General features: G+C 46.1%; 11 protein-coding genes and 1 pseudogene across 23 annotated transcripts; 5 read left to right on the top strand and 7 right to left on the bottom strand.

The window, feature by feature from the left end:
* Positions 1-1,713: 1,713 nt before the first annotated feature.
* Positions 1,714-9,560, bottom strand: LOC146260575 (TSC22 domain family protein 1-like). Of its 3 annotated transcripts, none has more exons than XM_084668670.1 (3): positions 7,120-9,560; positions 4,969-5,020; positions 1,714-3,286 (listed from the first exon to the last, which is right to left on the bottom strand). In XM_084668670.1, exons 1-3 carry the CDS (start codon positions 7,212-7,214, stop codon positions 3,053-3,055), a joined length of 381 nt encoding a protein of 126 aa, XP_084524796.1. In that variant the 5' UTR covers positions 7,215-9,560; the 3' UTR covers positions 1,714-3,052. The 3 variants fall into 3 exon arrangements, with proteins under 3 accessions (XP_084524796.1, XP_084524794.1, XP_084524795.1); XM_084668668.1 differs by lacking the exon at positions 7,120-9,560 and adding an exon at positions 6,450-6,896; XM_084668669.1 differs by lacking the exon at positions 7,120-9,560 and adding an exon at positions 5,824-6,421.
* A 4,440-nt stretch (positions 9,561-14,000) lies between these two features.
* On the bottom strand, positions 14,001-16,815 carry LOC146260574 (uncharacterized). Its single transcript, XM_084668558.1, has 3 exons — positions 14,335-16,815; positions 14,129-14,135; positions 14,001-14,018 (listed from the first exon to the last, which is right to left on the bottom strand). The coding sequence occupies exons 1-3, from the start codon at positions 16,182-16,184 to the stop codon at positions 14,001-14,003; spliced, it is 1,875 nt and encodes a 624-aa protein (XP_084524684.1). The 5' UTR covers positions 16,185-16,815.
* Positions 16,816-17,785: 970 nt separating this feature from the next.
* nufip1 (nuclear FMR1 interacting protein 1) lies at positions 17,786-24,219 on the bottom strand. Its single transcript, XM_084668298.1, is given in 11 exon segments — positions 17,786-19,963; positions 20,049-20,125; positions 20,128-20,271; positions 20,617-20,757; positions 21,282-21,448; positions 21,598-21,690; positions 22,723-22,799; positions 22,879-22,941; positions 23,064-23,168; positions 23,262-23,317; positions 23,460-24,219. Coding segments are annotated over 11 exon segments (2,973 nt in total). The 5' UTR covers positions 23,698-24,219; the 3' UTR covers positions 17,786-18,151.
* Positions 24,220-24,304: 85 nt separating this feature from the next.
* Positions 24,305-27,944, top strand: eef1b2 (eukaryotic translation elongation factor 1 beta 2). 2 transcript variants are annotated; one of them, XM_084668309.1, is made up of 6 exons: positions 24,305-24,462; positions 24,870-24,992; positions 25,174-25,294; positions 25,467-25,530; positions 25,812-25,937; positions 27,760-27,944. In XM_084668309.1, the coding sequence occupies exons 1-6, from the start codon at positions 24,383-24,385 to the stop codon at positions 27,912-27,914; spliced, it is 669 nt and encodes a 222-aa protein (XP_084524435.1). In that variant the 5' UTR covers positions 24,305-24,382; the 3' UTR covers positions 27,915-27,944. The 2 variants fall into 2 exon arrangements, with proteins under 2 accessions (XP_084524435.1, XP_084524436.1); XM_084668310.1 differs by having other exon boundaries at positions 24,311-24,462; positions 24,932-24,992.
* Positions 27,945-27,954: 10 nt separating this feature from the next.
* zdbf2 (zinc finger, DBF-type containing 2) lies at positions 27,955-33,049 on the top strand. Of its 6 annotated transcripts, XM_084668301.1 has the most exons (9): positions 27,955-28,278; positions 28,597-28,688; positions 28,985-29,097; positions 29,185-29,217; positions 29,363-29,396; positions 29,610-29,781; positions 30,013-30,140; positions 30,253-31,095; positions 31,340-33,049. In XM_084668301.1, the coding sequence occupies exons 4-9, from the start codon at positions 29,193-29,195 to the stop codon at positions 32,685-32,687; spliced, it is 2,550 nt and encodes an 849-aa protein (XP_084524427.1). In that variant the 5' UTR covers positions 27,955-28,278; positions 28,597-28,688; positions 28,985-29,097; positions 29,185-29,192; the 3' UTR covers positions 32,688-33,049. The 6 variants fall into 6 exon arrangements, with proteins under 6 accessions (XP_084524427.1, XP_084524425.1, XP_084524428.1 ...); XM_084668299.1 differs by having other exon boundaries at positions 28,597-28,808; positions 28,985-29,217; XM_084668302.1 differs by lacking the exon at positions 28,597-28,688 and having other exon boundaries at positions 28,094-28,278.
* A 6-nt stretch (positions 33,050-33,055) lies between these two features.
* dytn (dystrotelin) lies at positions 33,056-42,310 on the bottom strand. Its single transcript, XM_084668557.1, has 16 exons — positions 42,181-42,310; positions 38,987-39,057; positions 38,145-38,237; positions 37,442-37,634; positions 37,242-37,327; positions 37,053-37,144; positions 36,620-36,691; positions 36,168-36,331; positions 35,784-35,895; positions 34,924-35,033; positions 34,684-34,804; positions 34,576-34,647; positions 34,431-34,483; positions 34,086-34,227; positions 33,366-33,936; positions 33,056-33,189 (listed from the first exon to the last, which is right to left on the bottom strand). Exons 2-16 carry the CDS (start codon positions 39,003-39,005, stop codon positions 33,092-33,094), a joined length of 1,998 nt encoding a protein of 665 aa, XP_084524683.1. The 5' UTR covers positions 39,006-39,057; positions 42,181-42,310; the 3' UTR covers positions 33,056-33,091.
* Positions 41,713-45,070, top strand: LOC146260569 (uncharacterized). Of its 3 annotated transcripts, none has more exons than XM_084668305.1 (7): positions 41,713-41,876; positions 42,442-42,845; positions 43,129-43,372; positions 43,462-43,624; positions 43,957-44,164; positions 44,335-44,566; positions 44,760-45,070. In XM_084668305.1, exons 2-7 carry the CDS (start codon positions 42,549-42,551, stop codon positions 44,765-44,767), a joined length of 1,152 nt encoding a protein of 383 aa, XP_084524431.1. In that variant the 5' UTR covers positions 41,713-41,876; positions 42,442-42,548; the 3' UTR covers positions 44,768-45,070. The 3 variants fall into 3 exon arrangements, with proteins under 3 accessions (XP_084524431.1, XP_084524433.1, XP_084524434.1); XM_084668307.1 differs by having other exon boundaries at positions 41,713-42,309; XM_084668308.1 differs by having other exon boundaries at positions 41,728-41,845.
* Positions 45,071-46,119: 1,049 nt separating this feature from the next.
* Positions 46,120-50,791, bottom strand: LOC146260568 (S-geranylgeranyl-glutathione receptor P2RY8-like; annotated as a pseudogene). Its single transcript, XR_014724783.1, has 3 exons — positions 50,490-50,791; positions 49,698-49,980; positions 46,120-47,406 (listed from the first exon to the last, which is right to left on the bottom strand). The product of XR_014724783.1 is annotated as an S-geranylgeranyl-glutathione receptor P2RY8-like (transcript).
* Positions 50,792-50,913: 122 nt separating this feature from the next.
* Positions 50,914-53,339, bottom strand: LOC146260567 (uncharacterized). Of its 2 annotated transcripts, none has more exons than XM_084668083.1 (2): positions 52,760-53,339; positions 50,914-51,988 (listed from the first exon to the last, which is right to left on the bottom strand). In XM_084668083.1, the coding sequence occupies exon 2, from the start codon at positions 51,956-51,958 to the stop codon at positions 50,915-50,917; it is 1,044 nt and encodes a 347-aa protein (XP_084524209.1). In that variant the 5' UTR covers positions 51,959-51,988; positions 52,760-53,339; the 3' UTR covers position 50,914. The 2 variants fall into 2 exon arrangements, with proteins under 2 accessions (XP_084524209.1, XP_084524210.1); XM_084668084.1 differs by having other exon boundaries at positions 53,083-53,339.
* Positions 53,340-56,083: 2,744 nt separating this feature from the next.
* On the top strand, positions 56,084-75,742 carry LOC146260566 (fibroblast growth factor 14-like). The gene is made up of 5 exons (XM_084667730.1): positions 56,084-56,860; positions 70,389-70,499; positions 70,794-70,897; positions 73,903-74,101; positions 75,512-75,742. Exons 1-5 carry the CDS (start codon positions 56,368-56,370, stop codon positions 75,655-75,657), a joined length of 1,053 nt encoding a protein of 350 aa, XP_084523856.1. The 5' UTR covers positions 56,084-56,367; the 3' UTR covers positions 75,658-75,742.
* A 9,293-nt stretch (positions 75,743-85,035) lies between these two features.
* On the bottom strand, positions 85,036-86,913 carry LOC146260565 (histone deacetylase complex subunit SAP18-like). The gene is made up of 4 exons (XM_084667993.1): positions 86,740-86,913; positions 86,238-86,347; positions 86,027-86,149; positions 85,036-85,443 (listed from the first exon to the last, which is right to left on the bottom strand). Exons 1-4 carry the CDS (start codon positions 86,809-86,811, stop codon positions 85,287-85,289), a joined length of 462 nt encoding a protein of 153 aa, XP_084524119.1. The 5' UTR covers positions 86,812-86,913; the 3' UTR covers positions 85,036-85,286.
* A 5,183-nt stretch (positions 86,914-92,096) lies between these two features.
* On the top strand, positions 92,097-93,729 carry LOC146260564 (gap junction alpha-3 protein-like). Its single transcript, XM_084667745.1, is given in 3 exon segments — positions 92,097-92,165; positions 92,409-93,517; positions 93,519-93,729. Coding segments are annotated over 3 exon segments (1,389 nt in total).
* Positions 93,730-109,284: the final 15,555 nt, after the last annotated feature.

Raw genomic sequence — 109,284 nt, 5'->3', positions numbered from 1 at the left:
GAGTTGGAGAGGAGAGAGTTGGTGAGGAGAGAGTTGGAGAGGAGAGAGTTGGAGAGGAGAGAGTTGGTGAGGAGAGAGTTGGAGAGGAGAGAGTTGGAGAGGAGAGAGTTGGTGAGGAGAGAGTTGGTGAGGAGAGAGTTGGTGAGGAGAGAGTTGGTGAGGAGAGAGTTGGAGAGGAGAGAGTTGGTGAGGAGAGAGTTGGAGAGGAGAGAGTTGGTGAGGAGAGAGTTGGAGAGGAGAGAGTTGGAGAGGAGAGAGTTGGTGAGGAGAGAGTTGGAGAGGAGAGAGTTGGAGAGGAGAGAGTTGGTGAGGAGAGAGTTGGAGAGGAGAGAGTTGGAGAGGAGAGAGTTGGTGAGGAGAGAGTTGGAGAGGAGAGAGTTGGAGAGGAGAGAGTTGGAGAGGAGAGAGTTGGAGAGGAGAGAGTTGGTGAGGAGAGAGTTGGAGAGGAGAGAGTTGGAGAGGAGAGAGTTGGTGAGGAGAGAGTTGGAGAGGAGAGAGTTGGTGAGGAGAGAGTTGGAGAGGAGAGAGTTGGTGAGGAGAGAGTTGGAGAGGAGAGAGTTGGAGAGGAGAGAGTTGGTGAGGAGAGAGTTGGAGAGGAGAGAGTTGGAGAGGAGAGAGTTGGTGAGGAGAGAGTTGGAGAGGAGAGAGTTGGTGAGGAGAGAGTTGGAGAGGAGAGAGTTGGAGAGGAGAGAGTTGGAGAGGAGAGAGTTGGAGAGGAGAGAGTTGGTGAGGAGAGAGTTGGAGAGGAGAGAGTTGGAGAGGAGAGAGTTGGTGAGGAGAGAGTTGGAGAGGAGAGAGTTGGAGAGGAGAGAGTTGGTGAGGAGAGAGTTGGAGAGGAGAGAGTTGGAGAGGAGAGAGTTGGAGAGGAGAGAGTTGGAGAGGAGAGAGTTGGTGAGGAGAGAGTTGGAGAGGAGAGAGTTGGAGAGGAGAGAGTTGGTGAGGAGAGAGTTGGAGAGGAGAGAGTTGGAGAGGAGAGAGTTGGAGAGGAGAGAGTTGGAGAGGAGAGAGTTGGAGAGGAGAGAGTTGGAGAGGAGAGAGTTGGTGAGGAGAGAGTTGGTGAGGAGAGAGTTGGAGAGGAGAGAGTTGGTGAGGAGAGAGTTGGTGAGGAGAGAGTTGGAGAGGAGAGAGTTGGAGAGGAGAGAGTTGGAGAGGAGAGAGTTGGTGAGGAGAGAGTTGGAGACAGTTGGAGAGGAGAGAGTTGGAGAGAGTTGGAGAGGAGAGAGTTGGAGAGGAGAGAGTTGGAGACAGTTGGAGGAGTGTGTGCTCTGGTGTATCTTCCTGTCAAAAAGAACACAAAACAGGAAACATTGATAAGAGGCTGAGTGTGTGAGTGTGTTCACATACCCCAGTTTGACCATGTCCATTCAGCCCTGGGTGTCCATTCTGAGGAGGTGCAGCCCTGGTTTAAAAGAATCTGACAGAACCCAAACACACTGATACACTTGGGACTAGATGGACCAAACACACAAGAAACGTTACAGGTCATGTCAAGGGGCTCAATACATGGACACACGTGTACAACCTCTATTACACACACGCACAACCTCTATAATACACTGCAGTCGACTATGTCGAATTTACATAAACAAACAAGTTTGAATGAGGCAAAAACAATTAAAGCATTTTAGGTTTAACTAGCAGCAAAGATTTGGTTTGATACGTGGTGACAGGTCTATTTACCGGTTTCATTTAATAAGGATGACCAGACAGGTGTTTAGTTTGAATCCCATTTTATTCAAATTGAGGTGCAACTGTTTAGTGCAATAACATCACATTTGTGGTGGGTTGAGGAACATGCACTTGAGTCTTGACACAATTCAAGGCATTTTCCTTGATCAACATAGTTTTATGATCAACTCGAAACAAGAATCCAGAGAATTCACTTGTAAAAACAACAGCAACGACAACAACACTCTTTATTCCCAAACAGTAAGAGCGTCCCTGTTGGGGTGGACAGTAGCAGGGTTCAGCTCTCGTCCCGCTCCTGCCCTGAGTCATGGCATCAGGTAGTTTAAACCTGGAGAAACCATAGATATAGAAATATACTATATATATATATATATATATATATATATATATATATATATATATATATATATATACACACATTTGTATATCTATGGTTGAGACCAGGCACTTGGCTGAGTGGATTTAGTTGAAACTGAATCTGTACAAACCTAGCAAAAGTAAATGTCCTACATTGCCATTTATAATCATTGGTATACACAACCACTTACATGAATTACACCAACAACAACAGAACCCCAACCTCCTTGTTCCCCCTCAAAAAAGATCCCCTTGCATCAATACTTAGTAGTGAGGGTTTAGAGAGGGAGCAAAGAGAACACAGAGTTCCTAGCATGCTAGAGCTCCTAATGCTTGTTCCTGTCTCTCTGCTAGCTAGCTAGCTTGTTAGCTAGTCTGCTGTGGTGTGACCAGGCACACACAGGACAGCAGGGTTCAGGCTCTGCCTGCTCAACGTCTCTGAGATGAGCAGCAGGGGGGGCTCCTAGTCACAGACCCCCATCCCAGATGGGCCACTCCTGTATACTTATTACCTCGAATGGTCCCTAGAGTGACAGGTATTTCTCTCATCTGACAAAAGTGCTTGTTCTTGATTTTCTCACAGCTAAAAAAGGAAACAAATAGTAAAAGTGTCTATGAGGAGGGGGGGGGGAGACGGCACAGTCACTGGGGGGGTAGTCTGTCAGGGGGAATGCAGAGGCGCGGTGTGTCCCGGTTGTTGCAGCGAGCCCTTCGGCTGTCCGGGACATTTCCATTCACCTGCACCAAACCCTCTTTATTGAGACGACGATTGTCTGAAGAAGGCTAACCCTCAGAGCACCACAGTTTAACACAAGTGCAAAAGAAAAAAAAGTATTGTTTTTCATTTGTAGCTCTTCCCCAACTGTGGTTTATTCAGATCATGATGCTCAGCGTGGGTCAGTTCACAGTATAGTAAAACTTTGCATCTCCTCTTCCCACTTCCACCTGTCCCCCCCAGCCAGGTGAACCCTGCCCCTCCAAGGAGGGGGGCAGCGGAGGCAGGGTGCTATGCAGAGGTGCTGGAGGTCTGGGAGGGAGCGAGGGCCTGTGTGCTGTCTGTGGGGGAGTCAGGGTCCACCTGGGCCTGGAACTGGGCCATCTGCTCAGGACTGGCCAGCGTCTTCAGCAGGCTGTTCTCCTGCTCCAGCTGGGTGTTCCTCTCCACCAGCTCCTTGATCTGCTCCTTCAGCACCTCCACCTCTTCACGCACCGCATACATCAGGTGGCTCTTCACCAAGTCCTGTGGACGGAGGAGGAGGGTCAGACAACACAGCATCAGCTCCCCAGAACAGCTCCAGGGCAAAAACACTGTGGCCTCCCAGGTACCGGCCGCAGTGCCTTCAGGAAATCATGTCAATAATTAGCAGACGCTTTTATCCACTGGTACGGAGAGGGAATCAAACCAAGGGACCTCTTGATCTACAGCCAAATGTCTCATCACAGCACTGTACCCAGCCTATTCTCCAGGACACTACCCCTCTACAGACCAAGACACTGCCCCTCTACAGACCAGGAAACCAGGACACTACAGACCAGGACACTGCCCCTCTACAGACCAGGAAACCAGGACACTACAGACCAGGACACTGCCCCTCTACAGACCAGGAAACCAGGACACTACAGACCAGGACACTGCCCCTCTACAGACCAGGAAACTAGGACACTACAGACCAGGACACTGCCCCTATACAGACCAGGAAACCAGGACACTACAGACCAGGACACTGCCCCTCTACAGACCAGGAAACCAGGACACTACAGACCAGGACACTGCCCCTCTACAGACCAGGAAACCAGGACACTACAGACAAGACAAGACACTACATATGTACAACAGACAAGACATTACACTACAGACACTACCCCTCTACAGACAAGTGCAACAAAGACACATGACACAGCAGAGCAGGGTAATCATGTCAGAGAACAAACTAAAACAAGCTCAACACACTTGATAAATAACCAGACTGAATTCTGACCTAAACACGAAAACCAGACTGATTATAATTTCCATTATCTTTTAAATAAGCATATGTGGAGATCAAAAGCTCTTTAGTCTGGTCATTCCCGTGGTGAAGTAAGCAGTCTATTGTATGAAGGCACTGCCAGTCTGCTAATGCAATTTGTGTGTAATCTGTGCATCCTCCATGGCCCGAGAACCACCCCGCGAGTGCGAAAAGCACAGGAACAAAATGTTCTGCATTGCGAGGGCGGAGCCAACCGACAGGCAGGTTATATATAACGGAGCCGCTTGCCTAGCAACACGCGGGAGACACCATCGCGTGTTAAGCATCGTTGGCCCGCGCTTGATGTAAACAGGTCGTTACAGCCGGACAAAGTCATCAGTGACATAAAAGTGCCAAGTAGACTATCGACTGCGTCTTTAATTAGGCCTGCTGCGCAGCTCTCATCTCGGTTTGATCAGAGTAGCACGTGTCCGCAGCACAACAGAATACTGCCATTTATAACCCCTGAGCAATTACATATAAACAGCAGCAATGACAAACTCGTGTGTAGGTTACATCTACACAAATCCCGAATCCCGTTTAACACGGATTATAACTTCTCCATTCATTCCGTCTGCGGGTCAATAATCATACATGTATGAGTCTGAAGACTCTTCGATCTCAATTCAAATGAATGTCACCTGTACTGTGTTTGTTCAAAGACGTTAAACGATCTAACACGCAAATACTAACTAATTTGATGAAATAAATACATTCCTTTTATTGTCCAGATACGTATCTAATGTATCCTTTGTTACAGGCTGGTATCCCACTTGACTGCAGTTAGGCTGCATTAACCTTCCTGCTCAGGCCAAAAGGGAAGCTCAAAACAGCGCATTAACTTACATTTCACTTAATGAATGCCTTATTGGTCTTATATATTAACTTTGAAATAACCAGAACGATATCAACTTACCATTGCTTGTTCAATTTTGTTGTCTATGGCCACCACACTCGCGCCCGATGAGCTGAAAGACAGAAAAACGTAGGATTCACCAACATGTAGGCTACAGCTTTGGAAAACATTGAGACCACTGCACCTTTTTCTTAAATAAAAAGTTGAGAAGGACAATTTTGAGTTGGTAACAGAACAGTAAAATTTAAGAGGCCACTGAAAATTTTACCCATCTGTTCTTCACTCAAAATGGTCCTTCTCAACTTATTTTTAATTAAAGAAAAAGGTGCAGTGGTCTCCATGTTTAACAGAGCTGTATTAATAATATTCACACATCTCTGGATGGCCACAAACTGTAGCCTATTTTAAACTGTATCTCGTGATTTTTTGACAGATTTTGGGAACGGTAGAACAGAAAAGGAATCATTAACTAATTCCTGTCATGTTTAATTTTCAGTATTTTCTCAAAGCCACACGGTCATAAATACAATAAAGAGTTAAGAGCCAAATCTTGAATTTTCTGGATGTAAGTGTTTAAAACAAAACCCTCAAGATAAACAACACGTCTTTTATAACATCGTCTCGGACAGATTATATAAGGTGCACATAACCGCCCCGAGCCACAGCCCCAGGATAGCACCTAAACAAAATTTACGTGCACATATGCACGACACCAATAATATAATTACAATTCCCTTCTATGGCCTAATGTGTTTAATAGAAATGTAATCAATGCACTGCAAGTAAGGCAACCCACTCCACATTCATTCCCCATTCATTCACTACACATCCATTATCTTGCCGTTTCTCCCTTCTATGAATTCATGAATTTGCCATGCATGAGTTTACAATAACATTACTAAGGGAATAATTTACCTATTGTCAACTTTCACAGAAGTATTCTCTTTTCCAAGCACAGAAGACAGAAACGATATAGAAAAATTCCTCAGTTGACAAACGCCAAGGTCCATCGCCACTGTGTAACAATGGGAATTCATGCTACTCCACCCATGAACACCAAAATAAGAACGTACACATTTCCAACGATATAAAAATATAAAATTCAAAACAGGCAGAAGATCTGATCTCCGGGCAAAGCTGGCTCGCTGCCGGGTCAGTCTGCTTCACGTGCAGCACAATGGCAAATCGAGCGAGACCGCTTCTGTCTCGAGGCTGCAGCTGACGTCCCGAGTCGCATAATTTATTCACGAACACAACGCTGCTCGACACGGGATTGGCGAAGAACTGTCCAATTTTAATAATCTATGCAGACACGCCCCCACCTGCCGGCAGCGGTAGTATTGTTATCCGTCAACTCAATCAGCAGCCATCACGAGCACCAAACCCATTACGGAATAAAGCTTTCAAACGCCACACAATCACGTCAGATATTTAACGAAAGCAAAGTTTGTTTGTTTAACAATAATGTAAATGCATTTGCTACTCTATTGTTTTAGGGACGCGAGAAGCAGTTGAAATGATTATTATGGCTTATTGACGACCTTTTATTGTATGATGGAAGTGTCCGGGTGGGGGGTCGGATTGTTGCGTCTCTTGGGTGTGACACGGCTTCCACCTGCCGGGGCTTCCACCTGTCATCTACTAAGATATGGGATATGTGTAAGTTGTAATCGACACAAAGGATGTGTTGGCCTCTACTGAAAAACCCGGACATTTTGGCACATGCTGATAACTTAATACACATAAACATCTAAACTACCACAGACTGCATAAACCCTCTAAAACTTATGTGACTTTACTGAAGTAAAACAACAATATTTCAATATTATTATTACCATATTAAAATCAATCTGAGGTGCCTGTCCACCTACTGACATCTGACACAAGCTGGAACAACTCTGTGGTCACACTTAACCTGCAGGCTCCCTGTGCTCCAGCTACCTACAGTACAGTATTCTTTAGCCTTTCCACAACAATGTAACCCTTTACCTCACTACAGCCCCCTGCCACACCCCAGCCTCCCTCCTACCTCCCTACTGCCCCCAGCCTCCCTCTTTCCTCCCTACTGCCCCCAGCCTCCCTCTTTCCTCCCTACTGCCCCCAGCCTCCCTCTTTCCTCCCTACTGCCCCCAGCCTCCCTCTTTCCTACCTACTTCCCCCAGCCTCCCTCTTTCCTCCCTACTGCCCCCAGCCTCCCTACGGCCTCGTTACCTCTTCAGATGCTTCTCCAGGTCCCAGATGAGCAGCTGGAGGCCCATCCGGTTCCGTCTCTGCAATCCTTCCGGCCCCAGCGCCCTCCTCAGCATCCACACCCGCAGTGGGTCCCTCCAGACTCCCTCACCCAGCCCCTCTCTCCAGACCCTTCACCCTCACCTCCCGCGACCTCTGACCCCCTGCTCTGCTTCTCCCAAAACGGCTCACATCAGGCAGCAGGAACAATAGAGGACATCTGGATGCTGGTGTCAGAGCTCTCTCGCTCGGCGTGTCCTCCCATTCACCCCTATATCACATGTATACATCATACAAGCTCCTAGCACTGGAGATTGGACGGTTACCAGTGATGTCATCAGTGATGTCACTGCTTCCAAGGGCCATGTGACTCTCAATCGTTATGTAAACCGTCAGGGGAGATTAGGGGTTTTGTCCAATAGGATAAGCCGCTTCCGACCACACACCCAGCGTACGCCCACCAGCCCTGGCTCTGCACCTTCCTGGTTCTCACAGTTGCCTTGGCATTATGGGATGTACGAGAGGTGTGGTTATCTGGAGTTCACTTGTTTTCAGCCCTCAGTTTGGGGTGAAGGTTCGTTAACCCCTTTGTGGCGACCCAGCATGGAGGCGTGCTGGACCAGCCTGTAGCCTGGTGGATATCCTGTGGCTTTGTATCAGCGCACACTCAGAGAGCAAGTCAGCTCACATGTACCTCAGTATTGGGCGCACTTTCACCACCGCACAAACATAATCACAACAATATCATGGGGGGGGTTGGTCGGGGGGGGGGGCACGTGTTAGGGAACATTATGTCCAACTGACGAGACAAAGGAACGAGATGTTCTGAGCAGATTACTGGTCGCTCGCCCTTTCCACCTCCACCAATCACAAGCTGGGAGAGTTGTGCATGTGACCTCCGATCAGTTTCCCCTCCGCTGCTGGTCGCTGCCACCCTCAGGGACAAACACCTCAGCAGGAGATCTACAAGACTTCTCGTCTCAGCCAACTGACGCCATTCCTTCTCAGCCAATGGGAAGAAGCCGTTGAGAGGGGATGGTATAGACAGCCCATGATTCGATGCCTTACTGCATCCTTGGTTGAGCTTTGCTGTGTGTGCATGCATGTGCTCTACATGGCCTGTACATTGTGACCCAGATATTATCTAACCACACTGTATGGACACTGAGATAATCCTAGAGACCAAACAAGGACAATGTGTATGATGGAGGAGCGCCAGAAGAAAAACAAGTTTAACAATGTTATTTTTTAAAGATTCCTCAATAAAGTAAAATTATTAAATCGTTTTGTATGTTGAGACATGAGATGTGTGTCTGATGTAGCTTAGCTATGTCTCCAGGGAGGAGCTGGTCTAGGCGTTGCCACAGTGCCCTCCTACATCTGCCTCCATCTAAACCGTCGTGGTAAACACACACATGGACACAAGATGGCCGGCTCACCCTCCAGCCCCGCCCTCCGTGGCCCCACCCCAGTCAGGTTAGATAACAGGCATGACGTCGCTCAGGGGAGAACTACATGAAGCTCTGACAGGAACTACGCCAGCGTAGGAAACATCGATACAGTCTGTATAGGTGTGCTGCGCTAGCAAGAAGCGGGGCACGTGGAGGAGGAAGGGATGCCTCCTCGATGGACAGAGAAAAACAGAGAGTGAGAGAAACAGAGAGAGAGAGAGACACAGAGAGAGAAACAGAAACAGAGAGAGAAACAGAGAGAGAGAGAAATAGAGAGAGAGAGAGAGAGACTTTTTCAAGATGGTATTTTAATTTCAGTATGGATGTTTAAATGACATCACACTAATCATTGAAATGCATGTGTGTGTGTGTGGGGGGGTGCCAAACACTGCACTACAGTCTCATTGCCTCTATCTATCTGTGTGGGGGGTGCCAAACACTGCACTACAGTCTCATTGCCTCTATCTCACACCAGAGATGGAGAGTCTGATACTCGGACTCCAGTCGCACTTAAGTCGCACAAAAGACTTCAGACTCGGACTCCGAGAATCGTCAACAACCTGTTTTCATGCAAAATCAAAATGCATTTAAATGTTTGTATTGTATAATGTATTAATGTATTTCTATTTTCTTTTATTGGCGTTATATCCGTTGGGGAAACGTATGACGAGCTGCATGTCCCCTGCGCTATGCCTACATGTGCTAACCCTGCGCTATGCCTACATGTGCTAACCCCGCGCTATGGCTACATGTGCAAACCCCGCGCTATGCCATAATGTGCTAACCCTGCGCTATGCCATAATGTGCTAACCCTGCGCTATGCCATAATGTGCTAACCCTGCGCTATGCCATAATGTGCTAACCCTGCGCTATGCCATAATGTGCTAACCCTGCGCTATGCCATAATGTGTTAACCCTGCGCTATGCCATAATGTGCTAACCCCGCGCTATGCCATAATGTGCTAACCCTGCGCTATGCCATAATGTGCTAACCCTGCGCTATGCCTACATGTGCTAACCCTGCGCTATGCCTACATGTGCTAACCCTGCGCTATGCCATAATGTGCTAACCCTGCGCTATGCCATAATGTGCTAACCCTGCGCTATGCCATAATGTGCTAACCCTGCGCTATGCCATAATGTGCTAACCCTGCGCTATGTTTACATGTGCTAACCCTGCGCTATGCCATAATGTGCTAACCCTGCGCTATGCCATAATGTGCTAACCCCGCGCTATGCCATAATGTGCTAACCCTGCACTATGCCATAATGTGCTAAACCCCGCGCTATGCCATAATGTGCTAACCCCGCGCTATGCCATAATGTGCTGCACTCACATCTCTAAACATGCAGTGCCCTTTGCCATAATGTTAGCCTGGCTGCCAGCCCAACTTCTCCCCGCCCACAAAACAATTTGGTCAGGAAGTTGGGTCTGGAGGGTCTTGTATTGGGAACAAGAACATAAAACCAGGATCTGGGCGGACCAATGAAATTGCCAGGGCGGGCTTTATACGATGATGGACAGATGATCAACAGTAACGTAATCAACAACGTCACGAAACAGCCCTTGGGTTGAATTTGTTTTCAACAAACAACATATTACGTTGCTCTGATTGGTTGTAGGTCTATTCAATTGAGCGTAGAGGCATTTGTTTTACGATCTCGGTTGATACGCCCCATAGTCACAGCCCAACGGAGAGTTTTCAGACTCATTCTGACTAGAATTATGAGTATGACAACGTCAGGCTACCATAATGTGCTAACGCCTGCGCTATGCCATAATGTGCTGCACTCACACATCTCGTTTTTCTTTCAATAACTTAGTAAACAGTCACAGTAAGCAAACAGCTACATGCAAGGTATGTGGCACCAAGATAAATGATGACGTTGATCAACGTTGTTGATCCGGCATGATGAGGTTGGGCTTTACAGCTAGTTAGTAACACAGACCAACGTATTATTTGTTGCAGATTCTCTCTCTCTCTCTCTCACACACACACACACACACACACACACACACACACACACACACACACACACACACACACACACACACACACACACACACACACACACACACACACACACACACACACACACACACACACACACACACACACACACACACACACACACACTTGGTGGACCAGCGCAGCAAGGTGTTGAATGACAGTAAAAAAAACAGATCAGCAGATCACATGAAAGTATGAGACGCCTAAAATCTACAACCCTTTCAGAGAATCACCCGCCTGCCATCAATCTGTCAATGTCCCATACTGTGTGTGTGTGTGAGTGTGTCTGTGTGTATGTGAAAGCGTGTGTGAGTGTGAGTGTGTCTGTGTGCGTGTGAGAGTGTGTGAGTGTGTGTGTGCGTGTGAGAGTGTGTGAGTGTGTGTCTGTGTGAGTCAGTAGTGTATCTCAGCCAATCACAGTGAGAGAGCCAGCAGGTGGCATCCAACAATGAGGAGAGTCCAGTTTCAAAACATCCAACGCACAACAAAGCACCTTTCTAACTCTTCAACTCACCAGCCTCTCATGGCTTAAGGGTTAGGGCAGACAACCTTGAAGTAGACTGACCTGTACTGAATGCTTTTGATATTGGTTTAGGGTTAGAGATATGAGATGATGAGAGGGTTAGGGTGTGCAACTGAGGTTCTGTGAGGGTGAGGGAGGGAGAGGGGAAGGAGGGAGAGAGAGAGTGAGCGTCCCTGGTGAGCATCCTAGACAGAGGTTAGGGGGTTAAGAGTCGAGGTTAGTTTGTGTGACAACACTGACACCTGGCTGATGGAAGGACAAACTGCAGCCGGCTGCAACAAGAGAGAGAGTCCACACTAAACGATACCCTGAAACTAGTTTGTTTGAAACTATGTCCATGTACTTGCACCATGGAGACGTTAAGCTCCTATTAGCTAAACTGCTAATGCTAAACATTAAGTCCACACAAACCGTTTGTAGCCAGAAGCACTATTCTTGATGCTGCCAATCCCTGTTTATTATTGGCATGCGTCATGTGACCAGTATTGGTCCAGAAGGCATGAGGAGCACAAATTCCCAGGTAACACAAGCAGCTACACACAAAACCAAACACACACACACACACAGACACACACGGACACACACACGGACACACACACGGACACACACACAGACACACACACAGACACACGGACACACACACGGACACACACACGGACACACACACGGACACACACACGGACACACACACGGACACACACACGGACACACACAGCCTCTGGAAGGCCAATGACCTTGGAAAAATACTTTAAGGATATTGGGCCTCATTCTCGAATGCAGTTAAAAATTTTATTTTTTTCAGAATTGGATTTAGGAAAACATTTGGCGTTCATGAAAGTTCTCTCATCTGGGATCTGTTCTGAACTTCAGAAGACTTTCCAAACTCTAAATAGCAGTCTTAAATCGGCCAGAGTTGTCTCAAATGCGATTACTTAAAAAACCACAAGGACAAAAGGAATCGCATTTAAGAAACTCAGTGTTTGAAGTGTTAATGAAGTTATGAGAAATCGTTGGTGATTGCGTTCACATCAACTCTACAGACTATGGCGAGCCGTTTTATCATTTAACCAATGAATTCTTGATATCCAAAATTCAAATTCTTGATATCTAGAATTGCATTTTGGATATCAAGAATTCAAATTTTTTATATAAAGAATTCAATGGTTAAAATATAAAACGGCTTGTCATACTCATAGATATATCTATGGTCATACTTACTAAAAAAGGCTTAGAATTGTATTTTTGATATCAAGAATTTAAATTTAAATAATTATAATAATTAGTCCTTAGTGTGCTCACTGTTAGATCCAGTGGAGAACAATTCCACTGCTCATCTTACTGGTATGATGCACCGATGCACCGGTTGCTTTTTGCTTGGACATAACTTGCGTTCCTGTTGCTTTCATAATTGTGTGGATTCTGACTGCACACATCACTGCTGTTGTGTGCCCTTATAAGGAGCTGTCAGGGCGTGTATGTATGCAAATTCAGGAGCACAAGGACGCGCTTTCAACATTTTCAAGCGTTTATGAATTTTGCGGATGTCTTTTTCTTACGTTGTTTTTCCGAAGCCTGTAAGAAACAATTCAGAAGAAACTTAAGAAAATGTTTGAGAATGAGGCCCATTGAGAAGACAGACATGGTACATAGGTGTGTGTTTAAGTACATGTATACACACACACAACTCACCGCCCCCAACACCCTTCACCCAGCCCGCTCAGAATGGGAGCTGTAATTCCACCCAGTAGCAGGGTGGATGTACTGAGAACAGTGATTGACATCTCAGTTTTACTGTGCGAGAAGTGGATACGGGTTAGAAGTGGATACGGAAAGGGACAGAGAACGGTCTAGAGTGGTGTGTGTGTCCAACAGCCCTAACCCAGCCTATCTAGTACACTATTTTCTTTGACCTCTTCATAGGCAGAGCCTGTTGGGGCTGGTCTCTATACCGGCAGAGCGTGTTGGGGCTGGTCTCTATACCGGCAGAGCCTGTTGGGGCTGGTCTCTATACCGGCAGAGCCCGTTGGGGCTGGTCTCTATACCGGCAGAGCGTGTTGGGGCTGGTCTCTATACCGGCAGAGCGTGTTGGGGCTGGTCTCTATACCAGCAGAGCCCGTTGGGGCTGGTCTCTATACCAGCAGAGCGTGTTGGGGCTGGTCTCTATACCAGCAGAGCCCGTTGGGGCTGGTCTCTATACCAGCAGAGCCCGTTGGGGCTGGTCTCTATACCGGCAGAGCGTGTTGGGGCTGGTCTCTATACCAGCAGAGCCCGTTGGGGCTGGTCTCTATACCAGCAGAGCGTGTTGGGGCTGGTCTCTATACCAGCCAACACTGTGGCCATTATGCTTAACTAGGCAAATATGAACAATGCAATAAAAAAATAAAAAAATAATGACAATTACAGTTCATATATGAACAATCCATTTAGGCTATGGTAAATTAGGTTTACTGAATTGAACAAAACTGACCTGCTGTAGCCTGAATTTAAACCTTCATTCTGGTCCGCATGGACCAGCACTCAGTTCCCGCCACATTCTGAGATGGTTTGTAGCGATGTAGCCGACCAAAGATGGCTAAAGCCAGCTAGATCATGCAGGTGTGATCAGACATGATTAGACATGAGCTACTTGCACTCACCAACACCCAACCCCACACTGCTACCAGCTACCGAAAACAAAACGGAAGCTAAAGTGGTGAAAGTGTGAGAGGATCTGGAGGCTGACAGCTGCTCTACATGCCTGCCCTACATGCCTGCTCTACATGCCTGCTCTACATGCCTGCTCTACATGCCTGCTCTACATGCCTGCTCTACATGCCTGCTCTACATGCCTGCTCTGGGTTAGTGTCAGTGTCTCAGACTGACCGGGACTGAGCGCTGTCATATCAACACAGCACACTGGGGGAAACACACAAACACTCTCACACACACAATCACGGAGACAGCTGCAACCTGAACCTGCTACTGGCTCTGGGGGAGAGAAGCGTGCCACACACTAACACGCACACATTGTACCTGAACACAGGAACACAGTCCACAAAAGGAGACATGATACACACATCTAACTGGGGGGAATAAGCCGTTCCTCTTATTGTGTGTCTGTGTTGGGGGGAGACTCTTCTCATAAAGAATAGACAAGCCACCCCTCCCTCAATCTCGCATGTAAACACACACTCATTCCTCCCTCACACTCCCATCCCCAGTTCATCCTTACCTGTCCTCCTCGTCTGCAGGCTGGCTCCTCAGTGCTGCGTCAGTGTCTCCAATGTGGCCCAGGCCCCCAGCAGCCCTGGCCTCTGCGCCCACCTCCCCCCTGCCTGCTCCCCCAGCAGCCGTGGCCTCTGTGCCCGGCTCCCCACCGCCCGTGGCCCCTAGCCTGGGCAGCCCTGCAAGGCCCTGGTGCTGGAACAGCAGCCTCTGGGCGTCCTGGAGCTGAGAGGCCGTCAGGGAGGGCATGCTGCCCAGGTGAGCAGCCCCGCCGTGGGCCTGGCTGAGGGCCATGCCGTGGGTCAGGAGAGGCTGGAGGTCGGCCTGCAGGGTGGTCAGGGGCAGGTAGGTGGTGCTGTGGGTAGGAGCCCGGGGGCTGGAGGAGGGCTGGGCTGGAGCAAAGACAGTCTGGGAGGAAGGGGCCTGACCCTGAAAGGGCTGACTGGCACCACTGAGCCCCACCAGGGAAGCTCCTGTGGGGGCCTGGGCCTGGGCCTGGAAGGGGGCGGTGGGCTGGATGAAGTCAGGCTGCCTGCCCCCGGCCATGGCCAGCTGCACTGTGGAAAGCTGGGCAGGATAGCCACCACGGCCTGGCTGGGCATCCACAGCATAGGCCAGGTGCTGGACCATGCCAGAAGGGGCCAGGGTCATAACCTGGGGGGTTGAGGGGAGAGACGAGGCCAGGCTGGACTGTCCTGGCTGGACCAGGTTAGTGCTAGGATGGTGAGGGCCTGTATGAGTCAGGGGGGGGCTCTGAGCCAGAGCAGGGAGGTTTTGGATGGCTTGTGGGCTGGTGAAGTCTTGCGTGTGCTGCTGATAAGGCTGCAGGGTTTGGGGTGCAGGGGCTGCTCCTCCTGCCTCTCCCTCGGGGGGCGGGGCCTCCCCAGGCCTGGGGCTGGCATCGGCGGGTGCAGGGGGAAACTCCTTCTCATAGTACTCCGTACACATCCACCTCCCCTTCCGGTAGGGCTCAGAGCTGGAGTCCAGCTTCACCACTCGGAAACGAGAGCCAGGGGTAGACTGTGACTGAGTGGTGGTGGTGACCCCAGCTGGGCCCCCAGCCAGGCCTCCCACTCCAGACAGACCCCCAGCTCCAGACAGACCCCCAGCTCCTCCTCCAGTGGAGGGCCCCTGCACAGCGCTGTCCAGGGCCATGGGGCCTGAAGAGAGAAGAGTGTTGCTGACAGCAGTAGCGTTAGCCTGCGCCAGGCTCGTGCTGTGGGGTGGCTCTGTCTCTACCAAGGGGGCAGAGGGCAAAGGAGCTGCAGCAGGCGCTGAGAGAGGAGCTGCAGCCTCCACACTCTGCAAGCAGGGGGGGAGCTGGAGCTGGTGGGCAGCCCCGTTCACCAACTGCTGCTGCTGAGACACAGCAGGGAGGGAGTGGGGGTGCAGGGGCTCGTTGGGGGACACCAGTCCAGGGGTTTCTACCCCTTGGAGGCTGTTTAGAGTCTCGTCTGAAGAGCTTCTCTCTGGGAGGCCAGTGTCTGTGGCCCGGGAAACAGACACGTCAAGCATGTCCGAGGAGGAGAGATCCTCCGTGTGCGACTCGTCCATGTCGTCATAGCTTTCCGTGTCGTCCGCTATGCTGTTGTTGGTGCTCACGGAGATCTGGGCCGGGGTGACGCTTGTAATCTGGAAGCCGCTCTTCTTCTTCACGACGGACTGAGACTGAGGGGCAGTGCTCGCGCTGTGGGGATGCTGGTGGGGCCCGGGGGAAGAGGAGCCGGGCTGGTTTACAGGCTGCGGCGTAGTTTGATGGTCTTCCGTGGGGTTAACGTAACTGCCGCTCGCTGCAACAGATGACGCAGATGTACTGCCGCTGCCCCGTCTGTGGTGGAAAGCTGTAGGGTGCGACATTTTCCTACGTCCGGACGGATCTCCTGGACAGTCCTGGTGATTTGGTCCGACCAGGGCAGTAGACGGGCCAACAGTTCAGTACTTAAAGTACGGAACTGTTGTGATAGCAGACTACGTTAGCTAGCCCACTTGCTAACCCAGGTTAGCTGTCCCACTGCTGGCTAGCCAGCTGACGGTGCTAGCTAGCTGGGTAAATGCGGATACAGACGCCTTTTCTGTACACTTCAATGACTATCAGAATTTTAATTTATAACTAATACAATTTTAAAACTGTAACAAACATATGTCACGCAAAAATAACGTGACGTTGATAATGGAGCTTCAAGTTCAGCTCCTGCCGCAAGACCTCCTCAACCCCATCGCTGCGAGGCGTTGAGTCTCATCTTCCACAAATCTCATTGGTCAAACGTGGTTTGACGACGAAAAGATCAACTTAATGACACATTCCCAGGAAGAAAACGTGATGTTGGTTGACGATATTCTTCTTTTCTCAGATGTAAATGCGTTGAGTTCACCTTATCTCTTTCTACGATTGCTGTCTCATCCCCAGCACTGGCCTCTTTACCGCTCCGGTAACAGCGGCGGTGTAGCCTAGCTGCCTCGGGCTGTCACTGAGGTGGGAGGTGACTGAGTGAATGCAAACACGCCTACTGCGCATGTCTTCAGACCTCTTATCCTTAAACGGACCTCGTTTTTTACCCACATTAAGATGACAAAATGTCGCCTACTATCAAAGATAACATTTCTTATGCAAGAATGTATTTATAAAATGTTTTGTAAAATATTTTAATACAATGCATCACTAGCTCTGTCAGTAAACTAAATCGTTCCAAGTGTTTAATCACAAAATGGGAACCTTGAAATGAACTTCAGATTGATTAGATTAAGGCTAAATTTGTGCAATTATTTTTAAATAGGAATCTTTTTATAAAGCTTAAAACATGTATGCGTGCTTAATGTTGTAATGGATATAACAGACTGGATGAAGTTAGTCTGTATGGTTCATTATATAAACAGAACATGCATCAAAGGAGAATCTTTCATCCTGACCCTGATCTCCCCCAGGGCTGTTTCTCCCACCTCCAGCCTGTTTCTTCTCCCACCTCCAGCCTGTTTCTCCTCCCCACCTCCAGCCTGTTTCTCCTCCCCACCTACAGCCTGTTTCTCCTCCCCACCTCCAGCCTGTTTCTTCTCCCACCTCCAGCCTGTTTCTCCTCCCCACCTCCAGCCTGTTTCTCCTCCCCACCTCCAGCCTGTTTCTCCTCCCCACCTCCAGCCTGTTTCTCCTCCCCACCTTCAGGCAACAACTTGCGCTGTGGAGTGTTATGAGTGATGAAGGCCGTGTTCACTCACCCAGGCATGAAGGGCTTGGTTAACTCAGGCAGCAGGGGGAGGAGTTAAAGCAAGCAAAGGCAAAGGACTTTGAGCAAGCAAGCATCCCCACCTATCATAAACATGCTGTCACACCTGAAGGAAGACAGACCCAGGGTATGGAGTGGTCTTCAGTGGTATGACTCCAAAGGTTGGGCCACATGAAAGCTGAGTAAACACTGAGTAAACAACCTGTGCTTCCACACCTCAGAATGAACACTTCAAAATGGTCCAATATTAGGCCTGTCATTTATTTTAAATACAGAAAAAAATAATTGTATAATACATGGATGAAATGACATAGATGTTTGATCATCTCGATCAAAAGGACAACATAATGCAAAGGAAAGCTTGGCAGCTACAGCAGTGTAGAGCTGCGGGTCGGGATCTCTTCTAACCCTAACCCTTTTCAGAGTCCTTTTGGGGATCACTTCCCCATTCTTTATTTATACTTAGATATTTCCATTAGGGGTCTCCAGTATTTCCATCTGTGATCTCCCATATTTAATCATCGTAGATCGACACTTGGGCTTGAGGGGAGTAGTAGAGGTCAGAACCAGATGACGTAGCTCTCCACTCCCGCAGTGAGCAGAGGGTTAGGGTCCCTCTACCACCACCACGCCAGGCAGAGCATCTTCACCAGACTCACACACTCCTGCTGCCTGGGGAGAAACACTCCCCAAGCCTGTAGGAGGTCTATAGGGCTGGTCTGTAGGAGGTCTATAGGGCTGGTCTGGGTCTGTAGGAGGTCTATAGGGCTGGTCTGGGTCTGTAGGAGGTCTATAGGGCTGGTCTGGGTCTGTAGGAGGTCTATAGGGCTGGTCTGGGTCTGTAGGAGGTCTATAGGGCTGGTCTGTAGGAGGTCTATAGGGCTGGTCTGGGTCTGTAGGAGGTCTATAGGGCTGGTCTGGGTCTGTAGGAGGTCTATAGGGCTGGTCTGGGTCTGTAGGAGGTCTATAGGGCTGGTCTGGGTCTGTAGGAGGTCTATAGGGCTGGTCTGGGTCTGTAGGAGGTCTATAGGGCTGGTCTGGGTCTGTAGGAGGTCTATAGGGCTGGTCTGGGTCTGTAGGAGGTCTATAGGGCTGGTCTGGGTCTGTAGGAGGTCTATAGGGCTGGTCTGTAGGAGGTCTATAGGGCTGGTCTGTAGGAGGTCTATAGGGCTGGTCTGGGTCTGTAGGAGGTCTATAGGGCTGGTCTGGGTCTGAAGGAGGTCTATAGGACTGGTCTGGGTCTGTAGGAGGTCTATAGGGCTGGTCTGGGTCTGTAGGAGGTCTATGGGACTGGTCTGGGTCTGTAGGAGGTCTATAGGACTGGTCTGGGTCTATAGGAGGTCTAATTCCAGGGTTAGGCTTCTCTTCCAGGGGCAGAGTGTGGAGGTGTTCCTTGTGTGGCATGCCTCGCTCAACTACCGTCTCCATGACATCAGCGCCTGATGTCTGACTGGGCCTCTGCTCAGCAGACGCCTTGGAAACACTCAGACTGTCAACCTGCCATCTGAGGCAGTGAACTAGTGGCTGGTCGCTAACTAGCTCTGCTGACCTCATGTGACTATTACCAGCTTGACTCTCTCTCTCCGCTAGGATCCTGAGGTCTTCTCCAGTAGCGCTCACTGCCCTCTCCTCTGTAGCGCTCACTGCCCTCTCCTCTGTAGCGCTCACTGCCCTCTCGTCTGTAGCGCTCACTGCCCTCTCGTCTGTAGCGCTCACTGCCCTCTCCTCTGTAGCGCTCACTGCCCTCTCCTCTGTAGCGCTCCCTGCCCTCTCCTCTGTAGCGCTCACTGCCCTCTCCTCTGTAGCGCTCACTGCCCTCTCGTCTGTAGCGCTCACTGCCCTCTCCTCTGTAGCGCTCACTGCCCTCTCCTCTGTAGCGCTCACTGCCCTCTCCTCTGTAGCGCTCACTGCCCTCTCCTCTGTAGCGCTCACTGCCCTCTCCTCTGTAGCGCTCACTGCCCTCTCCTCTGTAGCGCTCACTGCCCTCTCCTCTGTAGCGCTCACTGCCCTCTCCTCTGTAGCGCTCACTGCCCTCTCCTCTGTAGCGCTCACTGCCCTCTCCTCTGTAGCGCTCACTGCCCTCTCCTCTGTAGCGCTCACTGCCCTCTCCTCTGTAGCGCTCACTGCCCTCTCCTCTGTAGCGCTCACTGCCCTCTCCTCTGTAGCGCTCACTGCCCTCTCCTCTGTAACGCTCACTGCCCTCTCCTCTGTAACGCTCACTGCCCTCTCCTCTGTAGCGCTCCCTGCCCTCTGCTCTGTAACGCTCACTGCCCTCTCCTCTGTAACGCTCCCTGCCCTCTGCTCTGGCTCCTGTCTGTTCAGAGTTTTAACCTCCAGACCAAATAAGTTGTTCCGCACGATGTAGCGTACACACTGCAGGAGAACGTTCCTCTCATGGCGGATGTCTGGAGCCAGCAGCTGCAGGGTTGAGAAAAGACGAGAATTTTTCAGATACTAAAATAAATCGAAGTGAATGCTTCCCGCTTCTGTTTACCCATATTACCATCTCCAGTAAAGTTGCACGGTGCTGGGGCAGTGCTGTGTGTCGCTGCCCCCTCCTGCCCCCTCTCCCTCCCCTACAGGGAGGTAGGGGGGAACAGGCCTGGGCTTCATGCTCTCAGGGTATGGTCTCCTTCCCAGAGACTGTGTTGGGTTCTGAGGGCTGACTGACTTCAAAAGCACCTGGTTCTCCGACAGGAGCAGGCTGGCTCTCTGGATTGGGAGCGCTGACAAGCAGAGACATGTATAAAAAACTGAAATCTGCTTAGATGCTTTCTACTAACCGTCAAAACGTAAGAGCACTCAAGCGATGTGACGGCATCATAAGAAAGACAGGAGGGTTCATGGGGCGGGTCTGTGTTTGTGGAGCTACAGGAGTCAGGGTTAGGCCCACACCAGCGACATGGGCCACCATGTTGGGTAAACATACAACTGCCATTTAAAAGCTAGTGTCAACTGTAAAGTGTAAACTGTGGTTAGTCCTTAAGAGCACCAAGAGCACCCAGCATTAATAGTGGCCATGATCTTTACCTTGACGCTGTGCTGAGGGGTGTTTGTGTGTGTAAACTCACAGTCCGGCTCCTGGTCGCTGTCACTCTCTGTCATAGAGCCGTAGTTAGCCATCAGTGCCCCCAGCCCCGAGGTCATCTGTTTGGGCACCACGGTGATTCCTGCCCCCTTTGCATTGTCCGCTGACTCCTCTCTGTCCGAGTCTGAAAGGACAACAGCATCACCCTGGTCCTGCCTTTAATATAGGACAACAGTATCACACCCTGGTCCTGCCTTTATGAAGGACAACAGTATCACCCTGGTCCTGCCTTTATGAAGGACAACAGCATCACCCTGGTCCTGCCTTTATGAAGGACAACAGCATCACCCTGGTCCTGCCTTTATGAAGGACAACAGTATCACACCCTGGTCCTGCCTTTATGAAGGACAACAGTATCACCCTGGTCCTGCCTTTATGAAGGACAACAGTATCACCCTGGTCCTGCCTTTATGAAGGACAACAGTATCACCCTGGTCCTGCCTTTATGAAGGACAACAGCATCACCCTGGTCCTGCCTTTATGAAGGACAACAGTATCACCCTGGTCCTGCCTTTATGAAGGACAACAGTATCACACCCTGGTCCTGCCTTTATGAAGGACAACAGCATCACCCTGGTCCTGCCTTTTATGAAGGATAGCAGTGACTGTACAGGCAGGAAAACAGAAAGAGGGCCGAGCGTAGCTCACCTGGGTCACTGCTGGCCAGGGCCCCCAGAGGATCCCCCTCCTGGGAAGATTGTGTGAGGGGGGGTGCTCGCTCTGCCCCTCCGCCCCCTGGGGCCAGGGGTCTGCCCCCCCCGCCCTGCTGGAAGCCTCTTCTGTGCCCCCACCTCCTGCCTCTGCTTCTCATCCTTCTGGAAACACAACGGAACAGTTTCTAACTCAACATTCCTAGAACTGCACACTGTTTGAATGATGTTTTGGTTAAAGCAGCTGCTAAGTAAAGACATGCAAATACATTTAAATTGTTATCAGAACAACATGCCTAGAGCAAGACACATACCCAAACTGTGCCGTTTCCAGAACCTCTCCTCTCTCCTGCCTGGTCTCCATCACTCTCCTCTTCTTCTCAACGTTCTGCAGAGTTGGGTATTTCCTGCAGTTGTTGTATATTAGTCTTTAAACTAGTAATCGTGTCGCAAACATACATCACAAAGTCGTAGTGTATAGTCTGGGTTGGTATTTGTGTTAGTATGGGTTAGTATGTAGTATGTATACAGCAGCAACACAGCACCACTTAGGGGTCTTATTTGGCAAGTGTAATCCATAATCTGTTTCGGTGTAATCCTGCACATTAATAAAGTGACCAAAACAGCTTTCTTTCACCTGAGGAATATAGCAAAGGTACTACCATTCATAAACCAAAATGATGCAGAGAAGTTAATTCATGCTTTAATATCCAGCCGGCTGAACTACTGTAAGGTACTTTTCACTGGTCCTCCCAAGAAAACCACTGAAAGACTACAGCTCTTTCAAAATTCTGCAGCTAGATTATTAACCAAAACTAAAAGGAGAGAACACATTAGTCCTGTCCTAGCTACTTTACACTGGCTCCCTGTCACTTTCAGAATTGACTTTAAGGTCCTTTTCCTCACATACAAAGCTCTGCATGGACAAGGACCTAGCTACATTGCAAACTCCCTTATAAACTACACACCAGCTAGAACACTGCGGTCATCAAATGCAGGCCTATTAGAGGTCACCAGAAGCAGTAATAAGAAGATTGGTAATGCAGCCTTTGTCAATTCACCCCAAAACTATGGAACAAAAATTACCCATAAATATTAGGGAAGCAAACACGCTTGACATTTTTAAAAGACAGCTTAAAACCTACCTTTTTACTGAAGCATTTAACTAATTTTATCTCAGAAGGGTTTTACTACTTTTATTAGTTGTATTGTTTTTATAGATTTGCTATTTTAATTATTACTTTTATCACTTGTATTATTGTTTTTATGTAAAGCACCTTGAACTGCAATTCTTGTATGAAATGTGCTATATAAATAAAGTATTATATTATATTAAGTGACTGGCCAAATAACGCCAAGGGCCAGAGCCGTGAGGCAGTAAACACCATCAGGTCATCTGGGTGAAGCTGTTACAATACGGTAAAACATCCATCACATACCTGCGCCTCTCTTCTCTCCATTTTACTATTTCATCTGGGGTATCCAACTTGATTCTTTTGGCTCCTGGGGCGTGGTTCTAACAAAAGGGAAAGGACACACTGTTAATTAGGAATAATATCTCAAAATAAATGCTGTAACTAGGTGGATCCACCTACATTGTTCCAGTGAATTTTCACCAACTTCTCATTAGCAGTAAAACGGCAGTCTTCAATCGAACACTATGAGAAAATGTATTATATTCAGTCTTCATCGTATAATCATGTTCATGTAGGCACTGTCTCTCCTGGATGTTTGTTGAATATGACAGCTGGAAACTAGAAGTTATAGTAGGACTAGTTACCTTGACATGTTGAGCAATATGTTCATCATACTTTTCTTGATTTTTAAACCCTCTGTCACACGTGTCACAGAAGTGGGAAAACTCTGGTTCTTTTCTTTTCCTCTGCTGCAACAAGGAGACGTTATCTCATACATGTGCCTCAATCTCACTCTGCAGGTGGGTCAGGGTGTGTGTGAGTATGTGTGTGTGTACTACTACCTTGTTAACGTGGACGTGGTGCGGACCATATCTTGCACCACGATTGAACCTCTGCCCTGTGAACGTAGCGGTAAAATACCAGTGTTGGAAACGGATTGGAGGAGTTCAAAATGCCAATGATGCTCTTTGTGACCCGAGTGATGCATCTTCCCCACCCAGCAGAAGAGCCGAACACTTTCAGGACCACAGTCAGCTTACCGCGTGAATGACTGAACCCGTAATGTTCTCCACAGGGGGGTCCGCCGCCGCCGCCGCCCTGGGATCCTTGACCGTTGTAGCCCCACGGGGTGCACGGTTGCTCGAACCAGTTCCACATACCGGGGTGAAAGTTGCTCGAGGGTGGCTGTTGGCACTGGAATGTTGCTGGTCTTATCACCGCCGAACCGGGAGCGGGACAGCCAAAGTCCGGAGGAGGATAATAACTGTGACCGCTCATGGTGCAGACGTAGTGATGTTTCGGTCTCACATGTGAATTGTCCCCTCTTTTGCGTCTAGACCCTAAATTGCGTCTTGCTGCCAGCACATGTATGTGATGCACCTCCAGTTTACATGTGCACGTTCTTGTGTCGTCATTTCCGTGAGGTCAATTTGGTTATTTTTCTGATGTTGAATTGTTGAACGACAAAACGATGAATATGAAAGAGCGAGTAATGTAATTTGGAATAATAGTGTTGAGACTAAGAACACAAACGTATTAAGGACAATTAGAAATGATTAGTCACAACCCAAAACCATTTACCAAAACCACCCGGAAGTTATAATGAGGGCAAAGGTGTCTTACACGGGTTGCCAGAATTCGATATATTCCACTTTCATAATATTTAAAAGAACAAGACTTCCAAGTATTTTTTTGAGTTTGACGTACCTATAAATTGGTACATACAACAAAGGCGACTCACTATGCACACTGTCGGTAAAAACATTAATGTATGTCTATAATGTAAAAAAAAATATGATACGTTTAAAGAAGCGAGTCTTGTCAGGATACTTCAAGACAAGGCCCCGGAGGAGGAGTCACTCACGCGGGTATAAAGCGCTACTCCTGCCCCATCTCGTCCCTTCGCTCTTCTTGGAACACGGTCTAGTCTTGTGCACGAGGGCTTTACACAGTTTGAACAACAATGGGCTTCGGAGATTTGAAATCACCTGCAGGCCTTAAGGTCCTGAATGCGTTTTTGTCAGACAAGAGCTACATTGAGGGGTTGGTATTAACCTTTACTACATTTTCACTCGCGTTCTCGGCCTCTGTGCCTGACATGGCTTGTGACGTCGTCAAGAATGAGGCGGGTACGGCCTAGCTAGCTGCAGCTGAAGCGGGGTTACTGTGGAACCTACTACTTAGTTAGCCAGCGTTTATTGGATCAGTCTTGAGTGATATTTGAGGCAGCTTTTAGGGAAGCAGGAAAATTACGTTTTCTTGTCTTGGCAAGCTTTGGCGAGTTCTGCTTTTGGCATTAGGAGCAGCAATAAAACCACAGTTAACTGATATCCGATTTTAGTAATATGAGGAATGTATCTTCTATGATTCAACGTATGTGTGCTGGGTGTTAGGCTCAGCTATGGGAAGTTCTGAACCCTGTCTTGTCCTGGTCACCTGTGTGTGTGCAGGTACGTGCCGTCTCAAGCGGACGTGGCCGTGTTTGATGCCATCTCGTCTCCCCCCTCCACAGAGCTGTGCCATGCGCTGCGCTGGTACAACCACATTAAGTCCTACCAGCGGGAGAAGACCAGGTGCGTCTCATGTTGATGTTAGTTATCTGGTTTCTTAACGTCTGGTTATATGATGATCTTTAACACCATCTTTCGCCTGATCACTTTGATGCACAATTTAAAATGCCTGATTGACCATGACCAGTGAGTGTGCAGTAGCGTGTGAAGTGTGAGGTGTGTCTCACGACCCTCTGGCCCCCAGCCTCCCCGGGGTGAAGAAGCCCTTGGCCCAGTATGGCCCCTCTGGGGTTGAGGACCAGACCCCCTCAGACGCTAAGGATGATGACGACGACCTCGACCTGTTTGGCTCCGATGAGGAGGAGGTAGGATTGAGGGGGGGGGGGGGGGGGACAGAAGCAATGACTTCTAATGGCAGCATTCTGTTTCTAGTGCTCATCTCCCTGTGCCTCCAGCTGATCCAACACTCCGTCTTGATGGATCATGTGCCTGCTATTGGCTTGAGGGCCGCTCCTAACCTTTGACCTTCTCCTTTAGGACGAGGAGGCCAACAGGTTGAAGGAGGAGCGCGTGGCAGCCTACAACGCCAAGAAGTCCAAGAGTACGTTTCTCCATATCTGGATCATCCACAAGCTCAAACACAGACCTCTACCCCCCCCCCCCCACCAACACCAGTTCACACACAGACCTGCCCCCCACCAAGAGGGCTTCATCTGTCATACTGAAGTGTATTAGCTGGCAAGCCTATGATGATCAACTCACCATCTTTCGTCTGATATGTGATGGACACCACTTTGACCTGATGGCTCCCAGATGTTCCGAGAGCCTCTGGTTTGGTCTCTGCCCCCGCCAGGAGGTAACCACTGGGTCTTGTGTTCACAGAGCCGATTCTCATTGCAAAGTCGTCGATTCTGTTGGATGTGAAGCCCTGGGACGATGAGACAGACATGGCCAAGCTGGAAGAGTGTGTTCGCAGCATCGAGATGGACGGCTTGCTCTGGGGGCAGTGTAAGTAACCGCTTCATCTAACAGTTGAATTGGTTAAACTTCAGTATCTTTATTTTAAAGGGGTCATTGACTGGGTTTTTTGGATAGTTCACACTGTTCCTTAAGGTCTCCGAATAGGGTATGTAACATTGGTTGGGATGAAAATGGCCTGGTTGGAATGAAAATGGCCTGGGTGCTGTTCTATGCCCCCTGGTGCTTCCTTTGAAATTGTCCCGGGAAAAAACACTAGGTTTTCTCCTTTTATGGTATGTATTAGCGCAAAAACGCAACAGGGCCAACGGCACTCACTGAAACATCGAATGTGGAGACTTGAAATAAAAATGTGCAAATAAATCTTGTCTGCACAACACTGTTTTTAACAGATTGACTAGATATTTGAAATTTTAACCTTAGTCAAAGTAAACGGGATTGACTTAAGTGGGTAACGTTAGTTTAGCAACCAAACTATATCTTGATTCAACTCGGCTTCAGTTAGCTAGATATCTTGCTGAAAAATAACCTGACAGATCTGGACAAACATGCATCGTGAATTGTAGATGGGTTATTTATTCAAATGAAAGTCAGGAACATGAAATAACGTTAACCCCATTGCCAATAAACTAGGCTAAATCATCACATTCTACCTATGCTCTTGCGTTACCAAGCTAAACTAGTTGACATGCCTACCTTCTAGGTGTTCTTGAATCCCTTGCAAATCGGCATTAATAAAAAGCAGATGAGTTGGTCTAGCTAACATTGACTAGACAGGCATGGCTGATGTTTGTCTATACCGTAGCGTCGGAAGATCCCTGTGCAGTTCGACCCTCGACACATTTGTGCAAACCATTTCAAAGGACTGTTTTAAAAACCTTGGACAATTAAAAGCAGGATTTGCTATGACACTGTTGCTGAAAGAGGTGCGTTCTGACCTTATGTTCATCACAACCGCAAGCTGTAGTATGATTTGTCTAACAGTTATTAGCAATGCTAACATATCCTGTATCTAGCACCTGCCTTTCTCCAGTTCTTTCAAATGGATCTAGACAGGCGTTAGCAATAGGCTAGATTGCTATTCGTTTTGACTTTTTTTCGGAAGCTTCCCTTCTAATACCAACTACAGCTAGTTTCGCGAGTAATTTGCTGTAAGTTGTTTTGAAACGTAGCATTCTACCTATACTAGATACAAGAGACGTTAGCATTGCTAATAGGCTGTTAGCGACAAAATCATACATACAGCTTGTTTGATGAGCATATGGTCAGAACAGCACCTCTCTTCAGCAACAGCGGCTTAGCAAATCCTTCTTTAAATTGTCCAAGGTTTTCATTTATAACTGTTAGGTGAAATGGTTTGAATAAATGTGTCAAACTTCACAGGGATCTTCTCATAAAAAAACATCAGCCATGCCCGTTGAGTGTCTGGTCCCTTGGGAAGACTATGAAGTGTCAGCATTCCCAGTACAGCCCAGAACACTGTATTTACGATATACTTTAAAAACTTCCTGGGCCAGAACACCAGAGGGCTGGTCTGTATGTAAATGTTGGGGCGTGACAAAGGTGATGCTACATTTGACGTCACAAATTCAGCTTCTTCAAAAACCGATCAATTTACAGCTGCAGTTTCAGGTTGTGAGATTTAGATGGGAAAGAGGTGTCAATGGACTTAGAGGTTCACTGCATGTCCACCTAACCGTTGTTATTCTGAGGTGCCAAGGTATAATCGGTTTTGCAATCAATGACCCCTTTAAAGATGCAGTTGGGGAGGAGAGAAATCTCTTTCTGCAGTTAATGTTGTACCTCCTGAGACCTGTTACTATGGTGAATAACATGCCATGTCCCCCTGCAGCCAAGCTGGTGCCAGTGGGCTACGGGATCAAGAAGTTACAGATCTCCTGCGTGGTGGAGGATGACAAGGTGGGCACCGACAGCCTGGAGGAGCTAATCACTGCCTTCGAGGACTACGTGCAGTCTATGGACGTGGCCGCCTTCAACAAGATTTAGACATGCAATAAAGCACTTCACATTGATTAATTGATTGTCAAGTTGTTTTTGTATATCAGTTATAGGCGTCACTCACTTTGAATGTCTGTGCTAGGGACAGCAGGCAATGTGGACTTGGGATATTACATTTATTTGATACGTTTAAGAGTGTAAATGTATAGCTGGCATCGGATGTCGCAAAGGCTACTGGATGGTTGGCGCTATGGCTAGATGGTTTATGCTGAACTTGTGTGCAGCGGTCGGACGTTGACGCCGGTAAGTGCGTGTGTCCCCGCCATGCTCCACCGATAACGTCACTACATGGGAAGAGCACGGCAAAAATACGGATGCCGATGAGACCCGCGTGGGATAACGTCAACAAAAGGTGATTGCAGCTGGGGCTTGCACGCGTACCCAACATTAAGCTACATTAAATGCTTTAGATACAAAACGGGAAGTAAGTGGCGCCCAACCATCATTCAACAAACCATTTTCATACTTGGCAGGCAACGTGGAGGCTAGCTAGTCAGCCAGCCATGCAGTTCCATGATTAACACTAAAAAGATGGTTGCAACTCTTAACTTGCCGAATCATATTCTAGCTACGTAATTCACCCCGACACTTCTTACAACCGCAAAATAAAGGATAGGCTAGTTTGCCGCATATGCTTACGTTTCTGTTAAATCCCATTATATCCCGCTAGCTTCTAGGGGTGACAGATTTACCGTACAGTAGGCCGTCTGCATCGTCTGCCTCAGTTTCGGCCAATCAAAGAACCGTTTGCTGGCTGGCCCGGTAAGTTTGGAGCGTTCTGTAGGCTAGCTAGTGACTGGGCTGGGCAGTGCCGATTAAGGCTAGCCACGGTAGCTCGTATAAATATTAAATGAACATGAAACATTTTTAGGACACTACGCGGTGAGTAACTTTGTTGCTGATGTGAATGTTGCATTGAAAATTATTCGCCAGCAAGCTGGTTTTCAAATAACGACGTGTATGAATCAGCCAAAGCTAAGCACATCTGCTAGCACACAATCTGTCCAATATATGTGTAGCAACGTATTGAGAGTATCTCCATTCTCCACTTGTTGCAGGTCTGTTGGAGTCAGCGCCCGGGCTACTCGGGTGACGGAAGTTAATCTGACTGCGATCATGTCATTGGTTAACCCGAAGCCGGTGCTTTAGTAAATCGACCGACTCACTATATGTGAGTATTGTGGTCAGCATCACATAAAAGGACTACTGTGTCTGATTAACGTTTGTGAATGAAGCAAATTTAGTCTTTCCTATGCAGGCCTGAACATGCCTGCTGAAGAGCCTGTACAAGGTAAAGCTCAAATATTACCCTTGAAAAATGTGACTAGTTTAATCCAGGTTAAACTCAGTGAAATTGTTTACTCAATACATTTTACATTTCATAAAGCACCACACATGAGTGAGATAAAGGACATAAGGTGTGTGTGTTTTCACAGATGCAGAGCAGAGACAAACTGGTCCCACCTGCAGGTAAATAACACCTGGACCAAAACCACCTCCTTTCTAAATGACACATCCAGTCTTTTTGGGGGGTTGGCTGGTGGAGTCACAGTGCTGTCTCTGTGCTGGCGGAGTCACAGTGCTGTCTCTGCTGGTGGAGTCATAGTGCTGTCTCTGCTGGTGGAGTAACAGTGCTGTCTCTGTGCTGGTGGAGTCACAGTGCCATCTCTCTCTCTGTGTCAGGTTGAGTGGGGAGGCGGGGCCGTCCAGAGGGGAGGCGTGGCTGTCCAGAGGGGAGGCGGGACCGTCCAGAGGGGAGGCGGGGTCATCCAGAGGGGAGGCGGGGCCATCCAGAGTCCCTCCCAGACAGGGCTACTGCAGCTGCTGTCAGGTCGTTTACAACAATGTAGAGCAGGTACACACACACACACTCACCAAACCCAGTTATTTGCTCTCAGACATTGTCCATCCCAGTCCTTCCCGCTCACTCAATCACTGTCCTTTTATCTGTCTGTTTGGATTGGCTGGCCCCTCTGTGGTGCCGTGTGATTGGCTGGCACCTCTGTGGTGCCGTGTGATTGGCTTTCGCCTCTGTGGTGCCGTGTGATTGGCTGGTCCCTCTGTGGTGCTGTGTGATTTGCTGCAGCACATCCAGAGCGCGGGCCACAGGGAGGTGGTGGGCGGAGCAAGGGCGCAGGTCGTCTCCGGGAGCATGCTGGAGAGATTCCTGTTGGACGTCATCCAGCACCACCCACACCGCTACGGAGACCCCCGGTAACACATAGACACAGCCCCGGTAACACGTATTACATCACCACCCACAGTAATACACACATTCAAGCATGCACACTGTCTGTAACCCGTGTGTGTGCCTGTGTGTGTGTAGGCCCAGCCACGCTGACCTGCCGTCCCTGGGCGGTGCTCCGTCCCCGAGGCAGCAGCTGGACGTGTGTGTGTCAGAGGAGGATGGCTTGTCTCTGTCCACAAGGGAGCTCCTGCCCAGCTCCGACAGCTCCTCCTGCCAGCTGCTCCACATCCAGGAGACGCACACACACTCCCCCAGACCGTGCAGCCCACACACCCCTCCTCTTCACAGGAAAGCTCACAGGAAGACCAACCGGCGGAGAGAGAGATACTCCTCCTCCTCTTCCTCCCTGGTCCCTCGGGGACTCTCTCTTCCCCATCAGCGGCCCGGGCCAGGGTCCCCGGACCCCAAGCCCAGAAAGAGGGAGAGGAAACAGGATGAAGCCTTTTCCAGAGATGGCTCTGATGGTGTGGGAGATGTTATAGAGGAGGTGATCCAGAGACTCTGCTACGGGCGCAGTCCTGCCCTCCACCACCAGGGGGACCCAGACAGCTTCCACCTCAGCCTCCCCGCGTCCCTCTGTGAGGGATCAGGGAACAGCGAGGACTGGGACGGCCCCGTCCAGGTGGCTCTAGAGCAGTGTAGGGGGGATGACAGGGCCCTCACCTGCCTCACGGGGGCGCAGGTGAGCCTGGAGGAGCAGGGCTACAGCAGCCGCCTGGCCTCTGCTCTGCACCCTGCTGGGGAACTCCGCGAGCCCAACATAGAGGAGATCCTGCCCGCCCCACCCCACATCCCCCCCTCCTTCCTGGGGAAGACCTGGACGCAGGTGCTGCTGGAAGACGAGCTGAAGGTGGAGACCATGGTCAGGGAGTTCCGCCAGGGACACTTATTCTGCTACTTCGACAGCGAGTCCCTCGCCAGGTAGGACACACCGTTCCTCTGGTGTTCCTTTGTGTTCCTCTGACGTTCCTCTGACGTTCCTCTGACGTTCCTCTGACGTTCCTCTGGAGTTCCTCTGTGTGCCTTTGTGTTCCTCTGACGTTCCTCTGACGTTCCTCTGACGTTCCTCTGACGTTCCTCTGACGTTCCTCTGGTGTTCCTCTGTGTGCCTTTGTGTTCCTCTGACGTTCCTCTGACGTTCCTCTGGTGTTCCTCCTCTCCCCAGGTGCGGGAGGAGGAGCGGAGACAGGAAGGGGAGGAGCAGAGACAGGAAGGGGCGTGGCCAGAGGATGGGGGAGGCTGGCATCCTTTCCCTTGCCGAGCACGACGACGACCCAGAATGCACCAGGAGGAGGAGTGGGCGGAGCTTCAGGATGGCCTCCAGGTGTCAGGTCGTCAAGGTGAGCCATGGGACCCAGACCAGGCCCCTCATCGTCCCCAGAGTCCGGCCAGCCCCCGCCTGCCAGACAGCCATCCCTCTAGACAGCCTTGCTCCCTGCCAGGACCTTTCCACTGACCCCGAGACGACCCCCCAGGCGAGGGCCAGGCCCCTGCACCTGCCCCCCTCCTACTTGCGCATCATGACGCCGCTGCAGCCCAGCACTGCACTGCTCTACATCCTGTCGTCCCCTGGCAACCAGGACACCACGCCCCGCCTCAAACCAGTCGCCAGGGGCAACGGCAGGAAGAGGAGAAGGTCGAGCGAGGGGGAGGGTGGAGATGTGGGGGTAAAGGTCAAATACAAGCGGGTTCCCCTAAGGTACTATGACCCGGCTACCAACCGGATCCTCAAGACCCCCCCCAGGGGCCTCCTGCCCCCCCTGGCGCCCGGGGCCCCCCGGCCCCCACAGCCACACGTGGTTAGGCAGCTGTTCAGGAACCTTGGTCCAGACATTAACTCAGAGAGGCTGGGCCGCGAGGGGAAAGAGGTATGGGGGAGGCAGGGGGGAGGAGACGGGTCCGGGGGGAGTCGGGAGAGAGGGAGGAGCGCGGGCAGCACCGCATCGGGATCACAGCTTGAGCCTGGGGTGAAAGGTCAGGGGTCATCAGAGGCGGAGTCGTCTGTGACCTCACCCTTCAGCCGCTCCTCGCTGTCCAATAGCAGCCGCTTCCTCCTGGCCACGCTCACCCCTGACTCAACCCCCCTCCCGGAGGCCCCCCGGCCCCCCCGCAGGGTCCCCCGGCCAGAGCCCCCCCGCCCAGAGAGACGCCCGCCCCCCCCCTACAGGCTGCGCAGACCAGGGGGGAGGAGAGGGAGGAGGAGGGATGGGAGGGAGAGAGGGAGGGAGGGGAGAGGGAGGAGGAGGGAGGGGAAGTCCGTCTCCCGAGGTTCACAGAGAGGACGACATCCCAGGATCATAACCCCGCCAGCCAAGGGCCTCTCCCCGCCAGCCCAGCCCAGGAAAGGGGCCTCCCAAAGGGCTGTGGAGAACAGGCAACTCCCCAGGTCTGGCAGCCCTGCCAAGGCCTCCACTTCTCTCAAAACATCCAGGGTAGTAGGGCTTAGAACTTCCCCCAGACTCACTCCTACCCCCATCCCCCATCGTTCACTACGTAGGAGGGAGAGGAAGTGAGGAGGGAGACTGAGGAGGAGAGGTAGGTGAGGAGGAGAATGAGGAAAGGAGGAGAGGAGTTGAGGCGAGGAGGAGAGGGTTTGGGGAGGTGGGGAGGAGGAGAGGATTGAACAACTTTGTCTTCCCACAAATGCTCTGTCCCGATTGGTGAAGAGCTGTGTGTCCCCTCCTCTCATCATGTCATGTTTTGCACAAAGACCAGCAGTGAAAGCTTTCTAGTTTTGAGGTGTCTGTTTTGTTCTTTTGTTGTAATTTTTTTTACAAATCAGGATATATTTTTTTAAGCTTATATTTACAATTTTATCAAACACTTGTTAGTTTCATAACGAATGAATGTACAATAAATAACTTTCTTATCAGTCCATTGAGTCATGAGTCCATGGAGGGGGAAGAGAGGGGGAAGGCTAAAAGGGTATGTTTGTGCTGATGGTTGAGACCAGTTGACTCACTGCGTCTGCTACTCCTGCTGCAGTCTCCAACAGTTTCCCGCTCGTTCTGCTCTCTGCACAGAGCATGCACTTGCATTAACACATTAATATCTGCGTGTGTGTATAGGTAGCATGGTCTGTGTATGTATGCACAGGATTTGTGTTTGTAGACTCAGCTATGTGTGTGTGCGTGTAGACAACCTGTGTGTGTGTGTGTGTAGACAACCTGTGTGTGTGTGTGTGTACTCACCAGTGTGTGTGTCTGTGGGCAGAGACAGCGAAGTCTTCAGTCGCTGCACCAGGTCACACAGCTGTTCTTCTACCGAACCACAACTCCCAGAATGCTCTTCTTCAAGGAAATGTAGGTGCCCTATCTGATTAGAATGCTTTCTGTCTGCCAAATGGGCCCTTTCTTCTTCTGCTTGGTGTTGAGGAGGGTTCACAACCTTCAGAATTGTGGGAAAACTTGTTTTTGGGACTCTCCCACCAACCCTCCCTTCCAGCTCATTACTCTCTTCCCTCACTGTCGCTTCATTATGCATGCGATCGATTTCTCTGACTTCACCCCCTCCCCTTTGCTCCTGCTCCTGCTGTTCCTCCTGCTCCTGCTCCTCCTCCTCTTCCTCCTCCACCTCCTCCTGCTCCTCCTCTTCCTCCTCCAGCTCCTCCACCATCTCCTGCTGCTCCTCTTCCTCCACCTCCTCCTGCTCTGTCTCTCCCTGTCCTGGATCAGAGAGAGGTGGCAAGCCCCCGGTCCCAGCATGGTAGTCTGCCTGGGGCATGTGGGCGGGGCTGCAGGTAGCGTGTGGGCGTGTCTCTGTCTGGGAGGAGGAGACAGGAAGACAGGTAAACATGCTATCAGGTTAGTCTCTATGTGCCTGTTAGTTTGGACTACTATCTCTGAGTGTGTACCAGTGTACTAGTGACTGTGTGTACATGAGTGTATGTGTACCTGTGTGTGTGTGTGTACCTGTGAGAGCATGTCTTGCAGCTTCAGGTTCTGCTGTCTCAGCTTCTCCATCTCAGCCTCCATTAGGGAGCAGCGATCCTCCAGACAGCCCTGCTCCGCCTGCAGCGCCACCCGCAACACCTGCATCTGCCTCTCCAGCAACCTACACACACACCACACACACAGACACACACCACACACACACCACACACACAGACACACCACACACACAGACACACACACCACACAGACAGACCACACAAACAGGCATGCACACACACACAAAGAGACACACAAACACAATGTCTGGTTGCAGATTGGGGTGGAAAGGGGGTATATGTTGGGAGTTAGTTTGGGGCCACTAACCATTTGTCCCTCTGTAGGTCTCTCACATCCTTCAGAAGCACAGCGGGTCCTCTCTGTAGAACAACACCACCAGATGATTCTACTAATTAGATCAGTTATTTAGTCTGATCAATTCCAACCAATGAGAGCAGACTAGAGAGGTCACCTGGGGACATTGTGTCTCCTCCTCTGTCTGCAAGGCTTTAGACTGTAGGCTGACAGGGGCTGGAGGAGGGGAAGGAGGTGGAGGAGGGGAAGGGGGTGGAGGGGGCAAGGGGGGCAGAGGGGGGACAGGGGAAAGGATATGAGCTTGGGGATGTGAGTGGTTGTCACTGGAGACAGATTCTTGACAGACAGGTGAGGCATCCAACCGTGGTGGGTCAGGGGAAGGGGCTCTGGAATACAAAACAACATTTATACTTAAAAATATTAATAACAATACACTGTATTGTTCAAGGATATAACATGTATACCTGACGAGGGTTACAGGTGAGTGGTAGGGGCGGAGTCTTACCTGCTCTGCGTCAGACTCCTTCTATGAGACCCTGAGCGGATGTATCGTCGTGGCAACAGGGCGTGGCGGGCGTTGTGAGCTAGCGAAGCCAAGGACTCTCTCCAGGAGGGCTGGAGGAAAATCACAATGTTCACAGGTATGAGTACCTGAGTGCAGTGCTCCTGTACTGGGTATGAGTACCTGAGTGCAGTGCTCCTGTACTGGGTATGAGTACCTGAATGCAGTGCTCCTGTACTGGGTATGAGTACCTGAGTGCAGTGCTCCTGTACTGGGTATGAGTACCTGAGTGCAGTGCTCCTGTACTGGGTATGAGTACCTGAATGCAGTGCTCCTGTACTGGGTATGAGTACCTGAGTGCAGTGCTCCTGTACTGGGTATGAGTACCTGAGTGCAGTGCTCCTGTACTGGGTATGAGTACCTGAGTGCAGTGCTCCTGTACTGGGTATGAGTACCTGAGTGCAGTGCTCCTGTACTGGGTATGAGTACCTGAGTGCAGTGCTCCTGTACTGGGTATGAGTACCTGAATGCAGTGCTCCTGTACTGGGTATGAGTACCTGAGTGCAGTGCTCCTGTACTGGGTATGAGTACCTGAGTGCAGTGCTCCTGTACTGGGTATGAGTACCTGAATGCAGTGCTCCTGTACTGGGTATGAGTACCTGAGTGCAGTGCTCCTGTACTGGGTATGAGTACCTGAATGCAGTGCTCCTGTACTGGGTATGAGTACCTGAGTGCAGTGCTCCTGTACTGGGTGTGAGTACCTGAGTGCAGTGCTCCTGTACTGGGTATGAGTACCTGAGTGCAGTGCTCCTGTACTGGGTGTGAGTACCTGAGTGCAGTGCTCCTGTACTGGGTATGAGTACCTGAGTGCAGTGCTCCTGTACTGGGTGTGAGCTCTTGTGTTTCTTGGTGTATCTCTCCGTCAGGAAGCAGGTTTGGCAGAGGTGAAGGTTCACACATTTCATACAGCGATACCTGCAGACACCACAGCACAGGGTCACCCCAACCCACATTCATCACTACACCTGATCAACACATCCACAGGGTCACAGTGTTAAACACTCTTACCACCAGTGAGGCTGGCTCACACACCTGAGCCCTGTGATTGGGTGAGCTCACACACCTGAGCCCTGTGATTGGGTGAGCACACACACCTGAGCCCTGTGATTGGGTGAGCTCACACACCTGAGCCCTGTGATTGGGTGAGCACACACACCTGAGCCCTGTGATTGGGTCAGCACACACACCTGAGCCCTGTGATTGGGTGGGTGTTGCAGGCGTGGCAGCGTATGGGGTGGCAGAGGGCTTCGCTGGCTGACAGGCGGTCCAGTATGGAGAGCCACAGTAGCAGACAAGGCCCACTCTGCAGCCACGACACCAGCTGCTCCTCACACACACACGGGCCCAGGACCTGCAAACACACATTACATTCATTTAGCACATACTAGATTCATTGATCCAAAGCGACATACTAACAGTATTTTGGTGGATAGAGAGCAGTCCATGTACGGTACACACTCAGATTCCATAAAGATATTCAGATCAACTCACACACTCAGATTCCATGAAGAGTTTCAGACCAACTCACACACTGAGATTCCATAAAGAGATTCAGATTAACTCACACACTGAGATTCCATGAAGAGATTCAGATTAACTCACACACTGAGATTCCATGAAGAGATTCAGATTAACTCACCCCATTAAAGCAGGATCGCACTGCCGTCTCCACTGACCCAAACACACTGCTCTCCTGCACTGCAGCCGGCACCTTCACACACACACAGTGTGTATAGTGTGTGTATAGTGTGTGTATAGAGTGTGTATAGAGTGTGTGTATAGTGTGTGTATAGAGTGTGTATAGAGTGTGTGTATAGTGTGTGTATAGAGTGTGTATAGAGTGTGTATACAGTGTGTGTAGAGTGTGTATAGAGTGTGTATAGAGTGTGTATAGTGTGTATAGTGTGTGTATAGTGTGTATAGAGTGTGTGTGTAGTGTGTGTATATAGTGTGTATATAGTGTGTAGAGTGTGTATAGAGTGTGTGTATATAGTGTGTGTATAGTGTGTATAGAGTGTGTGTGTACCTGGCTGAGGTCCTCCAGTAAGACTCTGTATAGAATGTGTGTGTACCTGGCTGAGGTCCTCCAGTAAGACTCTCAGGTCGTTCCTGCTGACAGAGCTTCTCTCTCCCCCGCTGCTCCTCTCCGCCAGACATGCTAGAGCTGTTCATGGACACACCCCTCTTCACCTGTGTGTGTTTGTATCTGTGTGTGTGCATGTATCTGTGTTTGTGTGTGTATCTGTGTGTGTGTTCCTCACCTCTGTGTTTTGCTGAGAGTGTGTCCGCTGACAGCACAATGAGGACAGCTTCCACAGCTCTGACACAGATGGACCCTGTCTGCTCCCTGGAACACAGTCCTGATTCAGGCTGGAGAAAGCTGACCTGTGTGTGTACGTGTGTGTGTGTGTATCCTTCTGTATATATGTATGTGTGTGTGTGTGTACATACGTGTACCAACCTGTCGTAGAGGCGGTAAAGGAGTCTGCAGATCTGCTCAGGGGCCTCACTTGCTACCTGGCCTGACAGTTCCTCCGATACACTTTGGAACATCCTGTTAATGCACAGCATCACTTCCTGCTTGGTGAGCTGGGCCCCGCCTCCAGACAGCAGGCGCAAGGCAGGAAGTACTTCCTTCAGAGTCACCACGTGCACTGCAACACACTGTGTCAGCTATACACAGCTTTGAACATATGTTCATGTACATTAAACACATTGACACTTGTAAACAGGAGGCAGGATGCTGCGCAGCATCAGAGCCAGAACAACCAGGTAAAGAACAGCTTCTTCCCAGAAGCTGTCAGACTTACTAACTCTGCCATACCCCAGAACTGACAAACTGAACTGTTTCACTGAATTGTTTCCACTATGCTACTAATTTCTCAAGTTCTGTTAGTATGTATCCATGTGTGTGTATGATTGGTGGTTAGGGTTAGATATGGTCTGTATTTATTGTATTTATTCAAGATGAGTAGTTTAGTTATTTATTTGTGAGTGGTTTTAACCGGACCTTAGTACCAAATTTCGTTCAAGCTCGTGCACATTTTTGGAAAGACAATAAAATTATCCTTAAACATACACAAACTCTACACAAACAGACACACCTACTGTACACACGCCCAAACACACACACGTATACACACCCACACCTGGCTGTGACTCACTGAGGCAGAGCTTCTGGAGGGAGCGTAGCTTCAGCGCAGCGCGGTAGACAGCTGGGTTAGGGTCGACATCTGGGCGAACCTCATCCAAGCCCTCTGAGAGAGTCAGGATATACAGGCACATCCAGATACACAGAACCACACAGAGAACACAGACCCACACAGGGTTCTACAAGTCTGCTACCACATTGGTGAACCTTAACCCTAACATTGTACTTTGTACAAGGTACACTGTCTGGTGGTCCCACAACTCAAGAGTGCCCGGTCCCAACATAAGCTCTTCTCCTGTCTGGCCCCCCAATTGTGGAATCAACTCCCCACCTCCATCAGAGACACTGACTGACTCCCCACCTTCAAGAAAAGGCTCAAGACGCACTTGTTCCGGGAGTACACCGGTTTTTAAAAATGAATGGCTGGACCTGATGCTAGTTTCCTCCAGGATCACAAATGACTCTTATTGAGAGACTAGTTGCTCTTGTTGGTTAGTTGGAACTGATTTAAATTATTGTACTCGCAGCAAAATATATTATTGCTGCTTGCTTTTTTTGCTACAGGTGCACTCTGGCACTTCTGAGGTTCATGTTGTTTAATTGTAACTTGTTTAACTACATGCTCTTGTGGCTCTGGCCTTTGGACTTTTTTTTTCACAATGTGCTTCATGTTTTGGCAAAGCAATGTTTGGGGCTATCTCGTTGTTATGGTCAGTGACCTATGCACTTTTGTAAAGTTCTCTCTTGGAAGTCGCTTTGGATAAAAGCGTCTGCTAAATGAATACATGTAAAAATGTAATGTACTTTGTGTACCTTGTACAAGAGATAAAGTGCTTTGTGCTTTGTATCACTTACCCATGCTGTCTAGATCCATGATATCAGCACTAGGACCTGTACATATGGTTGAGACCTCCACAGCAGCTGAACTATAAGGAGATGCAAGATCAGACCTTCAGGCAGCAATCTGCACCACAGCAATAAATCATCTGAAAAAAAAAACTATCCAAAAAGCACATTAATTTTTTCATAATTCAATCATGGATTTTAATTGAATCCCAAATGAGTCTAGATGTACGAGCATAAAACATATACTTTCTGAATTTGAAAATGTAAGCAAACTTTATAATACTGAATATTTGAGTTATGTACAATACATGGCTTTGGCTGAAACTGTAAAGTGGATTTCGTTTCATCTCGCCCACACTCCAATACTTTAAGTGGCGATAACACACCAATAACAACACAGCACCCACAATTAAACCTCAACAAATAAGATAATGCGTCATTTGGTCATTTACGGTGCGTTCACACTGCAGCGGGGCGGCCAGAGCGGGGCGTCGGCTTCCCATTCATTTGCAATGAAACCAGGCGTTGACGCCCGCGTAGGGCATTGTGGGAAGGCGAGCGGGGCGGCGAAAGTTGGATTTTCTCAACTTTATGTAAATGAGTAGCGTGAAAACGCTAGCGTTGGCCAATCGGGTTGGTTTCTTGTTTCTTGTAACGTAGCAACTGTTGCTCATGGTAAACATTTCTAGGTTTAACAATTTCAAGATGGAAGAGCAACTCATCATATGTGTGTCTACACACAGTCTTGTTTTATACGCCTCTATACGATTAAAGAAACGTTAAAAAAAAATGTATACCTGGCGCAGGGTTGCCGAGGTTCGGTGTGTCCCTGGTTTAAATTCAGTCTCCTCACTTTAGCTAGCTACAGTACGTAACCTAGCTCTAACTTTCTTCTGTGCTAGCTGCATACTGTACTAGTCTAGCTACAGTAGTCTAGTTTATCCGGCACACGATTGACATTCAACGTTGAAATGCTGGTTGGCAGTCACTCGCTAGCCATACAGTAAACGTGTAGTTACCATAACCTAGCGAATGTTAATGGATTTTTTTTTGAAGTGCTGTACAGTACTGAAGCCTATAACTAGGCTATAGCCTAGTTGACAAGATCATGCAACATCTAGTCAGCGTATCTGATTCCTTGCATCATGCCGTGTAAAAGCTGTATTTTGATCGAGACAGGAGCACCTATATATCAATAATGATCGTTATTGTAAATACATGAAGTCTGAACACTTATCCATGACACCGTTTTACACAAACTACAACAGTGACCTTAGAGTATGGAGGACCAAACCTGCCATATTTACAAATGAATGAATGAATAAATAAATGTCCACATCCATGCATTTAGACAGAAATAAACAAATATATATATTAATTAATGCACAATTGTCAATCAATAGTTACATATATTTTACATTTATGTATTTATTTATTTTGTATTCATTTATGTATTGATTTATTGATTTATTTATTCATTCATTCATTTATATATTCATTTATTTATTCATTTATTCATTCATTCATTCATTCATTCATTCATTCATTCATTCATTCATTCATTGTTCCCAATATGATAATGAGAGGAGGCCAGTAGGCGGGGAAACTGATGTTCAGACATTGCAATCAATCCAGAGCCATAGATTCAATCTAGCTAACGCCTGGGACACACTGGCTGCGAAGCGCCCTGGAGAGCCACAATATACTACGAATGGCGCGATGCTGTTCACACTAGACGCGCATTTCTCCACGCCGGTCACCAAGCCTTTCACCTTCTCTGAGATTTTCTTTTCTACATGTAAAGCTGACATGTACATAAACATGGCATAGGCTACAGGCTATTTAGGCAACTTGTTGCTCCAACAATAACCGTCGCAACGGCATCCCATTCCCAACATAACGTGGCAACGTTTGGCTTTTGTTGCCGTAGTCTTTGTAAAATATGTGCTATGGGGCATACAACTCCATTTAGGACTAAGCCACTTTTCATCTTCGATGATTAACTTTGTGTCGTCAATCTTCACAAATTTCTCTTCTGCTTGATTGGGGGCTATATGCCAGATTGTCTATCTCGCTCTTACACACAGTACAAATATGTTGGTTTGACAATCAACAATCAGGATTTTTTATTTTAAAATGTTTACGTTTTTATCGGGGTAAACACATGGTTGGCCGGTCAGCGTAGTGAAGTTGGGTGTTAAGTGATAGCCCACAACTAACGTATTAAAATCTTTATAACATGTTTGTTTATCCAAATATCATATATGGTGAATTAAATCTTTGTTTTCAACAAGGTCGGCCAGCCTGTCCATGTAGGTTAAGTTGTCCATGACAGCAAGGATGGATGTAAGGCTAAATAATCGAATACAAAGCGTGGAAAACGATTAGCCAATGGTGTGTCAAATACCGCCTACCTATTTTGATTGACACATCTCATTAACATATTGAGAAGAAGAAATACAGGAATGAATGAATGAATAAATGAATGAATAAATGAATGAATAAATGAATGAATAAATGAATGAATAAATGAATGAATAAATAAATGAATACACAAATAAATACATAAATAAATGTAAATTATAAGGTAATATTGATTGACAATTGTGCATTAATTAGTACATGTATTCATTTATTTATGTCTAAATGCATGGATGTGGACATTTATTTATTCATTCATTCATTTTTAAATATGGCAGGTTTGGTCCTCCATATTAGAGAACTACAACTCTGTATTAACTTTTGTAACATGCCCCCGAGCGTGGTGCACGGAGGGAAGGCCAGCGGTGCAGAGCGGTAAAAAAAAGTCTGCAGTGTGAACTCACCGACTCAAGTGGCGCGAATTTTGTATTTTCAAAAACTACGGAGGTAATAATAATAAGAGTTTGCGATCTAATAAGTAAGTAATGATGTATGTGTATTATTGAAAATAGGCGAATGCAATGTATGTTTTATACGATTAACTGTTGATAAGTGTAGCGTTACTTAACTTTAGTCTTGCAATAAGGAAGTGGAAAAGCAAAACAAGTGGGCTAACCTAATTTGTGATACAGAGAACATAGTGGCTAGGCTAGCTATCTTGTAGGCCTACTAGGTTTGCATGTAATCAATCATCTGTCAACCGGTCGTCCATCACCATCATCATGCCCCTGTAAATGAACTAGCTAGCTAGCTAGCACCCGAACTGACAAAATTCCACGTACCCGTTTTGTGTAATATCTGCCAAAGTCGTCTGCAGCAGACAGACAACGTGAGTTACGAATGTAGCCTACTGTAGTCGAAAGACAAGCTGCTGGGATATACCTTGCTGATGCAACAACTGCACGTTTCAGGTACTGGACCAGCTCGAATGACGGCATTAATTATATATTATGCCAGTACAGCCAACGTCTGTTGGCTATGGGCTTAAAACTTGACCATAGTTTGCCTGCAGGTTTTCAGATATGTATTATTTTCCTTTACAGGTGTCAGTTTCCAAACAACCATCTATTACTCAGAGATATGATCAGTGACATATGCACTTTTGTAAAGCTCTTACTTGGAAGTTGCTTTGGATAAAAGGGTCTGCTAAATGAATAAATGTACTACCCAACCATTACAAGCCATGACAAGCCACAGAGCCGCAGACAGCAGAACTGAAGTCCTGAGTAAGAGGGACCCTAAGAGGGAACAGGCTGATCCCTACAGAACAGGTGCTGTCAAAAGGAAGATGCCCTCCACTGACACACACTTTACAGACTGTCGGTACAAGCAACATCTGAAGAAACAGAAGATATTTCTGAGTAGAGTTTTAGGAGCGGACACAGACTACATCCTTCAGCATGTACAAGAAGAGAGTTTGGTGACAGATCGAGATTACAATAGTCTGGTATGAGGTTTGAACAATTGTACAGAACAAATACAAAATGAATCATGTTTAATAGGCAGATCAATCTTAGATTCAGATTCTGTATGACATTTATATAGTCTTGCATGATGTTCCATTATCTGTCTTTTTTGACAAGTTCAAACTTTCTAGTTGCTTTTTATGGCCAAAATGTCCTTAAATAGAAACGTTTCAGTTATTTACTTGGATTTTAAAGAATGTTTCATTGTTCATGAAATGAAGACTGTTGTGTCTTTCTGATTTCACTCTCCTATCATTGTGGAAGATGGTCAACTGCCCGCTTACTGGACCAAACAAAGCGATCAGACTTCTTGACCTGCTGATGGGGAAGGGAGAGGAGACGTGTTGTCAGTTCCTGCGTTTGCTGCAGACAAACCCAGACATCAGAGAGCAGTTCCCCGAACTAGCTGATCATCTCTGTCCCTATGCTATACCAGATGTCCCTGCCCCTCCTGCTCCCCCTGTCCCCCCTGCTCCCCCTGTCCCCCCTGCTCCTGGAAGGACATCTGGTATAGCACACTTGTTTCTCCAGTGATCGTTCCTTGCCTACATATCTCTGCTCAGCAAGCATGTTGAGTTTGTGTTTTCTGTCTAACAGAACAAACTGACCAATATGGCTACATCCATGATGTCTCAAAGCAGAAAAGCGGGCCCAGAAAAAAGTATTTTAATGCAATCTTACAGAATGAAAAGGGAAGTCACAAGGTGACTGTGTTCCCGCTGCACACATGGGAACAGTTTGCCTCAGCAGAGAATGATGGGTAAGAGCTATACTTGCAATGAATGATTAACCTGTGATTTCTCTTTGTCATCATACTATGGGTATAGTGTTTCTGGACTCTGATGTGGTTTATACCACAGTAAATTTAGATCAAGTCATTTGATTAGACAAGAAGTAGTCCATGAGTGCCGACATTTAGCACTGGGATCAGCATTTTAATAGCACTTTAATTCAACCTGTAGCACTTTAATTCAACATGTATCGCTCTGTTTAGATTAACAATAGTTAGTCAACTATTTTGTGTTGGCAGAGCCAAATGAATGAATAAACAAATCATAATATGTTACTGCTTTGTTAACTAACTCTTCACAGGACCCCAGTCAGACTGGGGGAAGTGCTGCTCCAGTCCTCCTTCCAACACAGGGACAGAATGGAGATCCTATTTAAAGACAGATCCACGCTTACAGTCCTGCCGGAAGGCTTTCTGTTCTACAGTAGGACGACAGCCCACAGCCTCAGGGCCAGAGAGGTGTCCCTGGGTGACCTACAGGAGGACCAAGAAAAATGCAGAAAACGAAAGGTATTTGAAACATTGTTTGAAATCATGTTCACAATTTCAACTTCAACAAAACATGGGTATTGTTGTTCATCATCGAGCATAATTAGCTTAGTGTGTGGGTGGGTTGGGTAACAGGGTAGTGTGGGTGGGTTAGGGATTAGGCAAACCTGACGTGCTGGATGTCGCTTCAGGTAAACCTAACGGTGAACCTGCTTCGGAAAGTGAAATATGGACACCATAAAACAAGGAGCGGAAAATACTTGCAGTTTGTGGAGTACATTGTTGCTGACCTCCAAATCACCTCCAAGACCACTCTGAGTGTGTGGGGGGAGGACACTCTGCTGGAGGGGAAATGGTACAAGATCACCAATGTCTCTGTTTGGTTCCACAACAGTAGTGTTGTTTTAAACACAACACCAGAAAGTGAGTGTCAACTTGTCTCTGACAAAGGGAAGCCTGCAGGGGTACACCTCGCACCACTCCACACCTTTACAGGAACAATAATTGGAGCTGATGTCTTGATGGAATACACCTGCCCAGAACACCACCTTGTGAATGAGGATAAAACTGTGAAGATGGTGAGATGTGAGTCCTGCTCCCTGTCTTACCTTTACAGTAATTTGAAGATGATTTTGAGAGGGACCGTCTCCATGAAGACTGACAGGGGTAACGAGCGACTGCAGCTGGAGGACAATGATCTTAGAGGGATTCTGGGAGACAGGAGGACCAGCTCCAAGCAACAACTGGAAGAAGCTCTCGTTCTGCTGCCACCTGTTACAGTCACGACAGACAACGGTTGTGTTTTATCCATCAGTGTTGCAGAGAATCAAGCAGCAGCTGAATCAAGAAGCAGCACTGTAGCAGCTGAATCAAGCAGCAGCACTGTAGCAGCTGAATCAAGCAGCAGCACTGTAGCAGCTGAATCAAGAAGCAGCACTGTAGCAGCTGAATCAAGAAGCAGCACTGTAGCAGCTGAATCAAGCAGCAGCACTGTAGCAGCTGAATCAAGAAGCAGCACTGTAGCAGCTGAATCAAGCAGCAGCACTGTAGCAGCTACAGGCTGAAAAGGAGACTGTTGGTTTGTCAGGTGATCAAGCCATTTTAATCATCTTGAAAATGTTTTGTCTTAAGTTTTATTATTATTTTTATAATGTTGTTGATCTTGTATTGAATCATCTAATGTTCATTCTTTGTCCATAATTGTAGAATCCGAATCAGCAGCCAGAAGCTTCCATGAGGGTGGTCTGTTGAGGGTCAGTTAGGTGGGTATGTGAGGCCCTTTGTGACATTGCATGTAAAAAAAAAAGTGCTATACAAATAAAATGTGATTTGATCTGTCAGGTTTCTCAGCCATGTGAATGTGTATGTTTCACATAGTGGTAGAGAGATATACTGCTCCCCATGTGCACACATGGTTGTAGAGAGATATACTGCTCCCCACGTGCACACATGGTGGTAGAGAGATATACTGCTCCCCACGTGCACACATGGTGGTAGAGAGATATACTGCTCCCCACGTGCACACATGGTGGTAGAGATATATACTGCTCCCCACGTGCACACATGGTGGTAGAGAGATATACTGCTCCCCACGTGCACACATGGTGGTAGAGAGATATACTGCTCCCCACGTGCACACATGGTGGTAGAGAGATATACTGCTCCCCATGTGCACACATGGTGGTAGAGATATACTGCTCCCCACGTGCACACATGGTGGTAGAGAGATATACTGCTCCCCACGTGCACACATGGTGGTAGAGAGATATAGGTTGTTTTCTATGAAGATGCATTCAGTGAGCTCCGGTAAAACACAATTTATGTACATTTATGTAAATGTGTTAGGGTGCACAATAAACTTTTAAGATGGTCTATTAATCGCATGTGTTGGATTATTTGATTTTCAAATGTTTCATTTTAGACTGTTGATCTAGAGATGGAAAGTGAATAACATTTATTAATGCAAGAACTTGATATTTCTGGTGAATCTCAAAATCATTTAATATTGTAAAAGGCATTACAGGATCTTGGTTGGTGCACAGTAACAAGCAGTCCTGTCCATTGGGATCAAAAGTCAATCCTGTTCAGCTGTTGAACTGCTGCAACATGTGATAAGAGGGTCACACCAGAGGAGACATGTTACTAAAGCAACATGCTGCTGTTGGAGACATACCACCCATCTAGACCAACAACTACAGATCATATCTAAGTAAAGTGTGCTTTGGCTGTGCTGGATTTAAATACTTAAATCCTGGATAAGCGTATTGGAGATGTTTGTGGCTCACACAGCTGTTCCTCACCTAGGTCACCTTTGCTGCCTTCTAAACCTTGGTCAAGTATTTTCTTCATGGCTCCAGGAATGAAGGCTTGTGATATTGGGTAGCCTATCAATACATGAGGATTACTGGAGAATTCTGCAATACTTAACTTAAAAAAGATGTGAATCCACAGCAACAGTTAATCTGAAGTTCTAACTCCTTCAAATCAGCGTGGTACAATATGAAGTCTCTTCCTGATCGCAACTTTGGAAAGTATCAATGATAACTAATCCTGTTGTGAAAAGGTAATACATTACTTATTTTTTTCATGGCAGACTCCTCCCCCTCCTGCAGACTCCTCCTCACATAGGCTCCTCCCTTCCTTTTCTGCAGGCTCTTCCCCCCAGCAGACCCCCCCCCCTCCCACAGGCTCCTCAGGTTCTGGCGGAACTGCCAGGAGGAGCAGTAGTAGAGGACTGGAAGCTGTTCAAGGCCAGAGCCAGCTTGAAGCTGGCGTACAGACTGCGGCTCTGGGAGCTGAGGACAAAGTGGACCGCCTGGAGGATGATGATCGGCAGGTAGCAGGTCACGAAGCATGCAGCCGTCACGGCCTGCGCCGTCTCCCTTTCTCCTTTATCCAGGATAATGAGCGGAATAAAGTAGAACAGACCCATGATAGCTATGAAGTAGAGGTAGGCTAGGGGCGTGCTGTGGAACAGCCTGCAAGGAACTACGTCGAAGCAGGTGATGATGTTGAGCTGTGCTGCAGCAAGGGATTCTGGGTGACCAGAACCAGCACCCAGATGAGCAGGCATGTGGCGGCTGCAAAGGGGGAGGTGCTCCAGTGCTGGGTGCGTAGCGGCCACACTACCCCACAGTAGCGCTCCAGGGCGATGGCGCAGGTGGTGAGGACAGACACATGCATGTTGCAGTGGAGCAGGAGGGTGGAGGCGCCACACAGGAAGGAGCCCCACGGCCAGTCATTGCCCTGAAATGGTACAGAACCTGGACACACACAGGAAAGGGATGCAACAATGTATCTTAGCATAAAAATAACTGATAAGCTACTGTGCAGGAGTCGTGACATCTGCTCTGACCACCCATATGCATCCGTACACACAAAGTATGCACGTTTTTTCCTAGTGAGTTTGTTTTTATAATGTATGGAGTCAAACATACAGTTGTATAGGACTTATCTTGATACACAGTTTCATGCTGTAGGCTAGCTTTCCACTGGGTTCTGCAATGACAACTGACAGCTGTTTTAGGGTAGTAGTGAATGTAACCACAGCATGAGGGCTGAGTGCAGAGGTGTAGGAGTTAAGGCTGCAACGTGCTGGAAACAACCACACAGTGGGAGCACTTCGCCGTGAACCTTCATCTTTCCCAGCTCCATCTTTCCCAGCTCCATCTTTCCCAGCTCCATCTTTCCCAGCTCCATCTTTCCCAGCTCCATCTTTCCCAGCTCCATCTTTCCCAGCTCCATCTTTCCCAGCTCCATCTTTCCCAGCTCCATCTTTCCCAGCTCCATCTTTCCCAGCTCCATCTTTCCCAGCTCCATCTTTCCCAGCTCCATCTTTCCCAGCTCCATCTTTCCCAGCTCCATCTTTCCCAGCTCCATCTTTCCCAGCTCCATCTTTCCCAGCTCCATCTTTCCCAGCTCCATCTTTCCCAGCTCCATCTTTCCCAGCTCCATCTTTCCCAGCTCCATCTTTCCCAGCTCCATCTTTCCCAGCTCCATCTTTCCCAGCTCCATCTTTCCCAGCTCCATCTTTCCCAGCTCCATCTTTCCCAGCTCCATCTTTCCCAGCTCCATCTTTCCCAGCTCCATCTTTCCCAGCTCCATCTTTCCCAGCTCCATCTTTCCCAGCTCCATCTTTCCCAGCTCCATCTTTCCCAGCTCCATCTTTCCCAGCTCCATCTTTCCCAGCTCCATCTTTCCCAGCTCCATCTTTCCCAGCTCCATCTTTCCCAGCTCCATCTTTCCCAGCTCCATCTTTCCCAGCTCCATCTTTCCCAGCTCCATCTTTCCCAGCTCCATCTTTCCCAGCTCCATCTTTCCCAGCTCCATCTTTCCCAGCTCCATCTTTCCCAGCTCCATCTTTCCCAGCTCCATCTTTCCCAGCTCCATCTTTCCCAGCTCCATCTTTCCCAGCTCCATCTTTCCCAGCTCCATCTTTCCCAGCTCCATCTTTCCCAGCTCCATCTTTCCCAGCTCCATCTTTCCCAGCTCCATCTTTCCCAGCTCCATCTTTCCCAGCTCCATCTTTCCCAGCTCCATCTTTCCCAGCTCCATCTTTCCCAGCTCCATCTTTCCCAGCTCCATCTTTCCCAGCTCCATCTTTCCCAGCTCCATCTTTCCCAGCTCCATCTTTCCCAGCTCCATCTTTCCCAGCTCCATCTTTCCCAGCTCCATCTTTCCCAGCTCCATCTTTCCCAGCTCCATCTTTCCCAGCTCCATCTTTCCCAGCTCCATCTTTCCCAGCTCCATCTTTCCCAGCTCCATCTTTCCCAGCTCCATCTTTCCCAGCTCCATCTTTCCCAGCTCCATCTTTCCCAGCTCCATCTTTCCCAGCTCCATCTTTCCCAGCTCCATCTTTCCCAGCTCCATCTTTCCCAGCTCCATCTTTCCCAGCTCCATCTTTCCCAGCTCCATCTTTCCCAGCTCCATCTTTCCCAGCTCCATCTTTCCCAGCTCCATCTTTCCCAGCTCCATCTTTCCCAGCTCCATCTTTCCCAGCTCCATCTTTCCCAGCTCCATCTTTCCCAGCTCCATCTTTCCCAGCTCCATCTTTCCCAGCTCCATCTTTCCCAGCTCCATCTTTCCCAGCTCCATCTTTCCCAGCTCCATCTTTCCCAGCTCCATCTTTCCCAGCTCCATCTTTCCCAGCTCCATCTTTCCCAGCTCCATCTTTCCCAGCTCCATCTTTCCCAGCTCCATCTTTCCCAGCTCCATCTTTCCCAGCTCCATCTTTCCCAGCTCCATCTTTCCCAGCTCCATCTTTCCCAGCTCCATCTTTCCCAGCTCCATCTTTCCCAGCTCCATCTTTCCCAGCTCCATCTTTCCCAGCTCCATCTTTCCCAGCTCCATCTTTCCCAGCTCCATCTTTCCCAGCTCCATCTTTCCCAGCTCCATCTTTCCCAGCTCCATCTTTCCCAGCTCCATCTTTCCCAGCTCCATCTTTCCCAGCTCCATCTTTTCCAGCTCCATCTTTTCCAGCTCTGCTTTTCTTGCAACCTGCAGTTGAAGAACCTCACCCCTGTGCAGAGGGACGAGGCCCTGTCTCTGTCCTCACCTGCAGAGGCAGCGACGCGCTGTACATCAGCTCTGCCAGCACCAGGTTCACAGCAAATAGGCTGGTGGGACTGTGGCACCTGCAGGGGATGCTCAACAGCGCCACCAGGTTGAAGGGGGTACTGTAGATGAAGACCCGCAGGTAGACGGACAGCACAGCACGCGTCATCAGCGGGCTGAGCAGCATCTCCAGAGTGCCGTTTCTCAGCGCCGTGGCAACGGGGGTTGCGTTCATCCTGGGAGGGACCTGCTAGCTGTACGGCTGTGGGTGCTAGCTGTGCTAGCTGAGAGAGATAGAAGAGTGGAGAAACAGCATGACACTCGGGTGAATACATGAAGAAAATACATTCACCACTTACGGAACATTAACTGTCATTTCATTAGAAGTGTAACAGACAGTTTATACACTAGTGCATAACTGTTCCATCTCTATACTTTCTAGATACAATAACACAAACAACTTGTCTATAAACTTTATATGAATAGTAGCAGTTAAGAAGACTGATCCCATAGCTGGCCAGGGTTTCCTGCAGCACTTTTCAGTTAAGGCGGCCGCCCAAGCAACACATGGCTGCCGCTTTAACTACGTTGTCAAAAAAGAACACACCACAAATACCACATTTTCTGCAGGAAACCCTGCTGGCCATAGATTAAATCACTATACACTTTTCAAATCTCCAATTGTAGAATTGAGAGAGTTGACAAAGCTTTATAAAATGATGCTTACACAAAATGTATTCATTTCTACTTTCACATTAAAGACATTTGGTTTCCATTTGTGTCTAATACTCACCTCGTCTGAACAGAAGTGCAGTTTTCCAGTCGGGTCCCAGACCATGTGTTCTGTCTCAGGTAGTAACTCTGATATTAAATTGTTACAATATAACTGATGGTTTCAGTTCCGTGTTTGCTCAGGAAATCCTGCAGAATAGGGCTGGTTTGGGGCAAACCCAACACCAACACACGTCTCTCAGCTCATTGAACAGCCTAGTACTCTCTGCTGTTCCAGTTACAAATCCTGAAAGGCCATATGAGTGATACATACAATCTCTCTATCACCCTTCACTCCCCTTCAACCCCTTCTCTCACCCTGACTCCCCCCTCCCTCCCCTCAACCCTGGCTGGCCTCCCCCTCCCTCCTTCCCTCCCCCATCACCCCTCCCTCATCACCTCTCTCTCCTTCCCTCCCCCATCACCCCTCCCTCCTTCCCTCCCTCATCACCCTTCCCCCTCACTGCCCTCTCCCTCCAGCCTGGTGCTGCAGCGCGTGCAGTGGCGCCTCATGCCTCTCAGCACGTCGGAGCTGAAGAGGCAGAAGGGGCACTGGTAGAGTCCCTGGCGATGCCACAGGCTGGCATGGCTGTTCAGCTGGCTCTGCAGGATGTAGCTGCGCTCACAGTGCTGGCAGGAAAAGGGCTTGGGCACGTTGTGGGAGCGCACAATGTGACTCATGATGAAACCTTTCATCTTGGACTTCCAGCCACACAGCCGACAGACATAGCGGTTTCCTGAGAACAGAGTGTACCTGTCCAGCACCTCACGCTCCTTCTGCTCTTGCGTGGGGTCTATCGCCTCCTCTTCCTCTTCTTCCTCATATTCATCCTTTGAGTCTGTCGCTGAGCTCCTCTTTCGTTTGAGGGAGACGTCGCAGGAGTCCCTTTCCCCTTCTCCCTCCTGCATCTGAGAACTGCCTCTCAGGGGAGCATCCCTGCCTCTATGGCCCTCTCCACCCTCTTCCAATTCTCCCTCTTTCCCGTTATCTGGATTTTCTCCCTCCTCCACCTCTCCCTTCACTCTCTCTCCCTCTTTCAACATCTCTCCTTTCACCATCTCTCCCTTCACCACCACTCTCTTCACCACCACTCTCTCCTCCACCACTCTCTCCTCCACCACTCTCTCCTCCACCACTCTCTCCTCCACCACTCTCTCCTCCACCACTCTCTCCTCCACCACTCTCTCCTCCACCACTCTCTCCTCCACCACTCTCTCCTCCTTCTCCCTCCCCTTCTCTGAGAGGCAGTGGCTGGCCAGCAGGTGGTCATAGATCAGAGGGTAGTAGTTGGATGTGTAGAAGCAAAGGGAGCAGTGGAACAGCCTGGCTGTGGGCTGGTAGAACACAGCGTTTCCCAGGCGACCCACAGGCAGGCCATCCAGGCGGGCAGGGTGCGTGTTGGCCACGTGCGTCAGGTGGGCAGAGTGGCTTTTGAAGTGCAGCTGGCAGGTGAGGCAGTGCAGATGGCTGTCCTCTGCGTCTGCGGTCATGGCTGCTCCCCCGGACCGACAGCGCTGGATCTAAAACACAAGAAACAGCAGACGTGTTGTAGGAGAACTGCCAACATGGGACACTGCTAATACACCACAGTTTTGATGAGTTCCATCATTAGATAAACAAACAAAAACAATCCGATAGAAAGAATCGCTCTTTCTGGTGCTTGTGTACAACGATGGTCTCTTGGAATGGCTTTCACGTGTATAACCAAGCTGAGTTGGTTGAACTCACACCTGACCTCAGAATCAAGACATCCCACCAGTGCCATCAGACTGCTACCTTGTTGCTGGATGACATGTCATAGGGTACCTCATGCAATAGAACCCAAGACTCCAAAACCAGCTCTACAGCTTGAAACACAAACCCATATGGAGCTTAGTGTTAATGCATTTCCATTTTGGCATTCGTTTGTCCCGGTAATTTGATTAAATTAACTCCTGTCAGTTACCAAAACTCTGCACCTCCCTGCCAAAGTAAATGTATTGTTTGTGCAAACATTCATGGCGAATAAAATCCTTTCTGATTCTGATGGTCCCCAGTCTTTAATTGTTTTCTGTTCTCGAACCTAGCACTAAATAACAGGTTTTTCATTGAATGTTTTGCTTAAGACCGATCAGCTTAAAACAAATCCAAAAGGGGGAGCTCATACCCCATCAGTTTCTTAAATCAAAGATGGAACAGATCAAGAGCACGGCGAGCCACTTATTGCGCAAAACCGGACAAGCTGGAGATTCTACAAGGCGCGGACTGCATCTCAGTTGAATGCGAGTTTCAATGTGCCAGTAAACACTTACCACAAGAACGAACAGGACGTCAGTTAAAACAGCTGTTATCCTTGTATGGGGCTATTATTGTAATATAATAGCCCCATATCCTTGCTTTAGGAGACAACCCCGTCATTCACCCTCCATGACGTCATTCAACCTCCATGACATATCCACGCAAGAGATGGCCATCACAAAACGTCTCCGGAAAATAACACGCTTTACTTACGTTATGGCTCGAGTTAGCTAGACACTAGCTAGCTAGTACTGGAAACAACACGATTTACTTACGTTGTGGCTCAAGTTAGCTAGACACTAGCTAGCTGGTAGTGGAAGCAACACGCTTTACTTACGTTATGGCTCAAATTAGCTAGACACTAGCTAGCTAGTAGTGGAAGCAACGTGGAGGTTGGTTATTGCACATAAACAGTAAACGAAATGTAAGTTCCACAAGCAGCGATTATCAGAAATATAGAACACTGTTCAAGCTAAGCTACAGCAAGCAGTCAGCACTTGTAAAACACCAAATAGCAAGCGACTGCCTGCAAGAAAAAATCTTAATTTGACCTCCGTATACTTTCCCTTTCTTAAATCTTATTGGGCCATCAGACGTGACGCGCTTCAAAAGCTATTAACTCTCTCATCGCTGGATTGGAACAGTTTTGTGCGTTTCAGGGTGCTCATAGAAATGTCTGAAAATATATGTGAATAAAATATTTTTTAAAGGAACATAAAAAATGTGGTGCGCGTAATCCTACTGGAGTAAAGAAAGGACAAGAACAGCAGCAGTAGTAAAGAAGAAACCTCATTTTTGTTTGACGTTTGTCTTGGTTGTAGAGAATATGTAGTAGCCTCGAACGCCGTGAACGTGGTTCTTCCCCTGAGTCACCAGCAGGTAGAGCTGTCTTGCAGAAGGTTACTGTGGTGTAGTTGATTCAATTTCGTTTTTTTCATTTTAATTTAGATAGCACACTTTTAAAACAACAACAGTACCATTTAGCCATTTGAAAACTATTGTAATGACCTGACTGCTAGGTCAGAAAGGAATAATCATCAAGGCATAAGATGAAGTTCTCGAATTGATGTTTATTATCCACACGGTACACAGGCTACCAGTAAACCAAACTGCTGTTTTGCCCTTTGCCCACACTAAATAAAAGAAAGGTAGCCCACAAAACAATAGTGACAGTCTCTTGTAAAACCCAGAAGTAACAGAAAGAACAGACGGTAACCTGGTCTTAACTTCGAATGCTCCATCCCCCCCTGCACAACCCCCTTCCATGCCCCTTCGCCAACCACCAGGCTGCCCGGCATCCGATCATTCCCGAAACTGGCAGACAGCAGGTTGATTGGCACGTTGGACCCCACAAACACTATTGGTAAACAACCAACTAACAGCCTAACATAGAGCCTAACACACGTCTTTCTGTGTGGGTCGCTACTCGCTACACTATTTTTGTACTTTAACTGCTAAAATTCCATGACGAGATGCCTTATCAATCTATTAACGTTACAAAAGATTAACACTGCAGTCAGATAGCTACCCTGTTTTCTATTGGATAATGCCGGTTTGAAATACGTATTTCAGAGTAGGGCTAGCCATGATCTAGTAACTTAAAGGCTGGTAGTTGATTGAAGATAATAATGGGGATATGTTTAAGATTGAGAACAGACTCAAATGTGGGTAAATGGATGTGTAGGCCTACATGTTATTTTTGCTTAGGGTTCACTTCAAACATTAAAAGAAGGGGTGAGATAGCACGAAAAGCTTTGAAAAACTGAGCAAACAGGATCAGGTGGAAATAAACCCCAGTCCTTGCACCACCCCAAGACCTCAGAGCAGCTTCCTCCCCGAGGCTACAGGCACCAGGTCAGAGCATACTAGGCAGTCAGTCACATGCCAAGTTTAGCTTGTGTTTGTAGGCCACACGTAGTCTACACACACGTTTTTTTCTTTTAAGCCTCACTTTAAAATGTTGGTTCTTGATTCATACGTGTTCTTGTTTTGATGGCTGTGGCATTTTTGTGTGAGTATACACTAATAGTTATGTTTTAATGTAAAAGATTCATGAAAGGATCTAACCTCTAACCTGGTTAGACCCAGATTATATATTCATTAAAACAGAGTGACCAAAGTCTCTCCGATTTGTGAGTACAGTCCAGTGTGTGTAACAGAGGCGTTGTTAGACATAAAACTCTACTGGGGCACAGGCCCCTATTCATATCCCTTTTTTTCTTTCAAGCTTCCTGCGCACAATGCACTACAAGGCTATAGAAACTGAACATTGCTTAACCCACTATACAACAGTTCAGGGATGCAAGTTTGATATCAGCTTTGACAGTGACATCAATAGTTAGTGCGAGCGTGCACATTTTTTTTACATTAATTTGAGCAAATACTGTTTTCTGAGCTTTGTGTAATAATGTTTTAGTTTTAATCAAAATAAGATGATTGGTAGGCCTCTCATTTAGAAATTATCTTTAGTTCTGTAATGTTTTCTTAGCCTGCCTCAATTCTGACTTGTGTGCCGAGTCCGACACCTGGGCTTCTGTGTGCGTGCTGCAGCGGCTATTTGGCAAGATCAGAAGAGCGTGCTGACATGGATCGGCTTTAACAAGTGTTGATTTGGATGCTGCGTTTATTTTTTTTCTGGATTATCAATCTAAATTAACACACTGACTAACAAAGTAAATTGTTAAAACTCAAACTTTAGATTTTACTGGGGCACAGCAGATTTATACTGGGGCACGTGCCCCAGTAAAGAAGGTCTAACGACGCCCATGGTGTGTAAGAAATAAATGAGTTGCAATTCAGATGTAGAGACACAGTCTATTCATAGTAAATATAGAATTTGATTAAAGTAACCCTAGTGGACCATACTAGGCCACACTGAGGAACTCAGGCTTAAGTTAATTTGAATTTGTATTTCTCATCAGCAATCATATGAATAATTTACCTTGCTTAGATGCCAGGCTAAGGTTACACACACATTTTCAGTCATGGTCTGTGGACCCCCTGAAGTAGCGCTAGCCACCCCTTGGCCACCCCATATATAAAAGTCTGGTTCCGCCACTGCGCCTGTCCACACTGCAACTTGACGGCGACGGTATCGCTGCTTTTACCAAAATTGTTTGAAGGGAAGTCTTGTTTGTCGGTGACGGGGTGGGAACCACGTGTCTACGTAATGGAAAGCGATCTTTCGGTTCGACTCCTCCTCCCCCTCCTCGCCCACCCATCTTCAGCGCAGGGACAGACTATACGGGACCACGCGCGCACGTTTCTACAGGGTACGTTCTACTTTTCAGAGAAGGACAGTCAGCTTCTTTTCATTAACAAGGTGAGGACACCTCAGACACACTAGCGGAGCTGCGCGGATAAATATGGATAATTGAAGACTGGGTTTAATCAGAAATATTAAACACTTTCTAAAGAAACAGAAAGAAAAGAACTGATCTGTGCTGTGATTTGCATTAAGGCAGTTATACGGAACCGGCGACCGGTTTTCGGGATTGGCTTTTATGCGCTGTTTTGTGGGAGCCTCGGCTACAATGTTCGATTAGAGATGCCACATCTACCGGCTTGTTAACGGACAGACCAAATCCACTTGCAACCTTTTCCAAGTACCAAGCGAACTAATATGCGATGTTTTTTTGTCCAGAAACCCCATGCGTTTCGCCGTGTTCATGCTAGCACCGCATGCCTGTCTGCTGCACCGCTCCCCCCGTGCGGCAGATGCGATCTAAAGAGTGTGTTTGGGCTTCTGACGCGCCGGCCAGGCGGCAGCAGCACCAGCAGCGCTAAAGAGCAGCACACGGAGATAACCGCAACCGTTGCTTTCATCCTGAGGTACAACGACGCGTTTCTGCAGCTACGCGCCAGCGCAGAAAAAGAACCGGGGATTCTCCTGCTCTGTTCTATGGTGCAGCTAGTCGGGCCGAGTCACCGAACTGAGCCGAACGAGACCGGGCTGTTATGCAAGCGGGGGGCGCGAGTCCCCATGCGGGTGTCTAGGCTGCTGGAGCGCTCCTCCACCAAATCCATGAGGTTTCTTTGGAACATTTTCAGCAAAGGATCGCATATGCTGCAGTGTCTTTGTGGCAAGAGTCTCAAGACAACCAAGAACCCAACTGGTGAGTAAGTAGAAAGAGAGAGAAAAAAAGACCCCGTTTGTGTGAGTGTGTATGTGTGTTTTGCGCGCACGCGCGGCTGTTAATATGTGTGTGTCACCTGCTAGACTGCTCTCCTAGGTTCCAGGTTATGGTTGCTGGTGTGTTGTATCTGCAATCGCAGTGTGCAGTAACTGATCGCAAGGGGAGGGGAGGAGAGGAGGAAAAGGGAGGGGAAGAGAATAAGTTATTCGTGTAGACCTCGCTATTGCAGCTGTAGCCTGTGTGTGTGTCTGTGTGAGTGTGTGTAAGAAAGCGAGAAAAAGAGAGAGAGGTACTGCAAAAAAAATCGCATAAATGAAAGCCACAAAACCTGTAGGCTACAATGTGCTTTCCATGCATCCCTTCATGCAACTTTTTAGAGCCCTTGTTCGGCCCTTGTTCAGAAGTAAGATTGTTTATTGGGTATTTCCCCCTTCGGGTCCCGGCTGTAGCTCCACTCTGTGTTGGCTTGCTCTGGCTTGTATCACTGCACCACTTCTGCAACCTCCCCTCCGTCTGGCCCAGAGACGGAGGCTCACACTACAGAGACAAGGGGCCCCTCTGGCGTCTGCAGCCTCGGTACCGAGGCTCGGTTACCATGCCGCCATAAGTCTCAACTCAATGAAAGTAGGAGGCAAGCGGCTGAGGCACTGTTTGATGTCATGGGGTTAGGGTTGTCATGATTTAGATTCTGTTTTGTGGAGGAATGCAGGAAGAGAATACTCAAGACTGAAACCTTAGACCATGAAGGTTAATATTCTTACAAAGATTTAACTGGCAGATTGTTGTTTTTATACCATTATTATTTGAAGTGTGCTGGATGCATAGAGGGTGGGACTGTTACCATGTTGCCAGACTGTCTCATCGTTACCATGTCGCCAGACTGTCTCATAGTTATCATGTCGCCAGACTGACTCATAGTTACCATGTCGCCAGACTGACTCATAGTTACCATGTCGCCAGACTGACTCATAGTTACCATGTTGCCAGACTGACTCATAGTTACCATGTCGCCAGACTTTCCCATATTTACCATGTCGCCAGACTGACTCATAGTTACCATGTCACCAGACTGACTCATAGTACCATGTCGCCAGACTGACTCAGTTACCATGTTGCCAGACTGACTCATAGTTACCATGTTGCCAGACTGACTCATAGTTACCATGTCGCCAGACTGACTCATAGTTACCATGTTGCCAGACTGACTCATAGTTACCATGTCGCCAGACTGACTCATAGTTACCATGTCACCAGACTGACTCATAGTACCATGTCGCCAGACTGACTCAGTTACCATGTTGCCAGACTGACTCATAGTACCATGTCGCCAGACTGACTCAGTTACCATGTTGCCAGACTGACTCATAGTTACCATGTTGCCAGACTGACTCATAGTTACCATGTCGCCAGACTGACTCATAGTTACCATGTTGCCAGACTGACTCATAGTTACCATGTCGCCAGACTGACTCATAGTTACCATGTTGCCAGACTGACTCATAGTTACTTCACGAGCTACACTGGGCGTCACACGGGGCACACTATGCCCAACTCTTCCAGTCATTCCAGAGATAGTTTCATCCTCATCATTTCAGAGAAAGAGAGAGACCAGAGGAAGAAAGAGAGATGTAGAAAGAGAGAGACTAGACTGACTTAAAGAGACTAGACTGAGAGAGAAAGAGACTAGACTGGGAAAGAGAGAGACCAGAAGAAGAGATTGGAGGGGGAGAGAGAAACCAGAGGAAGAGAGAAAAGGATTAGAGGGACAGGGCTAACATGTGAATGTGAAACAGGGACCCAAGCCTTTAGAGGACTGACTACAGACTGTTTACAACAGCCTTTAGAGGACTGACTACAGACTGTTTACAACAGCCTTTAGAGGACTGACTACAGACTGTTTACAACAGCCTTTAGAGGACTGACTACAGACTGTTTACAACAGCCTTTAGAGGACTGACTACAGACTGTTTACAACAGCCTTTAGAGGACTGACTACTGACTGTTTACAACAGTCTTTAGAGGACTGACTACAGACTGTTTACAACAGCCTTTAGAGGACTGACTACAGACTGTTTACAACAGCCTTTAGAGGACTGACTACAGACTGTTTACAACAGCCTTTAGAGGACTGACTACTGACTGTTTACAACAGCCTTTAGAGGACTGACTACAGACTGTTTACAACAGCCTTTAGAGGACTGACTACAGACTGTTTACAACAAATATTGCCTGGACAGGCCAACACATACACAGTTGATTGAACCTATTTGACCTCTTGACCTGCAGACAGCTGGGGAGATATTGGTGTGTTAGGGTTAGGGTGTGTTTTTACTAGATGAATATCCACCTCATTGGCATACAGGTTCAATAAACACAATCAATTTGAAATCCACTACTGGGATGGTTAACTATGTAGGACAGATATCTACTTCTCTGTATGCATTTGTGTTTTGCCCTAACCCACAACACACACAGTGTTGCTCTAACCTACAACAGACAGTGGGATTGTGTTAGGAGATGCTTGTTCAACAGAGTAAAACCCTCAACTGTAAAACATGGACCTTGAGAGAGGAGGAGGGTTAACCCTAACCCTTGAGAGAGGAGGAGGGTTAACCCTAACCCTAGAAAGAGGAGGAGCGTTAACCCTAACCCTAGAGAGAGGAGGAAGAAGACCAAGAGATTTGCTGACTTTACTGTTCAGCTTTTCCCTCAGAATCCATTAATGGAAGTCTTATGGGAGGAATAATGAGGGTGATGTATGCTTAGACATGTGTGTGTATGTATGTGTAAAACATTTTGTATATGCTTGTGTGTGTGCATGTGGGGCATGTGTGTGTGTGTGTGTCCGGGGACTGGTGGTGTGTGTGTCAGGATGTGTGACTGTGTTCATACATGAGTTACACAATAAGAAATCAATAGTGATTAGTAGTCAGTCTCCCCCCACCCGATTCTCTCTCTCTCTATTTCCCTCTCTGTGTTTGCCTAGTCAGGATCCTCTCACCCAACTCTCCCTCCTTTCTCCTCTCCTCTCTCTCCTCTCCCTCCTCTCTCCTCTCCCTCCTCTCTATCTCCTCTTTCCCTCCTCTCTACCTTCTCCTCTCTCCTCTGCTTTGTCTCTCCCACATATATTGTGAGTGTGTCTCCCTCCTTATATTTAGGTTAACTGCCTGCACACGTTCATGACTGACGTCAGACAATCTCTACTAACTATTTTTGTTGAGTAACTGCTGGCCTCGTTCTGGGACTCACAGGATCCTGTTCCCCAAACGTGAACCTGCCGGGGGTAGAAGTGAAGGGAATATAATGATGACATCCAGTGCAGACAGAGCTGTACTGTTGGGTGTCGTGTGGGAGTTCAGCTTGCTCAGTTCCTTGGTGCTTCTGCACTGACCGGAAGGCTGATGCTACTCAGCAACGTTTCATCATCTGGAAAATTATTTCACACACTAGAACTTGCTGATCCGTTCCCCTTCATTCCTACAGTGGGAACCAGACCAAAGATAAAATACAACACTACTTATTATTACTTGATGTCTCATCTATCATAGAGGCATGACCCAGAAAAAAGCTTTCAACCTTCCATTCCTCACGTGCACACTTATACACACACACACACACACACACACACACACACACACATACACACATACATACATACATACACTCCCCTACCTTCCCTCATCCTTCCTTCTTTCACCCACATCCCAGTATGGTGTGTATGTTTTATTTACACCCTGATGTCTGGCAGCTATTCCTAGCTCTCCTCTCTTCATGCAGGTAAAGCCCCCACTTTCCAATAACATGGAGGAAAACCAGCTAACCCAGATAGTTGCAATAGAGGTAGATGGTAGATGGGTGAGATAAATGGGGGGGGGGGTAGATGGAGGAGACAGATGGGGTGACATAGTTACAAGACAGTAGATGTCCAGTATTCTCCATCCCCTTGTGATTGTGTGTGTGTAATGCAGTTGTGCGTGTATGTGTGTGTGTGAGGTACCCTAGGGTCTGCTATGAGGAGGGTGAGGTGTGAAAGGTGGGGTATCTCTCTTTGCCTCTCTCTGTCTCTCTCTCTCGTATGTGTTTGAAGTGAAAGTAGATTAACTGTAGTCATTCAATTGTAGCAGCTGTCTGTAATAAATGAGTATATACACTGAGCTGCTGAGCAGGTTTACCTGTCTCACACACCGTGCTTTACACAAATTAATAGAAATACTGTTACCATAGCCAGGGCTCGACATTAAGGCTTGTCCGCTTGTCCGGGACAAGTGGATTTTTTGTAGGGCAAGTGGAAGAGAACTTTACTTGTCCCACTGGACAAGTTAAAACTCAAACCAAATAAAATATTATGTTACTTCACGTTCTGTTCCAATTATTACGTCTATTTTACCGAATTTATTTGACCGAATTCTGCATTAGCAAAACACAAAATAAGTGGCTTCGCCCAAGATCAGACCGTGCAGCTAATTTAATGGTAAACACTTGAACGGGGGCTTATTACCTGAAAAAGTATTTACTGTGTCATCGCAATTACACTCTCAGGGCTTAAAAACTGTGTGACTTGCTCAAGTAGGCAAATGGCTAGACCATTTCATAATAAATTCAGTAAATCAAACGCTGTAAGACCCAGTGAAATGTTATACAGCTAGCAAACTAACGTTAGCTAGCATTGCTACGACATTGGCTAACTCTACTTCGGTAGGCTATCCTCAGTATTTGCAAGCTATCTAAACTTATACTGTATCTAAAATAAGATAAATGGCCGCGAGACAAGCTTTCACAGGTGTTCGCATGTCTATGTTGCTTCACTCCGTGGGCCTGCACCTCGTCCATTACTGTTTACAACGTTAGCAGGACAACTTGGTTTGCGTTGCCTTCTCAGCGTGAGAAGTACAAGGTTTGGTGTGAGAGCGTCTGAGCAGGGGCGATTCTAGGATCAGACCTCAAGGGTTGTTCAGTCCCCAATTAGAATGTGACATGAATACAGTGCCTTGCAAAAGTGCTAAACCCCCTTGCTATTATAAATCCCTAATTTAACTTGATAGCAATTAATACATGTATGTATTATTATGAAAAATATTGAATGAATAAAAAAACTAAGGATGTCCCTTTCTTCATGAACTACCAGCATCAAATGATAATAAAGAATAATATATATTTTTAGGGGTGCTTGAGCACCCGCTTGAGCACCTACTTTACAGTTGAATATTAGCTGGTATTTAACTACATACATTTAACTGATACAAATGCTGCTAAAGCTTGCTAGGTACACCACTGCCGACGCTAGCAAACTAGAAACGTCAACACCATTAAAAAAAAAAATTACATTATAAATCTTTACCCGGACAAGTGACTTTTGTGTCTGGACAAGTGAAACGTTAATGTACTTGTCCGAAGGACAAGTGCCTCAAAAAGTTAATGTCGAGGCCTGCCATAGCATACTGTTACCATAACACTTTTACCAGAGGAATGTTATAAACTGGTGTTGAGAGGAAACTGGTGTTGAGGGGAGACTGTAGACTGGTGTTGAGGGGAGACTGTAGACTGGTGTTGAAGGGAGACTGGTGTTGAGAGGAGACTGGAGACTGGTGTTGAGGGGAGACTGGTGTTGAGGGCAGACTGGAGACTGGTGTTGAGGGGAGACTGTAAACTGGTGTTGAGAGGAGACTGGTGTTAAGAGGAGACTGGTGTTGAGGGGAGACTGGAGACTGGTGTTGAGGGCAGACTGGTGTTGAGGGCAGACTGGTGTTGAGGGCAGACTGGTGTTGAGGGGAGACTGGAGACTGGTGTTGAGGGCAGACAGGAAACTGGTGTTGAGGGGAGACTGTAAACTGGTGTTGAGAGGAGACTGGTGTTAAGAAGAGACTGGTGTTGAGGGGAGACTGGTGTTGAGGGGAGACTGGAGACTGGTGTTGAGGGGAGACTGGTGTTGAGGGCGTCTGCTAAAAGCGTCTGCATTTAACAGTCGCTTTTTTATCCAAAGCGACTTCGAAAACAGAGCTTTACAAAAGTGCATAGGTCACTGATCATATCAACGAGATAGTCCCAAACATTGCGGGTAGCCAAAACATGAAGCATACATAGTGAAAACTAAATAAGTCCCATGGGGAAGAGCAATAAGAGCATGTAGTTGAACAAGGTACAACTAAACCATTTAGCAACATGAACCTAAAAAAGTGCAAGGGGGTACCTGTGGAAAAAAGCAAGCAACAAAAATATATTACACAGTAAGTACAATAGTTTTAAGTCAGCTACAACTAACCAAGAAGAGCAACAAGTTTCTCAAGAGTCATTGTGATCCTGGAGGAAACATCAGGTCCAGCCAATCATTCCTGAGTACCATTGTACTCCCAGAACAAGTGTGTCTTGAACCTTTTCTTGAAGGTGGGGAGACAGTCAGTGTCTCTGATGAAGGTGGGGAGTTGATTCCACCATTGGGGGGCCAGACAGGAGAAGAGCTTGTGTTGGGACCGGGCAGTCTTGAGCGGTGGGACCACCAGACGGTTGTCAGAAGAAGACCGTAGGTGGCGGGTGGGGGTGTAAGGCTGGAGCATAGTCTTGATGTAGTCAGGTGCAGTCCCGTTCACCGCTCGGAAGGTCAGTACCAGTGTCTTGAATCTGATACGGGCCGTGATGGGAAGCCAGTGAAGGGAGATGAGGAGCGGGGTAACATGGGAGCGTCTGGGTAGATTGAAGACCAGGCGGGCTGCCGCATTCTGAATCGTCTGGAGAGGGCGGGTTGCGCATGCTGGGAGACCGGCGAGAATCTACACAGCCGGTAGACTGAGCAATGTGGGCTGTGAGGGAGAGCTCATCATCCATGGTCACTTCGAGGTTCCTAGCAGAGGATGAAGGGGTCACCGTTGCAGATCCCAGGGTAATTGAGAGAGCGTTGAGAGGAGACTGCACTTTGAGCTGCAATTCTTGTATGAAAAGTGCTATATAAATAAAGACTTACTTACTTACTGGTGTTGAGGGCAGCCTGGAGACTGGTGTTGAGGGCAGACTGGTGTTGAGGGCAGACTGGTGTTGAGGGCAGACTGGTGTTGGGGGCAGACTGGTGTTGGGGGCAGACTGGAGACTGGTGTTTAGGGCAGACTGGTGTTGAGGGCAGCCTGGAGACTGTTGTTGAGGGCAGACTGGTGTTGAGGGCAGACTGGTGTTGAGGGCAGACTGGTGTTGAGGGCAGACTGGAGACTGGTTTTGAGGAGAGGTGCTTGTGGATGGTGAGGTAGGCTAGGATTAGATCTTGGTACAAAGTTAATTCATGGTTTTCATGAACCCAGGCTAGTATAGTGTGGGATACTGCTAGTGTAGTATGTGTGTAGTGTGTGTTTAGTGTGTATATATGTGTGTGAGCATGTATGATGTGTGCATGATTTTTAATGACAAAGTGGTGAAATGTTCATACACTGTGCCTGGCATGATGTTAGCGCGTGGTCAGAACATGCATCTGGGCAGTAGCGTGTGGAAGCACACACATGTGAAGGAGAAGAGAGGTGTGGAGAGGAGAAGAGAGGAGCAATATGGGGTGGAGCAGCAAGCAGGGTGCAAATTACGGGGGGTTTGGGGGGGTTTGACCCCCTAATTGAGATGGGAGAGGAGTGGAGCGGATAGGACAGGACGTGAACAGAGAGAGGAGTGGAGCGGAGAGGAGGAAGAGCTGGTTGTTCATGGTCTGTTGATAGTGAGAGGGAAGCAGGCTGCTTCTGATCTGAAAGCATACATGGCCTGGTGGCAATACAACACTTCTGGTGAATAAACTCATCCAGCTGTTACTGTGACCTGGGAGAAGTGTGACCTGTGACTTAAGGAACTGCGACTGGTGTCTCTGCTGGATACAGTGTCATCCAGTGGAAGCTTCTGGTACTGTAGCTGTAGTGTGTGTGTATATGTGTGTGTGTATATGTGTGTGTATGTGGGGTGGACGTGACAGAGAGCCCAACTCATTGAACACTCTGGCGCCTCCAAGTGGACAAAAATATACATGATTGTTTACTTCTGAACAGCATATTTTTCCGTCATCTGACAACTTTGACTGGTTCCTCCCTAACCCTAACCTACCTACCGTTGTGGACCATGGCCGTGTCCTCTATCGTACTGGACCGTAAAAAATGTTCCACATAGTGATGTGACAGAGGTTCGTTTTTCCTGTGTTGAGCATAGTTGTGTTTTCTCTCTCTCACATGCTCTCTTTCTTTCTCTCTGTCTCTCTCACTCTCTAACACGGTGCCAAGTGGCAGCGTTATTTCTGCCAATAAGACATTTATAAAAAATAGCCTCAAGGCGCTACTAGCCTTCGAGTCTTGGTGACCACACATGATAAGGCGGAAAGAACAACTAATAATCAACTGTAGTGTCCATCAGCCTACTTTTATCTTTCTGGTGAATCTACGCTTGTTCGAGCAATTTTCAAACCGCAAATTTAGCCGCCGAACGGACCGCATTTCGGGAAAGCTGAGACTCTAAGCGGTGCTGAGCAACCCCTGCCACCAGAGACTGCTTCGGTCTTGCATTTATCTTCCCATTGATAAGCTCATCAATATAAACCTAACATTGATAAGCACATCAATATAAAGCCTAACCCTAAACATTAAGACTGGAAACTCTCCGGTTACCCACGGGAAGTGTTACACGGGCAGGTCAGCTTGTCCGAGAAGTAGCCTAACATTGCCGCTAACCTGTAGCGCATGGAACTGTAAAGCCCTGCAGTCTTCATGTCAGAGAAACCAAATGTACAGTTGTAGCCCTGCTGGGGCGGTCCTACTCGGGCTTTCCTTAATAAAGACGTTAAGAGCAGGCTACTGCGCTTAACGCGGCAATTCGCGTTTAGCGTCAACCCTTCTCCAGGGTATGAGGTTGTCTGATAGTCGAACCGCCCAGATGCAAATGATGTTTTAGAAACTGTGTTCTGTTTTGGTGAAGCGCAGAAGTGGGCAACATCTGAAAGAAAGAGACCAGATCTTCGGCGGGGAGTTTTTTGAAGAGAACGTTACCACACCATCTTAAATGCACAAAGTTAATTCATTTTTTTGTTCTGAATTATGTAGCCTACCTTTGTCTCAAAGCCCGTTTGCCGGTGTAGGCGCTATATTATCTGCTTGTAGTAGAGACCGGGAAATGTTATGGACTTGGTAAATCTGTGCGCGCGGGCACCGCGTAGACCCCCCTCCGCCCCACCTCTTCCCTCTCTCTCTCTGAATCTTTAAGCGAGCCCCACCCGATAGTGCCCTGCCTGGCGCGCGTCCTTCACCAGGCGTAATCACGTTAAAACAGCACAGTTTGATTTTGAGAGTGCGCCTGAGACAGTCGTGGAGCGCATGGCTTGAACTGGCGTGTCCAGAGTGGTCCGCGGTAGCTCCTCATGGTGTGGGATGCGTCGCCGACCGAGGACAGATACTAATGGGACGATGAACAATTGTCAACGGGTATAGATTTAGGAGAATAACACAGAACGCTTGTATCATTTCTTTGCTGCTCCTATTTTCGAGGAGTGTGATTTCAAACATCCGTCACAGTGAACTGATCAATCATGACATGGCAAGAACGGACAGCAAACATGTTGACAGTTTTGAAAACGCTCGTTTCCGACAAGAGGCACGCAGTGACATTTTGAAGTTATTTTACAAGAACGGTATACGTGAAGCAGATTGTTTTTTATTGCTGAATGTTAAAATGACTTCTTCAAAAATATGATATGTGGACTTTATTGTGTTGTGTCGATATATTTATTACTGATGGGTAGTCCAAACATAGGAATTGTCGACACAATTATGGGTCTGTAGGCAAGGACTGAACAAGGCGCGTTTGTGTTGTCTGTGCTCCGTGCCCACGGGGAAACGGAGGACAGACTCCTTTTTCCGTTTGTTTCGGTTGAAACATGGCAGCGGCTATTGCCAGCGGTTTGATCCGACAGAAGAGACAGGCACGGGAGCAACACATCCACCGGCCGCAGACTCACAGACGAAGAAAAAGCCCCAGCAAGAATAAAGGTCTTTGTAACGGGAATCTGGTCGACATCTTCTCCAAAGTGAGAATCTTTGGTCTGAAGAAGAGGAGGCTACGGAGACAAGGTGTGGACAGAGGTAGAGCGCGGGAGGCGCGTGGACATGCACACACACAGACGGCAGCTATGTCATTACGCACGGGCATTGAGAGTTGCTAGGCATACATGTCTGCTCCAGCGGAGCAATTTACTAAAACATCTTGGCTTTTATTTTATAGCCTATATACTATTATTGTATATGTTAAGTATGTATAACATATATTATTATTTTATTTAACACATAGTATTACTCATCTAAAATAACACATATATTATTAATATTTAACCTATATAGCTAATATATTTATTTAACCAATGTATTAGTGCAAGGAAGCTTTGAAGGCAGTGGCCTATCTCGTGCGCTGTTGCATTCTCGGTGTTATGTTATGTCTTGCCGGTCAAGATAAGGCTCCAGTTAAGCATCTCAAGATTAATAAAACTGTCAATGATTACGATCTTCTCTATTTTGCACGAATATGTAAATGTAGAAGTTGTGGAAAATAAGTGGGCCTTAAAACTAGTTAATTTTCAAAATCACATTTAAATATATCTGAAATAAGGTTGTCTGTTGGGTCTTCAACAAGAGCCACCAGCTGACCAATATATTGTCTACATAGACAACGAATATTTGTTGTCAAAGAGAGGAGTCTTAAATATGTGGATAAAGGTGTGTGTGTTACATTAAAATTGCCTTTTGTAAGGATGAAGTGTAGCTGGAACAGCAGCAGTGAGGGTCTGTTGCTCCTCAGAGTGGGGACAGCCATTTTGTTGCTGCCAGTAACATCAATTTGTACAACCTGTGGCTTGATGGAGATGGTGAATAACACAAATGCACACACACAGACACACATTCCATACACACACACACACACAGACATGAACACTCACAGTTACCTGTGATGTATGGCTTCTCTAATTGGAATGTATGTGAATACAAAAGGAGAGAAAGAGAGGTGATGGCTTTTTTAAGGGACAAATCTCTGCACTCTTTCATTTGTTTCTGACAATGAAGATTCCCTTTGATTACTGAAAGCAGTGATGCTTCTCTCCTTCTTCCCCATCCCATCTAGCCCAGTTCTGTCCATCATCTCCTTTCCTCTCTCCCGACTACTTATTCTCTCTATCTACCTCCCTACCTCCCTCCCTTCCTGGTTTTTCACCAACACATGCTACCAGGTGTGAAATGTGGTGTGAGGTGTGATTGCAGATGTTCTATCAGGAAGCTTGACGTGAAGTCCAAATACGGATTCTTCTGTTTGAAGGTGCGACGGGAAGATATCTGTTATCTCAGGAGCTAATATCACTGGTTCTTCACTAATAAGTGATCAAACTGGAGGGTTGTCTGCTCTGACTGGAGGGTTGTCTCTGCTGTCTCTACTGTCTCTACTGTCTCTGCTGTCCCTACTGTCTCTACTGTCTCTACTGTCTCTGCTATCTCTACTGTCTCTGCTGTCTCTACTGTCTCTGCTATCTCTACTGTCTCTACTGTCTCTGCTGTCTCTACTGTCTCTGCTATCTCTACTGTCTCTACTGTCTCTGCTGTCTCTACTGTCTCTGCTGTCTCTACTGTCTCTGCTATCTCTGCTATCACTACTGTCCCTACTGTCCCTACTGTCTCTGTTGTCTCTACTGTCTCTGTTGTCTCTGCTGTCTCTACTGTATCTGCTGTCTCTACTGTCTCTGCTATCTCTACTGTCTCTGCTGTCTCTACTGTATCTGCTATCTCTACTGTCTCTACTGTATCTGCTGTTCCCCTCTATCCCCAGACAGTACAGTATTCTCAGATTGTTCTTGATGATATTCGGGCAGAGAATGATCACAATGGTCCTAAGTTATAGAACCCTCTAGAATCCGCTGGTTCTCAGGATCATGGAGGGGCTTCACCAAGACTAAGCACAACAAATACTGATCTAAATATTAGACACATTTGCTTAACGACATTTGTTTGATTAATTGATTGATTGAAAGTGAGTGGGGTGAGATCGGAGTGTCTGGGATGAGAGGGGGTGTTGTCAGGGGATACCTGCTCTCTGGAAGGAAAATCAGACACTGGAATCCTCAGACTGTCTCCATGACAACCCCGTGGATAAGGGAATCCTGGAGTAGTTTCCCTAGTAACAGACAGAATGTGGGAATATCACTTGATGGGAATATTGCCCTGGTAACACTGAGGCTGAGAATGTAGGGAAAATATTCCAATTGAGACAGAATTCTAATAACTTCAACATGTAATTCTGAAAAATGTCAGTTATGGACAACAGAATATGAGATAATTATTCCTTGGTATTTCTTGCCCTTCTTGGTTTAGATGGAGAGGTGCGTCTGCTGAATGTGGGGGGACGTGACAGAGTCAACTGCATGGGAACTCTTTCTCTCTCTCCCCCCCTCTCTCTCGCTCTCTCTCTCCTCCTGTCTGTCACTCCCTCTCTCTCCCTCTCTCTCTCTCTCTCTCTCTCTCTCTCCTCTCACTCTCCCTCTCTCTCTCTCTCCCCCTCTGTCTTTGTTTCTCCTTCCCTTTCTCCCTGTTTCTCCTTAGGCTCTCTCTTTTTTTTTCTAAAAGTACCTCACCTTTCTTCCTCTCTCCTTTCTTCTTTAAGTGGGTCAGAGTAATATTGTTCTCCAGACTGCTATAGAGCTGAGTGTGAGGGTAAGTGTAAGAGTGAGAGCATGAAGGGTTAGGGTTAGAGTGAGAGCATGAAGGGTTAGGGTTAGAGTGAGAGCATGAAGGGTTAGGGTTAGAGTGAGAGCATGAAGGGTTAGGGTTAGAGTGAGAGCATGAAGGGTTAGGGTTAGAGTGAGAGCATGAAGGGTTAGGGTTAGAGTGAGAGCATGAAGGGTTAGGGTTAGAGTGAGAGCATGAAGGGTTAGGGTTAGAGTGAGAGCATGAAGGGTTAGGGTTAGAGTGAGAGCATGAAGGGTTAGGGTTAGAGTGAGAGCATGAAGGGTTAGGGTTAGAGCCTGGAGGGGAGAAGTGTGACAGAGTGCCGGAGGGCCGTGTCTACCTGCGGTAGATCTATAAATCAGTTGAACAAGGCTATAGATACTGTCTACCTGCTGTAGATCTATAAATCAGTTGAACAGGGATATAGATACAGTCTACCTGCTGTAGATCTATAAATCAGTTGAACAGGGATATAGATACAGTCTACCTGCTGTAGATCTATAGCATCTGGAGGATGTTAATCAACACCACCAGCCAGTGGGGAAAGCCCTGTTACTAGACACACTGGAGTGTGGGAGTGTGTGATTGTGTAGCCATGGTAACCCTTGCTAGAATTAGAGATGACATGATGGTGGAAATGATGACAGTGTGTCACCATAGTAACAAGCCCTGCCCATACCTGCCCAAACAGCTTACTTATGCCCTTTGAGGATGTGTGTGGATTTAAAGATAACTAGCTAGCCTTCTAATAACACACAAACACATGTGCATATATGGTTGAGGTAACACTGGCCTTGTCTCAGATCTGCAGCTGAAGGGGATTGTGACCAGGCTGTACTGCAGGCAGGGATTCTACCTGCAGATGAACCCAGACGGACACATGGATGGGACCAAAGATGACGCTACAAACTCTTGTGAGGACATATACATCTACACACACATCTGCAGACACACACATCACTCCCTTCGCCGTCCTTTAATACAACAAGAAAATCAGATTGTTGAGGCATGCTGTTAGTGTTCAGAATGACACAGATCTGACTAGAGGAAATGTGGTATTTGTGATTCAACACACGCCTTTACACACACACACACACACACACTGTGCCTGCTATTTGTCTGACTGTGTGTGTTTGTACGTGCGTGTGCTAATGTGTGTGTGTTGGTGTATATATGTATGTTGGTGTGTGTTGGTGTGTGTGTTCCAGCTCTCTTCAACCTCATCCCGGTGGGGCTTCGTGTGGTGGCTATCCAGTCAGTACAGACGGCGCTGTATGTCGCCATGAACGCAGAGGGACTCCTCTACTCATCTGTGAGTCACATATATACGCATCAAATGCTTTTGTTCAAGGTGACATACAGAGAGGAATTCAAACCTGAAACTTATTACTTAATGTAGGAAGAAAAAAGTAGGGAAAAAAGGTATGAAAGAAAAAGGTAACCAAGTACTAATGCGCCTCCACTTCTTCTAAGAAGAAAAAATCATAATATATCAAGCAGGTTGCTTTGCCTGGCCATAAGCACACGGCACTACTTTAAGAGTGCTAATTTTGAGTGGTCTGGTCTTGACCCAGTCTCGCCCTACCTTGATCTGGTCTTGAAGTCTTGGCCATGACTTGGGCTCAGTTTAGGTGGTCTTTACTACAACACTGGAGATGAAGTAGAGAGAGGAGATATAGAGAGGAGGTTGAGAGAGGATGGGGGAGAGGATGAAGGGAGAGGAATTGTCTAATGTTTGTTTTTCATTAGACCATTCTTATGATCATGTGTATTTGACCATACAAGACTATTACTGGGTTCAGATAGAGGAGAGCATGCATATGAAGCAGAGGTGTCGGGGCCACACCCAGAGGACCGTGTGTACAGGACCGTGTGTACATGACCATGTGCCCCGACACTCTGGGTGCTCTTGCTGCAGAAAAGCAGACGGAGGGAGAAATGGGGGGGGGGGGTAAATGGGAGGGGTAAATGAATGATTCCAGACTAACCCTAACCCTTTGACAGATCACATCAGCCAGAAAAAAGAAAGTTCAAGTGTTTGAACTCATTTTTTTTTGGGGGGGGGGGGGCGGAAGGAGGAGTGGAGGGGTGGAGGGAGGAGTGGGGGGAGGGAGGAGTGGAGGGGAGGAGTGGAGGAAGAGAGGATAGGGCAGGATGGGGGTCAGTGTTTTTATACCTTAACTTTTTTTTTATATATATACTTTAACTTGCCTTTTACTTTAAGAATTTTGAGAATATGTTTCTCCAATTTTAATGAATCTACCTAGCATAGCACCATATTGTATAGCTCTGTTTAGCGTATCACCATTACTATATAGATCCACTTAGCGTAGCAACACACTTTATGTAAATAATGGATGGTACTACTACAGAACAATTCACTACTTGTCACACATCTCAGAGTGTATGTTACTCATCACAGAACCGGAAGTGTGTGTATGTGTGTGTGTGTTTGTGTATTTGTGTGTGTTAGAACAAGTAGATTATTCTCTTCTGATCAGGTCCTCTGAACAGAGGTGTGAAGAGATATTGTGTGTTACCAGGCAGGCTGGATAGGAGTGTGTGTGTGTGTGCGTCTGTGTGTGTATGTGTGTAAGTAAGTATCCATGCGTCTGTGTGCGGGAGCTGTCAGATTGATGTGGTTGTGAGAGCAGGCTGCCAGGATAGAAAAACTTCACCTGATTAGACAGAGCCAGTGCTGGTAGGACAAGACAGACAGGCTGGTGGCTAAACAGGCTGGTGGCTAGACAGGCTGGTGGCTAAACAGGCTGGTGGCTAGAGAGGCTGGTGGCTAGACAGGCTGGTGGCGAGACAGGCTGGTGGCGAGACAGGCTGGTGGCTAGACAGGCTGATGGCTAGAGAGGCTGGTGGCTAGACAGGCTGGTGGCTAGACAGGCTGGTGGCGAGACAGGCTGGTGGCTAAACAGGCTGGTGGCTAAACAGGCTGGTGGCTAGACAGGCTGGTGGCTAGACAGGCTGGTGGCGAGACAGGCTGGTGGCTAGACAGGCTGGTGGCGAGACAGGCTGGTGGCTAGACAGGCTGGTGGCTAGACAGGCTGGTGGCTAGAGAGGCTGGTGGCGAGACAGGCTGGTGGCTAGAGAGGCTGGTGGCGAGACAGGCTGGTGGCGAGACAGGCTGGTGGCTAGACAGGCTGGTGGCGAGACAGGCTGGTGGCTAGACAGGCTGGTGGCGAGACAGGCTGGTGACGAGACAGGCTGGTGGCGAGACAGGCTGGTGGCTAAACAGGCTGGTGGCTAGAGAGGCTGGTGGCGAGACAGGCTGGTGGCTAAACAGGCTGGTGGCTAGAGAGGCTGGTGGCGAGACAGGCTGGTGGCTAGACAGGCTGGTGGCGAGACAGGCTGGTGGCGAGACAGGCTGGTGGCGAGACAGGCTGGTGGCTAGACAGGCTGGTGGCGAGACAGGCTGGTGGCGAGACAGGCTGGTGGCGAGACAGGCTGGTGGTCCCTCCTCCCTCCTACCTCAGGAGTTTGAACAAGAGGCCTGTGTAATTGCAGGTTAACACACTGAAAAACATAAGCACATATCACTGTCCACACAAATGTTACTAATGTTACTTTGCTCCTTTTGTATAGTTAGTCCACATATTTAAGTTTCAATATTCTTATATGTTTATAGTATGCACCTCCCTTCCAAAGTAAATTCCTTGTTTGTGCAAACACTCATGGCGAATAAACTCCCTTCTGATTCTGATTCTGAGGGTTAGGGTTACACAAATATCACCTTCAACACTAATATTACACGCTGTATGTCACATATAGAAATAAATGTTTCACAGCAAACCAACCCACCAAAGTCAAAATAAAGAACAAACAGAGAAATCAGTGAATCAATCACAACAGTTGATGATGTATGATTCCCCTCTCAGCCTGCCAGCTCTCTGCTACCCTGAGCACTCAATCACCCCCAGCCTCACTCAGGCCTGGTTACCACTCCAACATCATTTCCATGGCAACAGCGAACAGCAATGCAACACACACACACACACACAGGTGAGAGAGTGTCTCTCGGCAACAAACCCAGACAGTGACGGACCCAGACGAGCACAGCTGCTCAGAATGACAATATCCCGGGATATCTGGGTGACTGGATGGATGGCTGGATGGCTGACTGGTTGGATGGCTGGCTGGCTGGCTGGCTGGCTGGCTGGATGGCTGGATGGCTGGCTGACTGACTGACTGGATGGCTGGCTGCCTGACTGGCTGTTGTAAATGTTTGTTCTATTCTATTAACTGCTGTCTATCATCCTCTCTCTCCCTCTTTCTCACTCTGTCATTCCCTCTCTTCTGCCTGTGTAGGAGCTGTTTACCCCAGAGTGTAAGTTTAAGGAGTCTGTGTTTGAAAACTACTATGTGATCTACTCGTCCATGCTGTACAGACAGCAGGAGTCTGGCCGGGCCTGGTTCCTGGGGCTCAACAAGGAGGGCCAGCCCATGAAAGGCAACCGTGTGAAGAAGACCAAACCAGCTGCACACTTCCTGCCCAAACCTATAGAAGGTAACGCACATGCATGTATGCACACACACACACGCATGTACACGTACACGCATGTACACACACACACATGCACTTACACACACACCCTGAATCAGAATTAGAATCAATGAACTTATTTATTTTAAATAAGTTTAAACAAGTCTAACTATACTTTACAAAAGGTGCAAAGTCTAATTAACTAATACTAACTAATACTAAGGGGACAGTTCAAGTTCAAGTCTTTTATTTGTCAGGTACACAGAACAACACAAGGGGCCTGACTTAGTCCATGACTCAAGTGTCATTCCTAGTTTGCACTCGACGCAAAGCCGACTTTTCCCTCCACAGACGCACATCGAAATGACTTTGCACTCCCGTGGGCGGTTCAGCCAAAAAGGAGGCGTTTTCCGGCGCAAACGTTCCCTGGTGCCATCTTGCAGTTTCCGAAAAACAATTCCTTTACTGACCAGGAAAAAGGTGGTCTAAAGTCAATGGTGCATTATTCAGATGCTATTTTAAGGGTGCAAGCTTGGTCCGTACGCACTGCTGGCGAGGCCAGGGTCTTCTTTCTGCGACGCTACGTTACATTGTTTTGATTTATGGCGTGTTACATTTCTTCAATGATTATAAAAAGATTTTCATAACAAATTTCTATGTACGTGAACTTTATTTGTAACAACTGTGGCAATTTCCTCCTGCGACTGTTAATTTGAAGCTAATTTGGTTAGGTTTCTTCTTCCATGCCCATCAGAATCAGAATTCGCCATGAAGTTTATGTTACATAAATACGCAATTTACTGTGGCAGGAAGGTGCAGGTATAAATTAAGTACAAAGGTACATTAGTTAAACTAATTCTAAGAACTAAACAATTTAAAAATATAACAATTAAAAAAATATATATGTAAAAATAAGAATTATAATTTGAATGAACAGCATGAGCGGGCAATTTAGTGCAATGAGAAAACTGCTCTGCCTTTCCCATACAATGTCATTTCACTATCTTTTACGGCTCTGACGAGAACGTCGGTCTCCTCCTGTGAACCGCTCCTGGCGTGCGCCTGGCAAATCCGCCGTTATAATAGCAATTGCCATGGAACAAGCGCTGCTCTTAAAGGGAATGTGAGATGATGCTCTGATTGGTTTATTGCACGTTACGCCCAAACCACACCCATTAGTAATGTAGCTACTTCAGACCAACCCTTTTTAGATTTGCGCCAGGCGCAAAGTCATTTATCCCGCCGGCAAAATAACAAACTGGTGGCGACAGGTATGTAGAATAAAATAAATGTAAAGTATAAACCTCACAGACACATGTGCATGCACACATGCAGCACAGATTGAAAAGTATATCTAGACACATACTCACTGTTCCATATGACATATTAAGACATTCACACACACATCCCTAATCCCCCTGTGTCTCTCTGCAGTGGCGATGTACCGGGAACCTTCACTGCATGACGTAGCTAAGGCCACGCCCAGACCTGCTGGGGCCCCACCCAGTAAAAGCTCCACCAGCGAACCAGTGGTCATGAACGGGGGCAAGCCAGTCAACAAGCCTGACAAGGAGACATAACCCCTCCTCCTCCTCTCCCCCCGGCATGACAAGACCTGAGACTCCACCCACTGCACCCAAACTCTCCTTCTGATTGGTCAACAATGGGCCAAGTTGAGGAGGTGGTGGGGAGAAGGAGAGGAAGGAAGGGGAGTAGGAGGAGAGGTGGGGAGGAGGGAAAGTGAGGTTGGGGGGAGCGGAGAAGGGGAGAAAGGAAAGGTCAACGGGGAGAAGAGGAAGGAGCAGTTGGAGCATGAGCAGGAGAAGGGGCATGACAACCTGGAGGAGAGGAGGAAGGAGCAGGTGGAGGAGGAGGAGGAGGAGGATAAAACAGTGGCGAAGCCAAGTTGCTCAAACATACTGAAGTTGGGACAGCGCAATGCCCTACCTACACAATGCAGAGTGACTGAAACTACAACTATTTATGGTTATTGACAACGCAGGGTGACTGAAACTACAGCTATTTATGGTTATTTACAATGCAGAGTGACTGAAACTACAACTATTTATGGTTATTTATCTGTAAGATTATCCTCTTGTTCTCCCTGTGTTTCCCCTTGTTCTCCATGTGTTCTCCATGTGTCTGTCAGGTAGCTTTGCTTGCTGATGGTTACCCAGAATCCTCTCTGTCTCTGCACTGTAGCAGCAGAGGGTGTCCATGATGACCCCTGTTTAAAGCTTTGTCCCAAACAGCCCTGGTTCCTGGATGCTGGATTGAAGGTCAGGGTTAGGGTTGGAGGTTATGGTTAGGGTTGGAGGTCTGGGTTAGGGTTGGAGGTTAGGGTTACATCCATATGTTTGTTTGCTAGTTTGTTTATAACTCTAGACCCACAATGCACCAGCAGTCTGGATATATGGTTGTACAGACACATAAGCAAGATTATCATTAGCTATGTTTTTCTCTTTTTTCTATGAACTATTCTTTCTCTCCAACCTGTCCTTGTCATGTTATCTCGGTACTGTTTTCTCACTCAACTCGATAGCGAATGTTTCCAAAGGAGATACTTGATTTCTAAAACTGCATAAACCAGACTTAAGTTATCAGTAGCGAGATCAGTTAAATATTAGTAGCACAGAGATACCGGTACAGTACACTGTAACAGTGTTGTTTAGTGATTTAAAAAATAGTTATTGTTTTGACATTAAATAGTATTGCCTGAACTGGTTATTGGCTGTGAACCTTGGTTGTGAGTTTAGTATCACAGTGAAACAAGATGGAGGTGTGAAGACTCCAGAGCTGGATCAGGACACTGGGGTTAGTGTCGCTCGTGTCGCTAGTGTAGTGTAGAGATGAAACACATCTGTTGGTGAGTTTTTGCGTACTGTGCAGAAGTAAACTGCTTATGGCAAAGACATGGGGCCATCTTATGGCAGAATCTGATCAATTTGGCCTTAAAGTGGATTTAAATCCACATAGTTGATGTCATCATGTTTAATATCACTAGATTAGACAGTTTTTACATCACACATAACACATTGTGTGGTAACTTGGTGTTGGGATCATTTGCATATTTTGTTTTGAGGAGTGAAAGATATGGCTAGCTTAAATGAACATTCAGGTCCTGTTGCTATAGGTGACGAGTTAACACTGGCCCCATGAAGTGGATCTTCTGCTTTGTGATGTTGCGTCTCCACCTTGAGAGACCCAGCCTGGTGTTGAAACAAGGTGGTGGAGGGCTGAGTAGAGGCAGAACTAGATGGAGACAGGGTAGCATCTCATAATGACAGGAAGTACATTGTAAATGTGCTTCTTTTGTAACAGAACTGGTTCAATGAACCTCACTGGTGGGATGAGAAATGACTGTTGAAATATATAATGATCAAATAGAGCTGCTGCAGTTCAAATACATATGGCTAATCTCAATAAATCTGTAAGAGGAAAATACAACCAAAATATAGGATGATGAGGGTTATGGTTATGATGAGGATATATGTCCACTATTTCTGCTACAACCTGGACAGATATCAACAAAATGTTCCTCTAGGCAAACAGAAGTTCTGGTCAGAGCTTCAGAAACATGTTGGGATAAAGTATCTTAAGCAACCACCAGCTAGCCTTCAAGCCTCCAGTGAACCATGACCTACATCTGGTCCTGGTTCTGGTCTATGCTCTTTCTTGTCCTGGTCCTAGTCCTCGGTTGGTTCTGGTTTTGGTTCTGGTCTGCTCCTGGTTTTAGTTTGTTCTTATTAACCCACAGATGTTTGCTCTCCCACTGTGACTACGAACTCTCTAGTGCTTCTGGGAAATATACACTTGAGTCTCATTCAGTAGTGAGGGATGTAAAGCCAGACACTGCACTGTAGGTGGTGTTATTGGTCCTTAGCGTAAATACTGATCTCAAGACCTTTTTTTTTAGCTAGCTGCACCTGTGGCCACACCCTTACCAGTTAGGATACCTGTGACAGGAGGGGAAGGTATGTTCTGGCTGTAGCTCGGAACTTAACATGTTTGTAAGTCTTTGAAATGTCATGGGGTTTTGATAACTGGTTGGTTATTTAAATCTGTTATTTATGTGTTAACTGGTCTTGGTGAAATGTGTGGTTCCCTGTGGAAATGCAGGTTCTCTCCACTTCCCTCGGTCTGGGAGATGGAGGGGTGGAAGACTCCACTCTCTCTGTGCGCCACCATTACACATCACCTTAAGGACCGTGATGCTGACCATGTTGGAGGAACAGCAGAAGGTCCTGTTACCTGTCCACTGTGTTGTGTTCTAAGAAGAGAAGAAAACCCTGTTTGTGATGGCAATACTGTTTGTAATCTGAGGTTGTGTCTTTCAAAGTCTGCAGTGTTTGTCAAAGGTCCAAATGACTTGTTGGGTTCTGTGCGAGCACTCGCCGTCCTGGTTTCATATTGCTGCCATCTGGGAAGAGCTTCAGCTCCATCAATTAGCATGTTGATGGAGATTCAGAATGTCTCCCCGGTAACCTGTCATCTAGTTTATATGACAAGATGTGTGGGCAGGAGCAGCCAGCATGTAATTTTCTTAAAGGACTGCACTTCCCTTTGTGTTTTGATGTATACACTCTCTTGCGTTCACATTTTCTCACTCTGTCTTTCTGATTCTCTTTCACTTCCTCTCTCTCAAACTCCTCGTTAAATGCACAAACACATTTCATGCTATATTCAACAACTATTTAAAGACTATTTCCTTTGAGCTGTTTTGTCAGATGAATCACTTCTTACTATCATTCGGTTGCAAAGGGAACCCTCTGTCTGTCCTACACTTCTATCTTAGTTTATCACGAACCACCTGTTGCATGAAACATGCATGTGGTACTGTTAGACTATGTGTATCAATTCAATAAAAACATTTTAAAAAGCTACTGACGGTTGGTGTACCGCTAACACTTTACATGCAGACTGGACAGTTTGTCTATCCATTGTATCCACAGATAAAACATTGAATAAAGTATTTATATAAAGAGAGTGAACTTCTTTATATTGCCCTCAATCATCCTTTTCTTTATATTATGAGATTTAATAAAAAGCACACATTTTTTATCAGAAAGGGCAGACTATTCAATTTACTGTGCTCATCATTCATAAGACAATAAACAAATCACAGTAAAATCTTATACACACAGACATATACTCATGCACACACCCTCATGCTCACAGACAACACAAACTCGCAAGCTAGCACCAATATCTAGTTGGCGAGGTTGCATGGAAAGGTTGCTTGATGCACACACACACGTACACACACAAACACACATGCACGCACACTCACACGTACACACACAATTCACACACACACCTCATACACACACACATACCTCATTCACCCACCTCATACACACACACACGTGCATGCACACCCGCTCTACAGACATCACAGGCTGGGCTCTTCAGGGTAATTGTTGCCACTCAGAGCCGGGCGGCCATGTTTGTGCCTGTTTGAAGTCCCATTATGGTTGCTATAGCAACCGGCCTCAAGATCCAATCAGCCTGTCAGGCCGAACAGAGCGCTGGAAGCTGTGTGGTATGGGTGTGTGTATGATGTGTGTGTGTGTATGTAGGGTGGGTGTATGTGGTGTGTATGTGTGTGAGAGTGGTGTGGGGTGTGTGTGTGGTGTGTATGAGGTGTGTACGTGTGTGTATGGTGTGGGCAGTGGTGGAAAGAGTACTGAAAATGGGTAAATAGATAATACTCAATTACAAGTAAAAGTACAGGTGTTCAAAAAGTACTTAAAAGTGCAAATTACTCAAGCTACTCAGACTACTAGTTACTTTTTAGATGATGATATTTAATAAATGTTCTTATATCCTTTTAATACAATCGAACATCTAAAGAGTAGTTACTTCAAACAAAACAACATTTTAAATTTATTGATGAATGGTAAAGTGTTTTTTGAGATAAGAGGTTAAATTCTTGTAAGCCAAAATCATCGCAGATGGCAAACAAAGTTTGCATCGCATTAGCACGCTGTCACCTTACGGCGTGAACAACTCCAGGTGCGGCCAGGGGCACTCGTCAGACGGTATTTCTTTCTCCTTTTCAATGAGTCCATGTTAGCTGTCATTAATCTCCATCATGTGGTTTGCTTCTTCAAAACTTCAGTTCTGTCCATAAATTAACTGTCTGTGCGATTATTACGAAAAACTCTGAAACCTGCTGGATTTGGGATGTTTTTTGATCCAAATATCAGGGTTTTAATTATGGAGGACCAAACTTGTCATAATTAAAAATAAATGTATTAAAACAATGTATTTATACATCAAAAAATAAATATACAGAATACAAAATATAATTTACTTATTTATTTATATTGGCATTTATTTCAATTTATTTATTTTGGTATTTTATTTATTTCTTCAGAGAAGATGTCAGTGTTTCTTTGGCCCAAAGGTGACCCAAAGGTTCATAACGAACCATCGTTGTGTTTACCCAATTTTACCCAATACAAAAACAAATACAAATTATTTTATTTTAACCTTCGCAATGTGGGGGGTCTGACACAGCCCAACGGTTAAAAGAAAATGCTTCACTTTGTTTTTGTATGCGGTAAAGTTGTCGGAATACAAAGGTGGGTCACAATGACTGATGGGTCAGAATGACCCGAAGAGAACACAAGGGTTAATTTGATTTGGGTTGTTTGGAGGAGAGACATGGTGACATTTACAGTTTCTCCCTCTGGAGTTCTGACTGACAGCAAGGCCTACAGGGCACTATAGATGTGTGTGTGTTCATGTGTGCACAAGTGCACTCATGTTTCTCTGCATGTTCTTTGCTCCTTTCCCCTCCCCTCCTCTTCTAAACCCAAGTCCTCTCCCCTGTACTGTCCATGGACCCTTATCAGCTTACAGTGACCACACTTTCCAGAATAGTGCATTAATATCCAACCTGTAATCTACATGATTAACTCTCTGGGAAATGCAAATGTACAATGACGTCTGCTGTTGAGTCCTGAACAAGGTGCTCGATAATGACGCTCAAAAGACCATGGGTGGAAAGAGTTGAAGACCATGGGAGGAAAGAGCTGAATAAGTCCAGGTGCTGTTGAAGTCAGCATGGAAAGATGTTAGTTTTTCTCAAAAACTAAAACACTAAAACCCATTGGCTAGACAAAGTTCTCAGTTGCCTGAACTCATTTAGCTCATTGTGCAGTCTGTTGTCAATACCTTAACCCTTGTGTTCTCTTCGGGTCATTCTGACCCATCAGTCATTGTGACCCACCGTCGTATTGCGATTTTCTTTTAACTGTTGGGCTGTCTCAGACCCCCGACATCACAAAGGTTAAAAGAAAATGCTTTTCATTTGCTTTTTTATTGGGTAAAATTGTCGCAACACATCAATGGTTTGTTGTTGAACCTTTGGGTCATGTAATCCGAAGGCAGCACAAGGGTAAACCATTTCACATGGTAAAACACAATTTGCAGATCTCACTTAGACTTTTCAGCAAAACTCTAAACAAGGTAAACACAAGTGGCAACAATCAAATACAAATGGAGAAAACATGGCATTAATTAAACACAACTCAAAATTGATTTAACTTGTTTCAAATTATGTGACACAACCAATATAAGCCAGTTCAGAGAGCAAACAGGTTGTTGAGGGTGGGAAAATATTGCTTGTGAAGTCGACATTGATCACATGTTTACTCCTTTGATTTGTGTCCCTTTTAGTATTGTGTACTGTAGTACAGTGCATTGTAGGTTGTATACTGTACAGTGAACAAATTGTATGGCCCTGAACATTGTGCTTTCCATTTGTTACAGTAACAGTACTGACTGCTCAATAGATTCTGACTAGTTAGAGTCTAAATCTATCTATCTATCACAGAGACAAAGGACAAGTTTGTGAGATGCAGGGTACAATACTGTAAAAATAGGGGTACAAGGAGGAGGAAGAACAAAAAAAATTTAAAAGAGCAAAGCAGAGTAATAATTTATGATCAATTTTGAGCTACTATGATAGAACATGTTTTCATTTATCCAAAGACAATGATGAATAAATATTATCCATCATTGTATCTGAGAGGGGGAGCAGAGGGAGAAGAGAAATGGAGAGAATAGACAAAGTGGGCAGGACAACAGAGACAGGTCGAGAGAAAAAGGCTTTTATGCTTCTTATTAGGAATCCCTCAAACACACCTTCTGCCAGAAATGTCATTAAATGTCAGCAATCCGTATCCGGGTGTGTCATACCTTGCTATCTCTCTCATCCACACTCACACACGCATGCACATGCATTAACACACACATGCATTAACACACGCACACACGCATTAACACACACACACACGCATTAACACACACACAAGCAGACTGCTGTACTAGAAGCCAAGTCAAGATCTGTCAGTTCTCTGCCGCTACTTTGGGGAGAGAGGGTTTGGTCTCTACTAGAGAGAGGATCTGGTCGCTCCTGTGGGGAGAGAGATTCTGCTCAGGTGTTACAGTGTGTTAACCAGACAACTCCATCTGCAGGGGCGGATGGTCAATAGAGGGCGCCGCCATCCCTGGTGAAAAGTGTTTTAGATGTTTGTTTTTCATGTAATATATTTTCTAAACAATAATTACTCATTTTAAGCATGACTGTGTTAAAAAATACACAATAAAGTGTGGTGTATATATATACAAAAATTCTGTTTTGGGATAAATTTACTTCATGCTCGACATCTGGGGCGCTAGGAAAAGCGCCCATCAAAACACCTACCAACCTGCAGGCGATAGGTGAATTGCTGACCATTGCTAACAAGAAACACATATTTAGCCAATCAGCGTCCTCAAAAATTATGCCTAAAGGGCGCTGGAATTAGCACCCCAAGCAGAGTTAGTATAGAAGTGATTTTGCGACTGTGGGCCTACTTAACGTTATTGAAAATGAATGACTCCGGACCGGACTTCAGACGTTCTCATTTCTCAAATGATGTCACATATCCTCTCCAAAATCTTTTTGAGAGGAGAACTTAAGTGGAGAAAATAACAATAAAAGAGTTTGGCCCAACCTGACATCAAAATTACACGAAAAGGGTAGAGGTAAATCATACACAGAGGTTTCTCCCACGATTGGTAAGCTACAACAGAAAGGCCTGGATAGCTGGATGCAGTCATGCCAATGCCTTATTTTGCTTCCCATGCTTGCTTTTTATAACATTCGGAACAGACACAGCATGGACTGTGACAGGAGTTAAGAACATTAAACATTTATCTGAGAAAACAAAACAAGTGCACAAAGGCACACATGGAGAATACAATCAAGCTAGCCATGCTAGGCAGAGACGATCGCTATGCAACTGGACGAAGATCACCGGATTGAGGTGAGGAGAAACAAAGAAGAAGTGGATAAGAACAAGCACGTTCTATAAAAGATAATTGATTGTGTTAAATTCATTTATAAATCCTTAATATTTAGTTTTACAGTAATAGTTGTGTTGTGTTTCCTAATAATACCAGGGAGAGTGGCTCAAGTGCCCAGATGTCCGTGGTTTTCAATATTTCTGAACTGAGTGTAATTATATTTATAGTCCACAAAAGTGGACATTTGCCTAAAGCTGTGTGCATTAATTACTTAATTACTATTTCATAGAGGACTTGGATCATGCAGTTTGTGTTCAATTGCATTAGGAGGGTTACCGGAATTGACTGAATATTTCACAGCCCCATCTAGTGGCGGCTAGTGAAAATAATTCTAGGTGGGGCTGTGAAATATTCAGTCAATTCCGGCGCCCTCTATTGACCAGCCGCCACTGCCCATCTGGCTATCAAATTAACTGATTGGAACAATGGGGTTAGGGGACCGCAAGGCCCTACGAAGTATGGTCCGTTCTGCTGAGTTCATCATCGGCAGGCAGCTCCCAGCCCTACAGGACATCTACCACACACGTTGCCTAAGGAAAGCCGGCAGGATTCTAAAAGACTGTTCCCACTCATCCTTCAGTCTCTTTACCCCGTTGCCTTCTGGCAGGCGTTACCGCAGCATCCAGTCGCGCACCCGCAGACTGGACTACAGTTTCTACCCAAGGGCCATCAGGCTTCTGAATGGACACTGATATGGACATTGATATACTACACACTAGTCACTTATGCACTGTCACTTTCAGCTACTGGTTGCACTATCAGTAACATTACACTACTGTACCTCACTGTACCACCACCAGGCTCCTGTATGATCATTGACATAGTCACTGATCTGCAATTTTGCACTATTGTACTGTACTCCACTTAGGTTAGAATAGGTTATAGGGTTGAAATAGTTTTAACGTGCATTTAGGGTTAGTATAGTGTATAATTTATTGTTATCTGTAATTTAGAAAGTTTTAGTATAAGGGTTAGTATAGTCGATTATTTATTGCTACCTGTATATTTAGGAAGTTTCACTTAAGCTCAGCATAGATGTAAATTATGTTCTGTGTACTTATGTTATGCCAGGTGCTTACGTTGTCTTAAGAATTTCAGTGCCCAGTCTGACCTTGTGTTGTTCTGTGTACCTGACAAATAAGACTTGAACTTGAACTGGTTGAAATTCATGGTAATCACATGGGTTATAGGTTTAGTATACTGCATTGTATATTTTTGAGGTCTATGTTAACTTGTCATAGTTGTTAACTTGTTGTGAGTACTTATGTCATGTTATGCCAGGTTGCTTTGCATTGTCTTGTCCCAACAATATCAGTGCCCAGTCTGATCCTGTGTTGGTCTGTGCATCTGACAATTGGGCGTTTCATAGGCACCAAGATACTTCCAGGTGGCAGAACGTGAGTGGCTTCCCCTGACCAGAGAAGAGATTCAGCCGGCTTCTGTAAACATAGTTACAACATTGTGAAATGTTAAAAAAATCTTACCTTACCTTCTGCCACATTGTTTTCTCATGAGTACAAATAAAGCCAGAGTGATCAGATTGACAAGGATCTAAAACCCCATGGCTTCAAATCCATCTTGCACAAACTAAAGACCCATTTATTGTAAAAGGCAACTTTATTTTACAAGCATTTTCGACAAGGGACAAGAAAAGATTTGATGACATCTTTAAAAATTGAAGAAAAAAAACTGCATAAGCATGTGGTCAGTCTGCAAGTTAGATGTTTAATATAGATGTATAAGATACTGTGTAAAATGTATGCAAGAAAGGTAAAGAGAAAAAGGGGAAGAGAGAGGTGGAGGGGTAAAGAGGGGGAAAGATACAGGGGGAGAGAGAGAGGGGGAGAATCTAGAAAGGCCTCATGCGTGTGTTGAGGGGAGGGGCTCTGTTAGGAGGGGTGATGGTGATGTCCAGGTAATCTCCTATCTGGAAGCGCTGGGACTGGAGAGTCATGGAGTCATCTGCCCCCTTCCGGCCAGACACGGTACTGCCAATGTCCTTCACCCTGGGGGAAGAAGCCTGGTGAGGGGTCTGCTGGAGAGGGCCAACCCTAACCCTAACCCTGAGGGGTCTGCTGGAGAGGGCCAACCCTAACCCTGCCGATATCCTTCACTCTGGGGGAAGAAGCCACATCTGCTGGAGATCACCTAATCCTTCTAAATACCCATCTGAGCATTGATGTAGTGCTGTGCCTTAGTAAGGGGGGCATACTGTGTCTAAACAACCCCAATGCATAAAATGAAAGATCAAAACCCAAGTCAGATTTAGAACCAGGAGTGTGCTCATGACACTACTCATGCTAGAACTATGTGAAGTTCATCTTTCTCTTTGGTCAATTTTTTCACATGGAATGTGAATCAAGTGAGAATACAGCAAGTACGCTTCTCAGGAGGTGGATATAGAGTAAATCCCTTTCCTTTGAGATGGTTACATGTTTACCTGTGTACACACTACACCACTGCATCAGAGTATCAGATGACTGGTTGGACTATCCTTGCTGCCCTGTGTTTGCCTTCTTCTGAAACTTTGGAAAGTAAACAACTTCGTGAGAGTGGGCCATCTGTAGCTGCATGTGAGTGTTAGATTACCTGTAGCTCTGTCTTTTAGGCTCTGGATAAACGATCGCAAATCCAAAGTGCGTCCCTTTCTTCCGCGCTTCTGGATACACCTCCTTCACGAGGCTGGTCAGCTCTTTCAGCGTTGCATCCATCCTACACACAACACAATGCCGGGGTTAAAAAGACACAACGCGCCTGCTAAGTTGTAACAGACAAACTTAAGCTACATCATTTCTCTCACCATGTGTATATTTGCAGTTCACTGGAGGGGACGTTTCCTCGTGCAAATTCGTCCGGTCGGTGGTGTCTTCCGCTGTTTGTAGTAAATACCCGCAACAGTAATGGGCACGTCTGTATGAACAACATATTTGGGGTAAGATAAACGGGTGCAATCAACGCAAGCTCCATCATGCCTACCTAACTACGTTAGTCGTCTGACTATGCTATGTAGCTAGCAAGCTAACCTAGCCATACTATATTGGCATTCGTGTGAGACGTGATAGCTAATCGGATTTGTTAGTTTGGTTTGGCTAGGTTAGTTTGCAATGTGCAAGACCAAGGAATACCTGAGCCAATCACTACAAGCTCGAAATAGCGAACATCCATTTTCTCGTGCTACTGAAGAGGTGCGCACCTTCTTGAATCTAACAGTATCCAGAAAGCTAGGCTAACTCGCTAACAGAGTTTCAAACACACTGACCGTGCATTTGCGCTCTGTATTGACATAAATAGCTCCTAGCTACCTTTTCACGGTCAATAGGCTTTTCTGGTTCCTTTTTAATCTCTTCTTGCGTAATCCTAGACTCCAGAGCCATTTCTGGAAAATATTTCCGTCGTGTTCTTGTTAGAAGAACGTTTGCCAAGGCTAGTAGCAATGTTTGAACGAAATGTGTCTTTCGTTCATCTGGGAAAGATATTTCCGTTTCCGTCGAAAGTAACATGTGACTTCCTTCTTAAAGGGGCAGTTCCCCAAAAATCTAAAATACATATTTTTCACTTACAGTAATGCCACTTATCCATCTACATTGTTTAGGTGTGAGTTGCCGAGTGTATATTACTTGTATACATTTTATGGTGGGGTTTGGACTATTCAAACAAGTGAGTCCAAGTCACACCAGTGACGAAATAGGACACCTTCAGAACCTGTCCTTGTGCAGTTCTAGCACCTTTTGGTGTCCACTCTATTGTAACCCATCCCAAACCCTGTGCTCTGCTGACACTATTGGTTGGGCTGGACAGTACCAGCGGGCAGGGAGTCAAAAGATTGTAATGTTGTTGGCACAGGACTAATCACTCAGCTGTACTCCCTACTTCCTTTGTCCTTCTCTTTCTCTGTTCCTCTCCTCCTTCCTTTCTATCCACTCTCACCCTCTCGCTTACCCACCAAGAAAAGCGTCTTCACGTCGTCATGGCAGGCTGCTCGTACATCTACATGCTGTTCACCCCCACCTGGTCGCCCCCACCTGGTCGCCCAACTGTGCTTTGCTCCTCCCTGGCCTCAGTAGATCCTGCTCCTCTGGCCTCAGAAGATCCTGTTCCTCTCTGGCCCTCCTTCCTACAGCAAGGTAAGTGTTGCATGTGTATGTATGAGTTCACACACATGCAGGAACAGACACGTATTCCAACATTTACATGTGTACAGTGGTATTGCCACCAACATACTGGGATGAAATAAATGACTGAATGTGTGTGTTGTTTGAAGGGGACAGGTGGCTGCTTTACATTTACATTACATTTACATTACATTTACATTACATTTACATTAAATTCATTTAGCAGACGCTTTCATCCAAAGCGACTTCCAAGAGAGAGCTTTACAAAAGTGCATAGGTCACTGATCATAACAACGAGATAGCCCCAAACATTGCGGGTAGCCATAACATGAAGCATACATTGTGAAAACCAAATAAGTCCCAAAGGGAAGAACCATAAGAGCATGTAGTTAAATACGTTACAACTAAACAACATAAATCTCAAAAGTGCAAGGGTGTACCTGTGGAAAATGTAAGCAACAATAATAAATTTCACAGTGAGTACAATAATTTTAAGTCAGTTTAAACTAATCAACAAGAGCAACAAGTCTCTCAGTAAGAGTCATTGTGATCCTGGAGGAAACATCAGGTCCAGCCAATCATTCCTAAGTACCGTTGGACTCCTGGAACAGGTGTGGCTTGAGCCTTTTCTTGAAGGTGGGGAGACAGTCAGTGTCTCTGATGGAGGTGGGGAATTGATTCCACCATTGGGAGGCCAGACAGGAGAAGAGCTTGTGTTGGGACTGAGTAATCTTGAGCGGTGGGACCACCAGACAATTGTCAGAAGAAGCCCGTAGGTGGCAGTCTTCCTTTAGAGGCTATAAACTAAAAAACGATAAAAGTGGTCCTTCCTGGGTCTGGGTCTAAGTAGGCCAGCAACAAAAGCCGACTTATGATAAGAGAGGCACACATACGTACCCAAAGCTAAATATATATTATTCTTTATAAAGCACCTGTGTATGATAGGAGGCTATGATATTGTATATAATACTGAAGTAGTTTCCAGCACTTTTTCAATGTTTATTTCGATTTTAATGTTTTCTGTAAACATTTTGTTTTTGATTGAATGGCTCTGAGTGGAGAACTGAGTTTAGGGAATTGGGTGAGAAGTTATGGATTTGTGTTTAGAGTTTTGAGGAAAGGAGGCATCATTTCAAGAAATGTGTTGAAGCAATCGAGAAACTAATATTCCATAGCTTCAAGTCAAACATTTTATCTTCATTTCATTTTCATTCCAATACTCAACGTCAACTTTCAACTTTATTTATCCTTCAAAAGGAAATTAGTGTGCAGGGGTCAGAAACACATACACAAACATAGAACAGCGCCAAATGCTAACAACATTACACAACACAGAACACACAATAGGGACACAACCTCCCCCAAACCCCATGACAGGGTCCAATTGGGACAGTAATGGCCATTGGCAGGAAATAAATAAATAATAAATAAACAAAACATTATGATGTAGGCCAAGTGAATTTAGGTTCCTAATAGCCACAGGAATGAAAGAATCTCTGGCACGACCAGTTCTTAACCTAGGTAGCCTAAAACAACGACCATACTGTTATCGTTTTAGTTTGTATTCTGCCATAATATGCATAATTTACAACACCTATAAAAAACTGAAAGATGAATTTGAAATAAATGAAGAAAAATGTAAATTGTTTAAAGGTAATACTGATTTGGTGTCGAGTTCAATACACAGTTCTTTCTGTTTGTTTTTAAATAAAGAATGTTGGCCAGTGTATTTAGTTGGCAACACAACCACCTACACCCAAATAGTATGAACATGATCAACAACCCACTTCATCCTAAGATTCTACAGTTTCTTCCTACGGCGTGGGGGTCAGTAGTAGTGGTGGTGGTAAGTGTGTTTGTGGGGGTGGTGAGTGAGTGTGTGTGTGTGAGGGATGGTGGGTGTGTTTGGGGTGGTGGGTGTGTGCGCGGTGAGAGTGTGGGGCTAGTCTGGCTTGTCTGGGGTGGTGTGTGTGTGTGTGTGAGGGGTGAGTGTGTGCGTGGGGTGGCACCCCCCCCCCCCCCTGCATATGCTCATGCATGGTCAGAGTAACAGTAGCGATGGCCGGGCACGAGACGCAGCCGCAGCGTTTCGTGGGAGCCCATCTCCAGGTTCCACACGTGCTGCTAGACTAGCCTTTCTTCCCTGACGCGTTCTCTCTCTCTTTCTCTCTCTCTTTCTCCCTCTCTCTCTCTCTTTCTACCTCTCTCTCTCTCTGTCTCCCTCTCTTTCTCCCTCTCTCTCTCACACACGGAAGCCAGGAAACCCGTGGGAGAAAGAACAACACAACGCTTCAGGAGTTTGGTAAGCTGTCAAAGTTGCTCTGGGGGAGTGGGGGAGGGAAGGTAATCTGTCAAAGTTGCTCTGGGGGACTGTGGGAGAGAAGGTAATCTGTCAAAGTTGCTCTGGGGGAGTGGGGGAGGGAATGGGACCATCCACCTGTGTGATTATCCAACGCTCTCAAAATTTGGATGGCTTATGTGGCTACCGGATATTGCTCTCAGTGGCAGAGCCCTCCATAACTTTCCACCTTAACCTTGCCTACCCAAAAGCTGCGGCTGCCTTTACTCGTGCATTATGCTTGCTATTCAAGCCTACATAGGTTACTGAGATCTTTGGATACTAAGATTTATCTTTCTGTATTATAAATTAAGTCTTTATACGTGACATCAGCAGTCAAAGAGTTAACCAGCCTATTTGATCACAATGACACTGATCCATCAATAGCCCGTGCCAGCCTGCACAATGAGCATCTGGAAGCTTCTCTATTGTGGAGTCTGACAGACGGTATTCCATCACGTCAGAAACCTCTAAAGGATCAACACAGAATGTAAAGCTCCACACATATTGATATTATGGAGAGATGTTCTATCAGCTTGATGGTTGTTATTGAATTGGCCATATATAGTGGATACCGGGATACCTAATCTAAGACCAGCTGTAAAAATTTGCTCTCCGAAGCATTACTAAATAAATGTAAATAAAACACTGTATTATTGCCCACTGTATTACCTTGACCACAAGCTGGTACTGTTCCCTTTTGTTCACATCTGTACTATCATTATTATTCAATCTAAAGAAAGAGAAAGAGAGACAGACAGGATTTAGAGACCAGAGAACATAATACATTTCCAAAGTTCTAAAACATGCTTAATTGAAAAGTAGAAACGGTATCAGTACCAGAAGGTGGACATTAATTTGGATTTCATGTGATTGAGTATGTGATGGTTTTGCAGGATCCCATGTATGGTGAGATTGGGATTGGGACTGAAGGCTGGATGTCAAATGTCAGACAGTCAGATATTTTCCCTAATCAGCACTCTGACTATTGTGATGAGTCCAGCATTCAGCCAGGCCTGTTAGCCTGTTATGGACTCATCCAGCCAGGCTAGCCTGTAATGGACCCAGATGGCACAGCTCTCCCACACGTACTTACACACACATACCACACACAGGGAGGCAAGCACGTGGACACACACACACACACATCTTCTGATAGATAGCCAATGGAGAGATTGACATCCATCTATGCATTTCTGAACAGAACAGTATCCATTATGACTTGCACACAGGTCCATGGCCTCCTGTCTACTTGAAATGTAGACACATTATCTCAAACTAAACTAAAATATCTCTGAAAAGTCAGTGTTATCAGAAACATTTGCTGTTGACATTTTTTCTGTTGAAGAATTGAACATGAACAACGAATCCCATAATCTATACTTCTACTGTAAGTGAATGTGTGTTGAATGAAAAATAAATAAATATATCGTATTGAAGAACCAACATATTGCTTATATATTGTTAAAATAAGTGTAGTATTACTGAAGGAACTATATAATCTGTATATTTTTTGTATATATATATAATATGTAGGTTTTATTAATGACTTGTAAAATACGTTTTTTTCTATTTCCAGATATTGGTTTTCTTTTGAGCTCTGGTCGATGGATTTATCACAAAAAATACAACAACCTTTTAGTAAGTCTACCTGCTCTTCATGGGCTCATCGGGGAGCTGGGGCTCAGGGGGAGACATGTTGCCTTCAAGCCCAGAGCAGATCATGACACGACCCAGCTTCATACAGCTTTATAAGCAAAGATGCGTTTGTGATATTTTACCTTTACATTCTGGGTTCAAGGCTGTAATTGTCTCCTACAGTCTTTCCTCTTCAGTCTCTCTGCTGTAGTCTCTCTTCTATAGTCTCTCTCTCTTTCCCCTCTTCATGTCTGACTGGTCAGCTTTCTCACTCTATGCTGGGGGCTCACCTTTACCCCCCTGGTCTCTCACTCACTCACTCTCTCACACTCTCTCACACTCTCTCACACTCTCTCACACTCTCTCTCTCTCTCTCTCTCTCTCTCTCTCTCTCTCTCTCGCTCTCTCTCTCTCTCTCTCTCTCTCTCTTTCTCTCTCTCTCTCTCTCATTCTGTCTTTCTCTTTTTTCCTGCTGCCAAATCTCCCCTTCATCCTCCTTCCATGAGGCACTGCCCCTTGCTTTTTACCCCAGGTTATGCCTTCTCTTCTCAGGCTAGACATTGTGTGAAGCATGGGGGACTGGAGCTTTCTGGGGCGGCTACTGGAGAATGCTCAGGAACACTCCACTGTGATCGGCAAGGTGATTAACCAAACATCTGAGGATGGATCTTTATGATTGTTCTATACATACACACAGTAGACAGCCACAACAAAATTAGCTATACAAAAGATTAGACTAAAATCTAAACAGTTTTGTCGACAACATCAATTGAAGTTGTCAGACACCGCAGGCTGCAGCCTAGCTTGGTCTCATTAAGTTGTTTCCAAGCTCTATCTTGAATCTTTAAATCCAACTCCAAACCCACCCACCTGTTTCTCCCAGGTGTGGCTCACAGTCCTCTTCATCTTCCGGATCCTGGTGCTCGGCACGGCCGCGGAGGAGGTCTGGGGCGACGAGCAGTCGGACTTCACTTGCAACACCCAACAGCCGGGGTGCCAGAACGTGTGCTACGACGAGGCCTTCCCCATCTCTCACATCCGCTTCTGGGTGCTGCAGATCATCTTTGTGTCCACACCCACACTCATCTACCTGGGCCATGTCCTGCACATTGTCCGTATGGAGGAAAAACGCAGAGAGAAGGAGGAGGAGCTGCGCAAGGCCAGCCGGCACCAGGACGAGCACGACCCACATTACGGCAGCAGAGCCGGGGAAGGAAGCAGAGGGAAAAAAGAGAAGCCCCCGATCAGAGACGAACATGGGAAAATCCGCATTCGGGGAGCTCTGCTGCGAACGTATGTGTTCAACATCATCTTCAAGACGCTGTTTGAGGTGGGCTTCATCCTGGGACAGTACTTCCTGTATGGCTTCCAGCTCAGACCGCTGTATAAGTGTGGCCGCTGGCCTTGCCCCAACACGGTGGACTGCTTCATCTCCCGCCCCACGGAGAAGACCATCTTCATAATCTTCATGCTGGTGGTGGCCTGCGTCTCTCTGCTACTCAACCTTCTGGAGATCTACCACCTGGGATGGAAGAAGGTAAAGCAAGGGGTCACCAACGAGTTTGCGCCAGACCGAGAGTCTCTTCCTCTGGCCACAGAAGAGGGGGGGGAGTCAGAGACCATTCCAGAAAGGATCTCTCCCCCGGCACTGAACTGCCTGCCAGCATATCCGGGGAGTGTGAGTGTGTTGAGGCAGGAGGGGTTTCTGTCCTCTGAGCAGGCCCCCACCCTAGCCTCTCTCTCCCCTCCGCTGGTTGCAGCCGAGTTCAAGATGGACGACTTCCAGCATGAAGACTTCTTGCTCGAGGCACCGCCCACATGCTTCTATGGTAGGGAGCATAGCAGCCAACAGCAGCTGGAGGAGAACTGGAACAACATGGAACTGCAGACTCTGGACCATAAGGCATACCCTCCTCCTCCATCCCCCCCTTCCTCATCCTCCTCCCACTTTTCCTCCTACCCTGACCAGGAGCAGCCGCCCTTTCGCCCTCACACCCCACTCGTCGCCTCTCGGACGAAGGAACCCACCGGAAGAGGAAGACGGGAGAGAGGATTTGGAGGTTCCTCTGACGCTGTCGCACACTGATGATGTCTTGGTTACCAGGGTGGAGATGCAGAAGCCCCCCATCACTATGGCGACAGACGTCCGGAGGCTGAGCCGTGCGAGCAAGACCAGAGCCCGGCCCGACGACCTTGCGGTGTAACTTCACACACACACACACACACACATACACATGTATACATACACACTTACACACACGTATATACAAACACATATAACCACACACACTTACACACACACTTACACACACATTACACATACTTACACACATACACTGTAGCCACCCAGGGGACTTGAAGGCCTGATTCACAATGAAATGGGACTCAGAGACATTTGGGGTTAACATAAATTGTCCTTTAATAACGGATGTCAGGGTAAGGGTAGTGGGACAAACTTTAAATCAGGATTTTTCCCATCCGGGGTCTGTTGGCCTTCATGGGGTATGGTCCTGTGGGGGTTAAAAGCAGAGTGAGTGGTCAGTCTTTTCCAGTCTCTTTGCTGAACAACGCTCCTCCAAGTTTGTCTCTCTGGTCCTTTGTTCCTCCATGGGGGCTCGGACTTGGGCTTGCTCCTTTTATTCCCTCCCTCTATTCCCTCATCTGATGGGTTGCAAGTGTGATGCCATGTGCCAAGTGGCTGCAGCCACAGGCAGATAGACTCCTTCTGTCACCTCCCCTAATCTAAGACTATGGACCCCCCCTCTCTGTGCCGGATTGGCTGGTCTGTTTCCCCTGGTTTGCTACAACCCTCTCTCACACACTCTCTCACACACGCACACACCATCCTGCTCACATACACATGCACACAGTCACACACACACTGGACACGCACCCTGATGCCCCTGGGCTCTGTTCTTGATATGTTTATATCATGTGAAGAGGAGAGGGTGGGAATAGCTGGAGTTAGATGCTCCAAATAAGATAATTATGTGGAGATGTAATTGCTGTGTGGAGGCATTGGTGGCAACATCTGTTGGAGAGCACACACACCCATATTTATCATTTGCTAAACAAATGCAATGATGAGTGGACTAGATATGCTGGACTAGAGTTAGACATTCCAGACTAACTGATTTAGGACGTTAACAAACTATTTTGTTTTGCATCTACTTTTATTCTGTTTTCTAAATTCTTTCTTAGTTTTTTTGGTTGAGAGACATCAGGGGAGAGGTTAGCACTCATGCTGTGTCTGCATCTGCCCCTGAAAGGGTCGGCTGCTGAGCTGGGTCCATCCTGTGGCCCTTCTGCCTGTTAACCTCAATGAAGAGAGGGACGCACAGATGTGATGGTGGAATGGAGGAAGGGAGGGGTGGAGGAAGGGGGAGGGAGGGATGGAGGGGGGAGAGAGGAGGGAGGAGGGGGGAGGGATGGAGGGGGAAGGGAGGAGGGAGGAGGGGGGAGGGAGGCAGGGGAAAGAGGAGGGAGGGATAGGATAGCTCTCACGTGACTACCATTGCAATCCCAACTTGAGGCTTGGTCTTAAGGCTTTGTGTGTGTGTGTGTGTGTGTTTGCGTGTGGGCTAGAGATATTAGAGTCTTCTTGTTTCAATGTCACAAAACAATTATGCAGTTACATCAGGGTACATATTATATATATGTAAATATAATACATAAGTACATATACAGTATACAGTATTATAGAACTCATACCCCATACCTTCATTTGTATTTGCAGTGTGTACCAGAAGTGTGTGTCCTTGTGAAGAAATTCTTCAGGTTTAAAAGCTTTGCTTCTCTGGGTGGGGTCAGGGTTAGATCTAAGGTTCTGGCTTTGGGTTCAATCTCTTGTTGTCTGGGTTGGTTAGGGTTAGATCTAAGGTTCTGGATTAGTTTCAGTACAGTTTGTAGAGGGTTCTGGATCTTTACAATTGCTAGAAGGTAGATAAGTAGGTTGATCAACAGGATTTAAGGCAATTACATTTATTTAATTGTTACTGATTCATAACATCAAAACTGTAGAAATGAACATTTCCATGTCAATTTAAAATCCTGCCAGTTAAAGAAGAAAAAATGAGAAAATGGCTTCTTTAAATGCAGTAGCTTTCTTTCTATTAGACAGTCAATTGGCTTGCTTTTTCCACACCCATAATGTTACTACCATCAGGACAGAAATCATAGCAAGCGAGCAATGTTTTAGATAAATCACTTTTGCAATTTGTTACTTTACCTTATTTTTGAATAAGGGTCACATGTGTAGCTGTTAAGTCCCAGCAAACACAACAGACAAGCACTTGACATTTGACATTGTTATGATGAAATCTGTAATGTTCTCTGTCATCCCATTACCAACCACTGCTAGTACGGAAAAATGGAAACAAATGGGAACAAAAACATGAGTCTAATAAGAATTTTAGGCAGTTCTCACTTCTCCTTTGCTCCTGTCCTCCTCTTCCCCCTCTCTTTCCCCCCACCCCCCATCTCTCTCTTCCCCCCATCTCTGTCTCTTGCCCAGCCCCCATCTCCCTCCATTTCTCTCTCTTTCCTCCCATCTCTCTCTCTCCCCCATCCCTCTTGCCCCCCATCTCTCTCTTTCATGTTTGCTCCCTGATACAGGGATAAACACTGTTGGTGTAGTAAACCAAACACAGACTGTGAATGTGCTCCCCTATGTTAGTTGTTTAATGCTTCACGTCTGAACCAGTGTCCAGTCACCACACACAGAATTCAAGTGCCTCAAAAAGACTTCATGTATCATGGAGCACCCACTGATGTCTTGTGTATCATGGAGCACCCACTGATGTCTTCGTGTATCATGGGTACCCAGAGATGTCTTCGTGTATCATGGGTACCCAGAGATGTCTTTGTGTATCATGGGTACCCAGAGATGTCTTTGTGTATCATGGAGCACCCACTGATGTCTTCGTGTATCATGGGTACCCAGAGATGTCTTCGTGTATCATGGGTACCCAGAGATGTCTTTGTGTATCATGGGTACCCAGAGATGTCTTTGTGTATCATGGGTACCCAGAGATGTCTTCGTGTATCATGGGTACCCAGAGATGTCTTCGTGTATCATGGGTACCCAGAGATGTCTTTGTGTATCATGGGTACCCAGAGATGTCTTCGTGTATCATGGGTACCCAGAGATGTCTTCGTGTATCATGGGTACCCATTGATGTGTTTGTGTATCATGGGTACCCAGAGATGTCTTCGTGTATCATGGGTACCCAGAGATGTCTTCGTGTATCATGGGTACCCAGAGATGTCTTTGTGTATCATGGGTACCCAGAGATGTCTTCGTGTATCATGGAGCACCCACTGATGTCTTTGTGTATCATGGGTACCCAGAGATGTCTTCGTGTATCATGGGTACCCATTGATGTCTTTGTGTATCATGGGTACCCAGAGATGTCTTCGTGTATCATGGAGCACCCACTGATGTCTTTGTGTATCATGGGTACTTAGAGATGTCTTCGTGTATCATGGGTACCCAGAGATGTCTTTGTGTATCATGGGTACCCAGAGATGCTGTATTTCCTTCGTGCCCACCAGCCATGATTTCAGCCTCCATGTTCAAACATGAAATAACCCAAAGACAGGTCACCCAAAGAGAGAAACTGAAATGGCAATCAATTTATAACTTGGTCTAACTTTGAGTTGTTGAAACTGGTTATGAAACTGTTAGCTTACAATTTCTGCTGAGAAAAGTGTTTATAACCTTGTCGTTTCAGATGTTGGAAGTTTACATTTATAGTATTTAGATGAATATTTGCACAGTTAGACAGAATGCTGTTCGAAGAGAATTTTAAAAAGGGTAAGAAAGAACAGTAAACAAGGGCATTACAGAGAAAAGTCAAAAATTAGATTTAGAAAAAATATTGCTTGTTTGTTGACTTTGTGTCTAATGCAACTGAAAGATGTTTGGCTATTTTAAAGATACACAGTGGATGTGTTTCAGCCCTGTGCCAGACTTGGATAATGATTTTTTTTTATTAAACTGGTAAAATCCCCACAGGGGTTTTCTGTGATTTGATTGGCCACCAAGGCAGGGCATGTAGACATGCTCAGAGCAGATCCCCTATTGTGAAGTTTCTGTTTATGAAGAGAAGTGCCTTGCGTCTGAATATTTGTAAGAACATGTTGATGTAAATGTTAATTTACCTCAAATGTTTACAAAACTGTTACTGAATAAACTTTTTGTACCATATATATTCTTCTCCCAGTGGTTTTGTTCCCATGCCAGTGCACTTTAGATCCTACCATTGTTAGCAGGAAATATGGAAAGAAATGGGAGACAGAAGCAAAGAGATAGGAAACAAAGAAAAGTCCTAAGTCATTTGGGTTGGGAGAGGGGTTGTTTACAGGGAAGGGGTAGGAGAAGGGTTGTTTACAGGGAAGGGTTAGAAAAATATTTTTACCTTCAGAATACTTAAGTACAGAATAAAATGCATGTTTATGTTCATACCACATGTTCAAGGTACATACCCTGACAGGCACACAAAGCCCGGCTTTTCCAACACCAAAGAGGAGAAAAGTAGCACGGGCATGTTCACCACAAACTCTTGTTCACCACAAACTTTTGTTCACCACAAACTTGTGTCCTGAGTTCCTCTCCCCGTTTCTTCCTCTCTTTCATTCTCTATGTTATTTTGTCATGGCTACATTAGTTAATATCATGTGATGAACATGACTCTAGGGTAGGGATAGGGCTAATTGGTGGCTTTAGGGTAGGGCTGGGGCTAATCACTGGCTGGTGTTGGGCCCTCCCTAGACCCAGGCCGTCCCTTCTCTGCTGAGTCCAGCACTTCCTTTATACCACTGAATGAACAGGGGATCGAGTCCTAACACAAATGCCATTCGGTGAAAAGGTCCCCCCCTTCTCTCTCTGTACACACACACAACGCGTTTCTATGTGTGAATGGTCATTTGCCTGGCTGTATGAAAAGGTTTGTGTCTGTGTTGGTGTGTATATACAATTACGTACTGTACAAACCTCGATGTGTATGTGTGTCACACCAAAACTGAGTGTAAGACTAGCACTGGGTCTACGGTCTAAAATGGGGACTAGGATTGGGTCTAGAACTGCAACATTATAGATTAAAGGTATTGTAGTGGCACACGTTAAGTGTTACCTTTTTAATCTTTAACAAAATAATTAAACCTTGAATTTGGCTCTTACAGTTACAAATTAAACTTCAGCATATAATGCAGAAAAATAACCAAAAGCAGGTATCACTGGAAAAACAGCAGAATGGACTGGATTTAATTCCAAGCATGACTATAATCTGAAGATCAAAGAAATTGTCCCATGTACATAAATAACTTGGTCTGAGATCTGGCCCAGGAGTGCTTGTATGTGTGAGTCGCCGTGTGTTTCTGTGTAAAGACCTCTGACCCTGATGTCCTTTATGTCATCACAATGGGAAAAAATGTGTCTACAGGACCCTTTCGTTGGGACACGAAGCCCTCTGGTCACGTTGCCTGCCTCAGACCTCGGCACACAGAGCCAGCTTTGCTCCTCATCCAGGATGGAATGAAACTGTGTATCAAGTTTAATGATATGTTTGTTGCTCTAAGGATTGTGTAATGCAATGAACCTCTCTATGAGCACAACCACAAAAGCAATATAATTTACAGCTAGTTTCAGAGGTGTATTATCACTAATCTGATTGTCATTGACTCCAGTCCAGTTGTCATCACTGTGCTCTCTATTCAAATGTTTGATCTCTCTAATAATGACAGGAATCTCTTATGTATCGAGGTGAATGGGATTTTTTCGGGCCGTGAGTTTCCAACGATTAAGAACCAGGCACTCTGCAAAATTTATATTTCTCAGATGTCCTTTTTATAATCCAACGGAGTGCAGTGCCGCAGTTGTTGTTTCTATAAGCATTTCAACATTTCAAAAAAATTATTTGCTGCCAGTTTTGCTCGCTTTGTGTTCAACTCTCGGCCATGTTGAGTTGAATAAGGGAGCTCTCGCGAGTCGAAACAAGATCTATATAGCGAGCTGAAAACTGGCACAGGAACAATATTATTTATGTCAGTGCAATACAGAAAATCCAATAATATTCTTCTGATGAAATACTGGCTAGCAAGCTGAGAAAAACACATTACTGAAAGTGGATGCCTTATTTCAGTAGGTTTAGCTGGAAGGTTATTAGCTACGTTTAGTTTGCGGTGCTACATTCAAAGGGTTTCCTTTATGGATGAAATGCTGTTGGAGAATGACAATATAAAGTGCTTACTTATCAGTAAATTATGTTACATAAATCAATGTTTTTAGGCTACTGATGTCAAAACTCTCAAGAACAAATCAACTACGCCATTATAATCACCACTTTAGCCTCCTTGGTCGGTTTCTTAAGGCATGGATATAGCAACAAGAACAATGTTTGTACGAATTTAGTCTAAGACTATTTTACAGCATTGCATAGCACAAAGGAAAAATAACAAACATTAATATAAATGTACCAAACACCTCTTAGGCTACATAAGCATTTGCATGAATGTACCAGACCATTGGAAATTGTTTAAAATAATGAGAAATTGCTTTTATGATGTGCATCAGTGACTAGAATAGATGATGTGGAGGTTGAACGAGTTCAAAGATGACAGAACATTTAAATTGTGATCTGAGAAATAAAGTTACCAAGCCACTGAGAATTGTCATCACTAGCTGAATCACGGGCACTGCACTATCTATCTATAATTCCAGAAATCTGTGTGTCACCGATAGGGTTGGGCACCGAAACCCGGTTCCACTATGGAACCGGTTCCTCGACCAGTAGGAATCGGACCGGATTAAAACACACATTTCGGTTCCTCATTTTGTTCCACTTAATGTGTCGACTGAAATATTTTCTCTCTGTCGCTCCGAAACAGACCTAAAATATCACATTTTCTCTGTGGTCTACCGTTAGCTAGCTACCGTAAATGAAGACTACTTTCAAAATGCCATATTTTCCCTCTGGGCTCACCAAAATGGACGTAAAAGCATATTAACCATTCACTGCATGTGATCGCTAGTAAATATGTTACACTTGCTCTGCTAGTTCATCGTTAGCTAGCTTTTAGTGCATTTAAAATGCCTAAAGCGAAGCAGTCGAAAGTGTGGCTGTATTTTGGAGCCAAGGATTCCGACATCACAAAATGCAACAAATGTTTCAAAACGTTTAAGTGCAAGGGGGAAGCACGTCACATTTATTGAAACACGGCGACACACGGAAATTTGTCTGCCCTTTCAAACTCATACCTGTGTGTACAGGCCTCTTCGACACGATCTGAGAGTTTTATCCTGTGCAGGACGTGCCATAAGTCAGGAGAGGTGTCGTATCTTGCCAGAGAAGGAAAATATGGTAATTTTTCTGCAAACGAACTGCTAAAGTTTGAAGCTGGTTTAGTTAGCATACCAAATCAACATTTATTTTGGTGTTACTTGTTAATAGTGTAACTGTTATTTATTGTTAAATTATTGTAGTTGTGTGTTAGGTGATTTGGGTTTAGGCTAGGCCTACTTATTATATATTTAAGTAGGCTACATAACTTTAATATATTGTTACATTTAAATAATTTTCCATTGAAAAAAACTTTATAAAAGAGCCTTTGTTTGATAACTTTAATTTTTCAGTTTTTTAAGAATCGGTTAAGGAATCGTTTATGAATCAGAATTGTTTTAAAAGTACTGGTTCGGCATCCGAATCGTTTAAATCCAAACGATACCCAGCCCTAGTCACAGACATCATTGCGTGCACTGTGGCCTATCTATAATTTCAGGAATCTGTGTGTGTGTGTGTGCTTCCAATTTTATCATGGCCACTGTGCATCTATAGTTCATCTAATCTGTATTTGTGTGTTTCACTGGCATCTTAATCACCGACTGCACCACAGGCACTGTGGACTAGTTATAAGGAATTTTTCAAGTAGCCTATTACATTTCTGTCTAAAGCACACCACCTGGTGGTACAAAGGTGTAGCACACAAGCCGTGCTCTAAAACACGGAACAAAAACTGGGATCAGAGGGAATGCACCTTCTACGCTCTAGTCATAGAGTTAATATAACTAGAGTAAGCTACTTGCTCAGTGGCGCAGTGAGGCAAGCGAGAGCGTGAGACCGGACGCGGCCATCTTTCCACTTCTGACTCTTCCGGTCTAGCCTTAAACAGTGGCCAGAGCAGTGGCTCTTTTTCTCCCTAGCTCCGAGACCTTGTGCACGCTTGCAACTAGCTGTACACATCATACTTTGCGACAACCAGTCGCGAGCATTGATTTATATGGTTACGAGCGTGGGAGCTAAGGCATTGCAGTTGCAGAATCTATGGGCAGAATGGGGTACAAGTCCGATAAGAATCAGAGACATGATGCAAACTTAATGGAAATGTATTCTGTCACTGTATAGTATTCCTTTCACTTTTAGAAATAGGCTATAGGGCTAAATATAGGGCTATTCTAGATGGAACTCATCACATATGTTGCTTTTTTTCTTTGTGATATGAGTATGATTTCCAACGCATTGTATCGGATGAAATAAACTGTTAACATGAACAGCTCCGTCGTTGTTCTCACCAGGCAAAGAACGCTTAATAGTTATTTTGGTAACTGAAATCTTCCATAATGCAGACCATAGCTACCATAGCTTACTGTCAACTTTATATTCAAATGAAATGCAACGAAATTCACACTGCCTTCAATTTACCATCAGTGTAGAAATGTGGCCTGTGTTTTATATGGTCATCCTACAAAACCAAACGCCAATGAATGAATATAACGTGATCTAACAAGACTTGGTAATAATGTCATAAATAAAAGCTTGAGAACTGTGTCTAAAATATACTTTATTGAACATTTCCCTTTGAAAGGGGCATATTAACAGAACCATATAGGCTACAAGACGTTTCCATTAGATGTAAGTGGGGGTGAAACATTCATTGTCCCACAAAAGCAGTCTGGCTTGATGACACGATCAAAAAACGAATAATGGGTGTGTTTAACAAAAACTTCTGAAGGCAAGACTAATATTATTTAATTATATATAATTTCCTATTGTGGTTAACAGTTACAGTATTAATCTTCGTCTTTGCTCCAGATAGACAAGTCAACAATCTATGCTCGCGCTTAATATAATATATTTGCCATCATATCGTGAACTGTTTTTAGGAAAAATCTAATGTTTTTAAATAACGTGAATAAACTATATTAACAACATTTCATGTATGTGTGACAACGATTTGCTAAACTTGCTACAACAAGGCAGGCAACTCAAGCCATTTCTCCCTGTGCTCATTCAATATAAGTCTATGGCTGTGTCTACTACCGCGCACTTTACGAAGTACACTGCAAAACAGTGCACATACATATTCAGTGCACTTCGTCGCAGATAAGTACTGTCTGAAATGGAACACTTACGTTAAACACTTGACGGAAGTGACGGACGCAAATCTGCTCGCGACACCCGCGAAACCTGCCAAAATTAACGCGCTTCTCCACCCCAAGTGGAAAAAGCTGCCGAAAGGACTCTTCCGCTACGTAGCCAAGATGGCGCCCGTTAAGGGCGAGCAGTGTCCATCGTTGTACACTGTTTTTTTGGACCGTTTGCAGTGCGCAATCCGGGTACTTTCAGTGCACTGAATTCTGCGGGTTTTGTGAGTGAAGCGCCCTAAGCACTGAAAGTCAGTGCTCGAAATGCACAAGTGCGCGGTAGTAGACACAGGCTATGGCTCATTCAGCTCAATGTAAATCGGCTATCGGCCAATGTGAACTTTTGTGCTCGTGCCCTGTTAGTATCCGCGAGCACATTTGCAGGCAACTTTTATTGACGCAGGCAAATAAATGGGGTGTTAGTTTACGCATTTTGGATTGGTTTCAAACTTGGCAAAAATCAGGAAAAATAATTCTATGAAAAAGCTAGTAGTATGAGCCAGGTTTGAGAATAAAACAAAAATTATTGGGGGAGATAGTTTTTGTAAATGTTGACTGGAGTTAAAAGAATAAAAACGACCGGAAGAGTCAGGAACCTAACCGTAAATGCAATACCACCTATATCCAGCGGGGCCGTTGCTTCAAGCCGAGGGGCAAGGGGTGGGGGTCTGGTTCTAGTGCAGGGCCGTTGCTTGGAATTCTGGGCTCCCTGAAAGAATATCGGTGTGGGCCCCCGCCCCTTCATCGCCAAAGATCAATTTTACACCACTTTTTTTCTTAGACTATATGTATTATATATTTTGTTTATTTTTCTGTTTCTCTCTGTTCTTCAAAGTGCCTGACATAGCTCTAGAGAAACAGCTTCACTTTATTATTGTATGAACACGGCAAGATGTAAGATTAGCCCGTTTACTGTAAAGTTCTCTTCTCTTGGAAGTTGCTTTGGATAAAAGCGTCTGCTAAATGTAAATATAACATTAACAAGACTCATGTCAACAGGCTACTATAGCAGTTTAGTTTAAGTAAAAACTCATTTAAGAATGGAAAATTGTGTCCTACTGCTACTGGAATTTTTTGACAGCGTATTAAAACTTTGGCGAATTATAACCTTACTGATCTTTACTGTGGATGATATTTAGTGGATAATTTTGTAATGTCAGCCTTGTCAGGCAATTATTTTACACTGCTGACCACACATAATGTTAAAAGTTAGTGTCATTCGGTTGACGCAGTAATGTTAGTAGCTGGCTAAGTGCTAGCTCCTAACATTAGTCACTCCAACATTGTGATGTTGGACGAGGCAAGCTATGTTATTTCTTGTGAACCACAGGGCGCCTTTGCAGCTAGCTCAACATTCTCAACTTTCTTCAGAAAAAAATTGCTTCGGAAAAAAATCGCTGATATTCTGGGTTCCTGATGTGCTCCGGGCCTGTCTTATTTCCTCTCCTCTCTTTTTTGGTATCCCGATTTATGTTTCTGTTTTAGCATTGTCAGTTCTCTATTGATAACCAGCTGGCTGCTGCTGCAGTTTGTGAGCAATAACGTTATGCGCACATTTTCAAAAGAGAAGCGAACCATGGACCGGACATTTTTTTTTAAGAAGGGTGTTATTTCTTGGAAAATATATTTTTTTCCAATTTTGCTTGACTTACATTACATTACATTTACATTTATTCACACTTTTATCCAAAGTGACTTCCAGGAGAGAGCTTTACAAGTGCATAGGTCACTGATAATAACAACAAGACTTTGTGGCTGTCGGAGAAATTAAGAATGTGATGTTTTATACTGAATAATATAGATGCTTAGTAGTTTGTCAGCAGATAACAGAGCCCCCCAAACTAGACTCTAGGCTGTCTTATCACCCTGGGGGAAGGGTGAGCATTTGTTCAGACTAGAAGATGTTGGGGGTTTGTTTGTTTTAAGGAGATGCTGTTTGACAAGGACTAAGATGGGGTGCAAGGTCTGGAGACCTTTTGTTGACAGTTATGTGAAGGAGCTTTCACGACATCAAGAGATCCTGTTGTGTTTCAATCAGGGTTGATGTCGTAAACACGCACGCACTCTAACACGCACGCACACACGCCTGCGCCAGGTCTATGCAAGGAGCCAATGAAGAAGAGCAATGGAACATTTGCATGCCTTTGTCTTAACCAATGACTGTAAAGAGCGGTTCTGCTTAAATAGCTAGCTAGCGCAACATGCTAGCAGACAAACTTTGTATTGCGATCAGACTTTGTCTCCTTGCTGGCAAGCATTAAACTATTGTACTTTCTTTGAATCCGACGACTCTGTGCATTACTTGAGAAATTATCCTAACAGTGGCTTTGTTTTAAATCAGATGCATTAGTATTAGTTAGGCCTATGCTGCATAATAATTTAGTCATAGAAAGGGAAGCCTACATAATAGGCTACTGGGGTTTTTGTGTGCGCCCCCCCGGTGGGCCCCTAGAATTGTCATCACCTGTCACCCCTAAACGACGACCCTGCTCTAGTGACTAGTCAGTGCTTTATGGTTGGTGCATTTCTCTTACTCTGCTGAGTGTCCTGGGGAACTGGTCCTCCACTATACAGCTGGAGATACACTAGATATACACTATACACTATACAGCTGGAGCAGTGGCAATTTTAAATGTGTTTAACACATTCATATCGAAGATAGTTCATTCAGAATTAGCTATATATATTAGCAGGTCGACTGACTGATTTCCTTCTCATACATTCCCGTAGTGCCACAGTGCATTTCCTTGTTGAAGCTCAGCTTCCATGGACTTCAATGGGGCTGCTTTGAACAGTTTTTTTCAGTGCTTGAAACTATACGCCATTGGATAAATGTTGCGATTATGTCCCGCCCTGGACGCTCAGCGCCTCTGGGGGTGAATAGAGGAGTGGGCTGGCCTGGACGCTGGGCTTCCGTGTGATGATTGGAGGGTGTGTCGAAAGAATGCATCTCCTTTTGATTGACAGTAATTTTGTACTATAAAAAGTAATTGAAGTCATTCAAGCTCAGTCCCATCGCGTATTTTACAACTGTAGTTGAAAGACAAACTGCAGCAACCTATTTATTGGTATTTGCTTGGCGAAATTGCTAACTAATTTTCATCATACATTTCATACAATTATACACCACGTTCCTTGTTTCAGTTGAACCTAATTTCCACATTTCCTCCTTCGAGATTAAGGCCGAATCCCAATACTCCCCCTTACTCCTTCCCCTTACCGCTTCCCCTTAGTTTTGCGCATTCCCGTGAGAGCTAGTGGTGTCCCAATACTCTTTTTGAGCTAGGGGAAGGGCTAAGACTAAGGGGTATACACCCCTTAAAACCAAGTAAGATCGGGAGCTTACTTGAAATCTAGGGCTATGTGAAAACTGCGCGACAGGCAACAATGGCGGCCAGATCATCCAGAGAGTCCGATAAATGTAATATTTTCGGCTTAATTAATTGATTAAAAAATTATGACAGTCTTGTTTTGTATTATATACAGTCATGAACATATATATTTGCAACCATTTTCCTAAATGAAACGTTTCTAAAAATTGCTAGTTTGGTACGCTAATGTTACAGTGCGGAATTGCACAACAGTCCCGCATTTCTCTGACTAGCATGTCTACAGTTTAAAGTAAACTCTATTAGCAGCTAATTTTGTTTAATATCAGTGCATAACACTACTTGTTTTGGAGATATTGATACGTGCTAGATGACATACCTGTAACCAAGTGGCGTCCCATTTCTGAGGGCTATGTAGCACTTACCCCTTAGTTTCGAGGGCCAAGGGCTAGGGGTAAATTAAGGGGAAGGGGTAAGGGGGAATATTGGGATTCGGCCTGATATTGTTTTGTTAGATTGTTCGTTCATTCATTAATTCATTCAGTAGGTTAGGCTAGTGTCATAGGGGTGGACTAGCTAGTGAACTAGCCAAATAAAACGTTTTTAGGATGTAGGCCAAAAATGGGCTTCCCCTCTTTGAAAGACCAGCAGCCGCCATTGAGCTGGAGATACACTAGATATACACTCATGGGCATCAGCAGCATTTTGAAAGTGGGAGGGACACATTTTGGCGGGGGGTCTGGGGGTTTCTTCCCCAGAATTTATTTTAAAGATGTAGATGCAATTTCCCGCATTCTGGTGCATTTACCACAACTATTACTACCATAGTTGTTATACATATACTGAGGGGCTGGACATTTAAATATTTTGAAAACTAAACTTCCCAATAAGCAATGGGACATCTTCAACTACCTGTCACCTTTCAGCACTCACCTCAGCAACAGAGCTGTCTCCACTGCCCCTGCATGCTGCCCTTGCCTCTGACTCACTCTCAATACATGGAGATGCATAGAGCATTCTTTCATATTGATAATTGACATAAGTTTAATGTACATTGTTCATATGAAGATTTCTGAGATGTAAATCATGTTATCAGCGTATCAAATTCACAATTGTTATAGGTTTAGAAGCCTAATAATTATGTAGGCTACATAAAAAATGTGCATCTCCCTAAAGCATGACTGGACAGTTCAGAAATGGTCAAATGTGTGTTCAAACCTGTAGTCTTTTCCACAGATCACATCCTTAGGATGTAAGCTTTCAGAAAATACATGGCTTAGGTGGTCGATTCAGTTTCCCTAAATGGCACAGCCCAAATAAGTATCAGCTATATACTCCATTTACCAATACCGAATTTATTATGCATGGGCAGCATACTAATATCAGAATCAGAAGGGATTTTGTTCGCCATGAATGTTTGCACAAACAAGGAATTTACTTTGGCAGGGAGGTGCATACATTAAACATATAGGATATATTGAAACTTAAATATGTGGACTAACTATACAAAAGGAGCAAAGTCTAGCCAATACTAAGGGGATTTAGAATAAAAAAATAAAATACAAGTAGCCATAATTTACAATCTAACCTAAAAATACAGATAGTGCAAAGAGAAGGATACAAGGATACAATAGTGCAAATTGCAATGTGCAGGGTGTCATTGTGCAGATTGTGATTTAAAGTCAGTGTGAGTCCTTGGCCTTGTTAAAGTGGCCAACAGCGGATGGGAAGAAACTGTTCTTGTGGCGTGAGGTTTTGGTCTTGATGGTCTGCAGCCTTCTGCCGGAGGGGAGTAGCTGGAACAGGGAGTGTCAAGGGTGGGAGGGGTCGGCCACAATCTTTTTGGTTCGCCTCAGGGACCTCGAGGTGTGCAGATCCTCGAGGGAAGGCAGATTGCAGCCGATCACCAATATGGACAGAAGGACGTGTCTGTTGTCTCATTAGATAACATCCTGAGGGTATAAACTTTCAGAGGATATATGGTTTTAATGGTTGAATAAATGTTTCCTTCATGTTACAGACTATCATGTAGTAATGAAATGCTATGAATTGCCAAAATTACAAGTTGAGCAACCTTGTTTAATTTGGAAGACAATTCTGAAATAAAAGGTTTTTATTTGTTCTTTTTTTCCAGTCGTTAACTAGCATGTTAGCCAAGGTTAACTCCAGATTAGCTCACGGTTGTTATGGCAATAAATAAAAAAAACACCAGCAATTTATTTTGTAGCTACTTGGAAAAAAACATCCTTGTCATCTCTTTCTGCCTGAAACAGATGCATGGGTCTGAACACGGCCAAAAGCACAACATATTTCAGACCCAGATTAAGAAATCAACAAATGCTGTTCCACTTGTAATAGGTAAATAAAATATGCTATTGCCTAGTGCTAGATGTAGGTAAAAAGCTTGCTTATCTAGCTAGCTATAATCCTAATGTTTGCAGAAGGATCTTTGTAACTCAACGCTAACTAATGCTATCATAGTCAGAGAATGTCTCATAAGGGTGCTTTGGCCACTGAAGGGAAAACTTAGCAACTCTGACTTACTTTCCTCTTCCTCGAAAAAAAACAAATGTCCTCTGTGGAACAATCATGTCTGAAGTGCTAGCTGCAAGCGCGACGCGTTGATCAAAGAGTATGGGTGTTGAATCTGCGTGCGTGATGCCGTTTGTCTAGAAAACGTGGAGTGGAATTCTATGGCTATGGGTATTCTCCTTACTGATAAAGTGGAACGGATTTGATTGTGAAGCTGAAGATGGACAGATCGCTGGAATACCAGTCATGCACTAATATTTTGATCGCAAATATGGGGGCGTCCAAACGACTTTTTTTTTTAAGTGGGGGGACGTGACCCCCCCAAGTTACATTGCGGCGACGCCCATGTATACACTATACACTTTACAGGTGGAGCTTTAGAGGGTTAGGGTTATGCCTCCTACACACTACACGACCTTCAAAGACACCATGGTGCCCAGGGTTAGAGAATGTTTTTTTATCTACTTGCTACTTTTATA

This window comes from Hypomesus nipponensis, chromosome 12 (genome assembly GCF_054491055.1).
Source record: "Hypomesus nipponensis isolate SF chromosome 12, ASM5449105v1, whole genome shotgun sequence".
Classification (NCBI taxonomy): domain Eukaryota; kingdom Metazoa; phylum Chordata; class Actinopteri; order Osmeriformes; family Osmeridae; genus Hypomesus; species Hypomesus nipponensis.
This window is presented reverse-complemented; position numbering and strand designations above follow the sequence as displayed.

Coding starts and splice junctions, on each gene's coding strand:
- zdbf2 (XM_084668301.1), top strand. CDS start 29,193: ATGCCTGCTGAAGAGCCTGTACAAG. Junction 29,782..30,012: donor TTTACAACAATGTAGAGCAG/GTACACACACAC, acceptor GATTTGCTGCAG/CACATCCAGAGCGCGGGCCA. Junction 30,141..30,252: donor CACCGCTACGGAGACCCCCG/GTAACACATAGA, acceptor GTGTGTGTGTAG/GCCCAGCCACGCTGACCTGC.
- eef1b2 (XM_084668309.1), top strand. CDS start 24,383: ATGGGCTTCGGAGATTTGAAATCACCTGCAGGCCTTAAGGTCCTGAAT. Junction 24,993..25,173: donor TACCAGCGGGAGAAGACCAG/GTGCGTCTCATG, acceptor TCTGGCCCCCAG/CCTCCCCGGGGTGAAGAAGC. Junction 25,531..25,811: donor CAACGCCAAGAAGTCCAAGA/GTACGTTTCTCC, acceptor TTGTGTTCACAG/AGCCGATTCTCATTGCAAAG.
- LOC146260569 (XM_084668305.1), top strand. CDS start 42,549: ATGAATAAATGTACTACCCAACCATTACAAGCCATGACAAGCCACAGA. Junction 43,625..43,956: donor GCCTCAGCAGAGAATGATGG/GTAAGAGCTATA, acceptor AACTCTTCACAG/GACCCCAGTCAGACTGGGGG. Junction 44,165..44,334: donor AAAAATGCAGAAAACGAAAG/GTATTTGAAACA, acceptor ATGTCGCTTCAG/GTAAACCTAACGGTGAACCT.
- LOC146260566 (XM_084667730.1), top strand. CDS start 56,368: ATGCGATGTTTTTTTGTCCAGAAACCCCATGCGTTTCGCCGTGTTCAT. Junction 70,500..70,793: donor AGATGACGCTACAAACTCTT/GTGAGGACATAT, acceptor TGTGTGTTCCAG/CTCTCTTCAACCTCATCCCG. Junction 74,102..75,511: donor CCTGCCCAAACCTATAGAAG/GTAACGCACATG, acceptor GTCTCTCTGCAG/TGGCGATGTACCGGGAACCT.
- dytn (XM_084668557.1), bottom strand. Junction 37,328..37,441: donor CTTTACCGCCTCTACGACAG/GTTGGTACACGT, acceptor ACTGTGTTCCAG/GGAGCAGACAGGGTCCATCT. Junction 34,648..34,683: donor CTGTCCCCCCTCTGCCCCCC/TTGCCCCCTCCA, acceptor CCTCCACCTCCT/TCCCCTCCTCCAGCCCCTGT.
- LOC146260567 (XM_084668083.1), bottom strand. CDS start 51,958: ATGACCGCAGACGCAGAGGACAGCCATCTGCACTGCCTCACCTGCCAG.
- LOC146260574 (XM_084668558.1), bottom strand. CDS start 16,184: ATGTCGCACCCTACAGCTTTCCACCACAGACGGGGCAGCGGCAGTACA.
- LOC146260565 (XM_084667993.1), bottom strand. CDS start 86,811: ATGGCTCTGGAGTCTAGGATTACGCAAGAAGAGATTAAAAAGGAACCA. Junction 86,348..86,739: donor AGCCTATTGACCGTGAAAAG/GTAGCTAGGAGC, acceptor TTGTTCATACAG/ACGTGCCCATTACTGTTGCG. Junction 86,150..86,237: donor GAACTGCAAATATACACATG/GTGAGAGAAATG, acceptor TGTTGTGTGTAG/GATGGATGCAACGCTGAAAG.
- LOC146260575 (XM_084668668.1), bottom strand. CDS start 6,658: ATGTTTATGTGTATTAAGTTATCAGCATGTGCCAAAATGTCCGGGTTT. Junction 5,021..6,449: donor CTTCCATCATACAATAAAAG/GTCGTCAATAAG, acceptor TCTGTCTTTCAG/CTCATCGGGCGCGAGTGTGG. Junction 3,287..4,968: donor ACAAAATTGAACAAGCAATG/GTAAGTTGATAT, acceptor CTCCGTCCACAG/GACTTGGTGAAGAGCCACCT.